The 143340-nt window shown below is 49.3% G+C and overlaps 3 protein-coding genes across 25 annotated transcripts in view; all 3 read right to left on the bottom strand.

Moving 5' to 3' along the window:
• Nucleotides 1-22866, bottom strand: part of EBF3 (EBF transcription factor 3) — a 118186-nt gene extending 95320 nt beyond the window's left edge. For 4 of the 13 annotated variants that reach the window (XM_045809490.2, XM_045809489.2, XM_045809494.2 and 1 more), the window contains exons 1-6: nucleotides 22153-22863; nucleotides 21891-22047; nucleotides 21462-21525; nucleotides 20711-20766; nucleotides 17669-17742; nucleotides 15962-16030 (exon numbers count right to left, since the gene is read on the bottom strand). In XM_045809490.2, coding sequence (XP_045665446.1) covers nucleotides 15962-16030; nucleotides 17669-17742; nucleotides 20711-20766; nucleotides 21462-21525; nucleotides 21891-22047; nucleotides 22153-22286 — 554 coding nt within the window. In that variant the 5' untranslated portion in view covers nucleotides 22287-22863. Of the gene's footprint in view, nucleotides 1-15961; nucleotides 16031-17668; nucleotides 17743-20710; nucleotides 20767-21461; nucleotides 21526-21890; nucleotides 22048-22152 lie in introns of all 13 variants that reach the window. The other 9 variants (XM_045809492.2, XM_045809499.2, XM_045809491.2 and 6 more) reach the window with 5 other exon arrangements.
• Nucleotides 22867-50632: 27766 nt separating this feature from the next.
• LOC123800043 (uncharacterized) lies at nucleotides 50633-66194 on the bottom strand. Of its 4 annotated transcripts, none has more exons than XM_087862564.1 (5): nucleotides 61571-66194; nucleotides 60856-61011; nucleotides 60256-60416; nucleotides 59128-59441; nucleotides 50633-57857 (listed from the first exon to the last, which is right to left on the bottom strand). In XM_087862564.1, exon 5 carries the CDS (start codon nucleotides 57024-57026, stop codon nucleotides 55569-55571), a length of 1458 nt encoding a protein of 485 aa, XP_087718690.1. In that variant the 5' UTR covers nucleotides 57027-57857; nucleotides 59128-59441; nucleotides 60256-60416; nucleotides 60856-61011; nucleotides 61571-66194; the 3' UTR covers nucleotides 50633-55568. The 4 variants fall into 4 exon arrangements, with proteins under 4 accessions (XP_087718690.1, XP_087718688.1, XP_087718691.1 ...); XM_087862562.1 differs by having other exon boundaries at nucleotides 59128-59395; XM_087862565.1 differs by having other exon boundaries at nucleotides 59128-59395; nucleotides 60864-61011.
• A 171-nt stretch (nucleotides 66195-66365) lies between these two features.
• Nucleotides 66366-130386, bottom strand: C6H10orf143 (chromosome 6 C10orf143 homolog). Of its 8 annotated transcripts, none has more exons than XR_015724689.1 (5): nucleotides 129902-130060; nucleotides 108261-108368; nucleotides 108093-108155; nucleotides 77911-78121; nucleotides 66366-73347 (listed from the first exon to the last, which is right to left on the bottom strand). XR_015724689.1 is itself a non-coding variant. In XM_045809482.2 (4 exons), exons 1-4 carry the CDS (start codon nucleotides 130001-130003, stop codon nucleotides 94353-94355), a joined length of 303 nt encoding a protein of 100 aa, XP_045665438.1. In that variant the 5' UTR covers nucleotides 130004-130124; the 3' UTR covers nucleotides 93831-94352. The 8 variants fall into 8 exon arrangements, 2 of the variants coding, with proteins under 2 accessions (XP_045665438.1, XP_045665439.1); XR_015724691.1 differs by lacking the exon at nucleotides 66366-73347 and adding an exon at nucleotides 77793-77807; XR_015724687.1 differs by lacking the exons at nucleotides 66366-73347; nucleotides 77911-78121; nucleotides 129902-130060 and adding exons at nucleotides 93831-94382; nucleotides 130275-130386.
• Between the last annotated feature and the right edge of the window lie 12954 nt (nucleotides 130387-143340).

The raw sequence follows: 143340 nt of genomic DNA, 5'->3' as shown, positions 1-143340 counted from the left end.
CCCCAGAATCCTCCTCACACTTGCTAAGAAGTGGGGGGCAGGCAAGGGAATGGGAGATGTGGCCTTGCCTGTCCTGCTGGCACCCAGGAAGTTCTCAGGGCCTCCTCCCCAACGAGGGGTGGCTCAGGAGGAGCCAAGGGGCATACCCACCCCAGAAACCTATCACCAGGGCTGTCTTTGACACCCAACCCCCCTCCCCGCAGGCCTGGGCACCTGAGGCAGGCCCCAGGAAGCAGTGGACGTGGGGCCTTGGTCTAGGGCTGCCCAAGAGGAGCGGGCCCCATCCACGTGGCAGGGAAAGAGCCTGTCTGCTCCCTGGAACCTCTCTTAGGCACTGGGTAGCAAAGCAGGAAAACACGAACGTGTATTAAATTAGGACCGTCAAACGTCCTACCTCGATAGGTAGGTTGAGATGAGATAAGCAAGCATTAAGTTCGGCCTGCTGGCAGGCGTCAGATTGCAGGGGTGCAGGCACCTTGCGGCGGCTTAGTGAGACTTAGCAGGAATATCAGCTTACAGGGCAGCAGAGGATGTCAGGACAAGCCAGGCTGGGGCTCCGGGCCCTCGCTCAGAAGCAGGAGGCAGGGGAGCCCCAGAACACGTGGTAGGAACAACGTACACTTCTGTTCTGCCTCAGTCGTCACACACGGGCTGCCAAGCACCGAATGCCCACAGAAGGAGCCCAGCTGCCTCTCCTAAGGCCCGTGGGGGCCTTGGGCTGCACCCCTGCTTCTAGAATGTCAGCACCCAGGAACGGCGCCAGCTCCCAGGCACAGAAGGGAATGAGCTGCAGGAGGGGCGGCTTGGGGCCACAGCCATGGGGCTCTCAGGACACAGAGTCTGAAACGGGCCTGGGGCACAGCAGGGTTTCAGAAAGCAGACACAGGGAGGGACCTCCATACCCAAAGGGCCATGCAATTCTGATGGGGGGGGAGGGGAGTGAGAAGTAAAGGATGAACAGGACTCCACTCCGGAGGGCCCATGCCAGAGGGAGCAGCAGAGGGGACGGAGCAGACCGCGGAGTGGTGCCACCCGGGGTAACAGGGTCGGGCTGCCCTCCAGAAGGATTCCTGGGTGGGGACAGGGACAGAACCTGGTGGAGGCACCAATGAGGGGCTCTGCAGAAGTCAAAACTCCCACAGGCAGAGGGCAGACACTGGCTGGATCATGCCAGGGCCAGGTGCAGAATGGGGACCCATCCAGAGGCAGGGGAGCAGGAGGGGCTCTCTGCAGCGGACGCACAGGATGGGGCAGCTATCCAGGGAGGGAGGCCACTAATGTGAAACCAGTGTCCCATGCCAGCTTTCAAGGCCTTCCAGCCTATCATTAGGAGAGCCTGGCCCCTCATTCAGGGCACACAGACCTGCCTCAGCCTCCAGCTGCTAACGACGGTTTTCCTGACACATGGATTGCTTTTCACTTACAATAACTTTTAGGAAGATAAAAATGTATTTTGTAGGGGCGCCTGGGTGGCACAGCGGTTAAGCGTCTGCCTTCGGCTCCGGGCGTGATCCCGGCGTTATGGGATCGAGCCCCACATCAGGCTCCTCCGCTGGGAGCCTGCTTCTTCCTCGCCCACTCCCCCTGCTTATGTTCCCTCTCTCGCTGGCTGTCTCTATCTCTGTCGAATAAATAAATAAAATCTTTAAAAAAAATGTATTTTGTATTTTGAGGGGGTATTTTGTATTTTGGGGGGTATACATCTCTGCTGATGTTGAGTGATTTTAAGAACAGCCCCCCAGTGGGGAACACGCCGACTGGGGCGGCCAGGCCTCTTCTTAAGCGCCACGGGTTTCTGCCCCAGGATGGCAATCTAAGGTGTGTTGATGGAAATAAGCCCTCCGAAATCCCAAAAACAGAAAACGCAGGTATCACTGATGCCGGTGGGACATGCTTTAGTTAGGTAAATTCCAAACAAAACAAAACACATCTAAGTTGCTACTGTGCCCCCTTCCAAGGCTCCCAGCGGCCCTGGGCCTGCAAGGATGTCCCACAGAATGCAGGACAGCAGCAGGGCACCCAGGAGTTCCAGAACCTACAGGTCCAATCGACCTGCAAAGCAGAGAATTCAGGCCCTGAGGGCATGCAGGGAAATGGGGAGCACTGCAGAGACGGCCTGTCTGCTTTTTAAAGTGTGTAAAAATAACATTTCTTCTAAACAACACCTGCCTGTTGACAAGTCTAGTAACTGCATTTGAATGTATCTTTGGTAAGATCTTATTTTTAAATGAAATCAATGAAACATTGTGTTAAATATTTACAACCGACACGCCTCCTGAACAAATTTAGATGGGTGGGGGGGCTGTTTTGTGCAGAAAGCTCAGGTAACAGGCTAACAGGCGTTCGTTCTGAAACCGGTTACCTCAGTGTTCCTTTGATGTCAGACCACACTTTGACATTAATTCAGGGGACCTTAGTGTAAGATACATTCTAATTTAAGGTATTTACTTATTTATTGCTTTCTAATGGGTGTTCTCGTCCAGACTCCGAAAGGAAGGCTGCAGACAGGACAGACTGGGTCCACCGTTCTCAACTGCTCTGCCTTGCGTGATGGGAGGTGACTATGTGACCCTCCCCTGGCGGCTCAGAAAGCCAAGCATTTCTTCCACACAAACAAGGCCAGCCCGGGTGCCTGCACGCTGCCAGCCGGCTCTTCATTACAGCCAGGCCTGACCCACGTTCCCAGTTGGAGGGGATTCCAGCGGCTCTCCACAGACAAATAAACAGCAAATACTTACAGGGGACAGCCTTGTAGAACTGATTCCTTAATCAACAGTTAAAGAAGCAAATTGGATTTGCCCTATCACAAAAAAAAATTAATTCCAGATTGTCGTTTTTGTCTTAAGTACAAGGTTGTCTTATAGGCTTGGTTGGGTAATTTCATTTTAAAAGTATCTCTAAAATTTGACATCCCTTGGGACTTGTGGTTTTCTCCATCATTATATAACTGTAAACTTCTGGATGTTAGAGATTGGATAATTTCTTTCAGCTGGACCTGGCCTCCAGCGCGCTTGGACGCGGAGGACGAGCACCGATGGCTGGCCAGGCGTACCAGTCGGGCTCAGGAGCAAGACGAGTGCCCAGCATCCGCACCCAAAGTTTCAGCGTGCAAGACTTTTCTTATTTATTTTCCTTAATACATTTTCTTCTCCCTCTGCCATTAGTTAAAAGAATTGTCAGACGCTCTTCTGACAGGCTGCGTCTACTCTAGCTAGTAAAAACAAAACAGAAACAAGCAGTCTCTTCAAGGCTTTTGGGCTTGATCCTGTCGAGCAGTTTTTCCGTCTGCGCTCTCTGGAACCATATGCTCACACGACATTATGGAGGGAAGCTGGCCTTCAGCACACGACAGTCGTGGGCTTGCAGACCCAGCCGAAACTGTAAAATGCTCAGTAAAACCAGCAGCACGCAAAATGCAGTGCGTGTCTCCACGGGTGAAATATTTCCCCAGACTTTCCCGCCCCGTGCGTGATTTCTGAGTTGATTAACATTTCACCTCTAGTGTTATGTTATTATAGCCTTTATGTTTTAATCCATTTTTTACACCATGGGAGAAGAAAAAATATCACTATTCTAGTAATCAAGTTATTCCTGTAAAATCCTAAATAAAATGAGAATTTTATTAAAGGTATTTATCTTATACAACAAGAATAAAATCAATTTGCACTGCCGGTCCGGCATCCAGTTACAATAACATTAAAATATATTGTTTACGTGCGGGTGGGGCCATTTCTCTTTTCAGATTGGTCAATGAGGAGAACACCACAGTGCACTTCTTTCAGAATATTGGCTTGGTGGCTGGACATGGAGGAGAGCATTTTTATTGTTAATCAATGCCAATCAATTCTGAGCCTTGATGTTAAATAGGGATCAATATCACTGGGCTGCAGATGAGATCTGATTTCAATTGGTGAGCAAACCTGCACAAGTTTTTAATCATAAGGTAAATCAAGACCTGGAGCATAAGTCAGATGAATTAATACGGGCCGTGCAGGACCTCTCTTGCCACTGATCCAGCACAAGGAAATTTCTGTCATATTTCATTATCACTCTTAGGGCGAGCTGAAGGCAGCGTTTGGGGAGCGTTTTCCTAGCGGAAGCTGGAGCGCCCCTCACACCGCACAGCGCGTCCTCCCCGCAACTGCAGCGTGCTGGTCCGCCGAGTATAGTTATACGTATGCCCCATGAATCTCATTTTATGCGATTAAGATCCATAAAAATTCAATAGCTTTTCTTCTGCAATTCACATTTTACCTGGTGAAATATCATAAGAATTTCATTATCTTTGCAGCTGTTGCCTAGGATCAAGCAAAGGTTATTACCCTCTTCGAAAACACTATAGAATATGTACGAAAATGTCAGGAGAACTGGGCATTTAAAGCTTGATTTTTTAAAAGAAAAACACTGTCTGAAGTTTAGAATAAACTGTACTTGACATTTATGTACCATGATGCATTTCTTGGTAAACTGATTTTGCAAGGAAATTCTTTGAATTCGACTCTGTGACTGGATTGTAAAAGGAAAAGGAGAATGGGGAGGGGAGGAGTGGGGAGGGAGGGGCGGGCTGGGGGGGGAGAGAAGGGGAGGCAGGTGGGAGGGAGGTGCTGGAGCCATCCAAAACCAAAGCTCTCCCCATGTCAGACCGTATAGGATTTCTTAACCTTTCAGATAACCATCACAGGAAAGATAACTCCGGAGAACCCCAACCGATTGCCATGCCCTAATCCTATGGATCACTCAGGCCCGTTTAAAGCATTTGAAGAAAAATGGCCAGTGCAAAGGACGTGATTGATCAGAAAGCTCCGTAAATCATGTGGATTCAGTACAGTCCTCCGGCCTCCACTGCTAGGGTTCCATCTATGATGATAAATTAGCATTAGATGGAACCTAATGAGTTTACTAAACATTTGGGATTTGTGCTAATAAACTGGCTGGCTGTGAACTAGCAGAAGCGAGGAGCAATCCCGGGGCTCCCTCTTATCTCTGTACATGACAGTTAAACCACGCTTCCAATCTGCGATCAATTCATCATCCGACATCATTGTACATTCTTCACAAAAAGATAATTACTGCTTCCCTGGATCAGAACACTCATATTTCCTTGCAATTGCTGGTCTTGATAGCAGGCACTGTCACCACTTCCTCCGAGCCCCACTATACAGCTCTATTTATGATCATTATTTTCGCCTAAACAAGCCTTTTTCCTCGACTTGATAACGAAACCTGCTATGATGAGAAGGGAACAGTTACGGCATTGTTTCCTCTGTGGAGTGCTTTTACATTTAGTGGAGGCCGCTGACAAATATTTTATTCAGGGCATTAGTAAAAGTTTCCACTCGTTAGAAGATATCGCTTCCATTTCCTTCAAAAAAAAAAAAAAATCCTGTTCCCAGCTCTGATTTGTTAAAAAACAGAAAGGGAACAAGAGTAAAGCAAGTAGTGTAACAGAGAATAAATCAAAACATGATTAAAAAGACCGTAGCAGGTTTCAAATCACGTGCCCCTGGCCTCAGTGCCTTCACGTCGCTAGACCCTCCATCCTCGCCCTGCGAGGGTCTGCCCTGCCGACTGGTCAACTCTGTTTGACCCCCAGCACACGCAATAAATTACCATAACACACAACTCTGAAACAATGTAAATTAGTTACTGCTCACAGTCTAATAAATGGGAACAAATGTGTTTGGGGCTGGAAGGGGGTTCTGGATGCTCTAATTGCTGGGCATAATTATAACGGGGTCTTAGGGAACATAAGCAGCAGTCACTGGTCATGAGAAACACCCCTGGCCCAGCAAAGACGATTCTGACCACAGCACTTGTAACAGCCCACTCATTTTTTTCTTAAAGTTAAACGTACTTACAGACCTTGCTTAATTCACAATCATGTTGGAAAGCCTTTTCAAAACAATAAGGCATAGCTATGTGTCACATTATTCTGAATCAAGGCAAGTTTATTTTTATTGCAAAGCTTTTTCTTGGATTGTCGTAGGCATACGATACTCTGTGAGAGCAGAAAGTCCAACACAAAACCTTCGGTGACCAGCAGAGTCAGGGAGCATCAGCTGTCCGTGAGGGCAGTAGGAGAGAGCAGGGTCTATTTTGAGCTGCACAAAGGCACACCTCTGGACAGGGAACCTGGCCGTTTATTAACTTGCATAGCTCATTTATTTGTTCAAAGTAATGATCTTTGGGAAAAGGGCTGTTATATTTAGAACCTGCTTGTCAAATTTAATAAATGATAGTTATTGCCATTTTTTCCCCTGAAAGCACTTTCCCAGATCCTTCTCACCTTCCCTGGGGTCCCCGCCGGCCAAGGACCGATGGGCAGCCCGCATCTCGGTAACTGATGGCTGCTGCCCGGTGGCTGGATCAGGCCGATGACCTCGGACGGCGGGGATGAGCATCACGTCTAATCCAATCCCCCACTTATTTCCTGACCCAATCTTCCTGATGTCAGAGGACGAATCGCTTCATTGAGAAAATGGAAATGGACGGGGGAGCTCCCTTTGGCAGCGATTCCAATAACCAAATATCAGGACGGAGAGACAGGAGAGAGGCTGCTGGGGCCACCCCACCCCGGCACACTGATCTGATTTACAAACCTCTCCTAATGTGAAGCAAATGCTCTGGGTGTGAATTCATACTTAGCCATAAAACCCTTTTGTTGCTCTGTCTCGTATTAAATACCACATATAACTCTCAGCAGGTTTTATGTCGTGTTTCACTGTCAGCAATGGCTAAAGCTGGCCTAACATTTTGTTTGGCAATTAGGAAAATTTGTAGTTTAAGTTATTAAACCAAAAAAGCCAACAACTATGCTGAATGCTGAATCCATTCCATTTTTATGCCACAGTGTAGCATACTTGCCTTCCAATAATTTAATCATTCTCCTTTTATGGCCTATGCTATTTAAATATCCCAAAGAAGTATTACTTGGTGGGGGGGGGGGAGGGGGACCTGATAATAAGCAAACTGGAGTCTTACCAGTTAAATAAATTCTTGGTAAAATGTATGCATTTCTTTGCAAAGAAGACAACTGCTTTAAAAAAAAAATGGGGTAGAAGATGTAAACTTCTAAAAGCCATGAGAAGCCCAAAGACAACATGCAAACATTCAAGCACTATGTCACTATGTGCGGTGACAAGCTCACGCGTAAGGGAGTTTATTACAAAAACACAAAGACATTAAATGAAAAGGAAAATATCACCCAGAAACCTTTAAAAAGGAAAAAAAAAAGAAATTCAAAAAGTATTATCCGTGGCTATGAAGCCACAAAAATACAGGGAAGATTTTAAATGTGTATTTGCAAGCAAAAGAAACTAACCTGAGAAGGTTACATTCTGTCGGATTCCAACTATATGACATTCTGGCAAAGGCAAAACTATGGAGTAGAAAGAGGAGTGTTTGCCAGGGACTGTGGGCGAGGAGGCACGAACAGGCAGAGCACAGAGGACGCTGGGGGCAGTGAGACTGCTGTGCATGATACCATTATGGGGAGAACATGACAACCTCTGGGAACACCTTTGGGATGAACACCACCCAGAGCAAAGCCTAATATAAACTGTGGCCTTGGACCACTTACAACGTATCAATGTTGCTTCATCAATGGTTACAACGCGCCCACTCACACAAGATGTTACCAAAAGGGAAAGCGGGAACTTTGTACTTCCTGCTCATGTCTCTGTAAACCTGGAACGGCTCTAAAATATACAGTCTAGGGGCCCCTGGCTAGCTCGGTCAGCAGAGCATGGGACTCCGGACAGGGTTGTGAGTTCAGGCCCCACACTGGGCCTAGAGCTTACTAAAACAAAACAAAACAACAACAAAACAAAAAACTATTAATTTTTCTAAAAAGCAGTCCCAGACTACCTTGGAATCAGTATCAAATGCAGAGGAAGGACATGCCAAGTTGGGGTGGTTTGTCGCTGGTAGAGGTGCGGATTCCGTGGCCCTGCTCCCTGACCACCCACTCCCCAACATCGGTTGATGTCTCCGGGTCTTTCTTCCTGAACATGGGACGTCACTTCCAGAGCTGGATGGCTCTGTGATTCCGAGCCATGACAACTTGGGAAGGACATCTGTGTGAATTGGTCGGAACAGGGTTTAGGTACATGCAGACCACACCCCCTGGCACCAAAGGTCTTAGAAAAACTTAGTAGATTCTCAGGGAGGGGTATCCCTGACCCCTCCCCAATGCCAAGTTGGTTTTGTTGGGTGTTATTTAAAATAAAAGGGGCACCCTTCCCTAACGGGCCTTCTGTGCAGGCCCCGGCCCCCACCCATAGTCGGGGAGACCTGACGGCCCCACCCCCACATGCATGCCTGTGCCACATACAGGTCACCCTCCAAAGGCCCCGCACCAGGGGTGGCCTCCAGACCCATTTTTCAGGGACTCCATCACATCCAGATTGGCCACTTCTGTGCGGGTTTTCCATTTCAGTGAGAACAGACATCAAGGTGTGAGGCTGTGCCTTTCCTGGGATGGTGGGCCTCGCGTCAAGGCTGGGCTTTCCCCCTTTGGAATCTCATCATCAGAAAGGCAAATGTTTTCAGGGCCTTCCACACTCCCCAAGTTTTGTCTTGTTTTAACTGGGCGCCCTGCCCCCAACTGCTTTCTGCTGAGAGAGAGGGAAAAGGAAAAATATAGGCGAGGAGGGAGGAGGGAAGAGGGAGGAGGGAAGGGGAGGGGGCGGGGGCAGGGGAGAGAGAAGAGGAGGGAGGAGGAGGGGGCCGGGAGAGGGGGGAGAGGAGGGAGGAGGGGGAGGCGGAGGCAGGGGCGCGGCTGGAGCTGCCTGTCTGGGCTAAGCACGGCCTCCTCCCCAGATGTGTGAGCAGCTCCCCTCCACACCCAGCAGAGACAAGCTGGAGCCGACTCCTTCCGTCAGTGGGGCCTGGGCTCTGTGTCCTACAACAACACAAACTCGAGCCCTTCCTTTCCGCACATGTTAAACTCATTTCCTAGGGAATTACTGGGGAAGCACGGCGCTGCCCCTCTGCAGCCTTCAGATGCCGCGGCGTCCCCGGCCGCCCCGCGTGCATTCGGAGTCTTTTCTAGCTGAGCAACTTCCAGCGAAGGAATTAGAGGGATATTTTTCATGTGTTTTTGTTTTGAAAGGGAAAGGGAATGAGGGGTTCAAACAGCAACCAAAGTAAGAGTTTCCCAGCTCCAGCCTCCACGGTGCTCTCCCCTGGACTGGTTGCAAATTTACAGCATTTATTACGTGGAGAGATAGGACAGACTGTTTTCTGAATAAATAGTTTGGGAAACACTTTCTCCTCAAGCAGCTGCGATTTAATGAACCCTAGTTACCCCAAAGACTGAGAAGCGTATGAAATACAACCCAGAAAACCCTTAACACGTAAAATGCCTCTGCTTATTTTTCTCAATTATAGCCATATTTTTGTTTTAAAGCATTAATAATACCAGCATAATGTCTCATTATGTGGACTTGCGACCACAAACATTTTTGGGAGATTTGCTACGAAGATAAACAAACAAGAGGAGCTTGTGTTCTGGCGGGCTCGCGGGAGTGCGTGGTTTTCATTTTCTCCGAGTGTCAGCTCCAGAAGCCGGGCCAAGCGCAGGCTAAGCTCCCTGAGTTTTCACTTCCTGTCCCCCTACTTGTCAATCACTTCCTGTCTGCCGCGACAATTTCCATCATTAGAGCGTGGGATTTTTATCTCCTCCAACGTGCCTCCCGATGCCACCGTTCATTTGAATTCTGATAAATTATTCACCACCGCTGAAAAGTAACCGAAATTACAGCACCGATGCGAGCCACCGCCAGGCAGCAAGGACCACGGTCCTCCTGGTTTGTCTCCTAAATGCTCTGACGAGGCCAGCTCCTGCTTTCTTCGGCGGCACGAGAAGGCCTCTGGCCAGCCCCAATTATCTTCTGGTGCACAGAGAGTAATTATTTGCTTCCTGTAAGCATGCGTAACAGAGCCCCGAGTTTGGACGGCTTTCCATAAGGTAATCCAATTCATCCAGGCCATCCTAACACAATTACAGGCACTGGCAATATCTTTGCTTTTCACCTGATAAGGCTGCCGCAGAGGCGCGGGATGGCTTGCGTCAACATAGCTCCTGGAGTATAGCTTCTGACAGCCCTGTGTTCAGCCCCTCCCCTCCGCCCCCTGCATTTTCATGCCCGGCCTGCTGCCCCAGGCTCCTGCACACAGCAGCGGCGAGGCTTCTCCCTTGTACACGCGGATGAGAATCAGAGTTGTTTGAGAGTGTTGCGGAAGTCATTACGGGTGTGTGGCTTGTTTTAAAACCCAGCCTTTGCCTGGCTTGGCCATGGAGTCCTTACCCGGGCCAGGCAGCCATAAATCTCTGCGGGCCTCCTCGGCCTAGACCAGAGACGCAGGCACTGGGCCTGGCGGTGGCCCTGAACCACGGTGGCAGCCGACTGCCCTCCCCGTGGCACGCAGGGGCGGTGAGCACACGGACTTAGCATGTATGATGGAGAGCCGCTAATCCCGGGGCTTCCAGGGAGGAAAACATACAAAGTGGGATCTGTTTCTGGTGTCTCCCTATTGAAGTGAAAGCATGTCATTGTGACTCAGTAATGTAGTGCTTCCTCTCCTGTTTATTTTCAGAAGTTTATGGAAAACAATGTTTAAAGGATGAAGGAGCACGGTGAACTTTTTGCCTCTCCCCACCGGCGTGCCAAAGCGTAAAACAGCCATTCACACCTGAGTGTGCCGAAGCCAGGTGGGGCTGATGCCAGGCAAAATCAGATTCTTTGTAGCCACATCCATTCATCCAAAGTGTGCCTTCATATTGCCAAATTTCTAGCCTGTATCTGCCCTTCTCTCAAGTCCCAACGCATTAAAACAGACCCTGACCCAAACTGTGTCTCAGACACACAGTCAGCACCAAGAGAAGGGCTCCAGGATCCGCAGGCCTATTCGCTGATAATTATATTCACATCTTTAAGAAAACCGAGAAGGAAAAATTAACACCAAACTGTACTGTTTTCATCGCGTTATGCAGATGAAATGACACGTTGTCGTTTAAGAAGTTAATAAACAGTCACCGTTTTGCAGGTTATCCAAATGCTACTGAATAGAAAACCCTGGATCCCTCAACGATGTGTAATTAAAATTATTTTTAAAATCCTCCTTGACAGGCCGGGGCTTAGCCAAAATGTAAATGACATTAAAGAAGACAATGAATTTAATTTTATTTAATGTCCCTTTTTGCAGATCCTCATTTACATAGCATTTTTAACAAAAGCGTTGACCTTATAAACGCTGGCATTTGTACAGCTCCCTCGGAGTTGGATTTAATCACGCTCGTGCAAAGCCATGAGGGAGGAGGCTTTAAGTTCTCTGCTTGGAGATGGAGTAGGAATAAAAACAGTGGGACTGGTCAAATGTTTATCCTCCCCGCTTCTGAAAACAACCTGACAAGAAGATGTAAGGGGCTGGGGAATAGCCCGGTGCTGTTTGTAAGGCTTGGTAATAATCATACATAATCGTTTGGAAATATAGCTAATAAAAAATATAATGAGTGTTCAGCAAAATCGGCATTAGGCCCAAATTACATGATATTAATACTTGAACAGGTGCAGAAAGGCGCTTTAAATGAGGTAAATGAATAAAATGTCCCAGAGCACAACTGTGTGCGCTGACAAAAAGTCAATGCCATGAATAATTCAGCGAGGGGGACTGCCAGCAAAGGTCGGCTCTCTTTGACCTTTGTGACAGGAAGTGAAAGGAAACACTGTTGACTAAAAAAAAAAAAAGAAAGAAAGAAAGAAAAAAAAAAGAAAGAAAGAAAGAAAATCTCCAATCGGTCTTCAGCTACCATTCTGCAATCACTTTAAAGGTGTAAACTTAAAACGTGTAAATGAATCAAAGTAAGGCTTGGGAGGGGGGCGAGTTAAAATTGTTGGTAGTTAGCACGTCTGACTAAGGACAATGTGAAATCGCAGACAATGAAAGGTTAAGTAAATAATATTTTTCTACAACCCCATGTCAATTATGTATAAAAATCTGAGGTCAGCTGAAAAGTATTTTCAGAGCCCACAGGGTTGAAATTTTGTAACAGCTGTTAAATATGACAAAACTCCCCCCCCCCAAACTAAAGCTATTCCAAACTCTGTATGAAAGAAAATGGGATAAACAGATGTCTGGCTTCCAGACAGGAAAGTAGGACAGACTCGGAATGATAAGTCTCCCAAACTCTATAGACCAATGCCAGATTTATGGGGGAGGGGGCACTGCCGCCACAGAGGTGCCAGCGAGTAGGACGCCGGAGACGGTGCCATCTGGAACCGCCCCGCCACGCACGCTCCCGGCGCTGCGCGAGCACACGGTGTGCGACCCGGCCCGCGTGGACGGTCACAGCACCCGGCTCCCGCCGCCTCGCAGGTTGCAACAGTTGGACCGCGCACCTCCGGTCCACGCAGGCCAAGAGCGGAGGGGAGGTAAGAGCGTGGACCTTCCCGGGCACTTCCAGAAGGCCTCAGGGAACGCGCCAGGATGGCACGGGAGGAGGGCGAGAGCCAAAGTGTGGTTTTGGTTTAGCGGCTACACCAACATCCTGTAATCATTTACAGCCCTTGGAATGCACGGGTGAAACAAGAGAGATTTATCTGTTCATAGTTGGGCTATGTGGACAATGGGTGTTCCTAATGAAGACCATCTGCTTTTGTGTTTTCCCAGAAAACATTATTCCATGAGGAAAATGATACTCCCATCCTTTTCAGGAATACCGTAAAAAATTATGCATCCATATGCATATGTGTCCACACAAACACAGATAGACATACATGTGGGTGCGTGTGCCTGGGTGTGTATACACACACACGGCGTTTTCCCTCCTTGCACCTGGCTCTCCACAGGTCACTGGGACGGACCATAGATGCTCCCTCCCGCAGTGCCTCTCTATGGACCATGCGCTACGTTTCCCCTTTCCTTCACCCCATACGTTGTTACATTATCGTACGTAAACTCCAGTGTAATTATATTTGTGGAGCTGTAAAAAATGGTTTGTCTGGCATTGTTTTATGAGGAAGAAAGCAGTTAACGTAAGTGAAACCTTCACAATAAATTAAAAGGGTTCGGTAATACTTTTCTCCTCTTTTTGACTCTGAAGGGTCTTCCGTGCTGTTCATGAGTATTTAATGCTTCTGAAAGATAACTAAATTGTGTAATTAATTGATTTAAGGCATCCGAGTCTAAAGAATGTGATTGCCCTGCCAGAGCGGGGAGCTTACGCCTCTGTTCTCATAACACAGAAAAGCAGGCTCGGCGCACCGGAAGAGGCTCGGTGTGGGTTAGAACAAATGTGGGCCCATTGATCTCAATTCAGGTTGGAATTATTGGTTTATATCCTCAGGACAAATATGCCTTATCTGCTCAGAACCTGCTAAATGTATCCAAAGGCCACAAGGAGCTGGCGAAGCACATTGTATATAATTCTTTTTTAAGCCAACTAACCAAGTGATGACATTGCTGATGGGGACCTGTAGACTGACTCACCAATCTGATGGGATATTTTATCCTGCAATACTCAAGAGGGAACACAGGCTACAAACTCAACATAAGCAACTAATTTGGGGAGGCAACACACACCCCACAGAAATGACTATCATTACAAAATTGAAACACATCTCAGTCACAAAAGACTGCCTCTCTCTAAAGATACTCCCCCCCGTAGGTGTTTTTCTCTCTCTGATTACACAACTTGCCCTAGTGAACACGAGATTCTTCATTTTTCCTCTCGAAATATGCCTAAAACTGGAGATTGAGCCAATACAGCAACCATTTCACAAGGATTTACACCAAGCAGCAAAATGCAAATAGTATTTATTCATTATAAGTGACAGCTCTCTTAAGAATGCTAAAAATGTGCACTCTATTTGTCACTGCATAAGAAACTGTCCTTACCTTAAAATCCCTAACATGGCAGGTGATTAAAATTCCTATAAAATTGTCATATCTTTGAATTTAGAAGCAGAGCAGATTTTTCATCAATAATTAAGACCTCCAAAGCATTTATGCCATGCGTAAACGGAGTTGCAATCCTCCTTATTCAAATAAACTTGGTAAACCCATTAACCAAATGTTTTTACATTTTTCCCCTCCTCTCATGCTTCTAGAATATCAAACGATCACACACTTCTCTTACTTAGATTGGAAAGGTATCAGTAATCTTAGCAAACACTTTAATTAACCAAATATAAGAGAGCATTTGGACATGAATTAAAGAGTACATTTCTGCATATCAAGGGAGGATATTTCCCATTGTGTGATTACAACTGAGTATTAAAAGTTATTCAGTATCAATTGTCAATAAATGATTGAATGTCACACAAACCCAAGATGATTTTGAAGGGAAAACACAGCCTCCAAAACGTCAGCTGAATCAGCCTGGCTACTCCATTATTGTGCCACGCTGAAAACCTCACAATTTAAAAACAAGTCATCTTTTTAGGATGTACCAATATCGCAAATTGACGACAACTCAAAGGATGAAACACTTTGCAGTCCTGGATCCCTAGCACACAGGCACTGCCTTTTCAAGCATCTCCCACTCAGACAAGATTCCAAGAGCTGCTCAAACACTTTCAGCCAATCAAAAACAAAATAAAATAAATTCAGTTACAAGACGACAGTCCAAGGCTGTATGATCTCCAGAGCCACAACACTAGAGACGAATATAGCCACACTGATTTGTGTAGTTGGAGTTCTATAAAGTGTTGAACTTGTCCCCAAGTGCCTGAGTGACGGCCACAACTGGTCAGCCCTATTTGATTACTAATAAGAGAGCTGTCCCTTCTGTCAGATACCGAACATTCTCCACTAAGCAAACAGCTATTCCGGCTAGTTAAACATTAGCATTGCTCTCCACTGGTGGCGCATATTTCTTTAGGCTTAACTCATAGAGTTTTCCGGGTTTAATTTTTCAGACACTGGACAGCAAAGTTCACGATCAAAAGATAACTTTGTAATGAAAGCTGCTGAAATTCAAGCCCTCTTCAAAACGGTCTAAACCCCTGCTTCACAAAACTGGAGTCATATGTACACGCCTAACATTCACTCGATTTGGGTACCAATTGCAAAATCTGCAGTCAATCACACACTGGGCCTTTTGCTGTTCCCCATTGTTGGGAAGAAAGAAACCCTCCTCTCCTCCAGGTCACCGAAAGCCAGCGATTTGGGTGATTTGGGTGAGTGTTCGAAGAGGAGGGTGGAAGGAAGTGTTTTTGTTGTTTCAACTAAAGCAATGCCAAATGCACATTAGCACTATTAGGACTGATGATTAGTATCTTAAAAGGATGCAACATTGCCCAAGGAATATGATAAATAGCAAGATGAAGAGCAGCAAACGTAAAGAATGCATACAGCTAATCTAGTTATGGAAATTAATGTTGGAAAATGTAACCAGCATGTGTAATTAGTTTCAATTATAACAACTTTGGTTTGTTAGTTACATATTTGCTACTTGACATAAAACGACAGCCACAATTGGAAAAAAATTAGGAGACATTTTGCAACTAATTGAGAGCAGATTAAATTCATTCTAACACTGGGCAACAATTACAACAGTCACACCACCCAAGCCTCAACTTCAGCTATCATCCGAGATAAAAATAATGCAAAAATGAAATACTTGTTAACAAATTAGCAAAAAGCATTTTATGACATATCTCTGGGTTTAAAGCCAGAAACTCTCTAGGCATAAAGTGCTCCTCACAGTGAGAGCAGTGGCAGATGAAACCGCTTCCCTTGACAACTCGCAAGCAATTACTGAATCCCCACAGAGCGAGCCACCAGGTTTCCAAGTCAACCCACCTGTGCACGATAACACACGCGGACAACAAATGGTGCAACGCACACGAGGAGCTCCACACCAGACTCAGAAATATGGAGCAACTCGAAACCAAGCAAGCAAAGGGTTTGGTTGTTGCTGCGGTTTTGTTTTGAGAAATAAAGAAGTCATCCTTACCTGTCAATGATTACAGGGTCTGAGGGCGTTTCGTTTCTGTTGCCACAACTTTTCTTGTCACAGCACCGGCTGTGGAGGAATTGTAAACAGTGGTTTTAATATGCATTTTACACCCGACTTGTAATTTTGCTTTTTTTTTTTTGTTGTTGGGGTTTTTTTTTTTTTTTTGAGTCTGACAAAGTGGTTGGAGTCAAGAAAACAAGTTTTCCTGCCCCAGCACTTTGGCAAATTTAAACCCACTGAGTTCATGGGTTCTGCGGCTAAACTTAGGGTGCAAGTTCCTACCGGAAGGAGCAAAGTAGAACATATCTGTTACCCTAGGAGGGTAACCCAGCTACTATATAAATTCTGATGCTAAAATATGGAAAACATGTTGTCGGTGTTTGTCTTTGCAATGAACTGAGGAGAAGGGGAGGCAGGAGGCTTGGGAATAACTTTTCACAGCTCCGGCTTTTGTTTACCTCTAATTGTCAAGCTGTTATTTCTGGAAAAGATGCAAGATGCCACCTTCAACCAATATTTCTTTGGGGCATTTATTAATTATAACCACAAAAGCATGCATCAATCTATCAGAAACTTCTATTGTTCCTTCTTTAAGCCTACCTTAACTCCATTATTGAAACTTTAATTAAAGCAGAAATGAAACAAAAATGTTATGCCTCTTGCATTTTAAAAAAGCATACTTGTATAATGGTTACATGTCTAAATTAGCTAAATTAACACCATATGGTAGGCAAAGTATATAAAGCCTTTTAAAGCTGACAGCTAAAGTGATTAAAGAAAGTCTACAGTCTTCCACTTAGAGCTTAAATCACATCTGTGCGCTTTCTATGTTAATTGCAGTACATGCAGAAGTGGATGATAAAGAAATTCCACTTTATTGGTTGTAATTTATATTTATTACCTGATATGAGAAAAAGTCAGCTTTTGTATATTAGTGCTGTAACAATATGTCTGCTCAGAAACGGCATTTAGGCAACAGGCATCGTAGCCAGGCAGAGTATGCCCCTCAGAGTCCGCGGCCTGCTACTGTAGCCTGGAAGCCTGCAAGGCAGGTCCTCACTCCTTGCAACTCTATTTCACATGCCGCACATACAAAGTCAATGATGCATTTTTATTTGCCATGTAGGGGTGAAACTCTTGTGGTAGTTAGAAAAAAACAGGTGGGAAATTGCTCTTCTGACAGAGATCTCAAGTAACGCGCACACAATCTAACAACAATATGAACGATGCCTCGCTGCTCTGGGGAAGAGGTTAACTGACAGAATCACAATCCAATTCTCACATACACGAGCTCTGTAATAAGCACAAAAGAGTTTCCTTTTTATCAATAACAGACAATTGTATATCTCAGGATGCGAGTGCTTGAGAAGGAAGTAGTAAAACGATTACGAGTGCTCTCTGACTCCTCTGGCATGGGGGACAGAGGCATCACCCAGGACCTGTTTTCATTTTTTGACTACACTGCCGCGACACGGCCAACATATTAATCCGCTCTGCTGAGCAGCCGGTCGAGTTGGGCGTCCTCACCGGGGGAAATGAGAACCGGCTCCTCGGTGACCGGGCGCGCAGACTCGGGCCGATTACATTTCAATCGATGCCCTACCCGAAGTTGGGCGGGGTGGTGGCGCCTGGACGCAGCGTCCTTTGTAGACGCAGCTGGCGCCGGGGCCACCAGTGCCCCCGCTGCCCGCGCCCGCCGCTCACCTGCACATTATCTCGTGGGTCAGCAGCACGCGACACATCTCCGGGTTCTTGTCCTGGCCCTCGTACACGATGGCCTGCGCAGGGGAGGGGACAAGCAGAGGCGGGGGTTACGCGGCGCCCGTGGCTTTGGTGCCCAGGCGCCCGGGGCACTGCGGGTCTGGAGGGCGGCAGGTGCACGGCGGGCAAGGGGATACGTCAGGGCCCAGGCAGGCCACCCTCCCGGCAGGGTCACCCCGGAGCGGGGCTAGGCCAAGGCAGCCTCCCATCCCGGGCGCCCACCGGGCCTGCGCAGGGCCTTGGGGTGGGGAGGGTGCCAGCCGAGGTCGGTCTGGCGCAGGGTGGGGGGATAGGGAGGCCCGGGCCGGGGGCGCAGGAGGGGAAGGGGCTCGGGACTCCCCGACCCCCTAGGCTGCCCGCGCCTGGCCGTGTCCTTGAGCCATTGTCTCCCCGGAGTTCCAATCTGCGTGTTGGAAGCAGCCGACCAGAAGGCGCTGCGACTGTAGAAACGGGGAGGAGCCGCCGCGCAGCCGTGTGCTGGTGCTGAGGCCCGCGCGCCCGGGCCGCTGCCGGCCTTGCAGAGCCAGGTGCCTGCGGTGGGCCGCCCGCCCTGGCGCCGCGCGAGCCCGCCGGCCGCCCTGCGAGGCCCTCGGCGGCCGGGCTCCGAAAGCGGCCCGCGGTGCTGCCGCCGCACGTGGCCACGCCAGGCGCCCGCAGGAGTGCTCAGGGCCCCGGGGCGCCCGGGCCCGCGCGGCCACGTGCTCCCCGCCGGATGATATTTGGAAAGAAAGTGCTAATGGCCAATCTGGTGTTTATTTTGAAACTGCTAACAATGATTTTTCTCGGGTAAAAAGGCAGTGTCTGCGCACACGCTCGGGTGGGTTTTGAGCAGAGGCTCCGCCAGATGGTGCGAAGCCCTAGGTGCGCTCACGACCACGCTCAGCCCGGCTCTGCCGCCCGGAACCGAGCCGGGGGCCGCCCGCACCGCCGCCTGCGCCAGTCCTACCGCTGGCCTCGCAGAAAAATAAGAAAAGGGGGGGAAAGGTCACTGGGGGAGGGGCAGGGGGCGGGGGCCAGGAGCCGCAAGTTCCCGGCAGAAAATTCCACGGAAGGGGGAGGGGAGTCCCCCGCTCCAGTTCCCTCCCCCCACCGAAAATTATCTGGAAATTACTTCCAATCTCCTCGGGCACTTCTAACACTTTCCTCCACTTCCAGGCGGACAAAGCCCTTTCTCGAGAAAGCCTGAGGCTGCCCTCTGGGAAGAGGGAAGGGTCCCAGCGAGCCCCTCTCCCCCAGACTCCCTCCCGATCTGCTCGGAACCACAGAAGTGATGGGTGTCACCGCAGGCCAACGGGCCGCCTGGGGCTGCAGGGCGCTTGGCCGAGGCGGGCACCAGCACTTCTGAGAGCTCGGCTTGTTCTCCGATGGATCCCCGTATTTATGTTTGATTTATTTTTTATTTTGTAGCACAAACAGAAATCCATAAACTGTCGGTTCAGCGCCATTGACTCTTTGATCAGTTACTGGGCTATTTCTTTCCTCCCCCCCCCAACATCCCCGTCAGTGAGAGGAGATTAAATGCCTTTATTTTCAGCCCTGTTTATGTTGCAAAGGTACATGGCTAAAGGAACAATACGAGTATACTGAAAAGGAAGCCTCTTGCTCTAAACAACAGAGAAACTTAGCGCTGCCTCCATCAACCTCTTAATTAGACCACTGCGGTTTCCGACAAACATTTAGCCCTTACATACAAAGGAAATAAAAGCACCCTGTCAACGTGCAGCTCTAGTTCCAGAGGCTTCTCGGGATCCGAGTGGAATAATTACCGAAGGGCACACTGCCTCCGTCTTTGTCAGAAACACGGTAGTTTACCTGAAAGATCTGTTTTACTCTAAGAGAAAACCACACTGTTTCACGCTGCAGACGTTAAAATCCAACCCGCTTGTTGCCTAGCTAAGGACTAACTTTCTAAAGGGGAAATAAAATCCCAAAACTAATTGCTGTGCAGAGAGTGGGAAGCAAGCGTACTGGGCTGCAGGAAGCACCAAGCAGTTCTTTTTTACTTGGCTCACAATTCTTAAAGTTAGCATCAAAAATGAAGGTGCTACTTTCATTTCTAAGCCTGAAGCCCACCGTGGAAGTCTATGCTAAATCAATCTGTGCTGAGTGGGTTTACTGTACACATGGAACTTTCCCCTCCCCCAACACTATTTTAACAAAAAGGAGGGGGATCTTTACAAGGACTACACAACAGCACAAAACCAGCCAGACTGCACGACGTCAAAAAGCAATGAAGCGCTTTTTCTGCCCTTAATCCCATTACTGATAGCCAATAGTTATCATCGGAAAAGTTGACCAAGACAGGTTAAATAATTTAATAAGGAACTGCTTGTAATTATGTTATTTACAAGGTATGACAGAGGGTGGGAGAGGGAGCAGAAGCTGCTCCCAGAGCGATGGACGGGTGTGGGTGACCTCTGGAGCTAGGAGTTTGAATTATGGAGAGGAGAGGCTGAGAGGTGAAGACGCGCTAGCGGAGAACAAGGTGACTTTTCACCCCAACACATTTCACTTTTAAATCCAAATCAACGTCTCGCGTTACTAGACCATCACACTGGAAAGGAGAAAAAAATGAACTAATCAAGTCCAACTCAACGGGCTTTGGAAAGGAGCTAGTTGCCTTTGTTATAGAAAACAAAATCAATGAAATGATTCCAAGCAGAGAGAGAACATTTAAAAAATATACAAGAGGGGAAGTATCCTGAAATTTTTCTGACAAATGTTAATTACCATAACTAATTAAGACAGAGTTTTATCCCAATCACATGACATCTAAGGAAAGCATAGATGTCCTGTTCTAACGACAACATAAACTGTTTTACCAATCGCATCATTTATTCCAATAAATATGGAATTCTCATTAGTATGTCAAGGAAACTCGATGGAAAACAACTCCAGCAGATCCATTTGTCAGTACCCTCATCTCAACCCCAGGACAAGCCAGCTGAGCAGTGAGAACTTGTGCGGAGGCTTAAACTTTCTCACCTGTTTGGTCATTGAATCTATGAGGCGGACATACAGATCCTGCTCCGTTCTGACTCCTGCAAAAAACAGGGACAAATTCTCATCAGGATTTTAGCGAGGGCACCTGGGGCACAGGAAGTCGGTAACTCAGTACTGCTGCGGGCCGTGATGCAGCAAAACTTAGGCATGCCCTTTAAAAGGCAAGAAAGAGAACCCCAATCACTTCTTCTCTCTTGGTTTCTTTTCTTAATTAAGAACCTCGAGACTCTTAGGGTTTGCACTGAAAGGTGCAACAAATTTGCCAGACTGAGAGCAGGCCTGGTTGCCACACCGGTGGGCCCATGTGGTCATTTATTTTTAGAAAACAGAAAGCACCAAATGAGGGAGAGTTTGAACTCTTTCTAACGTCTCTCGAGGATTTTTTTTTTTTTTTAACTCCTACACAGGAAGTAAGTTAGGCTCCGTTTACGGAGCTACCCCCATCTCAATAATTAACATTAATTTGCAAAATTGAAAAAAGTCACTTAAAAGCGACGCTCTGCTGAAGCCCGGATCGATCCCCCTTTTTACTTCTGCTTCAAGCCCCACCGGTTAATCATGTGAAGTGCCATCGACTTATTGATCGTTTATGTTTTGTTTTCCTTCTATGCCATGAGAAGATTTCGTGTTTACATCCATGTCATTTTAATCTCAAAATCTTTATGTCCTTTAGCCGTCTCGGGAACGGAGAGCGCGCCCGGGCAGGGGCGGGCAGGCGGCAGCGGCCACTTACCGTTGCTGTAGAGCAACTGGAGTTTATAGTGGATGCCGTTGTTGGTTTTCTCGTTGTTGGGCTCCTGAAAGTAACGATAAATAATCGCATTTAGTGTGATCGGTGTCGGCGCGGCCACCGCGCTCGGTCCCCCTCCGCGACCGAGGCCCCGTGGCCTCACACATGGCAGGATTCCTAGCTCGGAGCAGCGCGGTGATGTCACTTTCCTGCTGGAAGCCCAGCGTCCTCCTCGCCCCGAATAAGTCCGGGGGCGCGGAGAAGTTGCGCAGCCCTCGGCGGGCCCGGGCGGCCGCACGTGGCGGCGGCGGGGGCGCCTCGCGGAGCGGTCCCGGCCGCTGGGGGGGGGGGCACTCGGGGCCACCGCGCTTGGGCACCGCCTGCCTCCCACTTCTAGAAAGATGGAGGGTGTGATTGTATGTTTGCACTTACTTTCTCTTTCTCCACAAAGTCCACAAAAGCGGTCCTTTCGATCTCCACCGGCTGCCCCTGCCTGTCGTAGAGCGCCAGCACGAAGTGGAAGAAATTGGACTTCCGGAGGTTGGAAGGCGGCTGCTTCTCGAAGTGCGCCCGCGCCAGCCCCACGCCGCTGCGGGAGGAAAGAGACAGCGGCCCGGTGAGGAGCGCGGCGCCGGCCGGCTGCAGGGACCCGGCCGGGCCGGGGCCGGGGCGCGCGGGGGCGGCCGGTACGTACCTCTGGGCGGCAGTGTTGGCGTCCACCACCCCCGCCGTGTGCATCCACGAGCGCACCGGGTTCATGCCGCTGCCCAGCGGCTCCTCCTTCATGGTCGTCCCCCCGCGCGGAATATTCTCCTGAATCCCAAACATGAAAACTGCTGGCGGCGGCCGCAGCTCCCGGCCGAAAGCGCTTCCGCGAGCAGCGGCGCTCGGGGCTCGGCGGCAGGCGGCTGCCCTGGCCGCGCTCGCCCTGCTCGGCGCCTGCGGTCCGGCCCGCCGCCGGCTTCAGCCCGTCCCGGGCAGGCGCGACATACACCAGCGGCCGGGCGCTCCGGACGGCCGGGGGCGCGGAAGCGGCTGCACCGGCGGCCCCAGCGGTGGCGGCGGTGGCGGCGCTTCGGAGGAGCAGGACGCGGTGGCCGCGGAGGCGGTTGTTGTTGTTGTTGTTTGCAGGCGCGCTCAACGTGGTGTCATCCTAGCCAGGCGGCGTCCGCGGCTGCAGGACACTGCGGGATCGCCCGCTTCTGGCGCGGCCCGCCTGCTCCAAAGACAAATAAACGGGGCAGTGAGTGCTGCGGCGCAGTCCCGGGCGCAGGCGGGGCGCGGCGGGGCCTGGAGCGGCGCGCGCAGCGGACGGAGGCGCACAAAACTCAGCCCTCTCTCCCCGAGGAATGGACCCTTTCCCGGGAGCCAAAACTCGAAGCCCCCGGGAGCGGCGCTGTCAGAGGGTGACGTCGGGGGGCGGCGCCTGCGCCATATATGGGAGCGGCCGCCCCTCGCCGCGCCCCTCGCCGCCGCCGCCGCCGCCGCGCTCGCTGACTGACTGCCTGACGGCGCCGCGAGCCGGCCCGAGCCCCGCGAGCCCCGCGAGCCCCGCCGCCACCGAGCGCCACCGAGCGCCGCCGCCGCCCCCAGCCACGCTCCGCGGCTCCTCGCGCCCACCCGCAGCCCAGGAAGTTACTACTCGCCCAAATAAATCTCGAAATGAAACAAACAGCCACGGCACAATTCCTGTTTGGCCCCCTGAATACCTCCTTCCCAAATCAGCCACACAGTCAACACACTGTAGGGAGGAGGGGGTGAAATGCCGAGGCGCCCCCAAGTTGCCCAAATGCATGCACTAAACGCAAAGGGCCTCAGCTCGCCCTGGGGCGGCCCAAAGGGAAAAGTGGGAAGAAGGAGGCAGGCCGCAGGGAGGGGGCTGAAGGGGCAAGCAACCGAGTGGGGATGGGGAGGGGGGCCGGTGGGGAGGGCAGGGCTCCCCCGCCAAGGCGGGGCGCGCAGCCCAGCCTGGTTTCTAAACAGACCTAAGGCTGCTGGGGGGCCGGTCTGCCCCCGTCTGGGCCTCGCCGGGCGCCGGTGTTTTCTGCCCTGGCGGAGGCCGCTGAGTGCCGGGCTGAGGACCCACGTCGGAGGCGGGCTCTGCCAGATGCTCTCTCTTTCCCGGTGGCCACGGGAGACTCCGTCCCCCGGCCTGTGCTTAAACGCGGCGAGTGACAAAGAAGGCTCCGGGCTCTCCGGACGGACAGGAAGCGTGCCCAGCCTCTCCGGCGACCCGGAGCCGGGTGTCCGGCTGCGCGCCCTGCGCGGTAGTGAGACCTCCCCGGCGCCAGCCTCTCTAAAAGCCGAGCGGACGCCGCGGGCGCCGGGGTCCTGCCCTCAGTGCCGCCGGGCCCGGGTGAGCGCGCTGCGCGCAGCTTCCCGACCTGGTTTCGAGGAATCGGGAGGGCAGCAGGGTACGGGCAACGCGTGGGCCCGGCGGCCGAGCTCCTGCGGCGGGGACTCGGCACCCAGGCGCACTGCCCGCCCAAAGGACGTCTGCACGACACGGAGCAGAGACCCAGGGGACGACCAGGAGCTGTCCCGGCACTTCCCTGACGAGAGAAATCAGGCCCTTTCGATTAAAACAAAACCAAAACAGGTTTCAGGGTGCAAGTGTGTCGCAGGGCACCCTTTTCCCACCTGGTATGGGGTGGCACTCCCTTTTTCCATGAATTGGCAGTGTGTGTACGTTAATATTTTAATTAACCGGGAAAAATCGAAGTCCGATTTACGTTATCTGGGGACCCCCACGCCTCGTGGAAGGGGTGAGAAAAAAAGATGTGTTGGAAAGCAATCTATTTTGCTGGTGTTGGGGGTTAATGACTATTGCCAAAGATAAGTGAATTATCAAAGCTGTTGCGCCAGTCCCATCTCAAAATCCATTACGGTGCCGGCCGTCTAATTAAATACGTAAGTATAATAAAATCATATTTTATGACTATTTGAGGGTAATGAGATTAGTCTTTAGAAGCGATCGCCACATATTAAAGATGCCACTGTCTATAGAATGTTAATAACCTTAAATCAAAGTGTATGGAAACTATTCACGATAAATTAAAAGAAAATTTCTGTATTCCTAATAAGCCCAGAGCTTTCCACCCACCTCAGACTGAGTGGGGAAAGGAACACTTTCTTCGTGGAGGGACAACGCAAAATAAAGTTGGCCATAGGTGTAGGGTGGGGTTGAGAAATTGCTTTGTCTCTGCGTGTTTAGCTGCTTCGGGGGCTCACGCAGGGCGAGCGGCCAGGCAAGCGTTATTGTCAGAATATGCAAAGTGCCTTTTCGGGAAAGATGAAGTTGGAAATAGGAAACAATGCTTCCTTTGTAGCACACTTCCTAAAATGCCCAGCCCGCCTTGGAGGTGCCCCCTTCCTTGTGCTAACGAAAGTATCATGCTTAAAATCATTTACAGTATCTTTAATTCAGATTACACACGCCAAGGCGATTTAAATCTGATTACCAAATTAGAAGGTTTAAAAACAAATCCTTCTAAATCTGATACTGTTGACTAAAGAGGGGAAAGAAGTTCTATAAGCCCATCACATAAGGTAACGATCCTGCCCCAGAAAGAAAAGGGGTTTTAAACCTTTTTGACAACAAATGCAGCTGCCCCACTATTTTGGACGATATTAAGCGAAAATGAATGCAAATCTGTGTTCAGCAGCCATCTGGCCCGAAATGGGGGAATCAGCTGCTCTCACAACAGGCTCGGAGGCTGAATCCATTTCAGCTCATTTTCTAGATCATCTGGTCCCGCACCCAAAGCGTGGAAAATACGGTCTTTATCATTCACCAACTTTATCTTTTTTGTCACTCCACTGCTGGCTCCGAGCTGCGGGCACAGGGACTGCCCGACCCAGCCCGGTCTCCACCCAGGCCTGCTGGGGAGCAGTCTGGGAGGGCAGCCCCTCACTCCCCCCCACCTTACCCTACCCCAGATTTTCGCTTTAAAGAAGGGGGAGCAGTAGCGGAGAGGAGCACCCAGGCTGGGGAGGAGGTAGGGGACTGCAGGTCAATTCCTGGATGCCCTGAGAGAGGCTTGGAGCGCATCACCACGCTGGCCCCCTCCCTTTGCAGTCCTGCTCCCGCCTCTCTCCCTTTCTGGGGAACTAGGGGCGCTCAGCAACCAGGAAGGGGAAGCAGGGGTGTGGGGAGTGGAGGAGTTGGGGGGGGCGCGGAGAGACAGGCTGACACTTTAGAAGTTGCGCAGGCCGGGCCACCGGTCCAGCCTCCGCTCACAGAGCGCTCCCTGGGGCCAGACAGACGCCCAGGGGCCGGTCCGGGCGGGGCCTGACCTTCGTTGGGAACCCCGCGGGCCGCGACAGCCAAGGCGACCGCTCAGGGCCCCGCGCTCAACGCGATTTGCACGGGTGGCCCTTGCGCCGCCGCCGCCTCTCCGCCGCCGCCGCCTCCTCCTCCTCGGAGGGTGGGAAGTATTCCTTTTGTGCGGATTTACGGGGAGAGGCTTCAATGAGCCCCCTCGCATTTGCATTTAAATAGCGGCATCAAGCGCTTCGCGTGCCACACACCAGTGGGCTCCCAGATGTCACGCCGGAGTCAGTCAGATGGCCAGTGCCCAGCTGTCCTCCCCACGTCGTGCCGGAGCAGGCAGTGACCTTAAAGAGACAGCGCCCACCGCCCCTGGAGCCCTGTTCGGGGAGCGGCGTGCAGAGAGCAGGGCAGAGGCGGCGCTTGGCCGCTGACCCGCGGCACCCCCCGGAGGCCCAGCCGGGCGGTACGACCGACCGGGCAGCGTCCGCACCCAGGCCCAGCCCGGCTTCCCTGCTGGCCGTGCAGTGCCCAGTGCCCCGGCCGCCGCGCGCGCCAAGCCCCTCCGCCGGCGTCCGCTACCCACCCGGGGAGGGCGAGGGGCCGTTCCCCGAGCGCCAGGCGTGAGCGTCCCCCGTGTACCTCCCCAGTCCCGGGGCCTCCACTGCTGCGTGGTGCAAGGCCTGGAGAGCGGGAGGCGGGCTGGTGCCAGTTCAGAGTCATCCAGAAACTTGGACCAAGTTGGGGTCCCAGGGAGTGAGGCCTGCAGCGGAGCCCGCACCGGCCCCACGTTCAGGGTACTTTGTGAATACCCCATCTCACTGGTGGCCCACTCCGGGGAGCCAGCCGCCCTCCCTACCAGCCTTCCAAAGAGTAATAAACTGCATTTCCGGCGTTGAGAAGCCCGGGCAGGGTTTTCCTGGAAGCCGAGCTCCCTGAGGGCTCAGGGGGCGCGCGGGCGCGTCCAGGCGCGGCCCCCTCGAAAGGCTCGCGGCCTCGGGCCCAGGCTGCGCGCTATGCCACTCAGCCCCTGAGAAAGGGTGAGAAGCCAATGCGCCAAAGGCCCGCAGTTCGCGTTCCCGCAGCCAGTGCCGAGTAGCAGGCACGGCCCGCCCCCACGTCCTCCGCGCCCGGGGGTCACGCTCAGCCTGCACCGGCTACCCGGCTTCCACCCCTACTCCGGCACCAGCACTGTGCACAGGCAGGGGCCGGGGAAAGAACCCGAAACTGGAGAGCCAGACAGACCTTGGGCCCCGGCGGGAAGGAGGCCACAGGGGCCGGGAGGGCCAGAAAATAGGGAAATCCTGGGAAGACACACCTAGAAAGTCCCGCGAACTGCGGGATAGGGTGGAACAGCCAAGCACTCGCAAACCCTGCCCACCGCGAGTCACGCGGTCCCTGAGTGCGTCCAGGGCTTGGACTTGTGCCGCGGGGTCACGCTCACCGATGGGCCGCGGGAGGACGGGGAGGCAAGGGCTCCAGTCTCTCGGACCACCCCAACCTATTAAACTGCGCCAAATGGGGCCGGGCCAGGTTCGGGTGGGTTTTCCCGGGCCAGAGACAGCGCCTTCGCCATGCCGGGCAGAGACGGAAGCCGCGGGGCCCTCAGGAGTCATGTGCAGCACTGAATCCAAGCCAGGCCCCGCATCCCTCCTGCCCTCGGAGGCAAGTAACTGGGCACCTCGCCCAGGACACACGGGGCGCCCCAAAGGGCTCCTCTCGCCTCTGTTAGAAGGGAGGAGGCCTGGCTGGATTCACAGGTAAAAAGTGAACACTGAAGGGTCTCAGATCCCAGTTCTCTGCATCGCCCCCTCCCCCGCCAATCCGTCATCCCTTAAGGTTAAGGTTGGTGAAGCCCGACCCGTGAGTACCGAAAAAGGCTCAATTCTCCAAGCTGGAATATGCAGTCGCCTCCTGTCTAAGCGGCCAAGTTTGACAAACAGCGCCTCCTGGGGTGGGGAGAGCAGTGTCGCGGCGCAGCCGAGAGCCAAGCCGCCGAGCCTTCCACCTACCCCAGGGCAGGTGGCTGCGGAGGCTCCCTGCCCGGCCTTACCAGCTGCGCCGCGGCTCCTGCGCGTTCCGCGCACCTAGGCCACGCTGACCCCGTGACCCCAGGAGCGCGCAGAAACTTCCGCCCAACGCCTGGTCCTGACTGCCGCCCACGTGTGTCTGCAAAATCCAGGCCGAGCCGGGCACCCGCACCAAGGCCAGGGCAATGAGCGCCGCGCCCACGCCCTTGCTGGCGAGAAACCTGCGCTCCAAGCGCCGGGCCCCGCGGGGGACAGCGGACGCGACCCGGCATTCTCTCGACCCTCTCCCTGGAAAACCCAGGGCTCTCCAAACTGGGCGAAAAACGCCAGAGCGCACCTCGGTTCCTGCTGCGTGCGAAATTAGAAAGGAAACAGTTAATTACTGTCTCCTTGTCCTGACTTTTCTCTGGTTCCTTCGGTCACTTTGGCTGACCCCACCATTCTGAATCTCCCCTGGGGGCTCTTCAGCCACAGCGAGAATCCCCAATCAAACGCTCTCGCATTCTGCGAGCTGGTCTTCTCCCAACGCACCTTGCAACCTTAAAGGTTGCCTCTCTGCAAAAAGCTTGGGAGGAGCGCCTGAGCTGGGAAGGACAGCTGGTGCGTGGCGGGGTCCCTCGGACCCGAAAAGGCGTAGAGGTTTAACAACGAGCTGGAGTTTCCGGAGCTGCGTTCAGCGGCTCCCGAAGACAGTCGGGCAGGAGGGCTGGATGCGCCGGAGCCAGAGCCCGCGATGCGGATTCCGCGCCCACCCGCCCCCGCCAGTTTACAAAGCAAACTTTCCCCTGAGTAGTTTCTAGATCGAACGGCGCACACGGTGCGCCAGTCAACACCTAAACAGACCCAAACTGCAGAAACACGGATCGATCAGATAATTTCAAATATTATAATTGGCTTTAATTAAACACACTGCGTTCTAATTAACTCTGAAATTTTAGCATGCTTTGGGACACTGGTGTCTGATTTGATATTGTCAGTCCAGATGTCCTAATAAAATTCAATCCTCCACTCAAGACTTCAATATTCACTAAGAACAAAATGCAAATTAAATGTAAAACCTAAAGTATCGCCAAAGGTATAATCAAGAAAGGTGTCTCAAAACTTCTCACTTTTTATTACGCAGTAGTTAAAAAATGCAGATTACATCCTAACAAGACCTCTCCAGCACACCATAAATCTTAACTCTTTCCTGGGAGGGGGTGGAATGCCTTGCCACTGGCTTAAAGGTAAAGGAGGGGGATAATCAGACCCCATGAAAGAAATGAATACCCTCATCTGAAAGCTAAGGGTGCGCAAAAGTTTGCCAGTGAAATTCTGGCTTGAAATGGATTTGCCAAAACCTGCAAAGGAGTTGGGGTGGTGGAGAGCCAAGGGGTGGGGGTGGACGGATTGGCACGGGATTGACGTCCTCCTTTGCAGGGACACTCGCCCACTCCTCGGCCGCACCTTAACAGGGTGTGTAAGCATCCGCTCCTGTGCGCAAAAATGGGTTGGGGGGTGACAGCTGCCTGGCCTGGTCAGTTCGCCCAGATAATTATCTCAGCTGTAGGGACCGCGACGACGAGGCTGGGAGGGACGGGAGAGCACACTATCCTTGGACAGAAATGTGTCAACCCCTCCTCCCTTCCCGCCTGCACAAATCCTTTCACCCACGTTCGCGCGACTTCTAAGGGATCCAAGCTGGCGGACAGTATCGGGCGGCGCCCGGCAGCGGGACGGCCCCTCCCGGTAAGCCGGGAGCAGGCCATGCGGGGGGTGCGCCTTTGGTGACACATTTGGCCGCGACGTGATTCTTTAATGATCCGAGGGTCTGCTAAATTTACAGCCCTGAATGAGCCCTGTTAAAAGGAAGCTATTCCCACATTAAACATGTGTATGTTTTCCATACTAATGGAGTCACTTAAAGCTGTTGCTAATTTAACTTTTTAAAAAGGCCACACTGTGGAAATTTGCATTTTCTTTAGGATATTGAAATGAAGAGAAAACTGCTGGGCGGCGAGGCTGCCCAGGGCATAGCTAGGGGCCATGCAGAAATAAAAACAGATAAAGAAAAGAAGAAAGAAAGAAACCCGCTTCTCTTCTAGACTATTAATAAGCAATTTGTCCCGCTGAAATTTACATTGCAAAGCGGAGCGCTCCGGCAGCCGAGGCGGCAGGGCTGGCGCGGGCTCGGGCGGTGCACCCCGCGCGGGGCGGCGGCAGCCTCCGGGCCGCCCTGGCCGCCCCCGGGGGTGATCTATGGGCAGCTTTGAACTCGGTGTCCTTGCCGCCACACAACGGACCCTGGCCCGCACCCACGCGTGTCTGCACGCCCATGCCCCGCCGGGGCAGCGCGCTCGGAGAGCGAGGACTGGGACTGCGCGGTCGCCACCAGGCCCGCAGCAGCCAGGCTGGGGTCTCCCGAAGAGAACCCCTCCGCTCGCATGAACGTCCCGGACTCACGGACCCCCATCCGCCCCCAAAAGGCTGCCCAAGCCTTAAATTTAAAATGCCAACAATAAGCTTAATTTCTTTTCCTGCCGAGCAGTGCTGCCCTCGCCCAAGTCAACTGCAAGCGCTGAGCCCCGCGCTCCGCGCCTGCCCCGCGCCCCCGCCAGCTCCCCCGCCCGCGCGCGCCCAGCGCAGCGCAGCTCCCAAGCCTAGCGTGGGGCCAGGGCGCCATCTACGGGCGCTGCGCGGCTCCGGGCGCCGCCGCCGCCGCCTCCCGCTCGCCTTCCAGAGCCGGCTCCTCCTCCCGCCGCCACCCACGCTCGCCCCGCGCGGCCTCCGCCAGGCCTGCCACTTACCGCAATTACGCGACGCTCCCCGTGCCGTTTTGCTTATGAAACATGGATTGCTAGTTATGCGAACTTTTAAGCACTATATTAAAACTTTCGAAATGAAGGCGCTCTCCTGCTTCAGCTTTTTAGGCACGATTAAAAGATATGAAATGTAAAGATAATGCAATTTGATTTGTTAGTCTAACTCTGCGATTTGAGACTTGATGTCCCCAAAGACCAGGCGAGTTTTCCCCTTTATTTATTTTTATTAAAACATCAATCTACGCTGGAGCTGGGTGAACTCGGTTTCACCTGGAGAACATAAAATTCTCCATACCAGAGAAATAAGCACCTTTCATAAATCAGCGGTATTCCTGACACATCGATCAATTTTTGGTTGTTAATCCGAAAGGAGGAGTTTTAATTGCTTCCTGCGTTCTCTTCCAGGCACCTCGGCGTTTCGACCTTTCCCTCCCTCCCTCCAAGGGTCTCACTTTTGTATGCAGGGGAGGGGCGGAGATTGAAAAATCCCTGGTCCTTCCACTAAACCCGCGGACCCCCCAGTCTCCGCCTGCGCCCATGCGCGCCTCCCCGGCCCCGAGGGCCCTCTGTCGGCGCTCACCTCCCTGCTGTCGGGCCAGGAGGAGCGCAGGCAGAGCCCCCAGGAGCCCGCGGGGCTGCCCAGGTAGTGCTCGCCGGCCGCCAAAACGCTGCCAGGACGCGGCGCAAAAGTTCACTGCGAGGCCAGGCCCGGAGCGCCGCCAAAGGTCCCGGGCTCCCGCAGCCCCAACTCCGCCGCGCGCGCCTCCGCGGCAACCCCCGACCGCGCCCCCTCAGGCGAGCAGAGCGCACCCCGCGGGGGGTGGCGCAGTCCGCGCGGCCTTGCCCCCCTGCTCCCAGCGCCCGGCCCGCGGCGCGCCAAGTTCAACTTTGGTGGCCGGTGGTCTCTGGGGGCCGCAGGCTGGGGCGGGGAGCCCCCGACGGGACCGCAAGCAGTCCCCGCGCGCTTACCTGGGCGGCTCATTCGACGGGCGTCGCGGGGCGCCCTGGCCGCGAGGTGGCGGCGGCGCCAGCGGCTGGCCGGGAGGGTGTGCGGCCCGGCGCCTTCCCACGTTCCCACTTCCCACCCTCCCGGGAGAGCCCACGGGCCCGGCCGCGAGCGCGTCAGTGCGCACGCGCCGCGCTGCCTTCCACCGCGGGAGGCGGCGGCGGCGCGGCGGGCGGGGGCCGGGCTGTGGCGCAAGAAGGTACCCGCAGGCGGCCCCGCGGCTGCCCGCCGCCGTGCCCCGGGCGGCAGCTGCGCCCCGCTCTCGCCACCGTGGGGAGGGACCTCCAGGGCGCCCCCCTGAGCCGGGCGCGGGGCCCCCACGGGGAGGCCTTTCCCTAGGACCGGAGCCCCGGTCCTTCCACCATGGCCCAATGGCTTTGGAGACCCCTGGCCAAGAGTGCGCGCCAAACCCGGGGGGTGCCCCCCCTCCCCCGCGTAGACACCTGTCCAGAAGCGCGTGTCCTAGGCTCAGGGTGGCCCGAAGCCGTCGGTGTAGACTCGGGCACTCTCCCAGAGGATTCCCCTGGGCCTTTTTGGTAATGCTGGGTGAGGGGACAGCTTCTGTGGAGTCTGGCTGCTAATAATCTAGCGGGAAGCGCTCAACTGCCAGGCAGTTACAATAAGATGGGGCAAGGCAAGAGCTCTGGGCGGAGAGAAGGGCTGGGATTCTCGCGGTAAAGCCGCTGTGCAAAAGAACAGACACCTGGTCCTTCGAGCTGAGCGGCAGCTGACGTGCTTCTGCTGCCCCCAGGAGAGAATGAGGCCAAGCGCCTTGACCACCCCACTCCTGCCTTTGGTGTCACCCAGGAAATGACCAGATGTGGGACCTTCGCCATTAACATCTGGAGGGGCTGCTGAAGGCAAAAGCAGGGCCAGCAGCATGGCCGCGTCCCTGACCTGCTGGCCCGTCCTTGGGTTGGAAGAAGTGGACTTTTAACCAAGGTGGCTGGCTCCAGGCCCTGTGTCCCTACCCAGTGACTGCTTATTTTTCTAGGATGTCCCTTTGCTGAGAACCTAGTACTATCTCCTAATTCTTATCTACCTGCTTCCCCAAGACCTAAGTGCAATGTAGATACTTGGATAAAGACGACTTTCATGTAGCCAAGGTTTATCTTTAAAAACAGTGTGCCAGAATTGGACTCTCACCATCAACCATGTATTGCTTTTTTCTCACCTGTTTCTTGCTCCTAGATTTGTTTTGTTCTCTTTATTTCAACCTTTTGTAGTGAAAGTTGAATGTGCTGAATCATGAAATCTTACTGGAAGGAAAAAGTTATTTTTGGCCATTTATTTAGTAAAAAGCACTCTAGAGAATGCAACCCAGAAATGTACTTTATTACGATAGCTTAATGTAAGAAAAGAACTAAATAAGGAATATTTCCCCTTTGTCATCTTCACTTGGGAATCATTTTTAATGTGAGCCAGCATGAAACCATTTAAGCAATATGCAATATTTTAAGATATAAAATTACCCATGTTTTTAATAGCAGCTCATATGTAATGAATGTTATGTGCTGGACACCCAAGATAGGCACAAGCTTGGGAAAGTTAAAGGACATGTCCTGGCCACACTGCCAGCAAGGTGGGAACCCAACCCCAGTGCTGGACTCCAGAACTCCAGCCATTACGTGGTTCAGCCACGTGTGGCTTCAGAGGCAAAGGATGGGGAGGTTCAATATCTTAAAGTCACTTTGCACGCATGGAGCGCTGAAATGGCCTTTGCTAAGTGTGCCCAGATAGGATGTGGAATGACAAGAAAGAGGCCAAGGGGATGGGTTGGATCCCTCTACGTCGGTTTGCTGACCCTTCCTTCTCCAGCCGTCCTCCTCTGCAATCTCACCTGCCCCCCACGGTGCCATCCGGGGGTCCTCCCTCCTCCAAATGCCCCTAGAGAACGCAGGCCTGGCCTTACTCTTGGTAGAGCCAAGAGGATTTTTTTTTTTTTATGAGAATGAGAAATGAATGAAGAACATTTAGTTATGTAGGTAATTGTTCCTGATAAGAGGCCTCGGAGAGGAATGGCACAGGTCCCATAAGTTCATAAAGGAAATGCTATAACCAGATGGGACCGTTTGAGAAAACCCGTCACTTTTACAGGAAAGAGCTTGGCCGTGGACAGGAGACCTGTGGCCTCGGCTTCATATATAAACAACAGCACAGCGTTTCCTTAAGTAGGAAGAAGCGCTGACTTTCTCGGGGCCTCGCTTACAGGAGACAGTGACTGCTGCCCCCGTCGCTGCCCTCCTCTGTCCCACAAGTACCGAGGTAGGGCCGGGTCAGGCCGTGCTCAGCGGTGAGCGAGGCTCTGCTCTCGTGGTGCGTGAGGTACAGCCCGCGGAGTTCGAGGACTCAGCTCTGAGATGTTTGCAGGCACAGAAAAATCCATGTCCGTCTCATCATCTGTCATCGTCCACATGCGTGTGCTCTGTCACCGGCCTCTGTACCCAGAAACAAATTCACAAACATCCATATTCAAACCTGTTTCAATATTTACTTCTATCTCTTTGTCCGTAAGAAGCAATGGGCCTTGTGGCCCCTATTAGCAGCCAGCGTTTTCAGTGTGAGACAAGATGGGCGCACGCCGAATGAGCGCCAGCCCAAGGGTGCAGAGGGAAGGGGGCCCCACTGCAGAAATTCGGCAGAGGCGAAACTTGGTCACCTAATCCGGAAGTCAGAGCTTACTCCCGGGCATTTTCAGAGGACAAAAGTTTTTAGCAATTGTTTACTTTATTTGCTGACCTGTCGGTCTGGTATGAAACACATCCGTACGCGGATTCCCCCTGTGGGAAACTCCTGACCTTGGGACCCACCCATTCTCTTCGTCTGGCTGACGAGTTCTTAGCACGGAGCTGGACACGGCGTGTGGGATCAGCAAGTAATTGTTGAATTAATACAGATGCGATTCAGCCTTAGAGACTTGGTATTGTGGAAAGTTTCAAACACACACCCAAGCTGAGAGACCCCAGGAAGACAAAAGTGGCCCTTTTGCTCAAAACTTTGTGGTCCCTGCGCATCTTACCTGCCTGTAAGGGAAAAAAAATATTTTAATTAAAAGGGCAGCTGATTTGTCAAAAATGCTGTGACCTGCTTTGTGACTTTTTGCCCTTGTGTCACAGTGGAGTTACCTGAGTGAGAGTAACAAAGGAAATCACCCACTGTCCACAGAAGGCGGCCAGGAAAAGGCCATCTGTGGGAGTCAGGTTGGAAGTGAGACCCGTCGGCCTGGGCACTGGTGAGCAGCTGCCCACGTGAGAGCGAGCCAGGCCGGGGGTGATGGGAACAGCTTCCCGGGGCCTTTTCTGTTGGCCCAGGGATGGTGGTTTCAGGAGGAGGCCCACTCCTCCAGTTTGTGGAGACAGCAGACTGCTTTCCCGAGACTAGATTCAAGCAACTCGATTCAAGACTGTTTTCAAGGTGTGAAGGGAGGCACTCAGGGTGACCCTGCGAGACACCCGGGGCCTCCGTGGTCTCAGGTGGCTAATGTGGGAGAGCCCCACCCCCACCAGGGTCACCTCGGCTGCCAGGTAGGCAGTTGGCTCTGCAGCCTTAGTGTCGCGGAACCGTCAGACGGGCTTCAGCCTGGTGCCTGACGGTTCTCCTGCCCAAGGTGAGGGAGCGGGGCTTTCAGATTCCTGCAGCCAGCCGTCCTGGCTAAAGGGCTGCCTGCAGAGACATGACTTCTCTGCCCTTCCAGCCTGCACGGCCTGTAGCAAAGCTTCGTATTTTTACAATTTGGAGTCCACTGCAAAATCTACTTGGTAAAGAAGGTCAGATGCTCAACACCTGGGAAAGGAACAGGATTTCTAATATCCAGTGATCGTGCAGATTGGAGAGGTAGAGGCAAGCAGTGTTGTAGCCTTCTTTGCCCATGCCCATTAAGACGAGAGAACAAGTCATGCACCCATGACTCACAGAAAGTGACATCAGCGTTCTGGCAAGGACCCAGGCAAGCCCACCCAGACGCCTGACCTACAGAACTGTGCGATAGGAAATGGGTGTTGTTTTAAGCCACTAAACTCATGGCAATTTGTGACAGCAACAAGAGACAAGGAGGGCACCCCCCTTGCCGCCTGGAGGCCAATGCTCCTGGCTTACACTGTGTATCAGTTGGTTTGGCCATGGTGGTGCTGCCAGCCTTCCCCAGTGCAGTCACGTTAACAGCAGCCATGCTTCCTCCCCCGGGCACCTGCAGGTTGGCGGAGGCAGCTGTGCTGACCTGGGCCCGCTGGTTGTGCACAGCTACGTGTGGCTTCAGACCGCAAGGTCTGTTCAGGTCAGCTCTGCATGTTTCTCATCTTCTGGGACCAGCCAGCCCTGGGCATGTGCTTCTCATGGTGATGGCAGGAGCTCAGGGGGACAAGCACATTCAAGACTCTTCTTGTGTCCCATGGACCCATACAAGGCATGTGGCCCCGCTAACATCCCATGACAATGGTTGTAGCTATGGGAGGGGAAGAATTGGGACAGGAACTGGCAAAAGAACTCTGAGAAGTGTGTGTGGACCCCCTTTGGTGCTACAGCCCTGAGAAGGACAGGCACATTCTCCTGGGTCCTGGGCTCCTTGGTCCTTCATCCCACACCCTCCAGAAGCCATACAAAGCCAGGTCTGGCCTTCAGAGGGGCCTACCTCCCAAACGTGGCTTGATCTCCAGAGACGGAGGCCCCTGGTTCTGTCCCGCCTGGTCTTCAACCTCCTCTTGCTGCCCATGACTTCACCCCAGACTTTACTCCTGCACCTTCCCTGGAGAGGCCGCATTCCTGCTGCTAGGCATGCCCCACGAAAGAGAGAAGGACCAGTGAGTGGGCTCGGGGCCAAGGCAGGATGCCCTGCAAGGATGGGTGCCAGAGTAAGCCTGCAGAGCAAAGAATTTGGCCTCCAAAGAAAGGTCTGGACTTTGTCTTGGTGACAGGACAAAATGATAGGAGTGTCTTTGTTACTCATGAACCCCCACCACATCTGATAGTTTGTGCTAATGGGATGACAAAGGAAGGTGCTGGCTGTGCCAGAAAAAGCTGCCATGTGATTAGAGGGTGAGGGCTACAGGCCACAGGGTGTCAGCCCAACCTCTTGGGGGAGGGGAGCTGGAGCTTCAGTTCAACCACGTGGGCCAATCAGCGGTGCAGACTTATGTAATGAAGCCTCAATAACAGCTCTGGACCCTGAACGCGATGGGCTTCCCCGGTTGGCAGTACTCAGTGCTTGTTGTCACACATTGGGACCAGAGGGGGAACACTATCCAGCACTCCATGGAGAAAGGAAAACCAAAGCTCTGTGTTTGGATGCCTTCCAGATTCCGCTGTATGCTTCTCCCCCTTTGGCTGGTTCCACTTTGATGCTTTGCCTGTAATAACTACGGGTGTGATTGAGGTCACCATCAAATGCGCGGTATCACTGGCCATAGGGCCCCCCCACCTCGATCATGATCCAGGCGGGAGCCTAGACTATCTCAGCAGAACTGCAGATGGGCTGGCTTGTTTTCTGGAGGGGCTCCCTGGCTCCAGGTTGGCCACAGGCTGCAGCAGACCTGGTCTGGAGGTCTGGAGGCCAGATGGACACTGCCAGTACCTGGAAAAAAGGATACCAGCTGCCGAGCCTTAAAGAGGGGAGGAGATGCACATTGGCCCTATCAGGATGCTATGGATGATGAAGAGGTTGCAAAGGTCAAGAGGAAAGAGCCCCCAGCACTCACCCCCATCTGTCCCTCTTGCTGGTTGGAGAACAGCTCGCCACGGGCCCTGTGTGTCTTGTGCTTACTGCCTCCAACCCCCCAGCACCTAGCACAGTGCTGGCCACCTCCAATTCATATACCTTCAATTTAGCAACTCCTGCTTACCTTAAAAATCCCAGAGAGAGTTCAGATTGGCCTGGGTTGGCTCACATAACCCGTCACGAGCCAAGTACCGTGATGCCAAGAGGATGGGGTCCTTTGCTAGGTCAGCATGCATCCCAAAACTGCCTGGTGAGGAGTGGACCCAAAGAAAAGGATGCAGGGTGATGAGATGAGTCTACCACAGCCACCCGGGGGTCATGCCCCTTGATGAGCCTTGAGATATCCTTCAATACAATTCTGTTATTCAGTTCTGACTACAGCAGCTGCTGTGGCGGCATTTTTGTTTGTATTTCTAGGAGAGACTCTCCTCTGCATCCTGGTGTGGCCCTGTCTCTCCATGGAGTGTGAGTGGAGGTGATATGTGTGTTTTCTGGGTTGAGCTTTTAAGATGATGTATGCCTTCTCCAGTCTCTTTGACCTTCCCCTCGCTGGAATCCAAAGTCTCCATGGCTCAGGGGATAGCAGAGCCTAGCTGGAAGGAGCCTGGGCCCCTAGGTCACCACAGGGAAGAAGTTTCCCCACCAAGCAAACCTTCGTTGGACTGTTAGGTGAGTGAGCGGGAAACTCTTTTCAGCGGCTGAAATTTTGGAGCTAAGTCATTTACAGCGACTGACTCGCGCGATGTTCATGGTCAGCTTTAAATGGCTCAGAGAAAAGGTGCTGCCCCGGGCCAGAAAACCATGCCCTGCAAACCGTGATGCCTGTCTGCACGCCACGGTGATCCTGTAAGTGATAGTACAGTGGCCCCGATCCATGGGGCGTAAGGACAGACTCAGAGGGATGGATGACTCAGTGTCTACTAGGGGTGGCAGCACAAAGAACAGCAGCTTATTTTTAGAAGTGGAAATTTTTATTGTTTACTTAAAATTACGAATAGTACCTGCTTATAATAAATAATTTGGAAATTACAGGAAAGGAGGGAGATAAAAAAATGAGTCACTGGTTAACTTTTTGGAGTATTTCCATCCAGTCTTTTCAAAAAGACATTTGGAGATACATGCTTTTCCATGACCAGGTGCATTTTGTGCACCTAAAGTTTTTTCTTAAAAAATAGTAACAATAAGAGATTTCTGCTTCTGGGAAGATGGAGTAGAATTAATTTCTTTCTTTTCCTCCTGCTAGGTACAACTAAAAACCCTGGACCTTATATGTAAAATATACATGAGAAGACTGAAAAGTGTCAAGGAGAAGAAAGACCAGCTAGGGGTCTTGAGACCAGGGAACTACATAATGGTGATTGTCCTGGGTTTTCTTTTTGCCTCATACATCCCAGACTTGGAGCTGATGATGTTGTCAGTCCAGAAGTGTCAGTGGTACAGATCTTGAAAAAAAAAAAAAAAGAAAAATCCCTGCTCTCTCTAACCAAAGGGCTGGGAAAGGAACACCCTAGTAAGACAGAGAACTTTTAGGGGCGCCTGGCTGGCTCAGTCGTTAAGCGTCTGCCTTCAGCTCAGGTCATGATCCCAGGGTCCTAAGATCAAGCCCCGCATCGGGCTCCCTGCTCCGCTGGAAGACTGCTTCTTCCTCTCCCACTCCCCCTGCTGTGTTCCCTCTCTCACTGTCTCTCTCTGTCAAATAAATAAAATCTTAAAAAAAAAAGAGAGAGAGAAAGAGAACTTTTAGACTATAATTGCTCTATTCCAACCAAATACAGAAAACCTGTGGCCCAACCCCACTCATGCCAGTAAAGACCAAGTGGGGAGCCTAGACTCCTATCATCAGGAGTCTGTAAGGAGGTGCCCCAACAGAGTGGTGTCAGAGAAGGCCTAGTGGGGATTTGGAGCTTTCATTAATACCTAACAGTAATGAGGCTATGCCTGCTCCCATGGTGTCAGTAGAGGCCATGTGGGGAGCAGGAATGAGGCACTCCCACCCAGCCAGGGAGGTGGTAGTGGGCAGGCAGAACTCCCACCCCTATCCAGCAGTAATGAGAAGTTCCCCCCACTGGCTCTGAATGGAGGCTGAGTGGGAAACAAGGAGTTCTGCCCCGTACCTGGTAGCAATGAGGTGATACTTCCCCTTTCCCCTGCCAGAGCAATGCCAGAGAAAGCCAACTGGAACAGAAAGTTTGAATAAGATTCTTAGAACATAATAACAAAATGTCCAAGTTTCAACTGAAAGTTACTTGTTATACTAAGAACCAGGAATTTTTCAAACTGAATGAAGAAAGACCACCATTAGATGCCAACACTGAGATATGGACATGTTAGAATTATCTAACAGATATTTTAAAGCAGCCATCATAAGAATGCTTTAACAAGCAATTATAAATACACTTGAAACAAATGAAAAAGATGGAAAGTATCAGGAAATAAAATAGAAGGATTCAGCAAAGAAATAGAAGCTATAAAGAAGAACCAAATGGAAATTTTAAAAATGAAAATATAACAGATATAAAACATTCAGTGGAAGGGCTCTACTGCAGCATGGAGGAGTCAGAGGAAGTAATCCTTGACCTTGAAGATAGAAATAAAAACTACTCAATCTAAAACAGAGAAAAAATTTTTTAAATGCACAGAGCTTCAGGGACATGTGGAATTATAACAAAAGATCTAACATCAATGTTATTTGGGTCCCAGGAGGAAGAGAATGAGGACACAGCTGAAAAGTACTCAGAAAAATAATGGCTGAAAACTCCCCAAATTTGGCAAAAGACACAACCTAGATTCAACAAACTTAGTGAATCACAAACAGGATAAACCCAAAGAAAGCCACAGCAAGGCTCAACACAGTCAAACCTCTGAAAATTAAAGACTACATATATTCATAGTACTTAAGTAGATAAAAAGCGTTTGTACAGCAAAGGAAACAGTCAACAAAACTAAAAGGCAACCTACAGAATGGGAGAAGATATTTGCAAATGACATATCAGATAAAGGGCTAGTATCCAAGATCTATAAAGAACTTATCAAATTCCACACCCAAAAAAACCAAATAACCCAGTCAAGAAATGCAAAGAAAATATGAACAGATATTTCTCCAGAGAAGATATACAAATGGCCAACAGACACATGAAAAAATGCTTCACATCACTTGGCATCAGGGAAATACACATCAAAACCACAAGAAGATACCACCTTATACCAGTCGGAATGGCTAAAATTAACAAGTCAGAAAACAACAGGTGTTGGTGAGGATGTAGAGAGAGGGGAACCCTCCTACACTGTTGGTGGGACTGCAAGCTGGTGCAGCCACTTGGAAAATGGTATGGAGTTTCCTCAAGAAGTTGAAAATAGAGCTACCCTACAACCCAGCAATTGCATTACTGGGTATTTACCCCAAAGATACAAATGGAGGGATCTGAAGGGGCACCTGCATCCCAATGTTCATAGCAGCAATGTCCACAATAATCAAACTGTGTAAAGAGCTGAGATGTCCATCGACAGATGAATGGATAAAGAAGATGTGGTTCATATACACAATGGAATATTACTCAGCCATCAGAAAGGATGAATATTTACCATTTCACAGATGTAGATAGAACTGAAGAGTATTATGCTGAATGAAATAAGTCAATCAGATAAAGACAATTATGGTATGGTTTCACTCATATGTGGAATATAGGAAACGGCACAGAGGATCGGAGAGGAAGGGAGGGAAAACTGAGTGGGAAGTCATCAAAGAGGAAGAAAAACCACGAGAGACTCTTAACTATAGGAAACAAACAGGGTCGCTGGAGGGGAGGTGGGCGGGGGGAATGGGGTAATTAGGTGATGGACATTAAGGAGGGCACATGATGTGATGAGCACTGGGTGTTATACGCAACTGATAAACTGTTAAACACTACACTTGAGGCCAATGATGTACTATATGTTGGTTAATCGAATCAGAATTTAAAAAATAGAGTGCCTGGGTGGCTCAGTCATTAAGCGTCTGCCTTCAGCTCAGATCATGAGGTCCTGGGATCGAGCCCTGAGTCGGGGTCCCTGCTCAGTGGGAAGCCTGCTTCTCCCTCTCCCACTCTCCCTGCTTGTGTTCCCTCTCTCAGTCAAATAAATAAAATCTTTTTTAAAAATTAAATTAAAAAGTAATTTTTAAAAATGTGTTCCAGTAACCTACAGGAAGAGAGAAGATATAAAAAAAGAGAAATAAAAAGCCGAGGGATTAAATTGAAAACAAAATGTAAATTGACAGACTCAAGCCCTAACATATAATAAACTACATTAAATGTAAATGCTCTAAATACACCAATAAAAAGATTGACATTATCAGAGTGGATTAAAAAAATATGACTCAGGGGCGCCTGGGTAGCGCAGTCGTTAAGCGTCTGCCTTCGGCTCAGGGCGTGATCCCGGCGTTGCGGGATCGAGTCCCACATTGGGCTCCTCCGCTGGGAGCCTGCTTCTTCCTCTCCCACTCCCCTGCTGTGTTCCCTCTCTCGCTGGCTGTCTCTCTGTCACATAAATAAATAAAATCTTTAAAAAAAATAAAAATAAAAATAAAAAAATATGACTCAGTAATACACTATCTGAATGAAACTCATATCAAAGGAGTAATGATACAGGCAGGTTGAAAGTAAAAGGATAGAAAAAGTTATATCATGTAAACATGAATCTTAAAAAAGCAGAATTTTTTCACTGAAGTCAGATAAAGTAGACCTCAGAGCAAAGAAAATTACCAGAGACAGAGAGGGACATTATATAATGACAAAAGAAGACATAGCCATGCCAAATGTGTTTGCACCAAAACCAACCAAAAATAGGTGAAGCCAAGAGTGATAGAACTGAGAAGAAAAATAGAAAAAAACCCTACAATTATATTTGGAGATTTTCTCAACAGTTGTTGGAACTCTTACAAAACCAGCAAAAACCCAGAACTCAATCACACCATTAACCAACAATTCAGTCCAATTAGGATCTAACTGACATTTATAAAACATTTCATGAAAAAATGACATTATGCACATTCTTTCCAAATATCCAAGAAACATATGCCAAGATAGGACATATAATCTAGGACATAAAAACAGATCTCCACAAATGGAAAAGAATCTAAATCATACAGAGTGTGTTGTCTGACCACAGTGGAATCAATCGAGTGTCCAGTAACAGAAGAATCTTCAAACACTTGGAAATTAAAGAAGGCACTTCTAAATAATCCCATGAGCCAAGGAAGTCTTGAGTGAAATAAAAAAGAAGAAATGAACTGAATGAAGACAAAAAGACAACATATCAAAATTTGGGGACACGGCTAATGCAGTGCTGAGAGGAAAAGGCATAGCATTAAATGCATAGAGAATAATGCTTTTTCACAGGCAAACAAGTCTCACCCGTTATACAAAAATTAATTCAAAATGGATCATGGCCTTCATGTGAAATGTAGAACTACAAAACTTTAAGAAAAAACAAAGGAAAAAATCTTGGGGTTCTGTGGCTCGTCAAAGAAGTCTTAGACTTGACACAAAAACACAATCCATAATAGCAAACATGGATAAACTGGGCTTAGTCAAAGTATGTTGGGAAAGGCAGTCTCCTACTTGTAGTCTTTTGATCCCTGCTCTCAGCTGCGTAAGCAGGGGCACTGGGCCTGGAACATTTCCTTATCAAGAGGTTAAGAGCCCACTCTACCTGTGCTGGACGTGTCACCTTGTGTAGATAGTTTTCCTTGTTTCAGACTCAGTGTGTCCTCCTCTGTTCTGCTTAGGTGTGTGCATCAAACAGCACCTGGCCAACCCTACTGTTACACCTGTCACCTGCAGGGAGGGGTGCACACAGGCCAAGGGCCCTATACCACCTGCCATGAGGAGCCTGCTGGCTATGGGGGGGAGGCGCTGATGCCCACCACTGACGCAGAGTTTGCTAAGTCTCATCTCGGTGTGAGGAAAGCTTTGTTTCATCCTGTGCTCGAGCATGTTGTCTTTTCCTCGGCACCTCTGATACCAGGATGCGGTGGGCAGAAGTGCTCAGACTTCTATTCCTGGTAGTAGGCAACAGATGTCACTGGCTTGACGAAAAGACAAAAAACACTTTGTTTAAACTACCTGTTGAAAACATCCAGGCTGTTTCCCGTTTGGGGCTAGTATATGAATAAAGTTGCTACAAACGTCCATGTACAGGTTTTTGTGTGAACATAAGTTTTTGCTTTGCAAAAGATCCTGGTGAGAAGATGCAAAGATAAGCTACAGACTAGGAGAAAATATTTGTAAATTGAAAATCTGACAGAGGACTAGTATTAGACTACATAAGGAACTCTCAAAATTCAACAGTAAGAACACAAATAATCTAATTAGGAGATGAACTGATGACATGAAGAACCATCTCAGTAGAGTGTATACAGATGGCAATTCACCCCAGAAAAAGATAAGAAACATACTCATTAAAGAAATGCAGATTGAAGTCACAGTGAGATCCCATTACACTCCTATCAAAATGACTAAAACAAAAAAATAGTGCCCCCACCAAATGCTGATGCAGATGTGGGAAAATAGATCCTTCATGCACTGCTGGCAGGAATACAAAATGGCGCAGCCAAGTAAACACGCAACCACTATACAATGTGGCGATTGCACCCCTGGGCATTATCCTGGAGAAACAGAAACTTACATACACACCAAAAATCTGTACGCAATGTTTGTAGCCGCTTCATTCATAATAGCCCAGATGTCCCTCAACAGGCAGGTGCTTGGACCAGCTGTAGCCCATCCACTCGTGGGTGCTGCTTAGCAATGGAAAGGAAGGAACTGTCCGTCCACGCAACAACCTGGATGGACCTCCAGAGCCTTCTGCTAAGTGAAAACCATCCCCAAGTTTACACACCAGATGATTCCATTTTCATGGCATTGTCGAAATGACAGAACCATAGAAATAGGTACCATATGAGTGGTCCCCAGGGTCAGGGCAGGGTGGAGGCGGGAGAGCAGCATGGCTGGCTGTCTAGGGTGATGGGAGGGAGCCTGGTGGTGGAAATGCTCTGTGCCCATGCTCCATCAGCGTGGAGCCCCCAACAATGACGTTGTTGGGGATGCTACCATTGGGGGAGACTGGGTAAAGGGAGCATGGGCTCTGTGATATCTCTCACACCTGTCTGTGCATCTACGATAATCTCAACATTAGAAATTGAGTTGGAAAGTAACAAGAATAGGCAATGCTTTCTGAGCACTTGCCGTGTGCCGGGCATCACCTCTAGCTCCCACTGGAGCCCTGCAGGGTGGGCGTTACTGTCACCCATTCTACAGAGAAGGAACTGAAGCCCAGCGAGAATGGACAGCTCTCCCAGGGCCATCGGCTAACAGGTGGAAGCTGGGATTCAGACACAGGAAGCGGACCTGACTTGCTCGCCACCATCTCCACAGTCACTGCCCCCTCAGCCTCCCCCTGGCCTTCCCTCTGGGCCCCATGTGGGGTGTCCCCCCTCCCTGACCCTGCTCCTGGGCCCCCCACAGAATCTCACTCTGTGTCTGTCCACTGCGCTCAGTGACCCACGTCTTACCCAACACCCCTCAGCTCTTGTAAAGGCAAGTCCCCTTCCCTGGGACGACTCTGACCATGGGCTGCCTCAGCCTGCACGTGGGACAGACCACAGGAGCTGGACAGTAACATCCCAGAAGTGGCTTTGGCAGGCGCATATTGGTGGGTAGACCCCCAGCTTCATCGTGAGGGTCCCAGACAGAATGAACTGCGTGGCCCATTGTGGTGACCTGCACACTCCTAGGTCCTGCACGGAGGCGCTGACCTTTCCTGGCTCGCTTACCCACTCCCCTCTGGCGCACCCTGGGATCGCCTCCCAAGTGAACGGTGTCTCAGGGTCCATGTGTGCGGGACTGCCCTGAGATGCTCCCTGGGAGAGTCTGTGCCACACTCCACACCTGCCAGGCACGTCCCGGGCTGCAAGGCTCCCTACATGAGTGTTCTGGGGCTGCCCAACACATGACCACACACTGGGCGGCTTAAAGCAACACGCATCTATTTTCTCGCACTCTGGAGGACAGAATCCTGCATCAGTATCACTGGGCTGAAGTCACAGTGTCAGCAGGGCTGCCCCTCCGAACGCTCCAGGAAAGGACCTGCTTCTTGCCTCCTCCAGCGTCTCTCCATTTAGAGTCTGTCTGTCTTCTCTGCTGGGACATGACCCATGATAGGGAGACAAGGTTGTCCTCGGTCTAAGATGCCGCATAGCATATGGCGGACACTTAATAATATCCATTGATCTTTTCATTCAATGTTTTGTGGGCATTTTGATAATTCAGCCCATTAATATGTTAATGTTCACCCAATTCCTGGTGACACGGATGGGTTATCAGTGAGCGCACCGGCTGGGCCTGGTTTTCCAGGCTGCACACAAAACTGCGAGGGGAGCTTTGCTCGAGAATCGCCGACCGCACCACCTCTGCTTCCTTCCTTGGCCTGGATTTCCGGGAAGGCAATTCTTGGCCTGAAGGGCTTTGGGTTCAAACCAGGAGCAACTCCTTCACTGGCTCAGCCCAGGATAGAAAGAGACGGCCTTCTGGCCTGAGCCTCTGACCCTAATGCCGTTGGGCTGTCATTCCTCTGGCCCAGCAGGAAGGATGAGAGCTCCGGCGTCTCGGCCCCACTCCACCTGAGCAGTGCCCTGCAGTGTAGCACTGAGGAGCGTGTCCAGGGACACTGCAGCTCTGAGGGTGATGGCCCCCGTCCCCTTGCGAGGATGCGGGCTGCCGCTTTAAGGGTGAGACTCAGGTGGCCCACAGGCCTCGACAGTGGCTGCCCCCAAGGCTGCTGGACCCAGGCATGCTGGCCCTTTGGCCCTCTCTGCAAGCTGCTGTCCCCCTTCACCCTCACACCCAGTGTCCAGCAACCCTGAGGCCAAGTCCCTGACGCCTGAAGTTTGTCCCAAGCCTATGGTTGGGCTATTGAGATTCTTTTTTAATTGTGGTAGATTTCACGTAACAGAAAGTTAACCATTTTAACCTTTTAAAACATACAATTCAGTGTAGTATAAAGTCAGCACATTCACAATGTTGCGCGACCACTCCGTCCATCTGGTTCCAAGCACCGCAGAAGGAAACCCTGAGCCCACGGAACCACTGCCCCCCATCCTCCTGTTACAGTAACGACACAGGAAAGCCGCCAGGCTGGGGTGGCTGTCAGGCCTCCGCCGCCCACGCCAGCCGGAGTCCAGCCCTCGAACTCGAGAAGATGAAACTTGGAAACAACCAACCACAAACGGCCAGCCAGGCTCTCCCAGAGAAGGAGCTGCTTCCACTACGGCCAATCCAATCTTCCCCTTGCTTCGCTTCCCGGCATCTCTATGGAAGCCCCTCCCCGAGCTCCTGTCGGGGGAGAGCTCCCTACCACTTTCAGTTTGCTGCTTCCCACTGTGAACCCACGTTGGCTCAGACAAACCCCTGAGAGGCTGCACTGGGCCTCATGTTACCTGTCCACGCCCCTGCCATCGGCTCCTCATCAAGGCCGATCTGCTTCCTCTATGGATTTACCCGTTCTGGACGCTTCACGTAAATGAGACCCTCCACTATGTACTGCTGGCGCCTTGCTTCTTCCCTGAATATCACGTTTTCAAAGCTCATCCACATCGTGGCCTGGATCAGGGCTTCATCCCTTTGATGGCCGAGTACTATCCCAGGGTGTAGACTGTGGCCCCACCTGTGAGGGACCCGTCCTCCTCTTAGGAGACAGGAGAGTCCGCTCAGGCCCTGAGCCTGCTGGGAAGATGCTGTTGCCAGTGTGACACCCTGGGGAAGACGCAAGACAAGCTTTCTTCATTCAAACAGAAACAGCTGTCAGACAGGCTCACGAACACACGCCCACCTAGGACACCTCCCCTGGCGCATGGAGGAGTGAAGTTATGGCCATTGTCAAAGAAACCACAAGCCCAGGGTTTGTCCCTGGCCTGGCTCTGGCTCCCCTCCTGCCATGAGCCCTGCCAGCCTCTCCCTGTGGTCCTGATCGGGGACACTGCCTTCACCTGGGGACAGGTGGGGAGAGGACCAGTTTTCCTGCCAAGAGGTGGTGGCCACACATCTGAGCTGGGACCCCCGGGGCATCAGCCTGTCCAGAAGCCCCATGACTGGTTGAGAGGTGGGCACATCTGCCCTCTGTGGAGGAGAGGCTGGTACAGGAAGGAGGCCAGCGGTGCAGGCTGTCCTGCAGGCACTGCCAGCACCTGGCTCAGACTTTCAGGCCCAGGCTGGATTCTGAGGCTGGGCTGGCCTCCAGATACCTGTGGTGGGCAGCACCGAGCCAGTCAGCTTCGCCGCCTGCAGAGACAGGGCTGGGGCATGGCCCTCCACTGAAGTGTGGGAATTTCCTGTCTGCTCTTCGGCCAGGCGTGGCATCCACCACAAGGCAAGGTGTCCAGCCCACATCCAGATCCCAGGGGGTGACCGGATCCAATGACACGCCCATGCAAACATGATCCTGACTTCACAGCTGTTCATGTCATGTCATGAGCTTGACTTCATGGTCTGAGCTCCTCCTTTGTAACAGGCTTTGTTAATCAATCATGGCTGGCTGGCATGCCTTTAGAACTAGGGTGCCAGACTGCTGACTCTCATTCTGTGGGTGCCTGTGCTAGTGTGCTGAGAGCAGGTGAGGGGTGGAGTGAAAGAAGGGGGTCCTACACAGAAGAGCTTCACACAGATACAAACAAAAGCAAAATAAAACAACCAACCAACCAACCAAACAAACAAACAAACAAAAAAACTAGTTTCCTCGAACTTTACAACTCTCCTTTTACCACAAACAGTACCTCCTTCCCACCTCTCCTGGGAACTGCCAGCCTATCAGCCATTCACACCTTAGTATGAAATTATTTACCCTATACACAGCTTCTCTCCCGGCATGGCAGTCAAAGCAACCTGCGCTCATATTTCAGGCCCACCCAGCCCTGTTGGTCCTATGAGATCCTGATTCCTCCACCCAGAAAGGAGACTCAGATTCAGTACCAGCCTTGTGGAATTCTAATATATCAAGGATTAAAGAGAGATCTCTGGAGCATTTAGAGAAGGAAAAGACAAGTTAACCATAGAGAAATGAGGATACAGTTGGCAACAAGCTCATCAGTCACAATAAATGCCAGAAAACAATGGAGCTGAGCTTTAGAGTGGTGAAGAGAGTATTTTGAATTCCGAATCTATGCCCAGACAAACCAGCAATTACATTTGGGGGTGAATTTCCAGATATGCAAGTTTTAGAGAAACTTACCTCTTGCATCACCTTTTGTGCCCTTTCTGAGAAAAATTGCTTGAGGATGTACTCCAGTTTAGCCAACAACAGCAAAAAAGGAATTTAAGAAACAGAAAAGGCTGGGATCCAAAAAACAGTTGCATTAACCCAAGAGTGTGGTATGAAAAGGATTTCTAGTCTGAGAGCTTAGAAAGCAGCTGGTACAAATTAGCCATGCAGGATAGTGTAATGAAGAAGCTGAATAATCTTCCTAATGTGGTGAGGAAAGCATACTTATATCATCAATATGAAAACCTAAAGGCAATTAGCAATCCCAGGATAAACAAAGAGTTATAGAAGAATGTCATGGGCCCAGATAAAACATCATGACACGATTTGAGCAACCGATAGAATGTAAAAAATACATATGCATTTTAACATTGGCTCCTGGATCATCACCCCTGCCGGCAGGTCTACCTAGCATTATAAGTTTCACTTCCTTCCTGAGTACAGAAAGGAATAATATTTATGAAGTCATACTCTATGTTTACTAGCTTTGAATTATAGACTAAACATATTGGCATTTACAGAGCAAACATAGTTACAGATTTAGAACAGAGAATAAATGTTATAAATTCTTCCCTGGTCATTTATTGAATTGCAACTCCTCATCTCCCTTCCTTTTTTTCCCATAGCTCCTACCATCTGATATATTGTAAATTTTATTTATTGCCTTTGTTCATTGTCTGTCTCTCCAACAGAAAGTGAGCTGTGTAAGTCTAGGGACTCTGTCAGTATTGTTTGCTGCCTATAACAGTGCCTGCCATTTAGCAGGTGTTCACGATGTTCAGTGGAGAAACAATATCTAAACGATCTAAATGTAAGGGAATCATTGACACAGGGTGGTGTGAGGGAAATGACACAGAGCAGAGGAGCCCTCACCTCATCACCTGACATAGAAGGGGGGGTGAGATCGTGTTCAAGGCTGCTCACAGAAATAGAGATCTGTGCACGATTCTAAGCCATTAACGAAAAATGGGAGAATGAAAAATAATGTAATAAAATTAAAGTGAAAATATAGAAAGTGGAAATGACTTAAACTTCTCTATCATACAGAAAAGTCAAACAGAAATTGTTTAAAATTGACAAATGCAGAAACAGGAGTGGAAGCATTTTATTTAGAATTACGGTGGTAACAACAAGATCTGAAAACATAAACTGTTAAAATGGTTCTCTCCTGAGAGTGGTAATGGTGTGAGAAACTTTTCTTTTTTATTTAATATCAGTCTACACTGCTTTAATATTTTTGCTTTTTGTCTATTACTTTTATAATTTTAAAAAATGTGGGGAAGAAAGCCATGTACACAGACTTCAATGTCCTTGTTTCCTGTAAAAATGTCTTCACTTATTTATGACTTAGTCTTATGCCACTGGACTTTATAGAGGGTCAACATAAAACAATGGCCATCTGAAGAGTATATCTATACTGTTTGAAAACTGCAATAAAAGACATTATGTCTATAATGTCACCTAATGTCCCCAGTACAAGGATTCATGCCACAGACTTCTTATGGAATTTCACACCTGAAAAAAGTTTGTCTCAACCAGGGAAAAATATCTACAACAGATATGAAGGACAAAGGGATTGACATTCTTTATTTGGAGAAACTTTCTTAAATTAATAAAAAAAATTTTCCTAAATACCTCAATAGGGGAAAAAGGGATAAAGGATACAAAGTATCTCACCAAAGAAGCAATAAAAAAATAGTCAAATAAAACTGAATTAATATTTTTACCTCTCAGGCTTACAAAATTGAAGAAAAAGAAAGAAGAGGAGGAGGAGAAGTAGGAGGAAAGGGAAGGGGAGCAGGAGGGGAAGAAGGAGGGGGAGGGGAGCAAGAGAGGGAGGAGGAGGGGGGAGGAGAACAGGAGGGGAAGGAAAAGTAGGGGGAGGCGAAGAGGGAGAGGGAGGAGAGTATGAGAGGGAGGAAGGGAGGGGGGAGGGGGGAGGGGAGGAGGGGAAGGAAGAGAAGGGGGAGGGGAAAACGGAGGAGGAGGGGAGGGGGAGAGAGGGGAGGAGAGCCAGAGGAGGTGGAGGAGGGAAGCAGGGAGGGGAGGAAGAATGGGGGGAGGGGAGGGGAGGGGAGGAGAGAAGGGAAGGGAGAGCGGAGGAGAGCAGCTAATAATGATGTGTGGGGCCCCGCCTGGGGTGTCTGACCCGCTAGGCTCTGCAGTTGGAGGTGCAGCTTTCCATGGGCCACTGGATAACATGATCAAAAGTCCAGCAGTCTCACTTCTGGAATTCAGGCTAAGGACATAGTTGGGTGAGTGTGCAAAGCTGTATTTCTACCCCATGACTAGGGTCATCAATCGAAGAGAAAACAGAGACAGAGATGGGAGAGATGCACCTGTAAGCCTGGGAACAGCAGGGAACGTCATCAGTCCCGCCAGGAGCTGGGACAGAGGGCACACACAGGAGGTCCACACCAGAGCCTTCAGAGGGAGGGTGGCCCTGCCGACCCGAGCTGCGAAAGGGCACGTCTCTGTTACTGGAAGCCACCAGTTTGAGGCACCTGGTCACACAGCCCCAGGAAATGAGGGCTCTTCTGCAACGGAGCTGAGGCTGAGACAGGCCGACGGTCTGAGGCTGGACGAGGGCACTCGGACGCCGGCCTGGTCCCACCAATGTCTCTGTTTCTGGGTCAGCAGGCAAGGAAGAGGACGTCTGAGCAGGGGGAGAGGGAGAGGGAGTAGCAGACTCCCCTGCTCATGACCTGAGCCAAAGGCAGACGCTTCACCGATGCAGCCACCTAGGCGCTGCTCTCTTCTTACTTTCTTTTAAAAATGGGTCACATGGGAACTTTATACCATATTTAGAAGGCGGTGCATTTCCTCCTAGCTCTGGTGGGAAAGGCAAAATAAGACAGTCTAGCTGCATCTAACCAGAAGGCACCAACGGTGCGTGTCCCAGGGTGTCACCACAGCCCAACTGACACCCAAGGGAGCCCCGCGTGCCATTTTGCAAATCTTCCAGGCTCAGCGGTGAGCACATCCCTTTGACCCTCGTCGTGGCCGTGGGAGGGTAACCGGCACGTTTCCCCTCCTGGTGAATACTTTAAGGGCCGAGTTCTAGTGTCATGGGCCACTTGCTCCTCTCTCTGGGCCACGCGACGCCTGTGGCAGGAGGCGGGCTGACCTGGGACCCTCTGGTGAGCAAGAGAGAACTTGGATTATTTTAAGCCACCATGATTTGGGAGTTATTACTTGGCTCAGCCTGACGACCGATGGGGACAACTACACATGCATCAGTTGAGGAGTATCTCAGTCATGATCGCAGCCCTGTGCATGCGGGGCCAGGTGTCCCACACCAGGCAGCGGGCGGGTGACATGATCCAGAGTGCAGCCACCGAGGTGATGGGCAGCGGGCCCTTCAGAGCCGCTGTGCGGTGCCCAAGTCCACATGGCCAGGACACGCGGAGCGGCTACGTCCTGTAGCTTTTCCATGGAAGCCAGGCTGCAGATCCCGCGTGCTTTCTGACCACCAGGCGGGCAGAACGATACACCGTGGTGGGTCAGACGTGGCACACAGGCCACCAGCCAGAACCTGAGCACTACAGAAAGGAACGTGCGTGTCTCGAGGGGCGCTCCGGGGCCAGGAAGAAGGATAGGCTCCCCCTGCACGTAGCAGCACGGTAGCACATCCCTGAGCTGCAGGACCGTAGCGTCCCATCTAAAGCATACGCACAGACAGAGAAGTGTGGGTGTTTGCACGTACACGGTGCATCGACAAACTGGTCTCTCCATACGGTGGGATATTATTCAGCCACAGAAAGGAGTGAAGCCCTGACATGTACTGTAATGTGGGTGAATCCTGAAATAGGATGCTCCGTGAAGGGAGCCAGGCCCCAAAGGCCACACATCGTATGATTCCGTTTACATGAAATGTCCAGAGCAGGGAAATCTATAGACAGAAAGTCGTCAGAGAATAGTTTGCTTAGGGATGGCGGATGTGGGGGGCCAGGTGAGGACGCTGACCAAAGGGCACAGGGCTCTCTTTGAGTCGATAAATGTTCTAAGTTTGATGGAGATGAGGGTGGCACACCTCTGTGAATGGACTAAAAACCACAGAATTGGACACTTTTACTGGGTGGATTGCATCTCAGTAAAAGTAGCTACAAAGAGAAGTGTGTGTATTTGTGCTGACACAGACAAGACCTGCTAACAGCATTTGCTCCGGGGGGTGAGACAGAGGTGGGATGGAGAAGGGAGAACGGGAAGTCTTTGCTTTGAGGCTTAACTCTGTTTTATTTCTGAATTGCATGAATTTTTGCAATAAGTAGTTGTTATTTAGGAACCCAATAAGGAGGAGGAAAAAAGGAAAGGAACGCACAGCCCATTTCTGCCAGCTCAGTGTTCTGCAAATTCAGACACTCTCTTCCTGCTGTTTAAAAAAGCTTTGCTGGCGTGAATAAGCTGTGTCTGCCTGCCTGGCTGGAAAAGGGCAGGGCTCGAAAACCACAGCAAACACACTAGTGCACAACCGGCAAAACACACATGCATTCTCCTAAGTCAACATGGCAAGCTCATCCACTCTGAATGGCCCCTTATCGATGCCGTCGCTCCTGAGAGGGTCTGGTTATAAACCTTGTCCTCGGAGAGATAATTACAAGATGGATTAGACAGAGAGCACTGTCACCTGTTCCTGCTGCAGAGAACTCGGAGGCGGGCCTTGCAGCTAGTCGGCTCGTCATAATCATCATGACATACGGGTCTTGGCTAGTGTCTTAGGTAAGATGAACATGGTTGGAGTGGAAATTAACAGCACTTCACATGTATTCTGGTTGTTCATTTTTGACAAAACAGACTTTTAGTTCCAAAGCTGGCCAAGGTCTCGAAAGGGTCTTAAAAGTGAGACCTGGAGAAAGGCATGACAGGTGCCAGCCGGATGGGCCCCATGGAGCAAGAGCAGGACCCAGTCGATGGGCAGGGCCACGTCTGGCTTTGGAATCAGAATGGTCCCACATCCAACGAGCTCTGCTGCCAAAAGCTGGTCAGAATCCCACAGACGTGTGTGTGGCAGTCCTGGGATCTGGGTCCCATGTTCTGCTTTCTTCTTGCTCCCTGTGTTTTGGAAGAAAACAGATGGCTGGCAGAGTAAACCCTAAAATCCAGCCCAAAGTAGAAGCAAGACAGGCTCAGGAGCCCCTGGCTCTGCAAAGCCCATCACAGGGACTTTCACGATGGCCACGGGGACCTGGAGGGCAGGGGCAGGCCTGGAAGCGCCAGGCCATGCTCACACCTGTGACATTCTCTCTCGGGCAGGTGCTGCTCCTTTCCGAGTCTCAGCATCTGGTCCTCACGATGAGCTGACCTGTGGTGGGCTCCCAGGACTATGGGGACCGTTACGCTGCTCCAGTGTGATGTCTTGTCATTGGCCATTTCATGTGTCTCTCTCCTCAGCTGGCCACAGTGAGTACAATGGCATCCATTGGATACAATTCCCAGCACAAGGTAGGCATTTGAACAGGGCTCTTTTAGTTGCCAAAAAAATGATAAATCTGGGGCGCCTGAGTGGCTCAGTCAGCTGAGCATCTGACTCTTGATTTCGGTTCAGGTCATGATCTCAGGGTTGTGGGATCCAGCCCTGCATCAGGCCCCACACTCATCAGGGAGCCTGCTTGAGATTCTCGCTCTCTCCCTCTCCCTCTGTCCCACCTCCCACTCACTAAATAAATAAATAAACAAATAAAATCTTTTTAAAAAGAGAGACAAATCTACTTAAACTCAAGCACTAAAGGTATGGGGGTTATTGCCCTGCTCCCAGGTGAGGTTTGCACAGTGGCGGAGTGAGTATCCCACGCAGGTGGCACTGAGAAGCTGAGGGGGCAGTGGTAGCACTTTCCTGGCATGTACCAGCACAGCCTAGCAGACCCCGAGGACAGGAATGGGGTCCCTGCCTCCCAGGGCAATGTCAGGGCTCAGGGCCAGATGTGTAGTGAGGAGTGATGTCCCTGCGATCTCACAGCCAGGTCTGGAGGCTCAGCCTCATGCAGGCTCGACAGTGAAGACCATGGTGTCTGACCAGGAGCCAGGTGACCCTGTATCTAATCCCCACTTCACTCTGAGAGGTGGGGAAAGGCAGAATGGTGCCCCCCAAAAGTGTGTCTATACCTGATCTCCAGATCCTCAAATGTGACCTTACATGGCAAACAAGCACCTATCAGCTTTATGGCAAAAGGTCCTAACTTACCGTAAGGGTTTGGATGATCCAGGCGGGCCTGCACGCCACCGTGCGTCCTTCCAGAGGGACACAGCGGGAGAGTAGTACGGGTGCAAAGGAGGCAGCAAGTGCAGTGACGGGGCCCCAAGCCAAGGAGCCCCAGGGATTGCCAGCCGCCTCCCGAACGTCCCGCAGGCAGAAGGACCCTCCCCTGAAGCCTGCACAAGCAGCACGGCCCCGCCACACCCTGATGTCACACTTCCAGCCTCCAGAACTAGGAGGGAATAAATCTCTGCCTATTGAAACTAAATGTAAATGAAACAACTTTGTAGTGAGCCGGTACCGCAGCCACGGGAAGCCTTGCAGAAGCCACTGTGCCCATCCGGCGACAAGGATTTCTAGCCCAAGGATGCCGAGCACCTTGCTGAGGTCACAGAGCCAGGCACAGTGGCACCGGGACCCACACACAGGCCTTCCTAAGCCTTGCTGGCTCAGGGTCACTGCCAGTCACCACCTGTGGGGGCATCTGCTCCCTCCTTCCTTCTTGGGTCTCCCTGACCTCTGCTGACAGAGCGCGGCTAGTGGGGGTCAGAGGGTGTGGGGGGAACAGGAGGCGCTGCCTTGGGGTAAAGCAGCCCAGAAGAACAACAAAAGTCCTCCTGGTTCTTTTGTGTTGACCTAGTTTTTTGGTTTTCTTCTTGAGATTTCACTGGGGCGTGTCTGGGACGGCCTGATAGAGCCCTGAGACACAGGGCTTTGCAGGTCCCTCCACAGGAGGGGTGACCTCAGTCATGTTCATTACCCGACACGGGAGGATGGAGTGTTCACGGGGGAGTCCGGGCAGCGCTGGTGTTCACAGCAGGGCCTGAGGCAGGGGCTGGCAGGACAGAGCTGCAGTACTGGAGAGGGGGTGCTGGCCCAGGGACACTGGCAGGCCCCTGCAGCCCGCTGCCACAAACCTCCAGCCCCTGACCAGCGGCACGCCCCTCTCCCTGCCAGGGTTGGGGGGATGGTGGTTAGAAAAGCAGCTGTGATGATGATGATGGTGATGATGGTGATGGTGATGATGGTGATGATGATGGTGATGACGATGATGGTGATGACGATGATGGTGATGATGATGGTGATGATGGTGATGATGATGATGGTGATGATGGTGATGATGGTGATGATGATGATGATGGTGATGATGGTGATGATGATGATGGTGATGATGATGGTGATGATGGTGATGATGATGGTGATGATGATGATGATGGTGATGATGGTGATGATGATGATGATGGTGATGATGATGATGGTGATGATGATGGTGATGATGGTGATGGTGATGATGATGATGATGATGGTGATGATGGTGATGATGATGGTGATGATGGTGATGATGATGGTGATGATGGTGATGATGATGGTGATGATGGTGATGATGATGATGGTGATGATGATGGTGATGATGGTGATGATGATGGTGATGATGATGATGGTGATGATAATGATGTGATGATGATGATGGTGATGATGATGATGGTGATGATGATGGTGATGATGATGGTGATGATGATGGTGATGATGGTGATGATGATGATGATGGTGATGATGATGTGATGATGATGATGGTGATGATGGTGATGATGATGATCATGATGGTGATGATGATGGTGATGGTGATAATGGTGATGATGGTGATGATGATGGTGATGACGGTGATGATGGTGATGATGGTGATGATGATGATGATGGTGATGACGGTGATGATGATGATGACAGTGATGATGGTGATGGTAATGATGGTGATGATGGTGATGACAATGATGATGACGACGGTGATGATAGTGATGATGATGACGGTGATGATGGTGATGATGGTGATGATGATGATGACGGTGATGACGGTGATGATGATGATGACAGTGATGATGGTGATGGTAATGATGGTGATGATGGTGATGACAATGATGATGACGACGGTGATGATAGTGATGATGATGGTGATGATGGTGATGATGATGGTGATGATGATGGTGATGATGGTGATGATGGTGATGGTGATGATGGTGATGGTGATGATGATGGTGATGATGGTGATGATGATGGTGATGATGGTGATGATGATGGTGATGACGGTGATGATGGTGATGATGGTGATGATGATGATGATGGTGATGACGGTGATGATGATGATGACAGTGATGATGGTGATGGTAATGATGGTGATGATGGTGATGACAATGATGATGACGACGGTGATGATAGTGATGATGATGGTGATGATGGTGATGATGACGATGATGATGATTGTGGTCGTGGCCATGGCTCACAGACGCTCCCCAAAGCCAGGTGGCCAAGCACTCCGCTGCAGCCCTACAAGGTGGAAGGTCTCTGTCCCCACCTCCAAGGTGCACCGAGGGGGCGCCACCTGTCCTAGCCGCAGGTAGACCATGTGCTGGCCGAAACTTAGCTCAGGAGCTGGGTTCCCCTGGCCCATACTCTGTTGCCCTGAGAATTCTTGTACACTTATCAGAGGAAGTGCTTCCTCCCAGAACTTATATTTTATACCCAGTTTCATGTTTTCCTATGATGTGCTGTGTCCTTAGACGTGAATGAGAGCATTGCTTCAGACACAAAAATCATCAGGAAAGCTCTATTTTCCCCTCAAGGGCGCTAATCTCTTCCAGCTACTGAATCCGGGGCTCAGCCGTGGGTGGGCCGGGGACCAGGGCGACGTGGGCCCGGGGGTGGGAGGCTGGTGGTCTGGGGCTGCTGCTGCCATTCCTCCCCTCCAGGCTCTGCCCCCACCCCTGCATCCCTCTGCTGCCCTGGGTCACATCTCCCAGACATTTCAGAGAACGTGGAAAACCTGGCCATTGGCACGGCGGCCCCTGCTGTGGTGCCAAGTGAATCTCACGTGTGATGACGACCAGTGGGGCCTGGGGACCACGAGACCCAGGGGAGGCTGAAGGGGCCGCGGCCTGTGATGCATCAGAGGCTTGCAGGGCAGACGCAGGTGAGGAGTGTGACACTGAATCCCCCGGGGCGGCATCACATCCAGGGCTGGGGTGGGGAGCGACACGGCTGACAGGGTTTCAGGCCACAACCTCGGCTGGCATCGTCAAGATTCATCTGCGGCTTTCCTGGGGAACTTCTGAAAAGGCAGAACAGGAGAGAATTTAGGAACCAGACAATTCTCATAAAACAAAATAATGAATTCATCCCAAGCATGAGCTACTGATTTAGCATCACCTAAGAAGCCATCCGAACACTCCGTGAGGAATATGTTTTCAGTTCTAAAATATTCTAATGGATATGTCAATTTTAACTGATTTTTCCCTGTTAGGTCTAAATCTTTCCTTTGGATTGTGCCACGCAGCTGTCATGGGTGCTGATAACATGACAAATGGGGTTAGGATGCACATTCCATTTTCCAAACGAGCCTATCAGCTGAGGCTGCAGCTGGCCTGCCTCTTTCTGGGCAGGTGAGTGTGAAGGTGTGGGCAGCGAGCGGTGCGGCCCTCCGTGTGGGAGGGGGCCCCACTGCAGAACCCCAACGTGACCATGGGCCAGGTGTTGGTCCCACAACTCATCATCGTATTTACTGTGTTTATAAGGATGCTGTTATTCTTACTATTATCTTTAGTTGTGCAGATGAGGAATCTGAAGCCCGGGGAGAGCCCGGCAGTGACTTCTCCTGCCGTAGCGACGTGTGCCTCCGTGGACACGCAGCTCTGAGGCTGCGGCTTACCCCAGGGGCCCGGGCTCCAGCCTCCCGTGTTGAGACGTGCAGGCCGGACACTTTCCTGGCAGAGGACTGTTGGTGGACTCCTCCCTCCCCAGGTTCCCACCCCGATCCTCCACCTGCCACCCCAGGTGGCTGCTCAGGTGGTGAGGCTCCTTCCCACCACGCACAGGCCCAACTGAGGCCAGCAGCCATCGCCAGGAAGGCGGGGCCCATCCTGCCACACAGCTGGGCCCTGGCTGGCTTTGGTCTCCACGGGCTCCTGTTGGGGGGCCAGCGGTCCCCTGGGCACGGGGTCTGGGGACCCCCCGAGGCAACTCGGCAACAGCAGGGGAAAATTCCTTGTTTCTCATCACATGGGCCACATGGTGGGGATTTTTATTGGTTTTGTGGACTTGCTATGTGAGATTTTCCCCAGAACTTTACTATGATAATGTTTTCTAGTCAGCCTGATGACGTCTCCCTTAAGAGGTATTAATATTCGAATAAATTGTTCTTAAGGTGCATCTACTTATGGAAGAAACTATAATAAGCACACCACGGTGTTCCATGGAGCATTGTAGACATCATAATATACAGAAGGCTGTTGGAGATCCATAACTTTGTTTCAACTTCCTGAATCGGTCTGCAAGGGATGGATGCCTTTCCAGAACTATCTCTGTTGGAGAGGAAAACTTACCCAATGCTTCACCTGAAGGAAGTGGAGTGTTAGTCGGGAGAAGCCTCAGCACTCAGTTGGGATGGAGGTGGCTTGCAGAGCCTTTCGGGGAGCCCCTGGGGACAGCACAGGAAGCCAGGGTGCACGGGGCGCCTCCTGCAAGATCTTTGTTCCCCTTGGGCCCATCTGGAGAGTTCACGGCCTAAACCCCAAAACCTCTGCTTGAGGAGGACTTCACTGCATTTGAAGCTCTCTTCTTTAATGGTGGGTGTCAAATGCATTGCCATATCTAAATATTCAATTCATTAAGTATTAAACATCTGTTCTAAATAGCGCTGTGAAATGCAAATGAAAGCAGTTGTGTTATATCTTAATACAAAATTCATTAAGTGCACAGCCCCAAACTTTCCAACCTCATTATAAAGCTGTGTGCTCAACCCTTACTACCAAAGACATGTCATAGCTCTGCAGCCTCTTCTTGAAGCTTCAGCATCCAGGCTGCAGGCATGGGGGAAAGACGCCGGGGGACGGGTGAGAATTGACCACTGCTAACCAGGAGAAACAGGAAATAAAGCTTTGCCGGTTCTGTGCGTCCCCAAGAGAAACTATGTGCTCAATTCAAAGAAGTTTCAGGCTTCACCACCAAAGTTAACCCAGATGTGTCCATGCCTGGGGTCACAGTGGCTCCCACAGCATGGAGCAGGGCATGGTGGACCTCTGGCCGAGACCTCTGGCCCTTCCCAAGATGTCAGCACCCTGCACGGCCAACTAGCTACATGCAGGGAGAACCTGCAGGGAGCAGGGCCCCCCACCCCAGGGCACTGGGGAGAGGAGTCCCACGAGGGAGATGAGCCCCAGGGCTGTGTGGGGACAAAGTAAAGAGGACAGGGGGCTGGTCAGTCTCAGAGCCATCCCTACTACTGCACAGATACTTGGAACCCTTCCCACGAACCTCTGCTACTCAGGGTGAGGGGCAGCTGGGAAGGGAGGGGGCGGCCTGGGGCACACTGGGCTTCTGATAGCACTTGGCGGCTGATGAGTTGGTTGGTTGGTTGGTTGGTCAGTCAACTAATCTGTTGTATGCTCCCTCCTCCTTCTGCACAGCATTACTTCCACCCCAGTATCTCCCTGGAAATGATCTCTGCTCACCGTGGTGCCTTCAGCCCAGTGATGCTCTTTAACCCCAGAACATTCCAGAATTAGCCAACTCCCTTTGGGCTTCTCCCTCTCCCCATGCCCAGTGCTGCCCTCTTCTCTGGCGCTAGCCCGTGTGTGCCTTGCATGACATGGGTGCTCCATCTCCTGAAAAACTGAAAGAACAGGTGAATGTAAGGCGCAGCTTACGAGGTAAAGAATGAGCACGGCGCAGCCCACCTTCCTTCCAGCCGAGGTTAGGATGAAGCGGAAACAAAACAGTAAAGGAGGTGCAGTCTTGAAATCCACATGACCCCCCACAGAAGGTGTCTGCCTTGCCTGGGCTCAGCACCCCCAGCTGCTACTGTCTGCCGGTGTGGGCCGTGGGTGGTGTGGGTCCCACTGACCTCAGGGGAATGTGCATGTGACTCAGCCTCCCGCCCATGGAGGTCTGAGCCCCAGGTGCTTGCCGAAGGCTGGGATTCCTCACGGGGAGTACTCCACGTGCTTGGTGCTTTTCGACGCTCTTCACAACCCACAACGGGAAATGCATTTTGCATTGGACCATTACTCACATATTTACACATTACTTATTGTCTATTCTAACATGCACACCTTTTCACCTTCTGGCATCTCTAAAAGTGTGCGCTTGCAGTCAGAAGCTCCCTGGGCCCTCCGCACCTCACCAGGACTGTCCATCTTATCAGGAGCACATGGGTTGAATTTCATTTTTGTTAGAATGTCTTCACAGGGAGTTGCTATGATTCCGCACTGAAATGAAAGGATTTTGAGTATGCAGAAAAATACCAAAGCAGGGCAGCTAATTCGCATTAGGTCACAAAAACCAGAGTCAATATTAGGGGAGCAAATATTCATCATCGGGAGAAAGACCTTGAGGCCACGTGCTTGTTTTTTCCAAAACCACCACCAAGTGCTTTACGAGCTTGAAGAAGGGAAGTCTCCCACAAATAAATGAGTTGGTTTGTTTGCAAAAGGAAGGACTAGAACACACCCAGCCACGCAGCCAAAGGCAGGAAAAATGGCCACATCTCAGAATAGGAGAGAAGCTCAAAGCACCAACCTGTTATGACAGATTCTGGTGTTTCGAGAGTCTGCTGTTTGACACCATTCATTGTGGTGTGATTGGCTGTGTGTTTTCTTATTCATAAAAATCGTAGTACATCTTACAGATCCAGGCACTCGCTGACGCACTAAAGAGTGCACAACTGAACCCATTTTGCAAACCAACACTCGTCTCAGTGTGCAAGGCCCTGTAAACACTTTCTATTGTCTTCTCCTTCACTTTTTAAAAACTCATGCCATGACCTACCACATTGATTTCCTGGCCCATTTAACGTACTGTGACCTGACATTCGGAAGGATGGTGCTGGTGGCCATCTTGTCTGCCACACGCAGGAAGCCCAGCAGAGAGGCGGAGAGGAGGCAGGATGTTGTTCAGTGTCGAACTCGGAGCCCGCAGATCCAGTTGACGATTTTCCAGTAGCCATGTGGAAAGTGTAAGAAGCAGGTGAAATTAATTTTAGTAGTATGTTTTCTTTAGCCCAACATATTAAAAAATATCATCTTAAGCAATCAATATGCAAAAATTCTCAATGAGCTCCTTTACATCCTTTTCCTCATACTGTCTCTGAAATTGTGCACCACTTACACTTACGGCCCACTCTAATTCAGACTAGACACACTTCACACATCTAAAAGACAAGAGCCACATGTGGCTAGTGGCCACCATATTGGGCAACACAGCTCTAGAGCCAGGGTCAGCAAACCTTTTGTGGAAAGGGCCAGATAATAACTATTTTAGGCTCTGCCAGCTGATGGTCTTTGGCACAACTCCCCAACTCTGCTATTGTGGGAGCGCAGACACAGATAATACTTAAACAAATGGCTGCAGTTATGTTCGAATAAAAATGTATTTACAAGAACAGGGAGCCGAACAGATCTGGCCCTTGGGCTGGAGTTTGCCACACTCTGATGTGGGTCATTCCATGCCTGAAGCCATCAACGCCTCTAAACCCTCTGGTTCAAGCCAACAAACCCTCTTCTTCAATTCACTGAAGATGATTCAATTAAGATGGCTGCCTTCTGAGGCTCCTGCCCCCACTGAGGGGCGTTGGGTGGCTCTCAGAGGTCTTCTGGGTCCATTTCCACCAGCCTTATTGCTCGTTCCTCGGAGAGCACTTCTCAGCCTGCACTGCCTGTCCACTGTTCTTCCTGAGAGCCTGGCGCCTCCACTCATTTCCCTTTCTCTTCCCTGAGGCGTTGGCTGGGTCTCTTGCCTTTGAAGAGCATGGAGGGGTGTGAGGTTGATTTCCATGAATGCCAGTATTGTCTCTCATGGATTTGGAACCCCTAATCCAGGGAGTAGGAAAATTTGTCAGGCTGGTTCAGAGCAAGATGGTCAGACAGGCGGAAGGGCCCTCCAGGTGCATAGGCTTCCAGGGTCTACAGAAAAGCTTCCACTCCCTCCCTCCCTAGTCACCGCCGCTGCCTTGAGGACTAGAAGGAGCTGGGGGACCCAGGGCCATAGCATCTCTCACACACACAGCGTAGTGTCAGCCAAATGGCTCCAGCGTCTGACTTCAGCTCCAGGCCAGGCACTTGCCCAGCTCTGCACAGGAAATGATTTCCAAATGACAAACATTAGCCTCGTGGTTTCCAAATGCCATTCTTGGAGCCAAGTGCTCATCACAGAATCAAAGCATGTAGCGGACCTCCTCAGGTTGCCTGCCCGTCCCTCCCTTTCCTGTGGGTGATTCCTTGTCCCCAGTTGGTCTCCAATGATGGGGGAACACCAAACCAATGAGTCATTGCCCTGAGGATTCTAGACTTGGAGAAAGCCAATTTACAGGGAGAGTGAAGGAAGCCAGTGGCTGAAATGCCAAGTGAAACTGGTGGGGACGCAGCCAGGGGACCCATGGGCATGCCCGTCCCTGGATTTGATATCCATATCTGGTCCACTCTTGCTTTTCTAGTGGCTCAGTGGCTCTTAGGGACACCTCCAAGTCTCTCAATAAGAACCTTTCTGCCTTAGCAGTTCCCAGTTGGTTCCAACCAATAGAAGCAAATGAGTCCTGCTGAGTCCTGCTACATACGCCTGATCTAACTCCAGAGTCACAGTGAATGCAGCGAGGTGAGAAAGGCAAGGACACTGGGCGGGGGGGCGGGGGGGCTCAATCCTACGGAGCAGCAGCCTGGCTGAGGCCGAGCGCCTCCCCTGCCTCCAATGGTCCCACTGTCTTGGGGCTTAGGTTAGCTGGGGGGCAGCGCCTCTCCCGCCCCGGGGAGGAAGCACCTGCCCATCTTCCCGCTCTGCCCACTGCCCTCGGGACGCCCGAGGAAGGCGACCAGCTGGGGGGAGCCCGAGGTTTGCTGACTCACAGGAGTAGTGTCTAGGAATCTGAGGGCTGGGCCAGCTAGAACTCTGCCTAGTGAGAGGGTTAACCTGGAGAGAATTCCCTTCCCCAGCACTTTTCTCCAGAAGACACTTGCGACTTTGTAAATATCACATGCTGCTTTGGGCATTATAGGCATGACTTGGGGAATGAACAACAAAGTCACAACAATCTGGGACTAACTTCCTGGATAGGGTTGAATATTCCACCCAGAACCTTGGACTGGGACATTATTTGGACATAGATCTCTGCAGGCGTATTTAGTTAGGACAGGGTTATGCTGGATTAATGTGGGCCCCAAATCTAGTGACTGGTGTCCTTATAAGGAGAGGAGAGGACAGAACACACAGGGACGACGGTGGAAGCAGAGGTTGGAGGCATGCAGCCACAAGCCGAAGAAAGCCGGCAAACACCATAAGCCAGGGAAAGACAGGGACATCCCCCCTCCCTGAGCCTGAAGAGCAAGCACCCTGTCAACACCTGAAATTCCAACTTCCAGCCTCCAAAAGAGAATAAGTCTCTGTTGCTTTAAGCCACCCAAATTTGCAGTAACTTGGTACAGGAGCCCCAAGAGACCAATACAGAGGGCCACCCAATGGAAAGAAACCCCTTAGTCGGGTGGTCCCCCTCTGCCGGGCCCCAGTGCCCACCGTGCACTCTGGTCCACTCCTTCCCAATAGCCAGCTGCTCCCTCAGCACAAAGCCCTCCCTCTGCCTCATGCTTCACGGGCCCCCTCCCTCCTGGAGAATCCCTCTTGTCCTGGGGGGCCATCCTGCCAGCACCCACAGGCCCGGAGAGCTCTCCCCTCGGGGTTCCCTGTGCCCGTGCAGAAGGCCCCTGTCATGATGCTCTCAGAGGATGGTGGAGCCTGTGTCTGCCCCTGCCTCCCTCTCCTGCAGCGAGCTCCTGGAGGCCAGCCAGGGCCTGTCCAACTCTGCACCGGCCCAGAAAGGCACTTCAAGAGCGGGTTGCCAAGTACGATCGCTCGGTAGAGACAAACCTTGAATGTGCATAAGGAAGCAGCAGCTGGGGCTTTGCTGGCAGGGCAGGGCTTTGAGACACAATCATGCCTGCTGGCCACGGGCTTGATGGATATCAACACTGGACTGGACTCATGCTGCCCGGATGGATTCTTTTCTCCTCACAACATCTGTGGGGGATACACTCGGGTCCCATTGAATGGGTGAGGTGACTGGGGGCGCTGCGTCCAAGGGCGGCCAGCATCCATCCCCCTGTTCCACCCTGACTCTCCAGGTGCACCCCGGCCCTCTCGGGCTGTCTCCCTCGCACACGCGGGACGAAGCCCATGGCGGTCTCCTCTCCGAAGCACCCGGTCACCCTCACTGTGGTAATGCGCAGCTGGCAATGGCCACCCACATCCATGGCTTCCCTAAATCCAGAAAATCATAGGTCATATTCTGGAGCATACTTAGCTCATAACAGGACCAACTTGTTGCCACTCTGGAAACTCTTGCCCCCGGTGATGGAGGACACGCGGAAGAGCTTGCTGGAAGTTCACGGTATTTTATATCCGTTGCATAAAGGTCGCCAGCTGTCTTCCACAGATCAGTGACAAAGGCAAACTGAGACGTGGGACGTCCACAGAAAGAACCAAGACGCCTCACGCTGCTTGGACAACGCTACGTAGAGGGTGCCAACCTCTGAGCTCCTCAAACCCCTCTCCCAAAGCATTTGGAGTATTCTCCGCTGGGCAATTCCAAGGGTTGTTCAGAGGAGATTTTTTCCCTTCTTTTAAAATGCACTTAGGAATGGCTGTGTTGGCAAGCTGGGGATTCCAAGCGCTCCCAATTACTGGAATGTTCTCCCTAATTTGAAATGTTTTCCTCTCACAGCTCCCAAAAATTTGCGCGAACGATCCCACTGTTAGCGTTTGGATCAGAGCTCCAGCACTGGCTGTTGCAATGAGAGGTGGAGCAGGCAATTTAGACACCCCATTAAGGCGGTGAAAACCTCTTTCTGCATATTGGAATACACAGAGGGAGCAGGCACTCGGCAGTCAGCAGCATGCAAGGCTTTCCTTGTGGTGCACCAATGACAAAGAGGCCTGTTGGTCCAGCGGATGCACTGAAGGGGCTGGGCGGGCGACCCAGGGAGCCTGGACTGGGTGCGAGATCCACTGGGACTCCCACCTCTCTGGCCAACCTCCTGGGCACTGAGAACAGTGCCTGGGGCCTTCCCCACTTCTGAAGCTTCTTGGTCATAAAGAAGGTCCAACGAATCCTGAGACCACTGAGTAGGAAGAGGTGCCCGTGGCCAGAAACCCAGGCCCAAGATGCTCCAGGGAGCAGAGCCCTCCATGAGCACCCACCTGGGGGCACGAGGCTGGCTGTGGAGTGACATCGGCCACACACAGCTCCACAGGCTGTGCCTCAGAGCAGCAGAAGGAAAGGAGTGAGCACTCGGTGATGGCTCACAAACCCCGAGGGTCCTGAGTCAGGGGAACCCCCCACACACCCCCAGCAGGCTCCCAGACTCCAAGGGTCCTGAGTCGGGGAACCACCTCCACCCCTCCCAGCAGGCTCCCAGACTCCGAGGGTCCTGAGTCAGGGGAACCCCCCCACCCCCCAGCAGGCTCCCAGACTCCGAGGGTCCTGAGTCAGGGAAAAAACCCCACACTCCTCCCAGCAGGCTCCCAAACTCTGAGGGTCCTGAGTCAGGGGAACCCCCCCCACACACACCCCCAGCAGGCTCCCAGACTCCGAGGGTCCTGAGTCAGGGGAAAACCCCCACACTCCTCCCAGCAGGCTCCCAAACTCTGAGGGTCCTGAGTCAGGGGAACCCCCCACACCCCTCCCAGCAGGTTTCTAGACCCTAAGGATCCTAAGTCAGGGAGACCCCCATATATCCCAGACTCAGGGTCCTGAGTCTTGAGAACGGCATTTTCAGTGATAGCTGTCTCCTCCGAGGGCCCGATACTTCAGGCACTGCACACTGCTCACATGCCATCATGACCTTGACACGAAACCAAAACAATGACCCCAGATGGACGACTGGGACTCTCCCTCCCTGCTGACAGGCCAGGAACTCCATTCCTCGGGCAGGCCCTCCCAGCCCCGCTGGGCGCAGCAGCCTCTGCTGGCCGTGCTGTGAGTGTGGGGCGCCGGGCACGCAGGCTGGTCCGCCCTGCCCAGGGGCAGCACCGCAGCCTGCTGGAGTCGCCCTCCATCCCTCCCAGACACACCGCCTGGCCGGAATGAGAGGCGGTTCTGGGCAAGTCCTTGCCAGCCGGAGAGTCTCTGCCTGGCCTGGGGGAACCAGAGGAGGAAAGGGGCAGGGCTGCTCCCTGCCAGCGGGCTGAACCAGCACGTGGACCCCGGGTGCGGGGTCAGAGTCCGCGTGCCAGGTCCTGAGGCCTGGGCGACTGCAGGGCCCTGAGGGCATGCGGCCGTGATGGTATTCATCACAGCAGGTGTGACACCCCAGGAGGAGCAGATCTCAGGGCCTGGGCCAGCGCCCAGCAGGGGGCCGAGGCAGAAGGCCAGGCCAGCTCCCAGGAGGTTGAGGGGAGGCCACTCGTGCCTCAGGAGTCTCCCTGGGGCAGAATGAATCCAGGGCAGCACAAGAAGGAAGCAAGTCTGATTCTCGGGGCCCAACTCCTGCCAGCTGGTCCTTTTGCCAGGTGCTCCCTAGAGTCCTTGAGCACCTGCTTCCTGTTGTAATCGTTCAAAGGATGACACTCTGGGCGTATTAGCGACCTGGAGCTGCCACAACAAACTGTCACCAACCGGGTGACTTAAACCAAGAGAACTGGATCCTCTTAACAGCTCTGGAGGTCGGAAGTCCAACCAAGGTGTCGGCAGGGTTGGTTCCAGCTGGACGCTCCAAGGGAGAGTCCACCCTATGACTATCTCCCAGCTTCTGGCGGCTGCCCACAATCCTTGGCGTCCTATATTTGCAGATTCTTCCCTCCAGTCTCTGCCTCCGTCTTCAGATGGTCTTCTCTGTCTGAGTCCCTAACTGGGTCTTATAACAGCCCTCTCATTTGACTTAGAGCCTGCCTTGGTCCAGTAGGATCTCATCTTGATCCTTGATTACAACTGCAAAGACCTTATTTCCAAATAAGGCTGAATTCTGAGGTTCTGAGCGTAAATGAATTTTTAGGGGAACGCTATTCAACCCATTAGAGTGAGTGTGGGGGTTGCTTGTCCAGTCTGCTGTGAACTGTATGGACACTGTGTCCACACCTATCCAGGGCTGGGGAAGGGAGGCCCAAAAGGACACGGGTCCACCTCTCCTCCAAGGCAGACTTCCCCTTTATAACTTCCTTAATTTCTATTTTAATTAAGTCCAAGTATCGCAACAACCCTAGTGAATTGAAATCAAGGATTTTATTGGTTTTCGATAGCCATCGTAATAAATGACCACAAACTTAGTGGCTTAAAGCAACCCAAACTATTCTACAGTTCTGTAAGTCAGAAGGCCAATGTGGGTCTCAATGGACAACAGTCAAAATGCGACTGCGGGGCTGAACTCCTTTCCAGAGGCTCTAGGGGAGAATCTCTAGGGGAGAACCCACGTGTGTGTCTTCTCTGGCTTCTTCAGGCTGCCCGTGACCCTTGGACGCGCCTTCCTTCCTCCACTCTCAAGGCCAGCAATGGCAGGTTGAATCCTCCTCATATCCCGTCACTCTGACTTCCTTTCAGCCTCCGTTTCCCACTTAGCAGGTCCTTGGTGGGGGTACCAGGTCCATCGGACAATCCAGGATCATCTCCCTATCCTAAGGTCAGCAGACTAGCAATCGCAATTCCATCTGTAATCTGAATCTCTCTTTTCACATAACCTAATGTATTCATGGGTTCCGGGACTTAGGACATAGACACCTTGCGATGGTGGGTTTATACATCGTTCTGTCTATCACAGGGGTTTTCCTAGATATCTTCCTGCTCTTGATACCATACTTGCTCTCACTCCACACTTGTCAGTGTACATCTTCTGCATTAATTCAGTTCCCCAAATTTAGTAAGACTTGTTATGTGGCCCAATGTGTGGTCATCCATCTTGCAGAATATGCCACGTATTCTGAAGTTGCAGGTATGGTGGAAATATCAATTAGGTCAAGGGATTGATAATGTTTTCATATCACCTGTGTTTTAACTGAATTTTTCCCCTATTTCTATCAAGTGCTGAGAAATGGTTGTTAAAGTCTCTAAGATTATAGAATACCTACTGCTTATTAGGTACATATACATTTATAATTATTATGTTTTCCTGATGAATTGATCTTTTTATCACTATGAAATGTCCCTCTTTATCTCTTTTAATGCTCTCTGTCTGGAGGTCTATTTTGTCTAATATTAATGTAGCCATTCCAGTGTTCTTATGCTTACTGGTTGCATGATACACCTTTTTCCATGTATTTATGCTCAGCCCATCTGGGTTTTCATATTTAAAGTAACCATTTTAAAGTAATATATTTAAAATAGCTATGACAGCTGGGTCTTGCTATTTTTGATTTTTATTTTTAATTGTGGTAAAATACACATAACATAAACTTTACCATCTTAAATGTACCATTACCATCTTTAAGTGTAATTGACCATTTTTTAAGTGTATAATTCAGTAGTGCTAAATATATCCACGATGTCGTGCAACCAATCTCCAGAACATTTTCATCTTGCAAAAGTGAAATTCTACACTTACCACACAACTCCTATTTCTCCACCCTCAACACCACTTCCAACTCCTTGAAACTACCATTTTACTTTCACCTCTATGACTTGAACCATTCTAGGTACCTCACATAAGTGGAATCATCCAGTATTTGTCTTTTTGTGACTGGCTGGCTTAGTTCACTTGGCATAATATCTTTGAGGTTCATACATACTGTAGCCTGCTTCAGAATTTCCTTCCTTTTAAGGTTAATATTCCACTGAACGGACCTACCACATTTTCTTTTTCTGGTCATCCACGGGGGGACATCTGGGTTGCTGCCATGTTTTGGCTACTGTGAATCGTGCTTTAATGAACAGATGTATGTACAAATGTCTCTTCATGTCCGTGCTTTCTTTTTGCTTGCTTTTTCTTTTGGGTATGTTCTCAGAAATGGAATTGCTGGATCATAGGGTAATTTTATTTTTTAATTTTTGAGGAATTGCCATACTGGCTTACATACCAGCTATACTATTTTACATTCCCACTAATAGTGTAAAAAGGATTCCAATTTCTCCACACCTTTGCCAATGCATGTTATTTACCTTTTTTATTTTTTTATTGTAGCCTCCTAGTGAGTATAAGGTGTGGGTTTTGCTTCTCAAAATCCATTCTGACAATCTGTGCCTTGGAAGTGGCATACTCAGTTCACTAACATTTAATGTAATTTGTGAGATGGCTGGATTTAGGTACGCTAATTTATTATTTGTTTTCTGTTCTTTCCCTCTGTTTCATGTTCCTCTGATCCTTATTTTCTGCCTTCTTCTGGATTATTTGAATATTGTTTAAAATTCCATTTTAATTAATCTACTGTGTTTTAGCTGTATCTCTTTACATTACACTATTAGTGGTTGCTTAGGGATTAAAATATCCATAATATACAACTTTAGTTTTTCAGTCTACTTAGAGTTGATACTGTTCCATCATATGTAAAATGTAGAAAACTTATAACTGTACAGGTCCATTTGCTCCCCAGTCCTTTTTGCTATAGTTGTCATGGGTATGATGTCCACATACATAATAAACTTCACAAGACAATGTTGTAATTTTTTGTTTTAAACAGTCTTATGTATTTTAAAGAAATTAAAAATTTTAAAGTCTTTTATGTTTACCCACATATTTTCTAGTTTTTTTTTTTTTTTTTGCACACTACACATGTGCAGTTTATTGTATGTCTGTTAGGCTTCAATAAAGCTTCCAATGGCTCCCATTTTCTAGTTTTGATACTCTTCACCAATTCTTTAAAATATGAATTTCCTACTGTTATCACTTCTCTTCAAGTAACTTCTTTTAGCATTTCTCATGAATAGCAACACATTTTCTATGTGTTCTTAATCTGAAAATATTTTCATTTTTGAAGGATACTGTCCCTGATTATAGAATCCTAGGTGGACAGGTTTTTCTGTAAGCACTTTGGAGATGTTGTTCCACTGCCTTCTGGCCTCCATAGTTTTGGATGAGAAGTCTGCAGTGTTTCCAAATCTCCTTCTCCAGTACAATGTGTATAGTTTTTTTCTGACTACCTTAAAGGTTTTCTCTTTCTTTTGATTCTCAGCAGTTTGATTATGAGGCTTAGATGTGGTTTTATATATATTTATCCTGCTTAGGGTTCGCTGAGCTTTTGAAACTCAAATTTATGTGTTCACCAAATTTAGGACATTTCTTGGCCTATCTTGATACTTTTTCTGCTACATTCTGTTACTTCTCTTGGGACTCAAATTATGTATATATTAGACCTTCTGGTAGTTTTCCCAACACTCTGTTCATTATTTCTGATCTATTTTCTCTCTCTTCTTCAGATTAGACATTGATACTTTTTATATTCAAGTCTGCTGACTCTTTCACCTGTGATCTCCATTCTAGTAATAAGCCAATCCACTGAATTTTTAGTTTAAGCTACTGCATTTTTTCAGTTCTAGAATTTCTATTTGATTTTCTCATAATTTCTATTTCTTAGCTGAGATTTCTTCTTTCTTCTCTCACTGCCATCATATTTTATTTCATCGAATATAATTTTTTTTTTAAAGATTTTATTTATTTATTTGACAGAGACAGAGACAGCCAGCGAGAGAGGGAACACAAGCAGGTGGAGTGGGAGAGGAAGAAGCAGGCTCATAGCGGAGGAGCCTGATGTGGGGCTCGATCCCATAACGCCGGGATCACGCCCTGAGCCGAAGGCAGACGCTTAACCGCTGTGCCACCCAGGCGCCCCTCATCGAATATAATTATAATAGCTTCTTTAAAATCCTTGTCTTCTAATCCCAACATCTTGGGATCATCTGGGATTATTCTCAGTTGACTGACTTTTCTCTTGAGGCTGGACACATTTTCAAGCAAGTTTAGATTGTATCCTGGAATGTCATGTATTGGGAATGTTATGTTGCAGAGCTTCTGGGCTGTTTTAATCCTTCGGAGAATACTGATTTTGTTTTGTTTTGTTTTGTTTATGTTTTAACCAAACTTAAACTGCAAACCGTGTCTCCTTCATATCAGGTCAAATTGTAGTTCAGATCTGCTTTTATTTTAATGGCTCTGAGTTGCCTAAAAGCATGTGTAGTTCAGCAGCTGACTAGAGACTTGGGTAGAGTTGTTTTTTATTCAGTTGTTTGTTTTGGTCCAGAGTTTGTAGTTTTTATTTACAAGAGGGCTAGGTCCATAGGAGTTTACTCGGCCATACCCTTACACTTGTTTCTAACATACCAGTGTTTTGCCCACCTGTCACAAAGCTAGGAGGCCTCTGAACAAAGGCCAACTCTCTCTGGGCTGAGGGCAGAAGCAACAGTGAGCAAACCTTCTTCATTAGTTTGCTCAGGCTACCATAACAAAATACCATATACTACGTGCTTAAACAACAGAAATCTATTTTCTCATGGTTCTAGAAGATAGAAGTCCAAAATCAAGATGTCAGCACATTTGGTTTCTTCTGAGGCCTCTCTCCTTGGTATGTAGATGGCCATCGTTTTCCTGTGTCTCCACAGTTTTCCCTCTGTGCCTGTGTCCTGATCTCCTTATTAGGACAACAGTCATATTGGCTTAGGGCCCACCCTATGACCTCATTTAACCTTAACTACCTTTAAAGGGTCTATCTCCAAATACAGTCACATTCAGAGGCACTGGAGGTCAGGACTCTAACATATGAATTTGAGAGGAAAACAATTAATCCTGTAACACTGCCCTGTAAAGGATGAGGATCATCCTCTCTTAAAAGGCTGTGATTAATTCGGCTGATAAACCCAATGGCACCCATGTCATTACAATATTCTGATGAGAAACCTGAGGCTCAGGAAGATACCATCATGGAGCTAGTGAGTAGCATGTCTGATACCAACCTCTTACTTCAGGCCCGTCTGACCGGGAACCCACTTTGGGTCTTGGGCTCTGGTCTTCCAGGATCAATAGGTCATGGGCACCACCCACAGACCCCGGGACCTCCTGTCACAGGACCATTAGCATCAGTAGGGGCAGTTCCCATACTGGATGGAGGGCACCAGATGGTTTTTGTGGGCCTAGTCTGTGGCTCAGCATCAGCTCCTGGCAGCCCCAAGGGCCTGTCCCTGAGGTAGGCAGTTTCCTCTCCAGGACCCCTGACACCCCGTCTAGCACTTCACCTGAGAGGTGGCCCCTTTCTCATCATCAGCCTCCCCATGGCTGTGTTGCTGTGAATATGCCACATTTCAATGGTCTTTGATTTGACAATCAAAGGGAGAAGCAGACATGGCTCCCTAGTTGGTGTAAATCACTACAGAATGTGTTCTGAGTTCCCAAAGTATGGCATGGCTGCACACAGGTACGCGGCTTACCTCAGTGCGTGCTTCCCTGTGTCGTCCGTCTCCGTGTGGACCAGGGCGGGGTTCCCAGAGCGGCGTGCCTAGCAGAGTCTACAGTCCTGTCCTAGAGCATCCAGCATCCCACACTTGCCTCTCCCCACGGGGGACCACCCCGAAATGAAAACTTCTGCAGAGATGTGTCCCATATGAAAGGGGCGGGCTCTTCTGAGGTGCAGCCAGAGGAATAAAGCAGCACCTGGAGTGAACAGAATAGAAATGTTCTGGAATACTTGGCCTCAATGTCATTTTAAAGTGCAGATGATACTGAAGAGCAGGGCATGGACCTGCCCTGGGGCCACCAGAAAGTCTGGGTGGCAACAGAAGGGGGCAGGGGTGGGGCAATGCCCTCTGTACCATGGGAGAGAATGGATAGCCAGAAAGGCTGCTGGCTGTTACAATTCTCCACAGCTCTGTGGTGGCTCAGTAGCATTTTACATGTCGAAGATTTTTAACCAAGCACCGCTACCGTCCCTCAGCTTCATTCATGCAATTATATTCACGCAGTAGATTCGCGTACTTTGCCTCAATTACACCACTTGGCAACCCATTAATCCCCTGGCAAAGTATTTGAGAGGCAAACAAATCCACAGAAGGGTGGCTGATGGTTCCGAGTTTTACCTGCTCCCCTCCTGCGAAGGTGTCAGAGTGCTCAAGCTCCCGGGGAGAAGCAGGGGGCTGAGGGGGCTCTGTCCTGGCTCAACGAGCTTGCCCTTGCCACTGTCCAGCTGCTGCCAGCTCATCCCCCACCCCAGGCAGATGCCCTATCACGGTGGGCAAACGCCAGAATAAAGGGAACGATGGGCATGCAATGCGCCACCAAGTGTAGGGTCACAACAGGAAGATGTGCAATTACAGGGACAAAAATACCCTGAGGAAATCAACACGGGACTTATTAATATCAGATCCATAGGTGACAACTGTCAGACAATCGGTCAACAAGGCCTCGTGTCTGTGTGATCCCGGCTAACCCATTACGATCTTTATGAAGTGTCCTTCTGGGGGGTCCGGATCTTCAGATATGAGGGGAAGCCCTGCCCTTTTATTAGGAGCTAAGCTCTTTATACTCTGACCATATTGCAGCAGGTTAGAAGTCTAAGCTTTATTGTCTTATGTTATTGAAAATCCAGATTCCGGCAGGCTTCTCCCTCAGGTCACGCTTTGTCTGCGAATACATTCTCATTTCTCCATGTACAGAGACCGTCTGGAGAGAGGCAGAAAAAGATTATGACTGTAATATACTTAAATCCAATTTATTTGCCTGGCCAGAAACTTCCACCCTCCACAATAGCTTCCTACCCAAGATGTTGTCTTTAATTCTTTGGTGACAGGGAGAAACATGCGGCCCCGGCTTCCAGCAGGTATGGGCAGAGTGGGAAGGCATGAGTCCCCAGATGTCCGGGCCAGCGGGTGGCGGGAGCGCCCCAGGTGCAGGGCCAGCAAAGACTCGGGTTTCTGGCTCAGAACTTCTCATTTGGTGATTGGGGATAAATCCTCAGTTGCGTGTGGTCACGGGAAGAGAAATGAATTCACCAGAGAATAACAGGTCTAGGAAAGATCCCGGACCCTTGACTTTTGCCACAGGTTCCCCACCTCAGTTCTGAGTCAGCCAGGAGCATCCATCTGCTGGCTGCCAGCTCCTGCCCTGGCTCCTGCCCCAGCAGGAGGGTCCTTACAGTCACAGTCAAGGTCTCCATTAGCCTGTGTTAACATTTCCTCCAGACTTTGCCTCTGGACACAGGCATGTAGCCTGGGAGGAAAATGATTTGGTGGGATTATTTTCTTAATTAGTATTTGTTCAATTTAAATGATGGGATGCAAAGACCAGTCAGGGCTGTCGGGAGTATGGGCAGGGTCCACGGCCTGGAGGGTGCCCAGCCGCAGCCCCAGTCCCTCTGTGCCACCCCGCCCTGGCCTCGGACTGCCCAGTTCAGGAGGTTGGCAGTAGGCTGCCCTCCTGACTGTCATCTGCAGGCCCTGCCCGCTGCCCACTCAGGGCTCCTCGGGACATGACTGTGGAGCATCAACCAAGTGCACTCTTCCGTGACAGGCCCTGACAGGGGCAGGAGGCAGGTGCAGCAACCCGGAAGGAGGCCATGGACCACGGGGTTCTGAGCTCGGAGACAGGGTCCCGGCTGGCAGGGAGGACCCAGGAGAAGCCTGGCAGAGGCTGGGCACAGCGAGCAATTGCTACCAGTTTGCCTGGAATGTCCCCATGTTAGCACTGAAGACCACATGTCTGGGGAGACCCTCGGTCACAGACAGATTGGGAGAGCCAGTCACCTAGCAGCCAGGAATGGAGACAGAAGCCCCACCCGGTGCTGCTCTGTCCTATCCAGCTGGCCCTTCAAGTCAGCTTACAGCCCGGCCCATTTTCTCATTTGTAAACCACAGATGATAAGGATGCCTCTTACCTCCAGGAAACCTCGTGGCTTCTCATGCACTCTTTTGTTTGGGTGCAGGCCCTTTGGATGACCATGAATTGCTGTCACCAGAGAGCTAATGGCATGATTCAGTGACAGACATGGCAAAGTGCACAGCACCGAGGGAGCAGGGTTTGGGATGAGAAACTGGCCTGCTGGGGGTGCTCGCTCCGAAGCCAGCGGTGGGCTGTCAGGGTGCTCCATGAAGGAACGCCCGTCCTCTGCCCGCTCCCTTCTCCCGGGATGATGATGAGAGTGGACGCATCCGTGGGGACGCCAGGAGCTGGGCTGGGAGCAGTTTGAGCCCGGGTGCCATCTCTTCATGGGAATGCTGGGAAATCTGGTTGCCAGCAGCACCAGCAAGCCTGGGGTCAGGAGCCCCAGACACCACTCCCTATTGGGCTAGAGATGCTCCCGTGCCAGCCAGCGGCTTGCCAAGCAGCCCACAGAGCTCCCATAGCTGCATCCTAACATCTGCTTGTCTGCTGTGCAAGGCACGTGTGAACATTTGGCTCTCTCCAAGGTGAAGGTCATGTCAAGGCTCCTTTGCCAAAGCAGCTGAGGCCGTGGGTCATTTGGTTCACGGACACTGAGTAGTGGGGTCAAATTCTTACAATTCTTATTCTTCCAATGAGAAGTAGAACAGCAATAAAGCCTGCTCTGCCCCCCCACCCCCGCATGACTATGAGGTCAGCACCTTACTCAAAGGAATAGAATGCAGAGGCCACCATGATGGAGGAGGAAGTCCCGTATTTGGGGTCACCAAGGGGTGGGAGGGTTTTGGGAACCTGTGCAGGTCCCCTTGCTCAGGGGATCACTCCTGGGCAGGAGGCAACATGCAAAGGGGTGTCGGGCCTTGGTGAGGACCGCACTGCCACCTCCAGACCTCTGAGGTGGGTGGGAGGTGCTACATGGTCCCAAATGGCATCACCTCCTTCCGACCCCTGAAGGGCAGTCTGCGACGTGGGTTTCGCTTGGCAGGAGACCATGCTCCTACGTAAGGCCTGCATATCAGTGCTCTCGCCCCTGAGCACGCATGGCTCCAAGTGCCGAAACCTCTCAGGGCACCACAGTTTCCCACATACGGAGTCTGAGCTCAGAAGGTCCTTCCAGGAGGTCTGGGGAGCAAGGCTCAAAAGGCGCCTTTGGGCACAAATCTGTGCACAGATGCAATTCCCAGGACAGCCACAAATTAACCAAAGAGGAGGAGCATTTTACATATTAATAGATTTTGCCCAGTTGTCTTCCAAAATGATTGTAACACCGTTACAGCTACCAAGAGTGACTGCGTGCCTTTCCCACATCTTCACCAGCACTAAGTATTATGCTTTTTAAAAATTCTTGCCAATTTGGTAGTAAACTATCTAGATTAGATTTGCATACTCTAATGTTAAGAGTTTTTGCCGCAGGAAAAATTCAAGAACAACCCAAGTGTCTATCAATAGTATGCTGGCTATGGGAATTGCCATCCGTCTTAAAATGATGGGCCAGATCTGACGCACACTCACTCTCACACACACACACACACACACACACACACACACGGCCAGGCAGAGTGCTGTGGGCATCCAGGTGGGGAGGGGGTGAAGACATGAGACAGCCCTGCCTGGGTTTCAGGGCTGGACCAGGGTTTGTGCTAAATCAGACACTGAGCAGTCACCAGGCTGATGGGAAGATCACGCTGCAAGTGTTGGCTACTCAGGACAGTCTGCACGGAACTACATTAACCGACCAAGGAAATACATCAGAAAACAAAAACTCTGCTACTTGGATTGAATCTACATTCTTAGAAGAGTTTATAAATGGATAAGTGCTTTCTTTAGCTCCTTTTTTCAGAAGCAACACTGCAATCCATTTCACTCTCCATTTCCTAGAACGGTCTTGGCCCTGTGTATCTTGGGGCTGGTGTGTTTCAGGCTGAAGTCTTGGAGCCTCTTGGAGCTTCTCATTGGAGCTGCCCAAGCCGCCAAAACCAGCCCCTCCACACGGAGACTCCTTCAGCGCTGGCCCCTCTGCTCTCCCCTCGGCCGTGCTGCCCCCTCATCCCGAATGCCTGAAATCCACCATGTTCTGTATCTGTTCCTGCCTTCTCAGACCCATAACTACAAGGAGGCACTCTGTCTGCATCACTGCAACCAAAGGTAGAAAGTCTACATCCAGCTGGTGTGACAGGCAGGAAACCAGCCATGGAGGAAGGGGAAGAAGGTCTAGGAGGAAGGCGGGCAGACCTCATCACCTGGAAGAAAAGTGAGTGTGAATGGCTATCAGATGATACGAGGGAGGGAGTCACCCTTTTGTGAGATGTAGGGACAGTGAAAGTGAAGCCAAGATATGCTTACCTGCTAAGGATACATGCTGGAGTCTTTAGGATGACATAAAACAGTGCCTGGTTTGGGTTCATACACCCCAGGACAGAAGTCCTCCCAGAGAGAGCAGCAGCAAGACGGGCCGAGTCAGTACTTGAGGGAGCTGGACGACGCACGGGGAAGCCTGGACTCTGGCTCTACTTGTGAGCACGTTTGAATCTCCCACAACAGTTTTTGAAAGCACCTGCCAATAGTAAAAAATAAAAATAAATAAACAAGGGAGTTGGGGGGCCAATATACTTAAACCAAAATCAGTTATCATTATAAACATGTTGGTATTCCTAGAAAATCCAGGAGAATTAAATTTTTAAAATATAAAAACAAATAAGAAGGTGTACCAGCCGGCCAGATCAAACACATCTATAAAGATCTAAAATTCCTCCCAAATACCAGCCATGGAAAATATCCCTGGAAAACAGACTTTTAAAAAGATGTCATTTATAACAAGTGCTGGGTCCCATGTGCATGTGGAGAAAACTTCCCCACCACTTTGCTTTCTGGGCCCCTGAGCAGCTAAGACACGGCATTCTCCCCATAGTGCTTATGATCTTCCAGAAGACCCCACACCTCCTTGCCTCTGAACTAGGGGATGCTTGGGCCCTGCCTCTGCATAAGCAGGGCATCGGTCTACCCACTGCTTAAACCAAAAGGAAGGACGGACGCCCCAGGGTGGTGCAGAGCTCGGTCTCCTGAAGGGAGGACCTGCTTGCAGCTTGTAGGTGGTGGGCCATTTTTTAGTTTACACATGATGGATTTGAAACCTTGAGCGTTGGGACTCACAGGCACCCAGCCCAGCGGGCCCTCATGGTCCATAGTACCCAACGGCACATCAGTCACAGGAGGGGCGAGCTCCCTGGGCCTCCCGTGACCGGCACCTCTCGGCCTGCAGACTCCAGGCACCCAGCTCTTATCGACAGCTCTCTCCCCTCAGGAACTTGAGCTTAGCAGAGATGGTCATGCCTGCTGTGAGGACGGCTCCCACAGAGCCATGGCCAGGGCACGTGGGCCTGCGGAGGTGAACAAGACCCACCCCTGAGGAAAGTTTTGGATCCGACCCAGGGAGCTGCGTTTTCTGGACAGGAGGGACCAGCTTTGTCTTCAGGCCAGGCCTGGCCACTGGACCCTGAAGGTGCTTCCCAGCAGGGCAGGCTCTAGGGGAGGCATCCCGCCATGAACCGGGCACTCCTGGCTTCTTCCCTCCTGCCCAGGGGCTGCGCTATGGCCTGCTTTTCCCATGCTCATCAGGGGACTTCCACCCCACCTGTTAGCTGCCACAACTTTTGAACAGAAAGGGAAATCACCACGTGTCACACGTTGGCAGGCTGTCACCAGCAGGTAATCAGAAAGGTACGGGCCTCACCTAAGTGCACACTGTGCCTCGGACCCTGGATCAGCACTTCTGGGCCTGGCACCCTCACACGTCTGTTTGCCTAGAAACCACGGCACAGCGTCACTGGTCTGTGCTAAGACCTTTAGTCCAGAAACGCTGTTATTCTGTGGCATTTTCATTTGAAGCAGAGGCTGCAAAGAATGAGTGCAGACCAGAAATTGTCCTTAGGGGCCACGGCATGTCCAGTCACACCCCACGCTAATGCACATAAAGTCATGACTCAGAAGGTCACATCCCGTCACACCGGCACGGCACGTGTCCATCAGCCGCGGGGTCGGGGACGCGAATTCGAGGCAGCCACCCTCTACCTTGCAAAGGTGCTTTGCCATGTGCCCAGGCCGACTGATAAAATAAGCAGCCTGATAAAATAAGTTACAGATCAGATTCTGAAAAGCACGTTTTCCTAGGAAATCTGTTGCACCGACTTCGGTGACATGACTCGAAATGGGCGTTGGCTGTTTGGGCAGGAGAAGCGGGGGAGATCCTTGGCCGATGTGGGTGGGATGAGGCGGCCTGGGGACAGGCAGGGGCAAGGGCCAGGGTGGGCACCCTGAGGTCCCGTCCTGGCTGGGCAGCCCCACCTGTCCCCCCCGCCTGGCGCCTCCCCGACCAGGACCTGCTCCAGAAGCGCCCGCCCGCAGTCCACACATCCGAGGCAGGCATTTGGTGGTTCTCGCTGCAATTCATTTTAATTATGTGTGTCATAAAAAGACCACCTACGGATGAGACAATGCTGCTGTAAGAGTCTCAAGGTTACTGTAGGGAATACTTCATAACCGCAGTGTGTTTTCCCCAAGGAGTTCTACTACCATTTGATTTAATTTTTAATTTTTACATTTTAATCAAAAATAGATCAAATGGTGGTGGTCTCTCCGGGGAAACATCCTTCAGACAGGAAGCCGGCCACGCTCCTTTTCAATATGTAAAGCTGCCATCTCTGTGTGAGCCACGGGGGGTGCCCGCTGCCAGCCGCCCCTGCCGGGGGCCGGGCGTGCTTCCGGGGGAGCCAGGCCGTGGGCAGCCCCCCTGCTCCAGCCCCTCTCGTGAGCTGGAAACAATGGCCCCGAGGTGCATTTCGTCGGTGCATCTCCGCACTGCGTGGGGCCTAGGATCTCCCTGAGGGCACTTCCATCTCCGGGGGGAGTCCCCTTACCTTTGCAGGGGCGGGAGGAGGTGGGCAATGTGTGCACGACTGCACCCCTTCGTGCTCTGCATTCTGAACAACAGGCACTACAGTTCTTTGATGGCAAGGAAAGGACCGCGCACCCCCATCCCGGTGCCTGCACAGAGGACGGCCAGCTGGCTTGTCGCCCCGTGACTGTGAAGTGGCCCAGACTCCGGCCGAGATCCAGGTGGGCTCCCAAAGCAGCCACTGTGTGCGTTCGGCAGCTTCTCCAGCTGGGTGTTCTCATCTGGAAAGTGGGGACAAGACTGGGATGGGCCCGTGGTGTCGTCGTGGGGATCAGGAGCCATCGGAGCGATGTGCCAGAGGAGTCCCGCCTGCACAGAAGAGCTCACTGCTGCTATTTTGCTAACGTCATTACGATTGCATATGGAATAAAGGCCGTCTGCTCTCGCTCATCCCCAGTGCCGACTCAGGATGTCTGAGGGTCAAGGCACGAAGGGCCTGGGTGTTTGGTGAGGAAGCAGCCAAGCCTGGGGGGGACCCGGGGCCTCCAGAAGTCCAGACCTTCCAGAGACTGCCTTAATGCCCCAGCAGTGCTCATAGCTCTGCAACCTGCAGTCTTTCTCAGGGACCTTGATCGCTGCACAATAAGCCAGGCATCCAGGCACCCCCACTGCAAAGCTGGGGGAAGGGCAAAGGGAATGCAGGGGGATGGAGAGACAGAGACACCCACTTTCCCACTTTCTCTAACTCCTGTCCCTACATCAGCAGAGATCACCGACACCGTGGCCACATCAGCCTGGCTCCTGGAGGCGTGCCTTCATACATTCATATCACAACACAATGGCCTTGGCCTCTGGCACCCCAAGGCAGGGATGTTCCCCACCCCCCGTCAATGTCATTTACATAAAGATCCACTGGAAGTATTTTTTTCTGAGTTAGCTCCAGGGAAATAAGGCACTTTCTCCTAAAGAACAGGTGGGCTTCCTTCCTTCCGGCCATTGAGATATACATCAGACTGTCCTTGGTGCCTTAGGAGCCCAGGGGAGTTTGTTCTCAGGGCTGGAGGCTGGCTTTCTGGTCCCACTGCCTCCTCTTTAGTGCAATGCGTTTCGTCTCAACGCTGTAGGACAGTGGGGCTAGGTAAGGGCTGGAATGGCCGTGCGCCCTCCCTGGCCCCATCAGCCGGTGGCCGGCAGTGGCAGGAGGCCCAGGGGATGGGAGCTCCCTTTCTTCCACGCTGTGTTCTGTCTTTGCTGCTTGCTTCATTCCCACGTGCAGAGCGTACCCTCCAGGCCGGGCAGTGACTCCCTGAGCTTGGTGTGCAGGCAGGCAGGTCCAGATCTCCCCAGTCAGGGCCAGGGGACCGTGCCCGGGGATCTGCTTTCCCCCAGCTCCTGGAAGACACTCAGACACCTTGTAGTCACCGCAGGCAGGTCCGGGCAGGGAATCTGCAGAGGCCCCGGGGCTCACGCTGTGGTCAAAGACAGCTTCTTTTCATTTTTTCTTTTTTTAAAAAATTTATCCATTCATTTGAGAGAGAGAGAGAGAGAGCAAGCATGAGCAGGGGAGGGGCAGAGGGAGAGGGAGCATGGCAGGCAGACTCCCAGCGGAGCCCGAGGCAGGGCCCAATCCCACAACCCCAAGATCGTGACCTGAACTGAAACCCAGAGTCAGATGCTCCACCGGCTGAGCCGCCCAGGCCCCCACCGACAGTTGTTGACTTAGCAGCCAGCCTTGGTGGTTTGGGTGTTTTGCTACCAGGGTGACAAGTTTTTCTCAGGCCACATGCAGTACGTGCCACTTCAATTCTGGGAGAGAGAGCTTTCCCCCAGGGCTGAGACTGGGTTTTTAGACTTTGAGGACTTTGCTCAGGACCAAAGCTGAGAAAGAGGCAAACACGGCAACACTGAGACAGGGACTAACGTGGTAAAATTACGGGGGAGTTCAAATCTCACGGCAGGTGTTCTGTGCTTTCTCAGTCTGCACACGCGGCTCTCACCAGGAGAGGGTCATCAAGACAGAGGAGACACAGCTCAGGGTGGGGTTCAGAACCAGGCAGCAGGTGGTGGGCTCTGAGCTGGGAAAGACGGACCCCTGGAAGCTGTGGGAGCGGGCCCAGGAGCAGGAAGGGGACCCTCTGTGGCCCCCCCGACCCCTCAGGACACTCACACACCTCACAGAGCACGGCTGGCCAAGCACATGCAGCCTCATGGTGGCCGGAGCTCCTGAAGCCCTCAAAGATCATTAAAATCAGTTCAAACTGATGCTGTGGACTTGGCGCAAACCCGTCTGGGCGCCAGGGAGTTCTGCCCGGCTCCTGGCGCAGTCCCTGCGTCCCACTCAAGCCCAGCGCAAACCTCGCTCAGCTAGCCCAGTCGGTTTTACGATCCACTTCCTCATCTTCAAAATGGATGAGAGCACCTGCCTCAGGGCCATGGGGGGTTCACGGAGCTACCAGCACCCCCGCCCACTGCCGGGCGTCTGGGAGGAGGACCTGCATAGACGGGGTGGGGGCCATCCTAGGCGGATGGCTGAGTCAGTGTGTCTGGATACAGGGGCAATGGCACAATGACCTTGTTCATCGTTGAAACCTTAAAGTCGCTTCACCCACAAAATAAAGGCAAACTATGGAAGAGAAAAATGCAATCCTATGAAAGCTTTATAACATGTCTTAAAGAAACTCGAAAATCAACACATGACATTTTCTACCTCAAACAACATAGGGGACATCTGAATTAAGTTCAAATAAGCTACCAAAGAAACGTGAGTTAGCACTCAGATTCCATTTTAAACATTATTCCAAGAGACTGTTCAATAGAGAGCATGTGGCAAGCAAAACTGTGTGAACACAGGCGGGCGCTTCGGAGCCCCTCAGCCAGGGCGCAAGCAAGCCCTTTTCCAGCACGGACCTGCGCCCTGGCCTCAGCCAGGCACCCGGACCCCCTGTCTCCCGAGCAGAGCCCCTGCCCGGCTCAGGCGACTGTGATGCTCCATCCAAAGCATCTAGGACGTGCACGGACAGAGCCAGGCGCAGCTGTCGTTGCAGCCCTTGGGTCGAACTACGAAGCCAATGTGCTCCCTATTCAAAGTTAATTTTTGAAAGAACATCTTAGGAAATACAAAAAGGCAAAAGAAAAATACAGTGCATCACACACACGCATGTTCTCACCAGAATTAAGTGTTAACACTGGGTTATATTTGTATTAGATTTTTAAATTAGTTAATCATGCCAGCAACAGCTGAGGTTCCTTTAATCACGAGCGCTTGTCCCCTGCTGCCCACCCTCTCTTTGCCTGGCCACCAGCATCCTTCCCACCCCACAGAACTTGCTTGGTCCTGACCTCTGGCCAGTCTACTGGGAGGGAGCCCGAGGCAGGGGTGCCTGTGCCAGGGAGCATGGACAGGCCGCTCGGGAGAAACCTGTGGGAGTAGGGGCAGGACAGGAGAAGTGGGGTCAAGGCAGCTGCAGGAGACAGTAGGGCCTGATCCACGCAGAGCTCAGGTACCCACTCTGAGCACCTGAAGGTGAGGGGGCAGGGGTCTGTGGACACCCACAGGTCAGTCGTTGGTTCTGAGCCCCGGTGGGAAGCAGGAATACCAGCCACAGCCCCCCTGACATCCGGGCTTCTCCAGGACAGGCAGTACGAAGGAGACAACACCCTAGAGGAAGCGGCCAGGAGCCCGAGCCCCAGGCCTGGCCGCGGGTCTGCACTGTCTCATCAGGCCCATGTGGTCCCAGCTGCCACTGCCTATTCTCCTACCACGAGTATTGTTACAAGAATACAGGATTGAGGTAGGAGTTTAGACCAGGACACCTGAGGATCAGAGGAGCCCCAACAGCCTCATGGGTAAGTTAAGTATCAGTGGAGCATTTGAAAATTCCTGCACTAACTTTGAGGAAAGAATACATGTTCTAAGAGCATTTTCCAAGCACGTCTGTTAATGCCAGTCAGATACTGGTGGAGACCATTTGTGTAATAAACATTTGCCACCATATCCGAATACCACATCAGGGGGCAAATCGTATGATCTTACAATTTACAAGAATTGTGCCAAAATGTCATTTTTTTGTTAAGACCCACTGGTTCTCGGGCTGGTGCAGAGCAAGACAGCTTGTAAATACTCCTCGGCTGCTGTGGGACTTCCGGAGTCTGAGGGGGCCACAACTGCTATTCTTCGGGTTTTCGGGGACACTGAGTCAGATCTCCCAGGTCTAGCCTCTATGTCCAGGGAGATGTTTTCCAGAATGAGTCCCAGAGCACACTGGGGACTCATGGGGGCTTTTGCTGTGGGACATGAGAATCAAGGGGACGCACGGCCAGCTCCGGGAATCTGCAGTCTGGACGGGACAGTTGCCAACGTGGGCGTCTCTGCAGCCTGCACTCTGGGACCACGGGTCTCGAGCGCATCTATCAATTACCCGGGATGCCGGTGAAACCGCGTTGTAAGTGGAACCATCTGGGGAGACAAAGGGTCTTTGTGAAAAGTCTCCCCCTGCTCTGTTGTCGGGGTGCTGCCCTAACCTCAGGGAGAAGTTGCTGGCCGCGGGGAGCAGGAGAAAACCCTCCAGCGGTGACCACGGAACAGAGGACCCTCCCGGGGGAGTGGCAGTATCTGGACCCCAAGGGAAAGACGGAGAGCCAGCACAACCCTCTCTCCAGAGTGCTGCTGTAGCGACAGGCCGGTTTTTTGTTTTTTGGGGTTTTTTAAATTTTATTGTGGTAAGAATAGTGAACGTGAGCTCTAGCGTCTCAGCCGCCCAGGTGTGCAATACGTACTGTCGGCGATAGGTACCGCGTTTGTAGCCGAGCTCTCCGGCGTCTTCGTCTTGCGTTGCTGGAGCTGTACCCACCCAGCAACAACTCCTCACGTCCAACCCCCGCTTTACCGTTTGCTTCCAGAGTCTATTGTTGACGCCTCCCCTAAGCGGAATCATGTGCCATTTGTCCTTCGATGACTGGCTCATTTCACTCAGCACAACATCTTCCAGGTTCTTCCCTGTGGTCGGAAATGCAGGATTTCCTTCTTTTTTAAGGCTGAATAATATCCCACTGTGCATATGGACCACATTTTCTCTACCCATGTTTCTGTTGATAGACATTAGGACTGTTCCCATGTCTTGGTCTTGTGAGTCATACTGCTACGAATGTGGGAGTGCGAGTATCACTTCGAGATCCCGATTTCAACTCTTTTGGGGGAACATCCAGAAGCAGAGCTGCCAGATCAGAGGGCAGTTCTGTTCTCAATGTTTTCAGAAACCTCTGCACCAATTTGCACCCCCCCAGCCGTACAAGAGGGCTCCAATGGCTCCACAGCCTCGCCAACGCTGTCTTTTGGTATTTTACGAACGGCCGTCCCAGCAGGTGTGAGGTGAGCGCTCATTGCGGTCTGGGTTTGCACTTCCCTGATGCTGGGTGAAGTGGAGCATCTTCTCACGTGTCCGCTGAAGGCGTCCCACTTCCCGACTACAAAATATATTACAAAGCCACAGTCACCAAAAAGTACGCCCCGGTGTACAGATAGACACGTAGACCCATGGGGCAGAATACAGAGCCAGAAACATGCACAGACACGGTCAAGAGGCCTTCACCAGGGGCGGGCGCCAAGAACACACAACGGGGAAGTCTCTTCAACAAACAGTGCTGGGGAAACTGGAAACCACGGTCAGAAGAACAAAACTGCAGCCCTATCTTACACCACCCACAAAGATCCACTCCACATGGACTGGAAACCCAAAGCTAAGGCCTGAAACTCCAACTTCCAGAGGAGAATACAGGGAAAGCGCTGTGACACTGACGCTGGTGATGACATCATGTGGCGTAGGCAGGACACCGAGCGCAGAGGCAGCAGGAGCAAACTCAACAGTGGCAGCACGTGCAACAGCTGCGACCCAGCGACGAAGCCTCCCGGCAAAGCACAGAGGCATCCTGCAGGACGGCAGGACAGACGCACACACCGCCTATCTGATGAGAGGCTAATTTCAAAGATAAATAAGGAAGTCCCGTACCTCACTCAACAGCACAAAGCTAAAAAGTCAATTTGCAAATGGGCAGAGAACTTGAACAGACACGTCTCCAAAGCAGACGCAGACGGCCGCGGGTTGTTTTTCACGATCGACAACTTTCAGGGACCGGAAAAGACATTTATGAGCCCTGAGGCGAGATTTCTTTTGCTCATTCAAATTAATTATTAAGAGGCTTGTCAAGAATGTTTTTAAAAATTAAGAGATTTAGATCATCACTCAGCTGGCTTTCCTGAAACGTGAGTAAGTGGGTCTCCCCAGAAGAATGACCGAGAAGATCACTTTAGTTGATATGTACTATTGGTGGTTGATGGTGTCATCTTTTCTTGTAATTTTACTTTTTCTTTTTAGAAAGGTCATAACTAAATGTGACTTAACTTTGTATTTGTGTCATTATTTTCACATAAGTGAATTTAGACATCACTAGCCAAATCTTATCTATCCTGAATTTCAGCTAAAAAGTCACAGTACATTTGTAAATGTGCAATTAACCCCTACCGACCCGAGCAAGCCATTCCGAGTGCTGCTCCCCACGCCTCCAAAGCCCCCAGACTCTCAGCTCCACCGGGAGGCTGGAAGTGGGAGCACTGTCACCAGTGCGACAGGGAGGGCACCTGGGGAGCCGCGGTGCATGGTTCAAAAGCGGCAGTTACCCCGCAGGGAGCATTTCCCACAGGCGTTCCACGTGAGATGGCTCGCGGCTGTGACCATGCCTCTGTAAGGAGATGGTAGCCCCTGGGTGGCTCAGGTGGTGAAGCATCTGCCTCCGACTCAGGTCATGATCCCGGGGTCTTGGGATCGAGCCCCGTCCCTCTGCCTGCCGCTCTCTCTGCTTGTGCTCTCGCTCTCTCTGACAAATAAATAAGATCTTAAAAAAAAAAAAAAAAAAAGGAGATGTTAGGCCCAAACTACAGTGGAGGAAGAGGATGGTCAGACAGAAGCCTCCGCTGAGTCCGGGGGAGGTGGGAAGCACAAACACACTGCACTCCACCCCCATCGGTCGAGGGACCCAGTCACCTGCCACCTGCAGTTAGGGGACACGCACACGGCCACCACCTGAGCCACCCAGGCTGCTCAGAAACAGCTCAGTAAGTCCAACCCACCTGCCTTCCTGGATCCACTTGACATCAAGCTGTTTGTTCCCGGGGGCGGGGGCGGAGGCGGCTCTGGAAACGGAGGGACTTGGTTTTGGAACAGATGCTCACCAGCCCCGTCCCAGTGCTCAGCAAAAGGGCATTACCACTGAGGTCTTGAGACAGACAGTCACTTCTATTCGACATAAACTGTAGGGTCCAGGGGGGGATCTAAGAGGAAATGACATCAGGTGTCTGAGGAAGACTCCTAGTAGAAATGTACCGTGAGGCTCTGAGCTCCTGACTGGACCCTTCTTTGTCCTCCCGCATTTTGTCAGCTGGGCCGTCCTGCGTGTGATGGACAGAAAGGCCAACAGACCCACGCACGCCGCTGCTGCCTGTGACTTCCCCTGCAACACAATTAATGAAATGCAGTTACCCCGGTCGTCACTGGGTCACTGCCCAGAGCTCTGCCATCCAGCTGTCCCCCCCACCCCCACCCGTAACTCCAGCGGGAGGCCCAGGAGCGCCACCCACCCCTGTAGGACGGCTCAGTATGGCCAGGAGGAGTGGAGCCCGTCTAGACGCCTGTCAGGGCTGTGTGCCCCCACACGTGGGGATCGAAGACTCATCCCCAACTCTCTATGACCGTCTGCCCATTGAACTTGGTGGGGGAGCTTGTCTGAGTCCCCAGATTATCCTGGGGTTTCCAGTGGCCAGAGGAAGGAGGAGAAATGGAGAATGAGAGATTAGTGTCTGGACCACCCACAGCCCATGATCACGGGAGACGAGGGGAAGAAATGCCTCCATTTCTCACGGTGAAGGAAAAGACTGAGTAGTTGTAAGCCTTGATTGGATTTGGTTTTCTTGTGTGTGATAAAATACACATGACCTAAATTGTGCTGTTTTTAAGCCTCCCGGTCCTGGCATGAAGCATGTCCACACTGTTGTGCAACCCTAACTCCACCCGTCCCCAGAGCTGTTTTATCTTCTCCAACTGAAAGCCTGTCCCCGCGGAGCAACTCTGCGCCCACCCCGTGGAGCCCTGCTAAGTTTGCACCAGGCAGACCTGCCATCCTGCCAGGCTGCAGAAGTACAAGATCATGTGTAATGGCTGGCCGGAAATCCTCACCAAATATGCATACGGATTTGTAAGGAACTGTTGGGCCAGAAGTTTCTAAAGGTGCTTTAAAATGCACACAGAAATCACGAGTACTAGACATGAGCGGAGGCCAGCAGCCCTGGGACGACGTCTGGAATGGTGTCTCCACTCGGCCTGCCCCTGCAGGGGAGGGGGCTTCACAACAGTATCAAGGTCAATGTCGGAGGCAGAGAGGGCCCTGCTTTAAGCCCTGTCACTGACATCCTGGGACCCAGGGCGCTGGGCTCCAAAACCCCGTGCACGGATATGCAGTCACAGTCACTACTGCCAGGCCCTGTTCAAAGCACCTCAAATGCTCCCACCGCTCACTGCTCACAGCGGGTTCTGAGGCGCTTTCCAGAAGAGGAAACTGAGGCACGGGGTCAGTGATGGGAGAAGCACAGGAGTCGCAGGCAGGCACCTACCCCTGCCCTGTGATCCACCAGACACCACTACAGGTAGTGGATTTGACGGCTGCCTTGTCTGGCAAAGCATACTCTTCAAATTCCTCCAGAAAGTTGTAAATACTTTCCACATACAATCAGGGAGCTGTCTGCCCCTCCACAAAGGTCCCATTTTCTCACAGCCTCAATCAATGACTCAGGGATGCCCAGATTCTCAGAACGTGGTTGGCGGCATCCCCCAGGAGCTTATCGAAAGGCAGAATTCAGGGACCCTCCCAGACCCAGTGTCTGCACGTTAACAAGACCCTCCCACCCCTGGGACCCACGTGCAGTGTGAGGAGTGGGTTTGGAGGGGCAGGTGCTGGGGTCCAAGCCCGGTTTGGACAAGCCTCTGTCCTTATTAGCACAGTGAGGATAATTATTCCCTCAGAGGGTTTTTAGATTGTTAAAAACGATCATTCAGTACACTGACATATAATGTCACTAAGTATGGAGTAGTTTCCTTCTCATTGCACTTGGGGGGAAAATGCACTATTGAGTTTTAAACAGCAGTATTCCAGGAAATGATCTGGTAAAACAGTGATAATCAGAAAATGTAATGGAAAAAAGATACCTAGGGTTGAGCTTCAAGGGCAAGACCTGTACTAACAAAACAAAAACCAAACACAGAAAGGAAGCCCTTAGATACAGAAAAAGTGCTCATCATGGTAAAATACCTCAAGTCTCTGTGCGGCAAGTCTCAAGACTGGTAAAGCTATTCCTTTTCCTGCAATTAATCAGTAAATTCAGCAGAAACCCAATTGATGTCTTACGTGGCTTTTATTTTTAAAATCTGATAAAATGATTCTGAGGTTGATTTGGACGAATAACATGAGAGGAAAGCCAGGAGCATTCTGACAAATAACAGGGGACAATGGGAGTAGACCGTCCACATGAGGACGTGCACTGGGCCTAGACCCTGACTTTTCACTTTCCTGCATGTGTCACGTTTTAACAAAAAAGCCACATACATGCATGTGCCCCCCCCCACACACACAGTGCAACAGCCACCAGAGGAGAAAGATCAAAGAACAGAAGAGAAAGCACAGAAGCAATCCCATATATGGTAGACATGGAATTTCCAATCAGTGGAGAAAAATGTGATTAGAATAACTGGTTAATATCTGGGGAAGAAATCGAGCTAGATATATCACCCTTCGCCGCCCAAATTTTTATGAATGAAATAATCACGCAAAGTTGTAGATGCATAATTACATATCGATTCAAATGCTGTACAGAATTTGGGGGCAAGGAAGGCCTTTCTTGAGTGATTCTCAGGCAAGAAACCAGAGAAAAAAGAGGTGAACAGGACAGGCAATAAAAGTCGTAAAAAACAAAACCAAAACAATCATTGCAGAAATTTAACCAGAGACTACATATGTCATCATAGAAGGAATTACTGTAAATGTTGTTTGAGGAGTAACACTCATATCATGGTTATGGCTTTTTAAATGTCTCTAGGAGGGCTGCACGGAAATGATTACAGGTGAACGGACATTATGCCTGGGACCTGCTTCTAGTGCTCTGACAGGCGGGCGGCCAGAGCTGGCCGTGGGCTCGGCACTGCTGGAGATGAATGACGGTTGAAGGAGTCCCTTGTACTGTTTCTTCTGCCAACTTTTGAGCGTGTTCATAATGTTCCAAGTTTAAAGAAAGAACAGAGTAGGCTCTACCTAGTGTTGGTGAAAGAGAAGGGATGTGGGCTCTTGGGACCAACTTTCCAGAGGGCAGAAAACCAGGATGTACCCTGTCCCACCAACCCAACTTATAGAAGGTTCTCTTGTGAAAATAACTGGGAAACTTCATAAAAATGTGTAAGAATGGTTATCTTGCAATTTTTGTAATAACAAGTAGATAAATGAACAGTAAACGCATGAAGGAATGAGAAGAACCCACACATACGTCCCAGAGGGTCTGTACAAAAGCGCTGGGGCACCTCTGTTCAAGGGGATGATGTGCAGTCATTTTAGGAGAGGACCCCATCCACATTCATGGACATGAAAACCCGTGCATGATGTGAACAGCAGAAGTACACATCTATGGGCTGGTATGCTTATGGAGAAAGATTTACAGGGACACACATGCTACCATCAGTGGCGGGACGGGGAAGACGGGGTTCTGGGGACCTTCATATGTGTATTTCATTTTCATTGAAATATAGTTTTAAATTTTTTTTCTGTACTAAGTATGGATTTGAGGCATAATTTCAAATGTTTCAGAAAGAAATCTGTAAATAAACTGTATTTTAAAAGGAGGCAAAACATTTTGAATGATGTTAATATCTCTTCCTTAACCACTCACCATGCTTTTGGGTTTTCTGAAATGAGTTTTAGAATTTGTTGGTTTCGAAGCCACCATGAACTTACTTTGTGAAATGATAAGAGGGACGTCCTGATGTTTTTGTCCCTGCACCGTCAAACAATGGCGGACTGTGGGTTAAAGGACAAACTGAAGATTTATCTAATGGCACTACACAGACGCAAATGGTAGCTGGCTTCCTCAGGGGCAAGGGCAGGTCTCTCCCTCCTCTTTTGACAAGAAGACACAGATGGGGCGCCTGGGGGGCTCAGTCGGTTAAGCGTCTGCCTTCGGCTCAGGTCATGGTCCCAGGGTCCTGGAATCGAGCCCCACGTCCGGCTCCCTGCTCAGCGGGAAACGTGCTTCTCCCTCTCCCTCAGCCCCTCCCCCACTAGCGTGAGTGCTCTCTCTCTCTCAAATAAATAAAATCTTAAAAAAAAAAAGGAAAACACAGTGAAGCTCTTTAAAGGGATGAGCGCATTCTGTGGGCCTCACAGGTGAAGTGTGCAGGCTCTGCCTGTTAGCCCACGTGCTCCAGTTCCCGTGCTGCCAACAGACTCACGGCCGGGAGCGGTGGAGGGTGTGGCCGGCAGGGACAGTCCTCCAGGGAATCCCTGCACGACATGCGGGCCTCGAGCCTGCCGCGCTGGGCCTCCTGGCCTGGCCTTCACTTCCAAAGATGGAAAAGACATCCCCACACTTACCTACAGACTTTATAAACAACTTTTTCTGGCAAAACGGGCAGACCTGGTGTCGGAGCCGTGAAAACGATGGGCCGCGCTCCAGGATGGAGTCCCCACCACCTCTCCAGGCGACGTTTCCCTGCAGCGAGCGGCCCCCACTGCCACACCGCGGCGTCCACGCGGGCCCAGAACTGCCAGAACTGCCATCCGCGCCCGTGGCGTCTGCGTCCCCGGCTCCGCGTCCCACGTTCTTCTACAACGGACAAGCATCACTCGTAACAATCACAACACCGCCAATCCAACAAAAAGTCTCACCTGCACGTTGCTGTCCCTCACAGGCTCCAAGTGCAGGGCCTGAAGGAGGCGGACTGGGGGTAGAGTCGAGGGCAGGCCGAAGGCCAGGTGTCTGCGGCGGCCAGGCAGGGGTGGCCGGGCTGGGATGGGCCCCGGACTGGGGGCCCCACGGCGGTCTAGCCTGCGACCCGGCCTGGGTGAACCAGACGCTGAGGCGACATGGAGGCCACTCTTGCAAGCACCCCGCCGACACGCTCCTTCACGGTGAGCGTTCCATCCCCATCTGAGAACCAGAGGATTTCATGATAAAACTGCTGGGTCCTGCGTCACCCCCACCTTTGTCATTGTCACTGCTGCTCTAACCTTTCATGTCCTTTTGCTTTCCGGAGGAGTGCCTGCTTTGGGGTTTGAGGGGCTGCACAATGGGGCTCGGGGGCGGCCCCCGAGCGGTCACCAAGGCCGTCTGTGCACGCCTGTCTCATGCTCCCTGCAAGCTCTGTGGGGCGTCACCCCCTTTCAGAGGGGGCGGGGGGGACAAGGCTCTAAGACGCTCGTGACTGGCTGATGCAGCAGATGCCATGGGGGACGTGAGCCCGCACTCTGTCTGCCCGGCTCTACACGGGGTGCTTTCCAGCAGGCAGGAAGATGTATGGGGCTTATTCTCTGCAGAACAATCTTTCGATTCACTAAGTGGCCGGGGCAAAGTATGCTACTTCCCTCACCACGATAACCCAGTCCGTGTGTGGCCACCTCCTCTCCCCGAGAGTCTAGGGAAAGGGATGAGCTCACACCCAGAAAGAAATATTGTGAACCGAAGAACTCCCGAATGCCCACTGTTTCTCTAGGAACGAAGACGCGTCTCCTTTCGAAGAGAGGAGCCCACGAAGGCTCTTTAACAGCACATATTCAAGGCCACGAATCTCAGCCTTGCCGCTCTGGGCCTTGGCTGTTCCAGGACGACTGCCGTCTCGTCTCAGGCAGTCCGTGACCTGACGCGGGGCTGGATGCCTGGTGACCTCCCAGGATGCCGGGGGCAGAAAAGTCTCCTCTCTCCTGCAACACAGCCGTGTGCCCTGCGATTCTGGGTAATCCCCATCCCAGCTGGTATTGTGCGGGCTGCTTCTTCTGCCCTTCTGTGCCACATGAAATCCCTCCACGACCACACACTGTGGCCGTGGCTGGACTGGCTCTTCAGACTGTCGGTGCTGAGGGGTGGCCACTGGCAGAGGACACGGCCCTCGGGATGACACAAGGACAACACAGGGAGCGCAGGGGCTCTGTCCTATAACTCAGAACCTGGGAGCAGTCCCAGGTGAGGACCTTGTCTGTCAAGTACTAGGACATCTCAGGAAGCCCTCAGACCCAGGGAAAACGACGCCAGTCTCCACAGTTAGACGATGCACGGGAAACCCAAGAGAAATGAGACATTTCCATTTTAATATAAAAGAGACCTTGTGCCTGATAACTTCATTTGGGGAATTACACAGAACAGATTGGATACCAGCATTTAGTAAAACTCAGTTTAAGATAATAGAGCATTTTAAATATAAAAATAAGTCTTTTAATTAAAAAAGAATACATAAGCAGCTCTGATCAGTCCACAAAACACCTGGAAATTAGGAAAGCAGGGCTACATCCGGATACGGTTCCAGAGGACGCACGTTCTCAAACCTCACAGGAAATCTGATATGGACCTTTTTTTTAAACTTTTAAATGATTCAAACAATTTCCTTGTCAAGAAAGATACATCTGAAAGGTGTGTGGGGGACAACAGTTTGAAGGCTCCTCTGAGGTGATGGGGTCCTCCTGGCTCTCACGTGGCAGGCGGTGGGATCTCCTGAACCAGGGGACATGGGGCTGCGATTTGAACAGGTGGGCGCCCAGGTCCATCCTGAGGGCGACCCTCGTTGGCACATGGACAGAACCTTCCAGCTGGCACCTCTTACTGGCTCTCGGTGTGGTTAAGATGCCCCTACAATGATACAAAAATACATCATGGGAATGGATTTACCGCGGCTGTCGCTTCACCCACACGCAGCACTGCATTTAAAATGACAGGGCCACCACTTGTAAAGAATGTTTTATTTCTGAGGTAAATACACATTTACAGACTATACATAACATATAATAAAAAAGATACTTAAAGCACTTCCTACAGTGCCTGTTACATAGAATGTTCTCAATAAACATTATTTTTCTTCTCCCCTACAGTGGTATGAGGGAAAAAAAAGAGTGAAAATATAATTTATATATTCATAAGACAGAATTTTTTAAAATGATGTTGTCTAAATATTGAATAAGGATCCAGCACAAAGGCGCTGTAGCGGCTCCTCTCAGGAGGACCAGGCTCTGGAAGTGACGCGGCTTCATAACAGTCCAGGGCCGCTGTCCACCTCACCTCACGCCTCCTCACCTTCACCCGCAGAAGGAACTGGAAGGACCAGATGGCTAGGGGCAGACAGGTGGCCAGACGCTGAGCCACTGTGAAATGAGAGGTCTTGTCCAGCATCTAGAAACCTTTGTCCCACTTGGCCATGATCCCAGCAGAGAGCAGTGTGGATCCGTGGCCCAATGGCAGGAGCCGGCAGGGGAGCCCTGCTCTCCAAGACCACATCATGAGGCCAGCTGGCTCCCTGGGCTGGCACAGGCCAGGAAGGGTGGGTCAGGCCAGGCTGCAGAAGGGACAAAGTGGTCTGGTCCATGATGGTGTCCATTTCCTAGAAGGCGGTGCTGCCCGGAGCCATGGGGACCCAGCTTGAGAGACCTGAGACAGGCAAACAGCCAGAGAGGTGGCACCCAGGCCTGTGAGCACCCGTGTCACAAAGACGGATCATTCAGGTGGACTGGAATGCGGTGTTCTGGGGGGCGCTGATTCTACCTGAGGAGGGTCTGGAAGGCTTCACATTGGAGAGGTATCCTGAGTGGACCAAGAGGACATAACAGAATCTTACAAGGTAGGAGAGAGCCTCCCAGGCAATGAGAACAGCCAGTCAGAATGTTCCGGAACCAGAGAAGCCATCTGGGATGACGGAAGCCAGGGTCCATGGCACACACAGGCAGGGACAGGAGATCTATTTGGATGGTCAGGCTGCGCCCAGATTGTAAATACAGGTGCCGAATTTATTCAACGGGCCTGTGTTTCCCAAAACAGTCTTAGAAATGCATGTGTAACAGGCATCCCTTTACAAAAGGACATTTTGCAAACAATGGATTGAACAAAATTAAACGAGTGTCTTTACTGTGATTCTTGAGTTCTTTAATCAACTACTATGCATCAAATTTCCAAAAGGTGGGGTAAGAATATAGCACTTCCCAAATGTCTCTGTCGTGAGACCCTTGGCAGCAGGAGCCTGGGTGAGGGAGCACTGCTCCAAGCACGGGAAGTTGCAGAGATGAGGTTAGACAGAGCTTGGGAAGCTCCCTCTGAGGTGCTGGGGGAGAAGGAATGCAGTGGACAGGCTCAGGAGGCCAGACTACAGACAGGACGAGGCCTCGCTCAGAGGAGGGACAGTGAGACTGGCTGGTGGGGAGATTGGGCAATGCTCTTTAACTTTATCATCATCATCATCATCATCATCACTGTTTCTAACAGCACCACCACCATGTGGCTCAAAAACCAAGTTTTCTTTTTAAGAAGGTGTTCACTGAGAGGTCTCCATCTAGCCCCCACCCCCCGCCTCCCCGTGCAATGGGGTTATGTGAAGACATGTGGAGGCAGAATGGCCAGACTTGGAACAATAACACAGAGCCACATCAATATGAAAACCAAGATCCAGGATCTTAAGCACAAAAGAACCTGCAGAAAGTGCTCCTTAAAGCCTGTCACCCAGTATTCTGTCAGGTTCCCACACCGTCCTATTCACTCCTCTCGACACCTTCTATTTTGTCAATGTCCCTCTCACAGTGCAGAGCCACAGTGACACCCAAAGAGGAGCCTGTCTATCCCCGACCGACAGGTGGGGTGTGCAGTCCTTGGGCCCTGCAGTGCCCTGTGGCGCACGCCAGCCCCCAGAGGCGCGTGTGACGGTGGGGTCTGGGCACTGACCACGTCCTCGACTCGACAGCGGCCAAGAGATTAGTTATGCCCATAGGCTCATGCTCGCTGACAAGGCCCTGTTGCCTGGTCAGGCTTGAAAAGTCATCTTGTAAGAAACAGTGGGAACACATCACTTTTGATAAAAGACACTTCCAACAGTTTTCCACCAAAGAAAGACGTGTTTGAAAACAGCTTTAATTCATCTCTAATATTGGAATCAAAAGGGCCTCAGGCCCAAAGGTGTCCACACCTGGACACAGCAGAGTAAGTGTGAAAGCACAAATCCTCTCAGAGGCAGAGAGAGAGAAGCGTCATGTCACATACAAGGATCCTCCGAAGATTAACAGCAGACTTCCCATCAGAATCAGGAGGCAGTGACAGAACGCATGCAAAGTGCTGAACGACGGTTCATGGAAAGTTCTAGATCCAACCAAACTAGCCCCCAGAAACAAGGTGCTCCAGAAACAGCCCCAAATACACAGGACAGGCTGTGGCTAGCGGACCTAGCCTGCGACAAATACCGATGGGAATCCTGCAGGCGCAACTGAAAGGATACTGGTCAGGAACTCAAAGCCAGACCTTCACATTTTCCAGCAAGTGCTAACTTGCCTTTAAATGAAGTTCGCCCTCTCCTGGGGGTGGAACAGATTTTACTCTTTGAGAAGCTTTTGTCCTGTTTTTCTAGTCATCTGAAAACTCCTGCTCCTCGCGTCCAGAATAATGTGACTGCGACTTGTTTCCTAATTATCAACACTGAGGAAGAGTTCATCTGTCTCTCCCTCCGTCTGAGCTACCCTACCAGTGCACCTGCCACCTTGGGCCTCATGCTGCGGAGGGTCCCCCTCTGGCCCATTTTAGCTGTACCTCTCCATGGGGTAAAGAATCTGCAGAGCCAATGGGATGTTCCCACCCAAAAGCCCTGTTCCCCTTCCAGAGCCTACCTCCTGGAGCCAGCCTTTTCTCCAGGTACGTTCTCCACTACTGCCCTACTCCAGGGGGTCGCTGTTTGTTGGAGAGGGCTATGTGAGGTGGGAGTGGGGATGAGGAAGAGCCTGGACGTGTCCTCTGAACATGCTCAAGGCCCCATGTCATGCAGGACAGAGCCTGGGCTCAGAAGCAAGGAGGGGCGTGCCTAGGAGCCAGCTTTCCCTCATCCCACCAGGACCCAGCATGGAACTCTGAGAAATTCAGGAATTCTATATTTGAACCTGGCCTTCCACCTTGTTATGTCAGCAAGCCTCTGAAGTAGTTGAGGAGAGCACAGCCCACATCAAGTCAAAGGACACCTGATTTTGCCTCCCTTCCAGATTTTCCCATAGCGTGAAGGCCCTGTAACTTACTCTAGCCTCGTCCATGTAGGACCCGTCTAGGGGGTGGGAGTGGACAAGAGGAACAAAGCTCAATACTTAGCAGTACTCAGTAACAGTTTCTAGAGTGCAACTCAGAACAACAATGAGCAAACGTTATAATCTGTTTCCCACTATCTTCGAAGGGACCAAGTTGGAGAAACACTCCATTTAGGGCCGGGGGAAAGGATAAGCAGGTAGGACGTCACGGGGGTGGAGCCGGCCAGGTGGCATCCCATAACCTAGCCTCACGATGCTGCTGAGGCTGAGTCTGGTGCTCGCGCTGTGGACGAAGACCTAGGGCTGAATCCAGGCTAAGGTTCGTGTGGAGCGCAGCTCCACCTGCCCGAGCGGGACGACTTACAACACACACATCCCAGATGCACGAGGATCCGACTTACAACACGCACATCTCAGATGCACGAGGATCCGACTTACAACACGCACATCCGAGACGCACGAGGATCCGAGTCTCGAGCGGGACGACTTACAACACGCACATCCCAGACGCACGAGGATCCGAGTCTCGAGCGGGATGACTTACAACACGCACATCCCAGATGCACAAGGATCCGACTTACAACACGCACATCCCAGATGCACGAGGATCCGAGTCTCGAGCGGGACGACTTACAACACGCACATCCCAGATGCACGAGGATCCGAGTCTCGAGCGGGACGACTTACAACACGCACATCCCAGATGCACGAGGATCCGACTTACAACACGCACATCTCAGACGCAAGAGGATCCGACTTACAACACGCACATCTCAGATGCACGAGGATCCGACTTACAACACGCACATCCCAGACGCACGAGGATCCGACTTACAACACGCACATCCCAGATGCGTGAGGATCGGAGTCTCACACAGGAATATTGTTGAGCTGGAGACAAACAGGTTGTTTTAAAAATAGGGAATATGGAGAACTGTGCATTCTAGGAAAAGCCTTGAGTTTAAAACCCAAAACCAAACTGCATGCACAGCTTTCGTGGACTTCAGAAGCAGGCACTAAGGCATACTCTCCAAAATCCAATTACCAGGTTGTTTTTACATAAAACTGAGCTCGAACTCCTGGATCCGGGCCCTAGCGGAGGGGCATCTGGCACTCAGAGGGGATGCTCATGTCTCAAGCGGGCTCCCCTGTGAAGAGCCTGAGGGCTTTAAAGAACCCACTTACCCAGAGCTGCTACTGCCTTTTTAAATTTTTGTTGTAATTTTTTCATTTTACACCTTTGACCCCTTTCACCCATTTCTCCAACCCCCTATTTCCTACCTTAGGCATCCACCAATCTGCTCTCAGTATCTGAGCTTTTTCTTTTTCCAAATAAAAGATTCCAAATGTAAGTGGGATCATAGAGTATGAGCCTTTTTCTGACTTATCTCACTCAGCAGAATGCCCTGGAGGGTCATCCATGTTGTTGCAAATGGCAGGATTTCATTCTCTTTTTATGGCTGAATAACATTCCACTGCGTATATAAACACAGTTTCTTTACCCACTCATCCGTCCTATGTTGAATGTTCATCTTAGAGCCTACAAGCATGATGAATATTAGTTCTAGCACTTTATCTGTAGCTTTTCTTGGATATTCTGCGTAGATAATTGTATCATCTGGAAATAACAGTTTATTTTTTTCCTTTCCAATTCTTACACCATTGCTTCCTTTTTCTTGTCTTAACGCACCAAAGATCAAAGCATTATCCCTCCCTGGACGGTCAGGCACCCCAGCCCATGAGCACACTCAGTGCGCTAAACAGAAGAGGAGCCAGCAAGCGAACTTGTGCCTTCCTCTTCATCGACGGAAATGCTTCCACGAAGTAGGACAAACCCCAAACCTCCCCAGTATAAGCACGTCTATTTCTGGTTTGCTGACTTTTCATCATGAGTGGGATGTGGAGTAACTGAATGCTGTTTCTGCATCGATTTAGATGATCATTTGTTTTCTTTCTCCTTTGATCAATGCGGTAGTTTTTCTAATGTTAACTCATCCGTGTGTTCCTTCACGTAGGATTTTTTTAACCTATAAAGCCATCCGTGATGGTAGCTTCTGGAAAACTTTCCCAACTCATCACACTACTACTGGTCTATTTACGTTCTTTTCTGGAGTCAATTTTGGTGGCCGCACTTCCTGTGTGCAGGGCAGGAGGGCTCCCACTGCACGGGTCCACTTACATCTGGCTGCCTAGCACAGCCAGCCCCCATGTTCACACAGACACTGTCCCCTGACCGCGTCAGAGATGTCATGCCAAGGTTTTCCGGGGTCTGTTTTCAGCAACAAGAGGTCTGTGGTCAAAGTATCACCCCACGCTGGGTAATCTGTCACATCTCCGCAGCGGCTCCACAGAACCTCCCCTTTACTGTCCCTCCACTTTACCATGACGGATGTGCAGAGACCTCGTGCCCAAGACCCACCCGCCATGATGTCAGGGGTACAAAAGAGCTACAGACAAAAACATAATACACCCTCGTGAAGCACCGCATAGCTTGGGAGAGAGCCCATAAGAGATACGACAGAAACACCGCACCTATCCTGAGCCCTCATGCCCTAAGGAGAAATAAGCTCATCGTCCTAACTTGAGGTATCTCATTCTCAGGAACATCTCTTACTCTTTTAGTTAATATCAATGTTCTACATGTTTAAAATTTTATCTAAATGGTATCATTCTATACATGGTCTTCTGTAATTTCCTTAATTCGTCCATTTTTACTGTGTATATTTCATTGAATTAATATACCTAAACTGACTTATCAATTGTCCTAGTGGACAGGTGGGTTGTTTCTGGCTTTTTGCTAAGCAAGCAACACTGTCACTATTTTGCACACACTTCTTTGGGCATCTGTTAGGGTGCCTTCCCAGGAGTTACTCTCTGGGTCACAGGGAACGGCCCACCACCACCCTTAGCAGGTATCGCTCTGTGCGTCACCGAGCCACAATGCATGGCCTCCAACGAGGCGGGCAGATCCTTTCACTCCACATTCTTGCCCACACTTCCATCATCAGCTTCTGTTCATACGTCAGCACACTGTTCATACTCAGTCTCCTACTGATCATCTTTAAAGGGCTCGGGTTTGGCAAACAATTCCTTTTAGATCAGGGGAAGGGATATGTGGGTAGGACTGAAATGGGGGGAGGCAGACTGGGGCTAGAGGATAGAGGATGTCCCATATCCTTCTCCACACTTTGGAGCTTTGTTATTTTATTTTTCTGCTAATTTGATGTTTTAAGTTGACACCCTTAATTAGTAGCAAGGCTTAACGTCCATTTACATTTACTGGCTAATTTGGTTTCCTCTTCTCTAAATTGCCAATTCATAGACTTTGTCCACGTATCTGCTACACTCCATTTGGTATGTCACAAATGTCTTCCCTGCTTTATGGGATCTTCTTAAACAGTGATGAGGAATTTTGGTATGCAATGTGTCTTATGTACATAATCAACTAGATCAATCTTTTCCTTGTGGCTTTATTAGCTTTTGTAATTCCCTATTTATTTACTTTGCACATTTAGGGTCTTTAACCTTCTCCCCGCCTCCCAGGATTGATTTGTGTGAGGTAGAGATCGAATCTTATTTTTCCTCATATAGATGGCCGCACATCTTAGCACAGTTAGAGGACCCTGTCATTCCCAAGCGACTTGCTATACCATCTCTGCAATGCATTGAGCTGCCATATACCCAAGTTTAAAGCCCTCAAATTTATTGCATTGGTCTACTTCCCTATCCCTGGGCCAATAGCACATTGTCAGAATTCTTACAACTTTGTAATGTATCTTGACATCTGACAGGTGATCTCTTGTCACCTTCTTCTTCTGCCTCAAAATTGTCTGGCTACACGTGTCTTTCTTCAATTCTGGGAAATTCTTAGCCACTATCTTCTCAAAGGCCATAAGTCTTTTCAAGTCAGGTGTTTTCATTATCCTTTCCTCTCCTGTTCTCTAAATTCACTCCTTCTGGATTTGCTGATAGACCTTCCACTCTTTCCTCTGATTCCTAATCACACCTTCATACTTTCCATCTTGTGCTGTTTTGGATGACTTCCCCAGATAAATCTAGTTCACTAATTCTGTCTTTAACTATGTCTCACTTCAGTGATTGTATCATTTACTTTTAGAAGGGTTTTATCTTTTGGGGTTTTTTTGTTTTTTTTTTGACCAATTCTTTTTTCACACTTAATTATGGCTGTATTTCTTCTACCTTAAATCTTATTACTTTTTTTTTAGGAGAGAAAGAGAGAGAGTCCATGAGCAGGGGAAGGGCAGAGGGAGAGGGAGAGAGAGAGATGATCTCAAGCCGACTCCCCGTTGAGTGCAGAGCCCAACACGGGGCTCGATCTCATGACCCTGAGATCATGACCGGAGCCGAAACCGAGAGTCAGTCGCTTAACCCACTGCATCACCCAGGTGTCCCTGGCTCTATTTCTTCTTAATCGTTTGCTTTTGAAATTTAAAAAAAATTATCTTTACAGTGTACTTCATATAGGGAATGCAGTTCAGAACCTGGAGGCTTGTATTGTCCTGTTTGTTATAATTCCTGATGTACCCGCACCCCCCCAGAGGCAGATCTGTTTACGTCGGTTATATTGTTCTGACGTGACATCCTCTGTGCAGACAGTCTCAGCTCTGAATCCCATGTGCTGTGGACGGTGCAGGTGTGCCCGTAGGATGACTCTGCATTTGCCACTGTCCAAGGCCTTAAAGGACTTCAAGAGTCTGTATCTATTTTTATGTTCATGCTTTCCTTTTGGTTCTTGTACCACTGGACAGAAGAAACTTGGAGCCCACACCTGTGTATGGCCTGGTATTTTAATTTCTAATCCCCTTAAGGTATAGCCAGATCTCCCCGGCTCAGAACTTTCTGCAAGGGTCCAGATTCTGGCCGCCACGCCTCCACTGCTCAAAGTCACATCTGCTTCTGGGCATTAGAATTACAGCCCTCTAGCCCCCCGGCCCATTCCAGGACCAAACCCAACAGAGGACCTCGTCACGGCCATCAGGGGTGTGTCTGTATGCTCCGCTCCATATCCTGTCTGCACTCAAGACAGACTGATCATGTATCTGACATGTCCACCCACAGCAGAGGGCGACATGGCCAAGCGGGCTCCGAGCAAGGCTAAATGCTGTTCACCTTAAAGTGCTTTTAATCCACGTCATCATCTCCTCAGAGTTTCACTCACTCTATTTATAGAGAACGAAGCATTCGTTTCGTTTTTCTAGTCATCTGTGTTCTTCAGAGCCTGGAAATGATCTCAATAACATAGTTTAAAAAAAAAAAAGAAAATACAAAACTATTTTCCTGATTCCCATACTCTAGAGAAAGCATTTATCGCCAGAAGCTAAATCTGAAGATTTTGTAAGCAAGTCTATTCAAACGCCTCTATTTTGGGATTCACACTTGGCTGTACTGACACAGCCAACTGCTCTCTTGGCCAGTGGTCTTCCAGTCTGAGTAACTCGGCCTGCGCCTTCGCCTGGGAGCTCTGCTTGGGTCCAGGCGGGACGTCCGCGAAGACCCACAGCCTCGCTGCAGCGCCTCGCGGGGGGTGAGCTGCTCGCCAGGCCCAGTGTGGGGCAGCCCCCAGTGGGAGGCTGGCGGTCTGACACTGAGCACACAGACCAGCCAAGAGGAGCAGAGAGGGCCGGGAGCCCGTCCACCAACCATAGTGGACCCGACACTCCTTATCTGTAAATGGATGGGGTTCAATGAACTCTAGGATCCTTGACAAACCTAGGGAAAATGGACAAGCATAATTTGATTCTCACAGAAGAATCAATGAAATTTCCCTTGATCCCACCTGATTGTGTTTTCTCCTCTCAGGACGTAAGAACAGAGGACTGACAAGAACTAGCGATTGCTGAAACAGGACACAAAGAGCAGACCCCTGCACATCGATCTTCCTTCATCTGTGTCAAAACGTTACATTTTCATCTCCGCCTCGTCCACGGCTTAACACCTGGGCCACTAAGCTTGAGCACCGCAGCCACCCCCCTGCCGTGATGCAGGCTCCAGGGAACGACAGACTCGTGAACACCAGCTTCGGGGCGTTCCTGCTTCAGGGCTTTGTTTACAGACGCCACAGAGGCAGGAAGCAATCACCAATAAGACAGACACGTATACAAAATACAACAAATATTTTAAATGTCGCCCATTTGGAGACAAAAAGTGTGAAGAAAACAATGTATCTGTTTAGAATCAGAATAAGCACACTTGGGCTGCCCCCGCTGTCCCTACGGGGACGCCAGCCAGCACGGGGACACCAGTCAGGAGGCATGGACCAAGCCCCGGATGCCCCGCCCTCGATTTCTGCGCCCAGCCCTCCTCACCGCGGTCAGGCAGTGCGTTTCACTGTCAAAAAGTGAGTAGCACAGAGGCTTCCTGAGACTACTCCCTGAGTATCGGCCTCAACACTAATGGACGGCCACTATCCAAAATCAACTTGTTGGTGTGTGTTGTGGTGGGGCAGGGACCATAAAACCAACACATCATGCTGTGCACATTGGCCTTTATATGGCAATTCACTATCAGTCTGGGCAATAAAACCCAGTTAACCCCAGATAACAGAACAAACACACCGGGGGGTGAGCAATACGAAAGGGCCTGACTCCTTCAGTCTAGCGCCCAGGCTCGCCACACTGCCCACGCGACTCCGAGCTGGGGCAGGCTCTGCCCACACTCCCGAACGCTGAGCTTGTTGGACGAGACCCCGAGAGCTGAGGGTGGGCAACAAAGACCCCCAGAGGCCCATGTTTAAAACAGCAATCTTTTTCTTTTTTCCCCCAGGAGGACTTGTCTACTCATTAGGCAATTAACCCCGAAAGGGTCTAGTCAGAGAGGAATCCAGGTACCTCACACAGGGAATTTAAGGTGGCTTCAAGCAACAAATGATGGAAGAACAGAAAAGCCACGTGGGTGAGGGCAAGGCAACCAGATATCCCCCCCGCAGACAGCCGCAGCCTCCCCCGGGTGGGGAAGACCAAGGGAGGCAGCTGCATGGCCCAGAACCCAGGAGTCCGTGCCACCCTGCAGGAGCTGGGACCACAGGGGGACAACCTTGCAGGAGCTGGGACCATGGGGGACAACCCTGCCAGAGCTGGCATCATGGAGGGAGGGGACAGAGGGAAAGATGCTCTGGCTCCCAGCCCACCCTCCCCCATACTCCAACGTCCAGGGTCAGAAACCAGAAGCCAGGGGCGCCTGAGTAGCGCAGCGGTTAAGCGTCTGCCTTCGGTTCAGGGCGTGATCCCAGTGTTCTGGGTTCGAGCCCCACATCAGGCTCCTCCACTAAGAGCCTGCTTCTTCCTCTCCCACTCCCCCTGCTTGTGTTCCCTCTCTCGCTGGCTGTCTCTGTCTCTGTCAAATAAATAAATAAATAAAAATCTTAAAAAAAAAAAAATCTGCGAAGGACGGCGTGGTCTCCACCCTCCCCTCAGCTGCCATGGACCCCAGGCCAGGCAGGCTGAGGTGACCTGAGGAAGGAAGCGTGCTGTCGAGGCCGGGCCCAGCTAAGCAACCTCCTGTGAGGGAAAGGGGGTCCCTGGACGGCAACCGTCGGCCATCAGCGCGCTTCTGGGCTCGCAGCCCCAGACGGGGCAGCAGAGAGGGGCAGGGCGAACACCCTGGAGGACAGAGCACCATGTCCCACTACAAGGATGGGGACGGTCTCCCTGCAGTTGTCAGTACCTCTATGGAGCAGCGCACGCCATGGCAGGGACCTCATGGCAGGCCGAAGCAGTGGTCACTGCAAAGGCCACCAGCACGGACCACACGGGGAAGGGACCACATGCCAACCTGGAAAACGAGGCGAAGGTCAACTGAAAAAGTCCCTGCGTACTTGAGAAGCCAAGACCCGGTATTCATGAGAAATGATTCATGTTAAATAGGAGGAAAAGCTCAGAAGGAGTAAGACAGCAGGCGCTCAGGCACTGAGCTGACAGCCGTGTGAGGATTCAGAGCAGGACCTGCCAGTCCGCTGAGGTCCTACTGAGTTAGAAGCACACAGAAAACTAGGTGCAAGGGAGGTGATGGGGGGAGCACCAAGGGAGGTGCCGGGGGGCGGGGAAGCACCAAGGGAGGCGATGGGGGGAAGCACCAAGGGAGGTGATGGGGGGAGCACCAAAGGAGGTTATGGGGGGGGACACCAAGGGAAGTTATGGGGGGAAGCACCAAATAAAACTGAGACTCACAGGCAAGTGTCCCCTTAGGGCTCCACAGACCCCTCGATGCAACCTTTGCTTCTCTTTGACCCCAGATCACCACCCTGGGTCCACTCTAGGAACAATGGTACAGGACGGGGCACGCTCATGCACATGGGTGCACATTTGTGAATGGAGCTGTGTGTCTAATAAAGTCTTCTGAAATTTGGAATTGCTGCCCATCGGTGATTTACTGTTAAGCACTTCTCCCTGGGATCTCGCATTTCTAAAAATACTATTTGCTTTTTATTTAACACTGAACCTTCTGATGTTCCAGAATACAAAAATAGTGTCTTATTATTTTAAAAGCTTAGGAGAGAAACTAGCCATATTATTAGAAAAAGAAGATATACGCAGCTATAGTCTGTTCAAATATCAAGAGGTGTGACTTTTCAAATTCACATTTCAATCTTTATTTACCTAAGACTTTTAGAAACAGTGGGTGTAAATATTAAATCACCCAAGCCTGGGTGAAATTTTATTGAGAATAACCACAGATAAAGGGAAACTGATTTTTTAAAGTCAGTTTCTGAAATTTAGATGAAAAGAATATCGAGCACTAAGGAAAAAAATGATGTATTTACATATCAATATAGGTTCTCCGCTCACAGATTCATTTCCTATGAAACAGAACAGAGGCAAGCTTGGGGAGTTACAAAGGAAGGAAAAATCCTAATCAAACAGAAACTGTTGTTCAAACAGAATATTAGCTAAAATGATCCAATCAGTTGCTTGAGCCGTACTTTTTTTCTTTAAGCCATTCATGCCAGAACACAACGTCTCAGAGCATTAAGAATCCATATTACGTTCCAAGTGTTTGCCCAACAGATGGGGGGATTCGAAAAAAACATTCCATGGAAATGGGATGAGAACAAGGAAGGTTACCAGTTAGTCACTAGCATTAACACAATTTACTCATAATGGGGCCATATTTCTCAAGGTAAACATTATGTATTTATATTCCTGGGCATGTGTGGCTGTTACCAGAATTAACCTAAAATACAGGAAGTTCCAATTGCTAGATCTTTGACTTCACCTTTGTTCAGGATTACACCAGAGAATGCAGCATAACACTCAGAAATTCTCCTGAAGAGTACGAAAAGCACGCCTTCGTCGAACAAGTCAGACACTAAGCTTTGCTTTCGTATTTCTCCAGTGCTTCAGATGATCAGAGGTTCACGTGGACAGTAGCTGACAGAGTGTTAGGTCTTCATTAAAACAAAATCATTGACTCTGATTGTAAAACACAGTAGCCTGCGATATGCCCATTCAAAATCTTACAATGGATCAACTCAATCTTTTGCTTATCAGAAGCACAGCAATACGTTTCTCTAAACTCTTTAGAGGGCAATCTAAGAAATACGTATACAGAGATAGATACACACACACACACACACACACACACACACTCACTCACTCTACTGATTTCTATGCAGCAGTTAAACGTTAATTCTATTTAATTGCAATATTAAGATTCTAAATTTAAAATTTAAAAAAAACAAGAATTACAGAGGTTATCAAAGACATTAACCTGTTCTTAGAATAAGTACAAAATTAATAACAAAGGTATCATTACGCTGGTGTATACTTAATGATATTCTGCCCAATACAGGAAACTAAAAATCTGACACTGGCCATCTTAGACCTCCTTTACTTTGAATTAATGGTGTGAACACTGCATTTCTCCTTCCGAAATCTGTGGTTTCTGTGAAGTTTATGGGAACACCAAAGAAAGCTTAACCGGGGAAAGGAAAAAACAATGTCCATTCCCATTTGGATAATTAACTGAGGTCAGGGCTTCTCTCCAAAATGTCCTCAAATGATCTCTATTAACCATATCCGGTGGCCTGTTCCCTTCCCTGAACATTGTATTAAGAAAAAATTTTAAGTGTATTTTCATTTCTATTTCCAATCTGAAGCTGGAAACAAATCAGTTTGCACCCCAGCAGAATGCCAAGAAAAGCTTAAATCAATCTGCACCTTTTTATTTACATCCCTCATTCCTTAGAAATGTAATTGCCGTTTTTATTAACTTTGTTTTATGGATCTAATATTTAAGAACAAGTCTGTCTTTTATGTCACAGCAAGAAGGTTAATGCACTTACAGACTCCCCCGCAATACATCTCGGGCAAGGCTGGGCCGAGCTCCTTCCACCGTTCTGAGGGATCTATTTAACAAATCACAGCCACACATGCATCAGAAGTGATTATTTACACTTTTTATTAAAATACTTTAATGGGCCACAGCTGGTTTTGTGGGAACGGGAACCTACCCCCACACGTGGCAGCCCCTCGCCGCTCCAGGACACCAGGGTGCTGAGCTTCGCGGGGGCACAGCCCCACTCTGTGCTGGCTGCTTCTACTCTTCTGCATGCCCGTTTCTGAAAGACACGAAACGTCACTTGAGATGGCTCTGGAGCGCACGACACTAATTGGATTTGCTTTCTGCGAACTTCAGCTGCAAACATAGACCCTGTAGAGCTGCACGGGTTTATAGGACGTCTGAGGGGTGACTTTAAACATCATCTTTCGGGAACACGGTCCATCAATTACATTTAACCTCATTATTTCCAGCACCGTTTGGTGTTTATTTGGCTTCACAGATTTAAAACAGGCATTTTAAACAATTTTGGTCAAAACTCTTATAATAAACTATTGTAACTGGTTTACTGATATTGAAAATATACAAAATCTATCAATTTTCTTCAGGACACTAGTTACATGCTTTAACACATTTTGCCTAGTTTCAAGTTCCGTACTTTCTTAATACAATATGAGTAATTCACATGTGGATAACTCTTTGTTTTACTGACACTGAAGAGCAAATTAATTTTACTTATTTTCAGGTTGCACACATGCTTCATAACTGATAAACTTTGGGAAAGTTAACATTTGGTTTTTGCTTCCCCATGAACTAAAGAAGATAAATTACAAAAGCAATCCTCTAACGCTGAAGGAAAAAAAATTATTCACTCCCAAAATCGCAAGACTTTGTGCAGTTTGAAGGGTAACAATGTTTTCAGTGACACAAAGCTGAGAAGCAGGAAGACCTTTGCAAAGGATGGTGAAGTCCATCCCTGGCCCCCTAGGCCAGCCCGCAGGCCCTGCTGCTGGACAGCTCCCACCGGGTCAGAAAACACAGCCCCTCCACCGCGGCTCCCTCCACTTCTCTGGTCTCTTGCAAACGATCATCATGGTTTCTACCAAATTTGTTTCTTATCTGTCCTGTTACTTATTTGTATTTTCTAAATTGATTTTTTTCTATTTAATGGATTTATTCAATATAGAAGCCTTATATCATGGGTTTAGAGTGCTAGTTTTACTGTTCTCTAACATGCCTTAAAGATTACATGGAAATTTTGAGATTAAACTGGAAAATCCTAAACTCCGAGCCCCTCAGCCCACTGAGAAGAATTTCTTGGGTGAGCGCTTGACCTCTGGATGGCTGAAGACAAGGCTGGCTACGCAATCACTGACTTCCTTATGGTTCCCCAAATGAAACTACAAATTCTACATCAAACCATGCCCCGGGCATCACATGAAGCCAGAGAATGTGAAATACGGAGAAAAGGGTAAGAGAAAAGCCACCAGGTCCTGGTGTGGGCCCCTCGTGGCCCCAGCTAACACCTGCTGTCATGAACTCCAGTGAGCCAGGGCAGAAGGAAAGATCACAGGACAGAGAGAAGCACAGCAGAAAGGTGAGGAAGTCCATATGAACATGAAGAAGCTATGATGTGCCTAAACGCCTGCATCAGGGAAGGGACTTCAGGGCCCACACATGCAGCATAAGGGGACAGACACCATTTACAGAGGCATTCCAGGGAAGAAAACAGGCAAAAGGGGAAGGGAGAAGCACCCTTCGACAACTGAGTGATGAAGCTAAAAGAGAAAGAGAAGTGTGGGGTCCTAGGGATAAAGAGGAAACATCATGAGCTTCACCCTGGCCCATCCTCACCAAAGCCGAGCAGCCAGTCAAGAGCTGCCACAGCACCTGCACTTGGCCAAACCAACTGAAGAGGCTGCCGCGAGACTCGCAATCTTTTAAACACTCAACACCATAAAAATGTCCTCCTGAAACCACAAATCAAAAGAAAATTGGCATGTACCCTCCCAAAACATAATTAAACATATTCAAACATTTAAGGATACAAAAAACCACCCTGAATTAGAAATGTAGAATTAAAAACAGAAAAGGACAAAAACAGAGAAACCAAGGGAGAGGTGAGCAGACTCAGGAAAGTAATGGAAGGAAAACAAACTTACCTCAGAAATGAGGAATCAATTACAGAACACCCAAGGAGAATCAATTCAAACGAAAACTAACAAAGGGCACTGAGGAAAGGCAGGACCAAACCAAGAGGAGGACAGCGACAGTGAGACAGATGGGAAAAGGGGAGGAAAGCAAAACAATACAGCAAAGCTAACATTTAACACTGTAAGGAAATTTCCAGAACAGAAAAAGGCCCAAATCTTCAAAGGAACAGGCTCACAGGGTACCTGGGAAAAATAAACCAGAAGAGTCAACTCAGACACATCCTAATGAAACTAGGAGATTTCAAAGGTAAGGACAAAGCCCTCAAGGCCTTGGACACCAATCAATGAATATGCAAAGGAAGCAGACTAGCAGCGGACTTTTCAAAACCAACACACAAGCAAGGCAACGATGGGGCAACATTTTTTTTAATTCAATGAAAGTATGAACCAAGAATTTTAAATCCAATTTTAAATTACCAAGACTACAGAAAAGCACTTTTAACCTCCATGAATTTGGAGAATACCACACCTAGTCAGCCCTTCTTGAGGATTCTGTGTGAGGTTAAGCTTTACCTGCCTAGCCATGACTGGGAGAATTCCAGCAAAAGGATTTATGAGACACATTTAAAAATATTTAGATGTACATCTTGGACCAAAATAAAGGTGCAATTAAACTGAAGACAGATGTGCAAATATTACTACAGTGACAAAACTGAAATAATTCAACTAAAAAATGTGAGATGAAGGAAGAAGAGCAAAAACTCTGATTAATGTAAAGGTCATTACTATGTGAGCAACAGGTGTGTATTAAAATATACGAGAAAAAAACAAAACAGACAATAAAGAGTTTAACAAAACAGGTAACAAAGGACATAAAAATAGGTTTAAATACAAAGCTAATGACTAGAAAATACAAATCTAACTAAATCCAAAATCAAAAATATAAAAGCAAAGAATACAGATCTCGTAAAGGAATTGCAAATACAACAAAATATGCGTATTATAAAATATTATGATAGAGTTGCAAGCAAATAAATCAGTCATGTCAATAAATACCAATGGACTTAATTTACCTATTTAAAGAAAAAGGGTTTTAATTGGGCTCACAGAACAAGACCCAACTGTATCCTGTATACAAGAGACAGACCTAAAATAAAGTCATTCAGAAAGGCCAAAAACAAAAAGGCTGGACAAAGGTAAATGAAACAAAAAGAGAGAAGCAGACCAAGTAGAATTCAGGTCCCAAAGGGTTAAACACAAGAGGATATATTTAATGTTAAAAGCCACAGTCCTCAATGAAGACATAATGCTCATGAACATCTATGCACCAAGTAACACAACCACCACCTTGGGGCGCCTGGGGGGCTCAGTCGGTGAAGCGTCTGCCTCTGGCTCAGGTCGTGATCTCAGGATCCTGGGACAGAGTGCCGCATCAGGCTCTCTGCTCAACGGGAAGTCTGCTTCTCCCTCTCACTCTCCCTCTGTGCTTTCCCTCTCTCTCTCTCCCAAATAAATAAAATCTTAAAACAAAAACAAAAACCCACCACCTTTAGAAGCAAGGGTGACAGGATATGCAAGGAGATGCACATAGGCATGTACGAAAAATGGGAGATTTAATACACCATCTCCATACAAGGCAGAGCAAGTGCACAAGAAGTAAGTCTGGAGACACCATCTACCACAGTACAGCTTACAGATATACAGTCCATACCCTGATAGCAGAGAATACACATTACTCTCAAGAATCTATAGCACATTCCCTACAAATGGTCATATATTAGGTCACAAAGAAAACATCAACCATTTTCATAATGCAGAAACACTGCAAACAATACTTTCCGATCACAATGCAATAAAAGTATACATTATTAACAACATCAAAAAACAAAGTCATTTCCACTTGGATATTTTTAAAAACCTACTATTGACTTGTAATGAAAGAGTAAATACAAACTAAAAGTATAGAATTTTTAAAAAATAATTACAAAGAAAGCACTATATATTAGAATCTATGGAATCCATTTAAAGCAGTAATCAGAGAAAAATTCATTATACTAACATTTTTATCAATAAAAATAAAAAAAATAAAATTAATCAATCAACAAGCCTTAGCTTGTTAGTAACCCAAAAGAAAATTCAAGGAAGAAACAATGGAGGAAAAAGCTAACTAATGAGGGGAGGTTTTCCATTAAAAACAGCAGACCTACCTAGTAATTCTAAGTCTTGTGGGTTTTTGTGGGGGTGGGGGTGGAAATTAACAAAGTAGACAATCTACCAGCTACTTGATCAAGAAAAAAGGGGAGAAAGCACAAGCTCAGAAAATAAGAAATGACACAGGGGAAGTGACCAGTGAAACAAGAAATTAAAAAAATCCTAAGAGACTCTTCTCTAGACCTCCACGCAAACAGACTTGAACATGTTGCTGGCATGGAGAACTCCCAGAGGAAGCTCAGATGGCCATGACCAAGAATGAATCCACTGCAGTTAGAGAGCTGAACCAGATGACAGCCAGAGAAGACAAAGATTCCTAAGCAGGCACCTCCCCAAGAAAGACAGCTTCACAGGGCGCTGTACCAAACACTCAAGACCAGAGAGTTCCAATGCTCTACATAAACTGCTCCAGAACACTGACGAGGATGGAAAAGCCCCCAAGTCCTTTTATGAAGCAAGTTATGTAATACTGATACACCAGATAAAGAAGAAAGAAAGAAAACCACGGACCAGTATCCCTCACGAATATCAATGCACCAATATTAAATAAAACATTAACAAACAGAATCTAACACCACAGGAAGAAGCCACATACCATGACCAAGTACGATTTTTTCCAAAAATGAAAGTTGGGTTCAATATTAGGAAATTCAGTATCATTCCTCATATTAATCAACCTAAGGAAAAGATGTACGATTATCTACCCAGATATTGAAAAACCCTTTGATAAAATTTAAAACCCATTTATAAAAACTACAGAAAACACAAACTGAGAGTTATATTCTTAACATGATAAAATCTACATACTTTATTCCTAATGCGAGTATCTTATTTAATGGGAAAAGACTACTGGCATTTCCACTAAAATCGAGGGAAAGGCTCCATTTCTGCTTACCACGGCCCTACTCTAGAGCTATTACGTTACCCTATATAATTACAAAAGATAAATCAAGCAGAGGCATAAGAATGGGTAAGGAAGTAAAACTATCACTATTTGCAGATATCATAATATATATCTGGAAACCCCCCGAGAATCAATGATAAAACTAACCCAAACAATGAAAGAATCAATTGAATAGTAGGACACAAAGTTAAAATACAAAAATTGCCTGGAAATATAAAATAATAAGTTGTTAGACAAAACCCCATTTTAGATCATTGCAACAAGGAAGATTAAATGTTTAGGAATAAGTTTAACAGGAATTGCATTCAACCTATACAAGGAGAACGTAAAACGTTCTTGCAAGACACGAAAGCAGAAATGAACAAATGAAAAAGCATCTCCTATTGTTAGTTAGGATGACTTAACATTAGAAAGATGACAGTTGCCCCTAAGTTAATTTATAAAGTCAATGTAATGCCAATAAAAATACCAATGGCCTACAGTGCAGACTTACACAAGTTGATACTAAAGGTCACGTGGAAAAACAAACATGCAAGAATAGCCAAGAGAACCCTGGGGAAAAATCGGAATCTATGAGACGCCTTTAAAGCAGTAATCAGAGAAAAACTCATTAGATGAATATTTTTATCAAAAATGAAAAAATAAAATTAAAACTACTGGACATAAAACCATACTATAAAGACTCTATATTTAAAAAGGGTGGTGCTGGGGACAAATAGACAAATGGGACTGAATAAGAAGTCCAGAAATAAACCTGAACGTATATGGAAATTTGCCATCACGAGTCGCCAGGATGAAGATGGACCTTTCAATACATGGTGCTGGGACAACTGCGTAGCCATTTGGAAAAAGATGAAATTCAGATGTGTATTTTGTATCGTATATAAGAATAAACCTCAAATGGATTAAGGATCTAAAAATGAGGGGCGCCTGGGTGGCACAGCGGTTAAGCGTCTGCCTTCGGCTCAGGGCGTGATCCCGGCGTTACGGGATCGAGCCCCACATCAGGCTCCTCTGCTGTAAGCCTGCTTCTTCCTCTCCCACTCCCCCTGCTTGTATTCCCCCTCTCGCTGGCTGTCTCTATCTCTGTCGAATAAATAAATAAAATCTTTAAAAAAATAAAAATAAAAATAAAAATAAAAATGTAAGAAAATTAAACTACAGAATTCCTAGAAGAAAACATGAGTGAGTCTTTGGTATAGGGAGACTTTCTCACTATGTCTCCACATCCAGAGGCAATGAAACAGAAATTGATGGATTTGACTACATAAAAATAAAACGTCTGCAGGACAAAATGAAAAACACAAACAGTGCCCTAGACAAAACAGAAGATAACTGACAAACTGGAGGAAAATATCTGCAGCCTATCCCCAGGAAAAGGGCCACTACCCTTAATATATGAAACTCTCCTAGAAAATGAGGGACAAAGGACCAAACACACAAAAGAAAAATAGGAAAAAGCCATGAACAGACAATTAACAAAAAAGTTTACAAGTTCAAGCTCACTCACACTTAGAGAAGAGCAAACGAGAAGACCCTACTTGTCACTTGTCATCTGTCAGACTGCCAAATGCTGAGGTGTGACTCGGACTCTGATGGTGAGGCTATAGGGAAACAGGCATCACCTGGGCTGCAAATTCTGCAGGAAACGTGGTGATACCTAACAAAAGCTACAAACACAGACTTTTTAACCCAGAAATGACACTTGTAGGAACCTACCCGACAGGCATACCCAAAACAATGTGGGAAAAAAGGCTGCACGTGGTCACTCACTGTAGCACTGGTTAAGCTGGAAGATCCTGAAAACCACCTAAATGGGCACAGGCAGGACAGCAGCTGGAGAAGCGTGGTGCATCTCAGCAACGCGGCTCCAGGCAGCTGTAAAAACTAGGGCAAGACCTGCGTGGACGGGCTCGCAGCCATTCCCAGGACATACCGTGAAAAGACAAAGTGCAACAGATGAAGTGCGATGCAAGAAGGGGTATGAACACACCTGCACCTGCCTGCTCATCCGTACACAGGAAATACAGGGAGGAGACACCAGGAGCTAAAGACACTGGTTTCCTACGGAGAGTGGGCGGGAAAAGGTATGAAGGAAGGGGGATGACAGGTACAAGCGGGAGCAGACACTTGGCACAAATTTTTCAGAAGCTCTAGTCTTAGAACTGCAGTAACACTTCACATACCCAAAAATAAGTACTAAGTTTAAATCAACCAGGATGTCAGAGAGAAGACCCAAATGGAACACAAATAATAACGAATGAAACTATTTTACAAATAACATAGCCACACTGAAACACAGACCTATCCTCAGTAATTCTGGAAAATACTATTTTCATTAGAAACTGTTAAGTCTAAGGACCAAAGAGTGCTGTATGCAAATACTGACTCTAGTTAGCAAATCTGTTTCTCACAGATTAGCAAATTTGAAACTATTTTATTGGTACACTGGGACTGAATAATTAAGTAAACATACTGTAAATAATGAAAGCCAGGTTTCTCTCTATTGAAGAAATAAGGTACAAATAAGGGAAGGGAGAAGGCTACCAAAGAACCCAGTGGGGGGGGGGGGCCTGGCTGGCTCAGTGGGCTGAGCATCCGACTCCTGATTTTGGCTCAGGTCGTGATCTCAGGGTCGTGAGATCGAGCCCCTCATCGGACTCCATGCTGGGTGTGGAGTTGGCTTGAGATTCTCTCTCTGCCTCTCCTCCTCCCCACCTCAAATAAATAAATAAAAACAAACAAACAACAACAACAACAAAAAAGCCAGGGGTGTTGGATCAGGACTGGAAGTAATTAGCATGAATGCAATTTTCAAAACGTATCCAGCAGCAGCAGAGAAACATACAGCTGGGTGGATGGGCACATAATCAGAAGCATAAATACAAATACTTACATACTAGTATGTATCCATACACAAATATGTACATTTCCTAGCTGTGTCCGCTGAGACAGCAATACCACAGTGGTAGCAAGACTAAACCTAGCACGTAGATACTGTTTCTAACCACCGTTCTCTCCTGTTGAAGGAATCTAGGCTATGCCATGGGGAGGGGTCGGTTCAGGCATGGAACAGGGAAAGCATAAGATGAGCCTGAGACATTTTACATCACCCAAAGTAAGTTTTTTTAAAAAGTATGAGGACACGTCATAAAGACAAAGGTACAGGATCCTGAAGGAGTTCCCAATGGCCACAGCCAGGGAACAACTTGGGCAATAAAATAAGGAACAACAGCACTGGACTGTAATCCAAGAATAAAGTAAATACCCGTGATTCTCACCATGACATCAACAATGAGCACATCACTGGGGGAGAAGAGACCGTGTTCTCCTTTTCAGTCGAGTTCTAATTAACACATGTAAAAGGAACGGGGAAAATATAAAACCACCATTAAGTAAAGGCCACAGTGAAAGTTATTTCAAACAAGATTTACCAGTAGATGCAAAAACAACTGGGCAAAAGTTTAAGGAGAAACAGGATATTGGCACAGCCTCAAAGCATCTCTTCCAAGGTTTTTATTAATTACAAGGAGAAAGATAGTGGCTTTACAGTGGATGAAATCACCTTCAAGGAGGGACAAGGTCAACACTAGCAGTAGTGACTGGCTCGTGAAGCCCTGATCTGATGCGCTGAGAAGGTGTAACCTCACCTCTGTGGTCTTTGTGCCAAACGCGTGGCCTTCATCTAATCATAGAAAACATAACACAGGGGCGCCTGGGTGGCACAGCGGTTAAGCGTCTGCCTCGGCTCAGGGCGTGATCCTGGCGTTGTGGGATCAAGCCTCACATCAGGCTTCTTCGCTATGAGCCTGCTTCTTCCTCTCCCACTCCCCCTGCTTGTGTTCCCTCTCTCGCTGGCTGTCTCTCTCTCTGTCAAATAAATAAATAAAATCTTTAAAAAAAAAAAAAAGAAAGAAAATATGACACAACCCAGAATGAGTGACACTCTACAAAATAACTGACCAAGATTCATTAAAACTGTCAAGGTCAAGAGCACTGGTTGGTGTCAGATTGGAAGAGACCTAGAAGCACAAGAACTATGTGCAGGGTGGACCCTGGTTTCCATCTGGGTCAGAGAAAGTCTGTTAGTGGGAAAACAGGTGAGACAGGAGAAGGTCTAGTGTAGTTAAGAGCACTTCACCAGGACTAATTTCACAGCACACTTGCTGTACTATCACTACGTAAGTTGTCTAGCTGAAGGTATACCTGAATTCTCTATATTATTTTCTTGGGGGAAACTTTCTGTAAATCTATAACTATTCTGAAATAAAGTTTTTAAAAATGAAGGAAAAAAAATATCTCATACCCCTGGTAGTATGTGTACCACACTTCTAGAAATACTGATTTAAGCCAAATTGCTTTCCCATAATCTCAACCCACTGATTCTAATTTTTCCCTTCTGAGCAACATAAAATAAATAGTCCCTCAAGCAGGAGATAAACATCCTTCCAGATGTCTGCATATCGAGCTCAGGTACCTGTGCGGTTTCCTCTCTCTAACCAACCATTCCTACCGCCTTTCACTCTCCCACACCTGAGATGTTTTCCAGACTCTTCCTACCCTAGACACCCTGCTCCAGAGTTTCTAAAACCTGTCAACAGCCCTCTTAAAATAAACCATAAAAAATACTTGCAAAGCCATGTGGCCCCCACAGTGGAGAGCAGAATGACCACCCTCTGTAGCTCAGCCAGTATGTCTGCACAGAAGACACCCACACTAGCAGAACGGGCGCAGTGGCCACACAGCATGGCAGGTCCAAGAGAAGCGGGCATCCTCCACTGCCCCGGCGTCTCCACGTGAAGCAGCTGCCCCAGCCCTGGTGCTTTTTGAGTGTCCTTCTTTACATGGAAGGGCTCTCCTCAGCACCCTCGTTAACCTTAATTTGACATCTGTGTGGTTTTCTGGTCTATGGGAGTACATCCAATCCTTCTTCTCCAGAATACTACAGTAATCCCACTAATCATCTTCAAGACATTTGCAAAGAACGCGGCCTTCTGTGCCTTTGCCCAAGTCAGATGAAAATACCCAGGAAGACCAAGGACCTAGATCTCCGGTTACTCAGGATGTACTCAATCTTTATGCTGTCAGCACAAGCACAATGTGTAAAACTGGTTTATTGCCAACTTCCCACAATCTGGGCTAAAGGGAAAAGTGGACACATTAACTACGACCCACGTCATTTTATACACAGGCTTCAAGCTCCCCCATCAGTAACACCACAGGGCTGACAGCAATATTCCTTCCCTGCTCCCTTCTGAACAACATCAGACTTGCCAGAAAGGAAAGCAAAGGGGCGCAGACGGGTGACTCTGAGCTAGAACCCGTACTTTCTGGATGAACCCTAAAACACTGGAAGAGCGTTCTAAAGCATTTCTGTGTGGGGTCAAATAACATTCGGCACATTAAGGTCAGCAGACTTGTGATCATCCACGGAGACGAGCCGACATTCTTTAAGTGGCTCAGGCGGTTGGGGAATTGGATCCCCACACCCGGTGGCAGGCTAAAGGGGGAGTCATGCTGGTACCTAGGTGGGCGGTTAGAGCTGGGCTCCTCTGGGGGACATGGGGGTTACCTGCTTGGGGGCTCCCGACCAGCTGAGTGGATTAAATTATTCATGTCTTCTGCTATTTATGGTGGATTACTGAGAGCTGACTACATACGCTATTGACCTGTACACTTACTTGGCAAATTGTGCAGTTATTATGGATCGGCCTGGACCAAAGGCAAATGAAGGCTGCAGAGGCATTTAACCCCAGGGCTGTGTTACAGGGCTCACTCTTACTCCCTCCTGGACAGGATATGTCAGCCTTCATAAAGGCGGATGAAGATTTACCACCCAACTAAGATGACACTTGCACTGTATAAACAAAATTAAAACCCCAAGTATACACAAAGACCCCATTACTTAACAATAATTGAATATCAATTGAATAGCAACCTCACCAGAGGACAGTTGAAACAGAAACACGGTCGGCTAAGAGAAGACACCTGATAAGACGCATTAATTAAAATATAAACTATGTATTGTGTCGCCTCAATGACAGAACGAAAACCCCTGGCAGGTCTCAGCGAAGGTGAGGTGAGGAGGTGCGAGCCCCCCTTTGTTGCCGTGGGCTTTCTCCTTTATTAGAAGCGATGGGGCCCAGCGGGATGAGTGGGGCACAGGGGAGGGAGGAGTGTCACAGGCTTCACGATTCGGCGGAATCACAGAAAGCAGACTGTGCGCATCTTCACGACGCACCTGGAACACACTGGTGAGCCAGAAGAGGGGGCACAAACCCACAGAGCACAGGCCTGGGCCACCTCTGGAAACCTGTTCCCCCGCTCTACACCCCAGAGGAGTGTGGAGAAGAAAAAGATGCCAACTTCCTGAACACTTCAACAGAAAAGCACCCTGTATTCTCTCCAATCTGCACAGCAAAAAAATGGCTTAATTCCTAAAAAATTAAACACCTTGAATTATAAGCATCTTTAATACATACACTAGTACACCAGTTAAGCATACATACTCTGGACAGAATACTGATGTAAATCACTAGAATTCAGAATGCAGTTAATGGTGAGTCTCTCTCTACACATACACATACACACACACACACACACACACACACACACACACACACTAACCCAATCTTTCATTCTGAAGGTATTGTGGGGATTTTTATTGACTAATGGCCTTTTGTCTAAAGATCATTTGTATTAGCAATGTGTAATCCTGGTTTGTTGAGTCCTAGTTACCAGAAACAGTTTGCTGAGTGAGGCTGTTTAGTAAAGTTTAGTAAAGACAGTTTACTTTTGCTGGAGGCGCGGATGCAGATGTCCACCAGCCCGGAATACAGAACCATTAATGCTGGAACACGAATAAGGCCCTACAGACAGTCATGTGGAGAGAAAACACAGTTTCCATCGAGCACAGATTCTTGTTCAATAACACTGTCATCTGGAAAACGACCTTGCCCTCTGGGAGGTTCACCTTCTTGGAAGACTCAGGACAGCAAAACCTGACACAGTGTCCAGCACAGGGACCAGAAGTTAGGATCCCTCCTCTCCACTCCACGCTCTCAGGGCACACTAAACCTTTAGCCACATGGATCTGACATCTTGATGTTGTGCTTCACTCAGCTGGGACCACTTTTTGGAAGACGTGTCATCCTACCGTACATGGGCTTCCCAGCCCACACCCCTCAGCCCGTCTGGCAGGAACACAGGGAGGTTTAGGGAAGAGGACCAGTCTAAGACCGTAGTCAAAAGCAAGAGTGACAACTTAATTCCCGTCGGACTAGTGACCTAGAGGAAGACAACAAAGGAAAATAAAACAAAAACAACACAAAACAACAACAAAAAAGCCACAGTCCCACTTGGAATTAAAGTAAAAAACATGAATGAACACACTAGACTTACTGAGTATCAAGTACAGGCTTGCGAGATTTAGGAAGTCCCCAAAAACCGAAGTTGCACCTGATTAAATGAAGGATCTAGGAAAACAGGTGTACAAATTTACTCACCACAGGTAGGGCTAATAAAGGTCGTTCACAATTATAAAAACTACAGTTTAAGAACGTTTCCACATTTGTTACTTCATTTGATCCTTTTAATTTTAACGACCTCATGACATAGGAAGGGTAAGAAATTTTATTTCTATTTTGTAGATGAGAAAAATGAAATCCAAAAACCCAAACTAACTTGGGTGGAGTCTGGTGATCTGAAATGACAGTGCTGGGTCTTCAGTGGGCTTTCAGTAACTGGGGAGACAAGACTGAAAAATACAACCAGAGAAGCACTAAAAACCAAACAGTGTATGAAAAAGATTTCAAAACTTACTGTAAACTTAAAAAAATCTGCAAATACCAAGACGGTGTGTTACTGGCATAGGGATAAACGTACAGATCAATGGAACAGCACTGAGAATCCAGAAATAAACCTGTACGTTTACGGTGAACTGACTTTTGACAAAGGTGCCGAGACAATTCAACGGAGCAAGCACAGTCTTCATCAGAAATGGTACAGGCATGATTCAAGGTTCATGCGCAAAAGGAGGAACTCAGGGCGCTACCTACACACCATACACAAACATTAACACAAAAAGGATCAGAGAGCTAAATGTTAAGTGCTAAAAGCAAAAAAATTTTTAGAGGGGAACATTGGACAAGACCTCTGTAATCTTAGGCAAAGAATTCTAATCTTAGGCAAAAGCATGATCTATAAAGAAACAAACTGATAAACTGGACTTCATCAATATCCAAAACTTTGGGGCACTGAAAGGCACCATTAAGAAAGTAAAAAGACAAGCCACATTCTTGGAGCAAACGTTTACACATCATCTATATGTTAAAAGACATGTATCCAGAATACATAAAGAAGTCTTTTGGGGCGCCTGGGTGGCACAGCGGTTGAGCGTCTGCCTTCGGCTCAGGGCGTGATCCCGGTGTTGTGGGATCGAGCCCCACATCAGGCTCCTCTGCTATGAGCCTGCTTCTTCCTCTCCCACTCCCCCTGCTTGTGTTCCCTCTCTCGCTGGCTGTCTCTACCCTGTCGAATAAATAAATAAAATCTTTAAAAAAAAAAAAAAAAAGAAGTCTTTCAATTCAAGAAGATGACATAGTTTTTTTTTAAGTGGGCAAAGGATTTGAATAGTGATTTCCCCAACAAAGATATACAAAAGGCCAGTAAATACGTGAAAAGACATTTAACATCATTTGTCATTAGAAAAATGCAAATCAAAAACACAATGGGATACCAGTTCCTAACCACTAGAATGGCTATAATCAGAAAGACAATAACAAGTGTTGGCAAAGGTGTGGAGAAACTAAAACCCTCAATCCGTGTTGGTGAGAATGTAAATGGTGCAGCTGCTTTGGAAAACATTCTGACCATTCCTCAAAATGTTAAGCATCTGGTTACCGTATGGCCCAGCAATTCCACAACTGAAAAACTACCCATGAGAAATGAAAACATATGTCCACGCAAACACTTGCATATGAATGCTCACAGCAGCATTACTTATAAAATCTCAGAAGTACAAACAACCCAAATGTCCATCAACTGAATAACAGATAAACAAAATGTGGTATAGACACGCAATGTAATATTATTTACCAACAGAAAGGAGTAAGATACTGATACATGATTTCAACGTGGGTGAACCTCAGAAACATTATCAGGCCAAGTGAAAGAAGCCAGTCACAAAAGGCCAAATATTGTGATTCTGTGTACATGAATTGTCTAGAACAGACAAACTGATAGAGATAGAAGGTCAACCGGTAGCTGCTAAGGGCTAGGGGAGGGTGAAAGAGAGTGACTGCCCAAGGGAACCAGGTTTCTTTTTGGTCATGAAAATGTTCTTTATTTAGATTATGGAGATATTTACACAGCTCTGTAAATATGTTAAAGCCACTGACCTGTGTACTTTAAAAGAGTGAACTTTATCGTATGTAAATTATAAACAAAGCTGTTTTTAAATATGACCAAAAGTTTTGAATAATTCACCAAAAAACTTATGACTGATAAAAAAAGCCCATGAAAAGATGTCCAACAGCAAATCCCTACAGAAGTGCAGATTAGAATCACAGTGAGACCCCTAACTGCATACCTACTAGAAGGACTGTAATCAGACACCAGAGACTGCGGACTCACTGGAGCCCTCTAGAGGCTGCCAGTGGGGATGCAGAACGTGCCACTATGGAAAAAGCATGGCAGCCCCTCCAGCAACACGCACCAGCAATTCCAGTCCTCCATGCCTATCTAAGAGAGGGAAACCAACATCTGCACGTGACTTTTCCGAATTTTCAGCATTATTCATAATAGCCAAGAAGGATAAACAACACAATGTCTATCAAATGAAAAATTGATAAACAAAATGTGGTATATTAGTACAATGGAGTATTATTTAGCAATAAAAAGGAACAAGCTACAGATACATGGTTCACTGTGGACGAACCTGAAAAACACCACGCTAAGTGAAAGAAGCCAGCTGCAAGAAAAAGCACACGAAAAGTCCAGAAAATGGAAATCTAGAAAAATAAAAAGATTAGCAGTTGCCGGGAGCTGGGGGAGGGATTGGGGTTACTGCAAACTGGGCACAAACGAGGCAACGGAAGTGCTCTAAAACTGGGGGTGATGGCTGCACACCTGCAAATTCACCAAAAAAATCACCTCCTTGTACACTTGAAAGAAAAAAGCAGCTAAACAACGTTGTTTTGATAATAAACACAAGAGAGAAACTGAAAAGACACGAGCTGCAGTCATGACCATGAGGGTGAGGATGGGGCACACTGCTGGGGCTTTACCAGCCAAATTATAATTTTCCCTAAATAAATGATACTCTGAAAGTACCAATGATTTTATGCATTAATGTGATCCTCCCTTCGTTTCTTTCCAGTTAGAGACACACACACCCTCGACATGTTAATCAGCTAAAAAGTATTTGCTAAACACCTACTACATGCCTTGCTTGACTCTGGGCATCTGATAACTGAAGAAGCAGAAGACACATACATCATAGTCCAGCCATGGCTGCTGAGCCTGACAGACACCTGAAAGATCCCCCCCAAAGCGTGGTCAAGTACCCCCAACAGACCATTACCTCATTTTGACTTTTCTGCATCATATATAAGGAAATCTGCCAAAAGCTAGAAATGATCAAGGCTCTGTGCAGGTGGCAGTGTGAACATGTGTATCAGAGATATAAGCAAAGATGAATTATTGGTAAACTTCTCTTCATTTAGATAGGAAGAAGCCTGAATACAGTTAAACTGAGTAGAACAGACAGTAAAAGCAGCTCGACAGAGTAACCTTAAAACTACAAATGAGTGAGAGAATTAACTTGTTTCTTGAGGCATGGGTTGCAATTATCTTGAATGAAAAGAGTGACCACAGAAAGGCAGAGTGAAGGGTTTTGCTGGGGTCGGCACCACTGCCGATACTCATTAGGTTCTCACAGCTGGGATCCTGCTTAGCAGATGAGCTATAAAATCTACATCCTACAGGGTGAAACAAGCAAATTTAATTCCAAATTTTCTCTCTGTACAAGTTAGACCCCGTAGGGTTACTTGAATGGAGTTAAAGCCATCAACATGTCTAAGTGGTTTTGCTGACAAGGACTACTAGCTTAATTAACTGGATAATTTTTCAAGTACTAGCAAAGGCAGGTCTAAAAGTTATAAACAGAGCAAAGTGGATATAGGATATCCTCAGCCCTTGATTTTAGAGGCAACTATTCATAATACCAAGAATTGGTGAAAATGGTAGATTGGAACTTTTTAATTTATTCACATCAAAATTTCCACAGTTGCATCAAAAACGTTCAGTAGTCTCAGGATACAAAATTAATACACAGAAATCCGTTGCACTTCTATACACTAATAATGAAGTAGCAGAAAGAGAAAGTAAGAAAACAATCCCATTTATAATTGCACCAAAAGTAATAAAACACCTAGGAATAAACTGAACCAAAGAGATGAAAGACCTGCACTCTGAAAACTATAAAACTGATGAAAAGAAATTAAAGACACAAACAAATAGAAAGATATCCCATGCTCATGAACTGGAAGAACCAATGATGTTAAAATGTCCATACTACCCAAAGCAATCTATAAATTTAAAGCAATCCCTACCAAATGCTAAGAACATTCTTTACAGAACTAAAAAAAAAATATTAAAATTTGTAGGAAACCAGAAAAGACCCCTAATAGCCAAAACAATCTTGAGAAAGAAGAACAAAGCTGGAGCTATCACAACCCCAGATTTCAAGATACTCTACAAAGCTGTAGTAATCAAAACAGCATGGTACTGGGACAAAAACAGACACAGAGATCAACAGAACAGACTAGAGAACCCAAAAATAAAACCACAATTATATGGTCAATTAATCTATGACAAAGGAGGCAAGAATATGCAACGGGGAAAAGACAGCCTCTTCGACAAATGGTGTTAGGAAAACTGGACAGCTACATGCAAAACAATGAAACTGGACCACTTTCTGGCATCGTACACAAAAATAAATTCAAAATGGATTAAAGACCTAAATGTGAGGGGCACCTGGGTGGCGCAGTCGCTAAGCGTCTGCCTTCGGCTCAGGGCGTGATCCCAGCGTTCTGGGATTGAGCCTCACATCAGGCTTCTCCGCTAGGAGCCTGCTTCTTCCTCTCCCACTCCCCCTGCTTGTGTTCCCTATCTCGCTGGCTGTCTCTCTCTGTCAAATAAATAAATAAAATCTTACAAAAAAAAAAAAAAAAGACCTAAATGTGAGACCTGAAACTATAAAAATCCTAGAAGAAAACACAGGCAGCAACCTCTTTGACATTGGCCACAGCAACTCCTTTCTAGATATGTCTCCTGAGGCAAGGGACACAAAAGCAAAAATAATCTATCGGGTCTACTTCAAAATAAAAAGCTTTTGCACAGCAAAGGAAACAACCAATAAAACAAAAAGGCAACCTACTGAATGGGAGAAGATATTTGCAAATGATATATACAATAAAGGGTTAATATCCAAAATATATGAAGAACTCCTACAACTCAACACCAAAAAACTCAATCCAATAAAAGGGCATGACATGAATAGACATTCTTCCAAAGAAGACACACAAATGGCCAATAGACACATGAAAACAAGCTCAACATCAATCACCACAGAAATGCAAAGCAATGAGCTGTCACCTTACACCTGTCAGAACGGTTAAAATCAAAACTATAAGAAATAACAAGTGTTGGTGTGGATATGGAGGAAAAGGAACCCTCGTGCACCACTGGTGGGAATGCAAACTGTGCAACCATTGTAGAAAACAGTATGGAGGTTCTCAAAAAATTAAAAATAGAATTAGTATATGATCCAATAATTCCATGACTGGGTATTTACCCAACGAAAATGAAAACACTAATGCAAAAAGATACATGCGCCCCTATGTTCAGAGCAGCATCATCTACAAAAGCCAAGATGTGAAAGCAGCGCAAGTGTCCATCCACAGATATATGGATAAAAAAGATGCCGTATATATACACAACGGAATATTACCTAGCCACAAAAAGGACTGATGTCTTGCCATTTGCAACAGGGACTGACCTAGAAGATATAATGCTAAGTGAAATAAATCAGTCAGAAAAAGACAAACACCATATGGTTTTGCATATACAGAATTTAAGAAACAGAACAAAGGAACAAACAAAAGGAGACCAAAATACCCTCTTATATAAAGAGAACAGACTGGTGGTTGCCACAGGGGAGGTGGGTGGGAGGACGGATGACATAAAGGGGATTCAGAGTACACTTACTGTGACGAGCACGGAGTAATGTATGAAATTGTTGAATAATTATATTGTACACCTGAAAGTAATGTAATACTGTATGTACCTTATACTTCAACTTAAAAAAGTACCTACCAAAAAAGAAATACTAAGGTAAAAATGTTTTTAAAAAAACAAGCGATAAACAATAAAAAAAAAAGTCAACAGCCAATTAATTAATGCATCCTGATATGTTACTTCTACAGGATACCGACAAAGAATCAAAGGAAATTACAATAGAGGAAATGGCCACTTATCCCTAGGAATCAAAAGCTGGAAAAAGGGATCTTGGATCAATCCAGAGGAAACCAGAAAAGAGACCAATTCGATTGTGAGCCCAGACATTGAGAACCTGCTTTTTACAGAGGTCGTCTGGAAGGAGTGTCTTCACGAACAGGACAGACTATGCATGACTCTCAGTGTTCTGGGCATGCGCTTTCCTCCTGGAATATGTAGTGTGGTGACTCTGCCGTGGGCAGGAGGCCTGAAAGAGCGAAGCACTGGATGCCCCCAAGTCTCAGGGTCAATCCAACCAAGGATTTCACTTTTCTTTTTGCAGAGCCTAGAATACTGCTTGCTATACAACAGGTGCTCAAAACACGTTTACCTAACAGAAATGATAAACCCTAAATGATACGTAACTGCTCCACGTGTCACCACATGAGGTACCCTTCCCTCAGTCAGGATACTCGGGGGATTACAGCAGATGGCTGCCTCTGGCTCTGCCTGAGAATCACTTGTGAAGCTATTACAGAGATGGGTCCTGGCTGCTGCAGTTTCCAAAACTCCACTGGTAGTTATAACGCACAGGCTGTAGAGCCACTAATCTGTGAACAGAGGTAGGAAATGGGTTGCACTTTCCACGTAACCAAATTCTAGAAGGGGGTGTGTGACAGAGAGAAAGAGGAGAGAGAACAGAAAACTCAGGACAAGGACTTGGATACTTCATTGAACTCAATCTGGATTATTAGATCAAAGACCAAGGCACAACACAATATAAACAAGGACTTTATCAGATTAAGAGGCCATACACACCTAGACAATTAGACACGGAACTCACTACACCTGGGTAACAGCCGGGAAGTACTGCAGCCTCAAGCTGGGCACTTAGTTTCAGCACTGCAATCTGAAAGATCATCCAAGGTTTCTCCTCTAAGCCTTTCTTCTTCTCCGATCAATAATGACCTCTGGTGGGGCGCCTGGGTGGCTCAGTCATTAAGCATCTGCCTTCAGCTCAGGTCATGATCCCAGGGTCTTGGGATTGAGCCCTGCGCCGGCTCCCTGCTCAGCAGGAAGCCTGCTTCTCCCTCTCCCACTCCCCCTTGCTCGTGTTCCCTCTCTTGCTGTGTCTGTCAAATAAATAAAATCTTAAAAAAAAAAAAAATTACCTCTGGTGCATGGTCCCTGATACCCTGTGGCATCACACTTTTCATCATTTTATGGCCAATTTACAACTTTGTTGTGAAGCCTCACACGAGAGGCAACAGGGCCCCATAGCTAAGAGGTCGGGAAGATACAGGGCCCCCTCGCTAAGAGGACAGGAGGCAGACAGTGGGGGTCTAAGCCTTATTTCCCTACTAGCTGTGTAACCTCAAGCCACCTGATTAACCTCTCTGTACCTCAGCTTCCTCACTTGTAATCTGGGAACAGTAACAGGTTATTGTGAAATTCAGATAATCTGCCTGGTAACCACTCAGTGACTAGCAGTATCTGTAACCTCTGTTAAATGTCCCAAAGATGGAAAATGCGGTGTGTCCCAAGTGGAGCTCCTTTTCTCCACACCAATTTTCTCTCAGTAACAGCACCACAGCCCACCCAGGTGCTCCAGTCACAGCCCGGGGAGCCAGCCCAGATTCCTCCCCTTCCATGACCTTCCATGTCCACTCTATCAGCAAGACCTGTGCATTGTTCCTTAAGTATATAGACCCTTCAGAGACATTCACTGTCTCACTGTCCTCTCTATCCAAGCCTGTCACCTCTCGTAACCCACACACTCCTTGCCTTCCTGCCTTCACTCTGACCGCCCTCCCCTTCATTCTCCCCAGAGTTCCCAGAATAAGCTCTTAAGATGTCAGTATGATTATGTCACTTTACTATTTACTTCCCAGAGTATGGAATGTGAGCAATGTAGTGATGACCCAGCGCTGACCTCGTGTAAGAGGACAGCACTGGGGAGTGCAGGAGCCAGGAGGAATCTAGGTCCCTGGATGTCTCTAATCTGGGTAGCACGGGCCCCACGCCTGTATTTAGGGTCCCCCTTCCATTGCCCTGGATTGCTCCCCTCCACACACTATGAGCTGCAGAATCAAGCTTCCACCTGTTGGAGCCAATGTGGTCTGAAGCCTCTGTTACAGAAGCTTAACCTGTGCCCTGGTAACATGGCCCCTGGAAGTGGGGTGCTTCTGTGACAGGGCGCAAGTGACACTGGCTTCGTGGTCAGGCAGTGGGGGTGAGGAAGCTCATGCAGGGAAGGAGACTAGCCACTCTTGTTACGTCGTGAAAAACATCTGAGAAAACAGTGCCTGCATTAACTCGGGGGCGGGGTCAGATTCCGAGCTTATCAAGCCTGTAGGTGCAAAAAAAACAGATCTCAGATGCTGGGTACGTTGGCGGCTCCTTGGTGCTCTTAACAAGGAACCACGAAATAAAGGAGGTGGGGTGAGAACCAGCCAATTCGCAAGCGGAGGTGGAAGTCACAGAGCGCTGCTCCAACCCGACGGGACTTCCTCCAGGTCCCTAAAAGGCTAGGCAATTCCCTGTCTCCCATCCTGCTTCCCTTCCAGTCTCACGCAGGCCTGATTACGCTCCCGCCGGACCTTGATCGGGGCCCCCACCACCAGTTATCTCACCTCACCCTCATCTCTCCCCTCAAAGCACTCCACCCGGGCGTGTCTGCTAACCCCGCAGCCCTACCCCGCCCAGCCCGGCGCCAGCACGTGGGGGGCATGACTCGGGAGCAGCAGCGCGCACACCCCGAGGCCGCGCACGGGTCAGGGACACTGGGTCCGGTCCTTCTGGCAGCGCGGCACAGGCAGCTCCCGGCTCCCACGTCTCCGCGCAGGCGCGGCCGGAGGGAGACAGAGCGGGACAGCGTCGCGACCCCGCCCCCTGTCCCTGGCCCCACCCACCCCCTAGGAGGGCGCGGGCGCGACCCCGGCCGTGCCTCGTCCCGGGAAGGCCCCCGTGGAGACGCGAGGCCCAGTGGGGCATGCCCCGAGGGCTCCGCCGTCCCATTCCACACGCCCAGGCCCCGGGGGGGCTCACCGCGTCCCCCGGAACCTGAAGCTCCTCCGCCCTCCGCCGTCGCCACCGGCCCGGCAGCACCGTGTCCATGCGGCCCCAGGCCCGAATCCGCGGGCCTCTCATCCTCGCCGGACGGCGGTCGCCGGCCCAAGCCACTATGTCCACGCCTCCTTCCCCCCCCCACACGTGTCCCGAGGGAGCCAATGAGAGACGGAGGCGGGGCGAGGACCGCCTGGGCCTGGCCTCGCCGGGACTGCAACCGGCGTGGCGGGGACCAGAGTCTTCTGGGCAAAACGGACCCTCTGTTCCAGGTCATCATTTCGCGGAGGGCCGGCCTGTCACCTCTCCGACCTCTCCGAAGACCCTACTCCTCTGGCGTCCCGCCACGCCTCACCTACGTCGGTGGATCGGCTGGGGGAGCTCCCGCTCCTTGCTGTCGTGATTGGCCGTTGAGCGCCGTCAGCAGCCGTCTTCCTGTGGCTGGGTGGCTGATGGATGGCGCAGCTAGCCAATCCGCGTGGGCGAGCCTGTTGGGGTGCGGGTCTCTGGGAACTGTAGTCCCGGAGGCGGCCTCACTTCCGGGCGGCCCCGGCCGTGGGGCGGCCCCGGGGTCTCCCGCTGGGTGTTGCCTTGGGCGGGGCTTTCTCAACAAGCTGGAGGGCGGTGCAGAGGGAAGACCGAGGCTTAGCCGCCTGCCCCTCCGCTGCCCTCGCGTCCTAAGGGAGCCGGGCCCGGAGAAGGCAGTCCCTGTCCAGGCCGGGCCACGCGAAACTCCTATTAATAAACACCTGTCTGAGCCGAGCCTTTGGCAGTGGCTGGGCAGCGGCGGCAGGTCACCAAACCGTGGCCAGCGGGGAGTAAAGATGACCTGCGGAGGGCAGGGCGCCCGGGACAGAGTGGTGGTCAGGGACAGGGTGCGTGGGCGCTGCGTTCTTTCCTGCTCACGCGTCAGCTTCCCGGAGCTGCTGCAGCCTTCCTCACACAATGAGGACGGCTGGTGGCAAACATGCTGGAAAGGAGGAAAGCACCGAGCCCCGAACACTTCCGAGCTTCTGAACCAACCCACAACTAAGTGCCTACCAGTCTGCAGACTTCTGGCTGTGTTTCTGTTGAGTCACTGAGTGTACCATTCCGCTGCACATGAAGGCTTCCTTTGTTGCTCGGCCGTGTTCTGAACCATCCTGGCAGAAGGAGGGAGCCCCCCTCCCTTGGGCTACTTGCTGCATGATCTTCAGCGAGTTAGGGAGCCGATCTACCTGCGCTTGCTCACTTATGAAAGGTGATGGTGACTCAGGGTGTTAGGAGGATGAGGTGAGGTACAACACATAGAGTACTTAGAACAATGACTGACACAAACGAAATTCTCAGTTAATGGTGTGTCGCTACTTCTGGTCCTACAGCAGTACTGCCGCCACTAGCTGACGCCCCTATCAAAACCCTGGGGCTCTCCCGTTATGAAGGAAGTCCTGGGGATGTCACGAACAGCATGGCGACTAAAGTTAACCGTACTGTGCGTTTGAAAGTTGCTAAGAGAGTCGATTTTGAAAGTTCTCACCATAAAAAAAATTATGTGAGGTGACAGATGTGTTAACTGACCCTATTATGGTAATCATTTTGCAATATAAATGTGTCAAATCATTACAGTTCTACAATGTTCTATGCCAGTTATAACTCAATAAACTTGGTGGGAGGGAGACCTGGGGGCCAGATGTGCTTTTGGAATTCAGAATCTCTCAGGATTTATTTATTTATTTGTTTATTTATTTTTTTGAAGGGCAGTATATATATCATGTGAAACACCTTCGGCAGGGCCTGGAATAACACCTATAATCAAACACAATATTTCTGTACCAAAATGTGTGAATGTTCACAAATATTCACCCTAAATTCAATATATAATGGCTTTAAATAATCTCACATCCGTTTACGTGAGTTTGCTCAGAACTTAGGAAGAACTAATTATTAGAACTGTTTGCATTTCAGATTGCAAATAAGGTGCTATCATGAGCCTGTATGACTTCCTCTACCTTAAAAACTTTTTTTTTTTTTTTTGTCTTGCAGTTTAGATTAAATGATGGCCTGTGTCGTCCAGTTTCAGTATCACTGGTCTTTGTACTTGGGGCTGCTCTTCCGGATGCTGGAGTCAAACGTTGGGTCATGAGGGAAAGCTTAGCCTACGAGCTGGTGATAGATATTCTCCCTGACCAAACTGAGTTCAGGCTCCCCTGCTCTCTTCTCAAGTAGTCCCTGACTTTTGGGTCCATGTTAGTCTCTACATTGTCCAATTTAAGAAGAATCCTGCTAGGTCAGTTTGCCAGAATCCCCCATCCTTGATTCTTGATCAGCCTCAATATCCGCTGCGGGCATTCCCCCACGTGATGTCTGATCACCCTGGCCTGCCTTCAGCAAGAATCCCATTAGGTTGATTTAGAAAGAAGTGCCCCTCACCCCAGATGTTTCCTCCTAGTAATTTTTCACCCACCGACCTTCCCCGGCCACTGTCACACTCCTTGGCTATAAATTCCCACACTTCTTTGTATTGGGAATTGATCCTATGCTTCCTCCCCTACTACAAAACCCCAATATAGCAGTTCCTATTACTGGCACAATACATTAACTATTAGAAAAAAAAAAACAAAACTGTCACAAGGATCCCCCTGAATAGAGTCTGCCTTACCTTCATGTCAAGTGTCATGAATAATTTTTTCTTTAACACTGTGTACATAAATAGGTATATTTAATAGATTGCAATTTAGTGTAATACACTATTTACCAAACACCAATCATTTGGGTACCAATTACAAGATGTATACAAAACTCTGCTATACCTTACTTAGTATATTTTTTTAAATTAATATCCTAAATTTTTTAAACTAAAAATACTATAAAACATCTGTTAAATGTCACTATTTTAATATATTAAAGCAAATCCATTAACTATTAGGAAAAAAACTGGAAAATCCTCATGACATCGGATTCTTGCATATGACTCAGAAAGCAGAGTCAACAACAACAAAAATAGATAATTTGGACTATATCAAAATTAAACACTTCTGTGCATCAAAGGACACTATTAACAGTGATAAGGCAACCCAAAAATGGATTAAATATTTGCAAATCATGTCTCTGATAAGGAGTTAATATCTAGAATACATAAAGAACACCTACAATTCGACATCAGAGAAACAAACAACCTGATGAAAAAGTGGACAAAGGACTTGCATAGATATCTCTCCAAAAATGATATACAATGGCCAGTAACCACTTGAAGGGACATACAACGTCAACTAATCAGGGAAATGCAAATCAAAACCACAATACGATACCACCTCACACCCCTTAGGAGGGCTCTCATAAAAACACAAGTGTTGGCTAGAATGTGGAGAAATTAGAAACCTTGAGCGTTGGTAGTGAGACTGTAAAATGGTGCGGCACTATTAAAGACAGTTTGGTGAAGTAAGTCCATCAGAGAAAGGCAAATTCCATATGATTTCACTCTCATGTGGAATTTGAGAAACAAGAGAGACGAACACAGGGGAAGGGGGAAAAAACAGGGAAACAAACTATAAGAGACTCTTAGCGCTAGAGAACATACTGAGGGTTGATGGAGGGAGGTGAGTGGGGGATGGGCTAGATAGGGGCTGGGCATTAAGGAGGGCACTTGTTATGATGAGGACTTGGTGTTATATGTAAGTGATGAATCACTGAATTCTACCCTTGAAACCAATATTGCACTGTATGTTAACTAACTAGAATTTAAATAAAAACTTAAAACATAAAAAAACCCTGTCATTTCCTCAAAAAAATTAAGAATAAAATTATGGTCCTGCAATTCCACTTCTGGGTATATAACACCAAAGAACTGAAAGCCCGGGCTCAAACACCCATGTTCATAGCAGCACTAGACACAGTAGCCAACAGGTGGAAAGAACCCAAGTGTCCATAGACGGATGGATGGATAAATAAAATGAGGTCCATCCATACAACGGAATATTATTTAGCTTTAAGGAAGGACATTCTGACACCTGCTACAATGTGGAACTTTGAGGGCATTATGCTCAATGAAATGAGCCAGTCACAAAAGACAAGGTCTAATTCTACTTATATGAAGTACTGGAATAATCATACTCGTAGAGACGGGCAGATGGTGGTTTCCAGGGGCTGGGGGAGGGGACTGGGGAGTTAGTGGTTCATGGGTGCAGACTTTCGGTTTAAGAAGATGTGGGGCGCCTGGGTGATGCAGTCGTTAAGCATCTGCCTTCGGCTCAGGGCGTGATCCTGGCGTTATGGGATCGAGCCCCACATCAGGCCCCCCACTATGAGCCTGCTTCTTCCTCTCCCACTCCCCCTGCTTATGTTCCCTCTCTCGCTGGCTTTCTCTATCTCTGTCAAATAAATAAATAAGATCTTAAAAAAAAAAAAAAAAAAGAAGATGTGAAGAGTTCCAGACATGGATGGTGGTGATGGTCGCTTAATGCCACTGAACTGTACACTTAAAAATGTTTAAAATGGTGAATTTTATGTTATGTATATCTTAACACAACAAAAAAGTAAATATATTAAATAATAAAAGTGTTTTTCTGTGCACCATTTACCATCCCTTGCACACCGCCATCCAGGGAAATGGCTCTCAGGAGGATGGTGACCTAAGTTCCAGTCCCACTCTGCTCATCTCCCCCTCCCAGACAGGCTGCTTTAACCTCGCATTCCCCGTCCCTTTCAGTGTATAAAATTGGTATGCTAAGAGAGGTGCCTACCTCAGTGGGCTGCTGTGAGTTTTCGGTGAGACACTGTCCGTAGAGGGGCAAGCATGATGCAGGATGTGCAGTACATGGCCAGCTCACAGCCCGTCGTAGCTGCCCGATCACCTCTGGTCTGTCCCCATCTGAGCACTGAACGTTTCTGCAAGTTTGGTTTGCTTATGGCTGCAGAACGTAACTGGTGATGTGCACTGGGGCAACTGTTCATTTCTGAGCCTCAGTTTCCCCATGTGTACGGTAGGGATAAAATAGCTTGCTCCTGTCACCTGCCTTCCAGGAAAGAGGGAGCTTCAAGGAGTGGCTGCAGATTGTTTGAAAAACATGTTCGGGGCACCCGGGTGGCTCAGTCAGTTAGATGTCCGACTCTGAATTTCAGCTCAGGTCATCATCTGAGGGTCCTGAGATCCAGCCCTGCATCGGGCTCTGAGCTGGACATGGAGCCTGCTTGGGATTCTCTCTCTCCCTCTCTCTCTGCCCCTCCCCCCACTCACGCACACTCTCTTCCTCTGAAAGTGAATAACTAAAATCTTTATTTAAAAAAAAGAAAAGAAAAACATGCTCAGCTTAACCTTGCCAAGGGAGATCTGTGTGTGTATTGTAGGGAAGGGGTTGAGTGACTGTTGCCAGGCTATGCCTGTTTTTCCATTGACTTAAACATCCCCCCTTTCAAGGTCTCTCCAAAGACCTCTTTTAAAAATTACTACCTCTGCTTATCTTGCTGGGATGTAAAGAAGCGATACACATTAAGCCTCTAGCACAGAGACTGGCACATGGTGGGGGTTTAATAAACACCCCTTCTTTTTCTTCTTCCCCTTTTATTAAAAGAAATTCCCAGCACTTTCTTGGGCACTAGTATTGGGTAATATTTTTTCTTTGAAATCCGCAGGTTTTAGATATTATTATAACAATAACAGTCATCATCTCTGCTTGGAAACATTTCCCTCTAATCTTCAACGGCTTGTTTCTTGTTCAGATGTCGACTGAACTGTCCCTCCTCAGAGGGGCCACGACAGGTTAGTTTTCTTTTTCACGATTGGGGTCCTGTACCCCCCACCCCAGAGTGCTTGTTCTCCAGTGGCCAGGGACAGGCCTGCAGCTGGACACAGGCGCTGGAGGCTAGAGCAGTCCGTTTGGCATCCCTGATGTCAGTGAATCCCCACAGCAACGCTGCAGGGCCGTCTTCGTGTTCAGATAAAGAACCAGGCTCAGACGCGTCACTCAGGGTGCCCAGGGCGCAGGAGGACCCCGTGGCAGCCCTGAATTCTGACACGGCTCCGTCTGCATCGCCTACCCTTTTGTTGCCCTGTAGTCTTTCCTTCCCGCGGAAAGCCTCCTTGTTGAGGTGCAGGTCTTCCCGAAAACCAGGTGAGCTGGATCAAACAAACAAGCAAACACCCACATGGGCTCTAGTCTGCCATTTGCCCCAATGGCTTTGGTTTCACAGCCCAGCTCCCAGGACCCCTGCTGTAAAGGGCAGGCCCCGGAGGCGGCCTTTGCAAGGGGCAGCTCTATTGTACATCTTTATCTGTACTCCCACCTCAGAGCCGTAAGTGGCTCGTGCGTGGGAGTGTGTGGTCAGGGGCCTTCTCCTCCCTGAGAACCTGGCAGGTCTCTGCCTCCCTGTGTCCTGCCCCCCCACCCCCGCCTGGGTCTGCCCGGTCCCTTCACTGACCAGGGGCCCTGTGCATGTCTGGCCTCTCTCTTTCCACCTTTCTCTTTCTCTTTGTTGGAGGTACAGCTGCTGTCCGTCTGTCCCGTGGGCCCTCCTCCCCACTGTGGGGACTGGCCACCCTCTTTCTCTCATGCTGTCCATATCTTCCCATCTGCATCCGTCTGGTCTTGGATGTTTTCTGCATAGAGCTGGCATAGGACAATTGTTCTTTCTTGGTGAGTTAACATGGAAAATGTGCTTCATACGGAAGACTTGGTGATGCTTTCCTCTCAGTCCATGACAAGAAGCCATCCTACAAGTGAGACCATCTTCGGACACATCGCAAAGTTGGAACTAGAAGGGCAACGGCTCAGGACTGAGGGGGACTGAGGCTCGTTTGCTCGTGCACCTGTTCACTCATTCAGAAACATTCCGTTGTCTACAAAGTGGAAGATTCTCTGAGTAGGTGTAGCTCTGCCGTCCGAGAACTTAGCTGCTGAGACTCCGTCTACTGGAAGCTTTAGGAAGGTGTTTATCTCTGTGTCCCCAGCACCCAGCTCGGGCAGGGCCTGGGGTGGGGCTGCAGAGCAGAGCCAGTGAATGAGGGAGTGCAGCCGAGCGGACTGTGTGCTCTGCTCCAGCCATGGCCAGGGAGGCCTTCAAGAGAGGTGCCCTGGCCTCTTGCCTCTTCGGGGCTGCTATCAGCTAACGACAGTGATTGTTGCTAGGATGTTAAGGCGAATGACAAGCTTTCTTATCTCTTGGCCCCGTTGTTAGCCTTGGTCTTCAGCTCTACAGTGAGCAGGCAACGTCTGAGGACCTCTCACTGTGGACAGGCTGTTTTATTCCTAGAGGATTCAGATCTGAGCGACGCACCTCTCTCCAGATCAGCACGTGTTTGTTTTCCTGGGGTCACGCCATTTTAGCTCGGGCTCTGTTTTCTTTTATGGCACGACTTAGTGTGAGATTTCTCTAAATGCAGTCTTTAAAATGATCCAGGAATACTTCACTGAGGCAAAAAATAAATAAATAACCCACCATATTTCAACTTTCAAAATTATGTCTCTACGTGGAGACCTTTGTGATCTAAGCCAGTTCCCTGAATTATTTCCTGGCATTGTAAATGTGCTGTTCAGGGATGAGCAACAATAGGTAATTATTTAATATTGAAAGGCTTTATGACCAGTGCAAATTAGAGACATGTATGATGCTATATAATGTATGTGCCCCCATCCATCCCATAATGTAAGTGTAAACACTTGCTACGTTTAGAAGGCAAGCATTTCATGGTCTGTCGTTTTGCATTTTCTTCACAGGTGCTGTAAATAAATAAAAATATTAATAACCCAGAACTGTGCCTTCTAAAATCAATAATAGCTTTCTGTTTGAATGGAAATATTAATTGTATCTCATCTTATCTCTGCTCCTAATCACTTGCTAATGTTTGTCAAGTGCCAGACACCGGCATACTTTTCGCGCTACACTTTGCCTCAACAATAGATTGAAATTTGAGCATGATGTTTTATATTTCATCCTAAATTTCTTTTATTTGCAAGTGTACGAAGTCACATTGGTTATGTTTGATAATCCATTTTTGGCATGTATTTTCATATAAATTATAGGGTGTTTTGGCCTCTCGGCTCTCACGACATAGCGAGGAGAACCCCTGCATGTGGAAATATGACTGTGTGTGGGTTGGAAGTAATAAGGGTTATAAATGACTCACTAGGTATAGAAAATAAAGGAGAAGACTTATCGGGGAGAAGTACAGAAGCTTGCTCTCTTTATGCGCCGCGAAAGAAGGCACCACGAGAGATGGATTACTGTCCCCTTCTTGTTATTTCTAAGGGGGTTTTTATTAACCCCTTTTTATCAATCAAAATAAATTGATTGCCAGTGAATGCAATATTTCCTGACTATATACAACTTGAAATTACAACACAAAAGCAAAGGCATGGAAGCTCTATGCTGCATCTTTTGGTAAATAAGAGACAGACCCCCTCCGAAGAGATAGCAAAATAGTGTTAAAGGTTTGTACAGCCATCCCTTAGAACATTCTCTTTAAGGACATGATTAGGCCTTGGGATTCTTTTGGAATTTGCTTCATCCTGCTGTGTTAGTGACCAGGTAGTCTAGAACACTGTCATTTCATATTCATATCCCATCATGAAAGGACATATTTCTGTAGGGTAAATACAGTTATGGCCAATAATAACTCGGTCCCGTGTAGGAATGATGATTCAAGGGGAGAGAAAACTGGGTGAAGAGAAACCCCACTGTGCATCCTGAAAAGGGGTCCAGTCACTGCTCATTGTGATTCAGGAACAAAAAAATGGCATGGAAAACTAGAAAATTGGGATTTCATCTAAATGGCAGAAAGCATCCTTCCTGGTCTGCACCAGTCCCGAGAGAAGGCCGGAGAGTCGGGGACAATAGGAATAAAACGGAGCAGGAGAGCAGGTGGGGTTGGCAGGGCTCCCCTCATGGAGGGGCCTAGGATGCCAGATAGCTCTGTCCTCTTCCATCTCAGCCCCTAGGGCGGCTGCGGCCGGACCTCTGCCAGGTTCGGTACCTGGTAGTGCTGTCCTTAGGGTCTGCAGAACCGGCCAGGTGTGGTTTACTTAGCACCACCGTCTCACTCAGACCTGGGGTATCAAGGGCTACTCTTTCCAGGGTCCCACACCTCTTCCTCTTATCATAGGAGGAGACTTTCCCCTCTATCTCCTGTTATTCATTTTGTAGTTCGATACAATTGAACTGAGAAAAGAATGTATGTCTTGGTTGGAAAGTCTACAGGGGGTGTTGGCATTGAAACTTTTAAGTGAGAGATTTCTTCTGATTAAATAATAAATTAAATATTAAATAAGTAATAAATAAATAACAAATAAATATGAAATAAAGTGTAGTCCATATGAATGAATGAGTAATAGATATAACATAAGGTAGGCGAATGATGGAGTTACCACCAAGTTTTGCTTTCCTCTGACGGAAGGAGACTTCCATGGAGGGTAAACTTAGCTACTTCATCACGAGACATAAATACTGACCCATTTATGTTATGTACATACTACAGGGCAACAGGGCCCATGCATCGTGTAAATACCAGTGGTTTGCTTTTTTCCTTCTTTTTTGCTTGTTTGCTTCTGGAGGAAGGAACTTAAGGTTAGCAGTGATTTCACAGGAAAACCGTCCCAGCCATCAAAATCTGACATGGGCAAGCCAGTTTGGAGACCATCCGAACCAGGAATCCTGTCTGGATTTGAAGCAAATCCAGATTCGTTCCCAGCACCCAGAGTTACGTCATTCTTTCGCCACCCCCTGCAGCCACCCCCGAACTTCCTGACAGCAGCTGCCGACAGCAGGTGCAGAAGTGTCGGGTTGGCTGATACAGGTGCCTTCAAAGTCATACATTTTTGCCCCGACCGGCCACCTGGACTCCAGCAGGGGGCCGCTGTGCCGGGCCAACGTTCACACCGCAACTCTGGAAAAGGTCCAGGAATACACATTTGGATGACTAAAAACAGAATCCTGGTGTCCCTTTGTCTTGCACCTGGGGGAAAATGTCATTGTCCTCTTTCACAGAATAGAAAGTTTAGGAAGCGTGTGTGGCCAACTTTCGAGGAATTTAGGCAAGGGCAAGACTATTGTGGTCATTGATTTAACTAAAGTCAAACTGTCAGCTTCCCGTGTTGGGATGGCATCTGCCGTTGAGAACCAATAATTGACTGTGAGTTGCGTGTCACAGGGCTGTGTCTTGAAGGAACGTGTGTGTGTGTTCCCCGTGTCTTGAAGGAACATGTTTGTGTGCTCCCCGTGTTTCCCAGACCTCTGTACCCTGAATTCCTTCCACAGGTAGGAAGGGCCAGCTCCACTCACAGTGCCCGTTGGACACTCCAGACGGTCCCTCCGTGTGCTGACATCTCTGTGCCAGAGCAGACTGTGAGAGAATGCCAAGGTCGGCGGGACAGAGGCCCGTGTGTTCACAGGGGATCACACAGGTGAGGAGCCAGTGTCCGGAAGGGTGCCTGTTGAGATGTCAGCTGTTGGAGCCACGGAGACTGAAGGAGCTTGCCTGGCTCAAACTTCTTGGCTCTCTTAAGAATGACTTCTGATTGACAAGCGATCTCGTTTGTGACACCAAATCAAGTTCATCTGTGTCCTTAGTTTCTCAAAATTGAAGCAAGAATTATAACTAGGATCAGAGAATTAACACCAAACGGAGGGAGAGAATACATACACAGACACACATGGGTGCACACACAATACTGTTTCCATGTAGAACAGGCAGCTGCATGTAGACATACGCAGTAATCAGGAACACTCACGATCAAGTGTCCTGGACCCTGCACCTGCGGTCATCACACCTGCAAACAAACACGCAGGTGCGTGTGCAAGTGACAACGGCATCCCCACCACCACACACCCTTTTCCCGCAGCTCTCTACTGGCATGCCTTCCCGGTACAATACAGACTTAGTAACTGTTACAGAATGTCAAGTACAGAACCGGTGGAACTGAGGAAGGGAGGGGGGAGGTGCTCAAAGTTGGCAGGTCAGGGAAAAGCCGTGTTTGGCGGGTCAGCAGAGTGTCTACAGACACAGAATCAGTTTGTGTAAATTCTGAATTGTGGCGTCTCTAGGCTGCTTAAAGAAACCACCCAACAAAGGACGCTCCTTGCCCAGCCTGAGGAAGCAGCTGTTGCCACCTACAGCCTGCAGACTGGCTCTGCAGCTGATCCCGCCACCCTGTCCGGTCCTCCGCGGAAGAGAGATCAAATTTATGCTGGGGATGGAAAATGGGCAGTCCGCTCTCAGGATGAATTTTTTTCCTGACTGTAAATAATTAAACATGAGTTAAAAAATTATCCGACTAAAGTGTTTTTGGAGATCGCGGTAATTGGATTAAGATATGTGAATTGCATTTCTTAGAAATATATTCCTTCTAGAGAGCACCTTATGAGATATGCCCACTTTTTTTTTTTCGTGCGTAGCAAGCCCAAGACATTCATCCCAATTCTAGATTAGGTTAGTGGGTACATGCTTATCCACATAGTTGTATCTTAGGAGAAACCAGATTGCTGTGGAACCATCAGATAACACACACTTCTGAAAAGAAATGGAATGTATTTTTATTGGCACAGCCAAGATGAAGTATGTCTTGAAATCTGTTTTACAAATAAACTTGCACATAAATTGTCCATTCACTGCTTCGAAATCTTTTTTCACGTTTGAGGAGCTGTCAGAGGTCCCTAATAAACATGAGTCTTATTTAGTTTACTGGATATATAATTCTTCTTTTCTTTGAAAATAATTATTTTTCAAGCAAGTGCAGCAAAAATACAACCAATAAAAATCTAGCTATGACAGCATAAACAACCTTTATAGCCAGCATATACATAGAGTTCTTCCAATAAAAGCAGTTTCTGGTAAGGAAAGGAACACAGAAAATTGGCCGACTGGTGCTGAGATCCAAGGCTGGGCTCCTAAGGGTTGACAGACAGAGCCTCACAGCCTGTTCCCACTTCTCCATCGGGACAGTCCCTGACTGTTGGAGCTTCCCAACTGCAGCATATTTCAACATGGCTTGCGAGGCACGGTTTCCAAGGCCCATTCTTGAAGGGGCCACCAAAGCGATGGACGTGGGGTGAGAAGTTCCTCAGAGGGCTCTGCAGGGCAAGACGTAGACCCTCCACATTTTGGTTCTTCCTGTTCTGCATCCAGAATAGGGAGCTCGAGAGGGCGATGCCAGGGTGAGTGGCAGGGTGGGGGCATGGGAATTAGGGTGGATTTCACAGAATCTGGCCTGGGGATTCTGGTCTGGATTTTGGTCACCTCCAGTCCCACCACCTGTCAGGGTTCTCCGAAAGGTGCGTTGTCCAGGCCCTTCCAGCCCTGCACCCAGCAGTGGTCACTGTGCCCCTGCTTAGGAACCCCGGCCACCACTGCGTGTGGACAGAGTGCGAGCCTGCAAAGGGGGGTGGGGTGGGGCTCCGGGATGTCCCCAGCCAGGTGCAGACTCCTCCTGGGGAGCTCCATGTTCGCAGGTTCTCAGCAGACGTGAGGGTGCTCATTTATGCTTTTTATAGTAGCTGGAGAAGATGTTATCCCAGCTTGAGAACAGAAATTAAAATATGTATCCTTCAGGTGCAAATCTTCTGTACTTACAGTTTTACTGTTTCTCTGCAGGGGGGCTCCATTAATCTTGTAACAGGGAGATTCCTAAGGAAATTAATTCCCTCCAGTTGGGGTTATTCTCAACTGGTCTTTGGGGGTGGAGTAATCGGAATTTTAGAGTGTCTCTTAAAAGAAAGGAAACATTGGCCATTTTACTTGAATAACAACAATTTGCTGTGCTTTGCCCATTAAAAATGCCGGCTCGTTCTCTACCTCTCAGTACTCTTGTGTCTCTCAGCTCCTTGGGGTGAGGTTTACAAACCCCCCACCAGGTGGGGGTTTCATTCCCTCTCCTCCTCTGTAGTGTCCAGGTACTCCTGTCCTTCGTGGCTCGTTGGTGTTTGCCTAGCTCTCAGCCCTGTGCCTGGCCAGGGAGTGACACTCGGCCCTTGGAAGGAATGATGCATCATTAAACATGCATGGCTAAAATATTTCTTTGCCCATTTAGGAGAAGTAAATGTTAGCTGTGATTACCTAGAAAAACAATTACACCTCCATCTCTTTCTCTCACACACCCTTCTTTAAAATGGGGTCAATTCACTGACATCGGTGGAGCTGCTTTGCTGCCAGGAAGGCCCCGTGCAGCTCTGTCGGGGAGCTTTGTCTCTCCCAGGCCAGGATTTCAATCTTCACGGCCCAGAACCCAAGCTTCCCGGTCCCCATGTTCCAGGTCCCTGAGGTGTCACACAAGAACCCTCGGGGAAACCTAACGTCCGTTTCAGGGCTGCCCTGCTATTCTGGGAGAGCTGTTCCTGGTTCCTGACTGAGCAGGTTCTGGAAGCCCAGGAGAGGTCCCTGCCCAGGGGACACTTCAGGCAAAATGTCACTGGGTGGGGCGCCTGGGTGGCTCAGTCCGTGAAGCGCCTGCCTTCGGCTC

Source organism: Ursus americanus, chromosome 6 (genome assembly GCF_024610735.1).
Source record: "Ursus americanus isolate L20-20 chromosome 6, mUrsAme1.1.p, whole genome shotgun sequence".
Lineage (NCBI taxonomy): Eukaryota > Metazoa > Chordata > Mammalia > Carnivora > Ursidae > Ursus > Ursus americanus.
Note: the sequence above shows the minus strand (reverse complement) of the source record. Positions and strands in the feature narration are given on the sequence as shown.

Excerpts from the sequence above, each read along its gene's own strand:
- LOC123800043 (XM_087862564.1), bottom strand. The coding sequence starts at position 57,026 with ATGGCCACGACCACAATCATCATCATCGTCATCATCACCATCATCACC.
- C6H10orf143 (XM_045809482.2), bottom strand. The coding sequence starts at position 130,003 with ATGAGAGGCCCGCGGATTCGGGCCTGGGGCCGCATGGACACGGTGCTG. Across the intron at positions 108,156-108,260 it reads AGGGGCTGCCACGTGTGGGG|ATCCCTCAGAACGGTGGAAG; the intron begins GTAGGTTCCCGT and ends TTTGTTAAATAG. Across the intron at positions 94,383-108,092 it reads GATGTATTGCGGGGGAGTCT|GGGCATCTTAACCACACCGA; the intron begins GTAAGTGCATTA and ends GTATCATTGTAG.